This window comes from Puma concolor, chromosome C1, assembly GCF_028749965.1.
Source record: "Puma concolor isolate L17-30 chromosome C1, mPumCon1.1.hap2, whole genome shotgun sequence".
NCBI classification, from domain to species: domain Eukaryota; kingdom Metazoa; phylum Chordata; class Mammalia; order Carnivora; family Felidae; genus Puma; species Puma concolor.
The window spans coordinates 120,135,074-120,277,144 of NC_141674.1; the positions used below are offsets into that span (position 1 = coordinate 120,135,074).

A 142,071-nucleotide genomic window follows, 5' to 3' on the forward strand; every position below is an offset into this window, starting at 1 on the left:
TATCTGATTTGGAAACAGATTCTTCATGATGCAGCAGGAATCCCGGGTGAGGATACCAGTAACAACAAAACAAACTCTTAAAAAGTTACAAAAGTGATGGTAGGCCTATTAACTCCCCACTTTCCCCCCAGAGGTTCCCAGACCTCAGCTTCCCCCTGAGGTGAAGTGATTATCAGGGGTGCAGCTCCAAACCAGAAAATGAGCCAGGTTCACCGTCCCATGTCCTGGAAGTATAACTGTACAGTCTAGCCTGGAAAGTGCCTGCATGCCTTCGAGGTTGCGGGAGAGGCTGGGGAAGTGACTGGGGGGCTCCTAGTTTTGAATTGCAGGAATTGTCAATTCCTAAGGTCCCATTTGGGAAGGGGGAGGGGTTTTGCAGGCAGAGTTTCCTCCTTATCCAAAGCAGCGGCAGGGAGGAGGGCATAGTAGACAGGGCATCGGCTTGAGGTCAGTCTGCCTGCCTCTCACTGCTGCTGTGAGCTCGCATGTCACATGCTTCCACCACTTCCCAAATGGAACATACATGAGGAGGCCGGGCCATGTGGCACCAGGCTTCTCATTATAAAGATGAAACAAAAAGCAAAATCTGTACTTGGACAGGAAGGAGTGAAATGCAAACTGCAGAGTTTTTGACTGTGCATGTGTGTGTGCGCGTGCGTGCGTGCGTGCGTGTGTGTGGTCGGTGTCTGATCTCATAAACCTCCTCCAAGTTTGACTGAATCTCACATGGCCTAAACCCCAAACCCTAACACTGCCACGGTTGATAACCATTCCGATTTGAGTGGCTTCTTAAAAAGAAATTACCTGGGAAACCACCTGTTTCTATAGGATATGTAAACAGGCTTACTTTTAAAAGCAATGGGTTTTTGAGTTACTGAAGCCCAACTGAAACAGAACAAAGCGTTTTGTGTATAGATGTAGATAAGAATTTGCTTCTCTTGAATAATAAATTTTAAAAGTCAGCTATATGCTTCCCAAATGGGAAGGCGTATGTCATCACGTAGCGGTAAAAAACTGAGCCTCAAAACAAATTGAAGAAGGCCAAAAAAGGCAGCTGGATGAACCGAAATTTGTAACTATTCTTCCAGTCACTCAGAAATGAAACGAGAGCAAGTTCAAGGGCCAAGAGTGTCATTAAAGTATCTAGGTGATTATACAAAACCCCCAAAAGGCCCAGCGATTTCTGGGGTGGAAATTCCCAAAAGCCTCCATAGTGACTCACTCTAATTTGCTGCCCTCAAAGCCCCCACTGGGTTTTGGCAGACCTCAGGGCCCCAAAGCTCCAGGCCAGCGGTAGTGGTAGCAGGGAAGCTTCCGTTGGGAGAAAATGGGGGTGAGGGATGGGTGCTGGCAAAATTGCCTTGTAAGGAAACTGTAAATCCTGGGAAGGCCTGGTGTTTCATCAAACTAGAAAAATGTCGAAGGGAAGATCCAAGCACCCCATGCCCCTCCCAGCCAGAGTTCCGGGAAAGAAGAGAGCGAGGCATGTGTGTCCCCAAGAGAACACTCTTCTCTTTAAATCCACCTAGAGGCTCAGCAGCGACGTCGTAACGAAGCTCTGGAAAACCGAAGGCATTCAGCTCACAGAGGTCAGACCTGGACGTGGACGTAGGTACAGTGGAGCCTGTCAGAGCCTCCTGGGTACGGTCAGTCCCTGGAAATCTCAAATTTCCCACATTAAGGGCAACGAAGGGGGCTTTCCGGCAAAGAGAGCAGTAACTTCAGGACTCCCGCTGGGGTTAGCCTAGGTTTGCTTCCCAGGTGCTGGGGGCGTGACCTGGAGCTCCCTTCTTCCATCAGGCCATTCGGAGCTGGGGCTCCACAACACAAAGGATGGGCGTTCCCTGGGATCCTCCTTGACATGCACAGTTGGGCTCAGTGCTGGGCTGTCTGGGATGTGCTTCCTGGCACATAATTACCACCATCAAGATTATTATTAGCATTAGGCATTTACATGACACTTAATATTTTCAAAGCATTGTGCTGCCGTTTAATTAGTTTTTCCTTGCAACATTCCTATCGAGTCCACACTTGATAGCTGGGAGACTGACAGGGGGAAGAGAGAAATGCAAAGGTTGATGGGGAAGAGGGGATGCCCGCACAGTCACTTGGCTTCCACTCTCTCTGGTGACCCAGCCAAGATAACCTCCCCTACTCCCGGCAAATTCTGCACCCCCAATCCCCAGGGCCCCACTCTCAAGGTACTTGTAAGTTCCCTGAGTGTGGTGGGGGTGGAATCTCTTCCTTGATGTATTTTGACCCAAGGTCCAGACACTTAAAAAAAAGGGGGGGGGGCCTGTGTCAAGTTCAAGTTCAAGTTCACTCTTATTCAAAACTGCTGACACCCTTAGTCTTCTTCCAAACCATTCCATTAAAGTAACTATAAAATCCCAGGGTGGTGATTCCCAAACCAAAGGCAGCTCTGATAGGAAGCTTTTAAGTATTTGACAAATCCTAATTCTAATTCAGTCTGTTAAAACGGAGGAGTGGTGCAGGCCAAGGGGGGCTGCCTTCTGCTGGCCCTGGGGGTTGCTCTCCTCCCCCGGAGAGCCCCAGCAGGGCCTTGAGAAACCATAGGTTCTACTTCAGAGACAATGAGACCTTTTTGGTACAGGCCTCCCGTTCTGCTCCCCTGGTTAAAGGCGAAAGCTCCAGCAAAGAGAAAGGGGAGGGATGCAGTCAAGGCCGACTGCAGGAGGACAGAAATCTCAGGCGGCTAGTGGTGGTTCCCACCACTCTGGGGCAATGCCAGTCCCTCTTCTCGGCACACCTGTGCTTTCCTAAAGCAAGTCAGGCACCTGCATTCTCTCTGCGGGGGGGGGGGGGGGCGGGGAAGCCCCTGGGGGAACCAATCGGAGCCCCTTCTGGGCAGGACCCGCTCGCTGGAGGTTCTGGGGGGCCGGTGAAGTTTCCCGTTGGCCTGCCGGTGACTTGGGGTCAAGATATGTCTCCTGGCAATGCTGGTCCTAGGTCCCCCCCATCCCTCCGGCAGGCTGCACGTCCCTTCCCACCCCCACCCCCAACTCCCCTCCTTTTAGAGGGTGCTCCATGAGACCTGGTTACCCTTGGACGGACCGCGGGGCCCGGGAGTGAAGCGATCTCGAAGGATGACCGCCTACCATTGTTAGGAAACGCTGGGTGTTCCCAAGTTTTCGCCATGGCCCTTTCGCCATGCGCCTTCGCCCCTGGGAACCCCATTATCCGCGCAGGGATAGTTGAAGAGAGGTTCTGGGGGAAGCCCTGGAGACTTGTCGTCTCCGTGGGACCCGAGCTCCAAGCGCATCCCAGTCAAGGTCCTCGCCCGCTGCCCGGAAGCAAGTCTGAAAAAGTCTTGGCTTCGGCGATCACCTTAGCAGACCAGCCACTTAGCCTGGGAGGCCGGGCGGCGAAGATGCCTCACCCCGGGGAGCTGGGGCCGGCGGGCCTTCCCAGATCAGCCATTTCTGCCCCTGTCGCACGGTGTAGGCCACCAAGGCCGAGTCCGATACTCCGCGCTTTCCACGGTCACTGCGCTTGGATGCGAGTAGAATGAACAGGGACGATACCAGCAAGGAGAGGCTGCGGCCTCCGCACGGCTCTCGGGCGGGCCCCTTCCGTGCGACGGAAACCGAAGGTCGTCTCCCCAGAGCGGGCCGAGGCTTTGGGATTCCAGGGTCGTGTCCGGGCCGGGAGCCAGCGTGGAAGGCGCGGGCTGAGGGCTCCCCGGACCGACCCCCGCAGCCAAACGCGCGCGGCTGGCGGGAGCGCGGCCGACTTGAGGGCTTAGGAGCGCTGAGGCCTCGCGTCTGTGCTTCGGAAATAAGAATCCCTCCCCTCCTCGGGGGCCCGCGGGGTGGCTTTGAGAGGCCCCTGAACCGACTGGTCCCCACCTGGCTCTTCTAGGGCTGGGGACAGATTAGATTCATTTCCCCGCTTGCTAAGGACAAGCCCTTGGGCTGGTTTACCACCATCTGTGCCTCAGTTTCCTCCTATGTAAGCTGGAGAGGGTGATCATTACATACCTCAACAGGTTACAGTAAAGATGCAACGAGCTAACCCGAATACAGGGCCAAGAGCCGAGCCCAGAGCAAGTACCCGATGTACACAGGCTATCTACTCTCTAACATCCTTTCTTTGCCTTTTGGAGGAAGGGCTCGCTCACTCGCTCTCTCTCCCACCCTCTTCTCTCTCTCCCTCTCTGTCTCCATCCCTAACCTTTCCCCCTCTCCCTCCCTCCCCTCATCTCTCTACCTGTGTGTGTCTCTCTCCCTACCGCTCTCCCCTTTGTAAACCTGAAACATCTGAGTGAAATGTGAGAGGTTTAAAATAAATCCGTTCCTTCGCCTTTGTCAGTCCCACCACCGAAGTTGGTCTGAGCAGTGCAAATCGGAGCTGGCATTCACCGGCCCAGCGCAGGCCACTTTGCGGCTGTCTCTGGAAGGTTCTCGCCTGTCGGTCAGCTCTGGGCAAAGCAACTGCCTGCGGCGTCTTGACCTTGATTCCAGAATCCGATTCCGTGGCCCGCGTGGGAGAGTCCAGGCCGAGACAGGATACATACAGAGTCCCGGATGCTTCCCGGTCCCTCCTGCGACAGTGTCCCTACGCCCACCCAGCTCAGCCCACAGCTCCCGCCCCGCCCCGCCCCGGACTGGCCACAGGTCCCAGTGTGCCGGCCGCTCTAGGCCCAGGCCTGGGGCTCCCAGTTTCCCAGGCCAACCTGGCTTAGTGGGAAGGCGCTTGACTCCAGGACTGCTACACGCAGGCTGGAAGGGACAAAGTTCGGAAGCCCATGGGTCAGGGCTGAGGGGCTGGGAAAGCGCTGGTGTCACAAGCCCTGCGAGTCTCGCGGCACAGAGGACCAGAACCGCCGCTCCCCTGGTCACAAGTGGGACCGGACCTCCCGGAAGCTGGCCAAAAATTCCCAGCCACAATCAGGGCCAGGCCACCAACTAACCCTTTAGGCCTCGGTTTGCATTCAGACTGCCGTTCACAGAACAAATGACCGGAGCTCCGACCTCAATTTTCCCATCTCTAAATTGGAACATTAACCTTAAGCCTGAATTCCACGTGGGCGCCGGTGGTCAAGACGCTGAAATTCACCGCCTCCGAGGGGGCCCGATGGTCCCAGAACGATTCTTGGATTCCCCCACGGAAAGACTAGAAATGTCCCCTCCGTTCGGAAAGCAAAGGGTCCCGGGTTCAAAATGGCAGTTTCTCGGCTTGCCCCAAGGGAAGTTTCCTATTCCCTGGGGGAGGGTTGCGCCGCCTCCGCCCAGCGGCGGGAGGAGGCTGCGGAGAGGGCCTTCCTGGCCCCTCTGGGAACTGAAGGCCAGGACAGCGGGCCAGCAGCTGCTCCGTCAGGCGTGCGCCGTTTGGGGCTGCCTGATCCGCCTAACTCGGCCCTACTGCCCTAAGCTTGGGTGCCAGGCCTTGCGGAAAGGACCCACCGCACGGAACCCGCGCTTCCCTCCAGCTGCGCGAACCTGCAACTCCAAGCTGAGGTTACACGCGATCTCCCGGTAACTCGAGGAAAATATCGCCCCCACCTCCCGGTTTCTGCGCTTTATTAATTTCTTGGAGAGTTCAAGGGGAAGTCGTTTGAGGTTTGAGCTATCCTACATTGTCTGGACGCTTGCCTTTTCTGCTCTCTGGACACCGTCCATCAGGAACCCTCTGGTTAGGAGTCAGTCCACTCCCGGGGGGCGGTGCTCAGAGTGTCCGTGGCTACAACGTTCTCTCCAGCCTCGGTTCTTCTTTCGTCCTTTCTTTGACACTGGGCGAAATCTGGGGCCTGGGTCTTCTGGTGGCCTTCCACATGAACAGCTGTCATGTTCTCACTGGCCCCATGACTCGGATCCCCCATGTGTTCACACTGCAAAGTCAACACAGTTTTCTTGTTTTGTTGATTCTTGAAAAAAAAAAAAAGAAGTTAGGAAAAGGGCACTTATGAAGATAATTCGGGCCAAGAAACATCCTGACCCCTGTCAAATGAAATCCTTGGATAATTGAGAAAACAGTAATATAATCAAAGCAGCTATACATTGAATATGTACATGAGATTAGGCTATAAGTGCATATAAAGGTCCAGGATCTATTAAGAGCTAGAACTAGGAAGAAGATAAGACACAGGTGTCCTACAGACATAGCTCAGATTCAATGTCAGACTGAAGGTCAGAGTTGAGAGGGGATCAATCTAATCTAATTCCTTCAGTTTAGGAATAAAGAGGCTCAGAGAGAAATAGGGACCTGTTCAAGGTCACATAGCACAGACAGAGGGGACAGACAGAGGGGACGAAGGAACCCAGGCCCTGACGCCCAATGCAGAGCCCCCCACCCCACCCGCATTATGTCTCAGGTATTTTCTGCTTTTCTGAATCAGAAATAGCGCTTCCTGGGGTTTTCTCTCCAGTTTAGGCTCTCGTGAGGCGAGGGGATCCCAACAAGGACCCCTTCCTGGAATCCTGTTGTCTCTCCTCGGTCAGGCGTTGGCTGACAGGACAGAGGCCAGATTTCTTCCTCTTGGGGTCCAGGGAATTCAATCACAAACCTCTCCCCCACAGCCTGATGGACCCTTGAGCACCACACGGGTGCAGCTCTGCGATAGCACCGACAGGTGGCGCGTTCCTCACAGGGAAACCGGCCGGGAATTCGCCTGCGCCCCTCTGACCCTGCTCCTTGCCCTAACCTCCGGTTTTAGGGTCCCTCTCCCGAGAAAGGGGAAAGCAAGGGGTGTAGCGGGGGAGCTCAGGCTGGGTGCCCAACGTTTTGAAAAGAAAATCTCTAGAGACCCTGATTCTAGCCGTGCGGCTCAGAGAAACTTCACGCTCTAAGGGGTCAATGAACCTTGAGTGCAGAGGGCAAGGCTCTGCCGCTTGACCAGAGAAAACACGGGGACCCACTGGGGTCACCCCTAGGGGGCGTTATCTCCCCTCAACAAAGCCATCCATGTACGCGCTCATTCACGCAAGCTCGGCTGCAGCCTTTCCTATTCACCCTCCCCAACTCCCATCTTTCACCTAATTTTTAGTTTTATATAGGGGGAAGGAGGGGGGGGAGAATTAGAGGAAGAGGGAGCTTTTTCAATTGCGACGATAATTGTCCGCGAGATGGGTTTCTTAATCTGCTCATCCATTATTGACTTCTGCTCTAATATTTGGCTTTGCGGCTTTGATCACCAGAAGATCACACACTTGGCTCCTTTGCATAACAATTTTGGGGCGGGCGTCTTTGGCGCGGGAGGGGAGGGACGTGCCTGGAATGGCTTTGGGGTCGGTTTTCTACCATCCCACCCTATCCCCGCAGGAAGTGAGGCCAGCCAACCTCCCCATCTCTAACAGTACCATTCATGCCTGGAAAGTTCCGCCGGTGAGTGGGGGAGAAGAGGAAGCTGCTAACTCCTTGGGGGGTGGAGTGAGACCCTAGGAGAGGAGGGATTGTGTCTCCACCTCATGTCCCACTGCATTCCTAGTCCCAAGAGATCCTGCCTTGGGCTCTCATCCCCCTCCCCCACCCCCAAAGACACACACACAAGTACTGGGGAGACAGCAAACCTTACTTGGAGGTGAATGGAGTGGGTTGGCCATCAGCAGAAGACCACCAACCCTCACCTCATCCCTGCGCTCTCCTCTGGGACTTAGGCCACAGGACAGAACTCAGACGCCTGTGGCTCTGAGCCAGGTTTGGCCGGCCCTAGGACAAGTGACAGCCTCTGTGGGACCCTGAGCTAGTCCCTTCCCTTCTCCAGGTCTCCAGTTGTGTCATCTGTGGAATGGGCTTTTGGGCCATGCGCTCCCTGAGGTCCATTTGATCTTGACCTTGCCACGTGTTGCCCACCTCCGCCCCCCCCCCCCCACCTCCCCAATCAACCCCTCTCTGCAGGGCTTCGGAGCTGCACAGGCAGGTCTTGGAAGGGAAGAAAAAACACAGTGGCTATTTTATTCTACATTTAAACAACTGTCTCCTCTGCCTTTGCATAGCTCCCCGACTGGGGGTGGGGCTGTGGGGTGGGGAGAGGGTGTGGGGTACCGATGGGGGTGGGAGGTGGGCAGTTGGTTTGGGATCAGAGCACTTAACACGCCGCACTTCCAAAGCCTCGGTAAAGGTAGTTGCTCTCCCATTTCCAGCTCGCACAAAAACGCACACTCTAGGACACCCTAGGCAGGGACACGCACAGGCACACACAACACTTGCACACCCGAACGTAGCGCAACCACGTTGGGACTAGAGAGACACAGAGAATGCACACAATCCTCCCATGCACACGCGGACACACACGCGCTCACCTGGAGCCTCGCACACACAGAGTCACGTACAAACACGCACGCGCGCGGCGCACACTCGTCCCTCACCCGGGTTTCTGCAGGAGAAGCGGACGGGGAAGGTGGCTAGGGAAGGCCTTGGGGGTGCAGCGACCCCTCCCCTCCCACCTCACCCGCACGCGATCCAGTCTGGGAAAGAAGGAGGTGGGGTGGATTGGGGGGGCAGACTCCAGGTTCTCGCCCCTTTTGCCTCTCCACTCCAGGTTCCTGAGACTTCCCTTCCCCGCCCGCTCCTCTTCCGGACTAAACTTTTCCCACCCTCACCTCCCCGCCGGCCCCCTGCGGCGCCGACCTCGAACGGAGCCGGGGGCTTGTCCCGCACCCTCCCGGGGAGGAGGGTCGGGAGGCTGCGTCCGAAAGGACGAAAGAGGGGCGCGGCCTGGCTGGCGCTCCTGAGCCCGCCGGCAGGGAGGTGGGAAGGCGCGGGACAGGAGCCAGAGCGGCGAGAGCTGGGTGCGCGGACTTCTGCTTCCTTTCCCCGGGTCGATGGGAAATGATCCCAGGGACAACCTCTCACCCCTAAGGGAGTCAAGGGAAGGAGGAGGAGGACAGTTAACTCGGGCCAGCAGAAAGAACACGGTTTGGAGCTGCAGGGGCATTCCTGTGCAAAGGACTTGGATGCTGTGGTTTTTCTTCTTTTCTCGAGTTGGTTTTTTTTTTTTGTCCCCAACTTTGAAGTTGGGTCTGGACCTCCCCGCGAACCTGGACTGAGCCGAGGGGGCAGGAGAACCCAGAAGCCGCGCTGGCCCCTCCTCACTCGCTCCCACACTGGTACCCACCAGAGTACACACGCTCGAGGCCAGTCGGTGTGGACTCCGACCCGCGCCGAGCAGGATCGAGGTGGGAGCCGCCACTTGGGCAGGTGGGGACTGGGGTGGGCCAGGGGCCCCTTCGGCCACAAGGGGTGCCTGGACTCAGGACACCTCCTAGGGAGGGGGAGGGGTGAGAGAGGGCGAAAAGCAAAATAAAGGAGAGCAGAAAATTTCCAGCGTAGACGCTGAATTTACTCCGGGTTTTATTACTTTTGTGGGGGAGGATACAATGTTAGCGTTTCTGTTCTGGTGTCTGGGTGGAATTCGGTGTCAGGAGAAAAGCAGGATGTCTGATTAAAGTGAAGAAAAATATGTAGAGTGTGTGTGGTTGCCTTCCTTTCGGGAACCGTGAGCTCTAAAATCTTCGGCTGCAGGGGCCTGGCTAGCTGTGTGGTACCGGCTCCAGAGTGGTTTGGGGATACAGAGAGGGAAGGGGAAGGCTTTCCCGGTAGTCGGAGCCGAAGGGTCCTGCGTCTCGCTCTCCAGCATCCCCGCGCAGTCACCCGGCTCGTCAACCCGCCAGCAGCAACCGGACGGGGGTTTGCGCGCTGGCGTCCCAGACGCCTGGCCCCAACCCCGGCCCCGGCCCCGCAGGCTGTCGCAGGGCTCAATAAGGAAACCAGGGCCCGGGGAGCCCTTTCCGAATCCTGACCACCCGGTGCAATTTACAGAAATCACTGAAATGTTTCCCCCATTTCCCACAGTCAGGTGAAGAAAGGGCTTAATTTTCTCAGCTTGATTAGGCTTTAGAAGGGGCGGGGGGAACCAAACAAAAAAGCAAACCGTTTCTGAAACAAAAAGGTCCCTGCTGTGAACTGCTCCCTGGGATAAAAGGGAGAAAACCCTGTGGGTAGGCAGAATGGTGGGGATATAGATCCAAATATTGAAATCCCCAAAGGGGACAACCTACCTACCTTCCTCCCTTCCTTCCTCTCTCCCTCCCTTCCTTCTTTTCTCCCTTCCTTCTTCTCTCCCTCCCTTCCTTCCTTCCTTCCTCCCTCCCTTCCTTCCTTCCTTCCTTCCTTCCTTCCATCCTTCCTTCCTTTTCCCTTCCTTCCTCCCTCCCTTCCTTCTTTCCTTCCTTCCTTCCTTCTCCCTTCCTCCTTCCTTCCTCCCTCCCTTCCTTTCTTTCTTTTCCCTTCCTTCTTTCTTCCTCCCTCCTTTCCTTTCTTCCTTCCTTCCTTCCTTCCTTGCCTCCTCTCTCTCTTTCTCTCCCTCTCTCTCTTTCTTCGAAATTCCTAAGAACCTGTACATTTACTGGCTTATTTCATGCACACACAAAAAATAAATTCTCCCTGGCTCCCCCTGCCCCCCCCCAGCCTTCCGGACCGTCTACAAACAAAGCTGCCGCCCCAATTTCAAGAGTCAACAGAGCATTTTATTTTCCATGGTTTGCCTCCCACGCACCCCCCACCCATCTCAGCTTTTTCCCTCTCCCCCCTCGCCTCCCCCAGCCCCATTCCCAGCTTCAGGCAGAATTGCTTAAGATCCCTAACCAATACCCAACGAATCCCCCTGCACCCACCCACCCCCCACATTATTATCGCCTCCAAATGAAGACCAAAACCAAGAGCGCTAATTGAATTAGTCTATTGAAAGGACTGTCAGGTACAATGACGTGGCTCGAGGCCCCACATTTCCCAAGGTCTATAGGCTTTGGGGACCTGCAATGTATAGTCTGACCTTCTGGCTCATAATAATACCGCAGTACTTGTAGCAGAAATCTCCTCGCATTCACTCCCAACAAAACCGCTGGTCACCCAGTCCCCGTAGGAAGGCTGCACGCTATTGTGTTGCGACAACTCATTCATGTCCCGCGCCACGAGGCCCCACCGCCATCTGATCTACACTCGAAATGCGATTACCACCGTGTGCATGCAACACGCTCGCACTCTCGGCCCGTCGCGCACACGCCTGGCCAGGCTGCAAGGGTTTCCTTCACAATTCTCCTCACTCTCTTCCTCAAAAGAGAGGTGGAAGCTAGCAGGACCATGATATATGTCTCTGCCTAAATGACATCCAAAATTCTGCGGGAGCGCAGGCTGGCGTTAGATCTCTCTCTTCTGAACAGCATGCGCCCAAACCCCCCACAAACACGTTTCTATGAGCCCTACTGGCTGGTGGAGCAGACGGGGGGTATACACACTGAAGTGTCCATACGCGAGCGAGCCTCCTGCCCTGAACACAAATACACTGACACCCAAACAGGGTTTTTATAGACTCTGTTTGTGGCTCTCACATACACAAGCAAATAGATACAAATATGGGCTTTGGCCCCCACAGCCCTGGGCCACTGCAAATTGATAAGTGGTTTTTGCAAGAATGGGAAAGAGGAGAAACAAAGGTATAATTCCTCAGCCTTCACCTTGAGAAGCACTCATCAGTCTTCCCCTTGTGTGACCCTCAGCCTTCTCTAGCACCCCCCAAACACAGTGTTTGGCCAGGTGTCTTTTGCTCAGGGGAAGTCTCTGTTGGCCACAGAGAATGCAGATAATGGAGGAAACACGGGAATGGGAGAGAGTCAGTAGGGTTGGGGTCTTTCTCCATCCCGCTTGTATCACTCCCCCACCATTGAAAGCCTCTTTGGGTCCCCTCCTTCCCTCAAGAGGGTAAGTAAATCATAAGGGTCACCCCACCCTTCGTCATTTAAAATAAAAATTCTTTTTCCTTATCCTCCACTTGAATGTGGGCTGGGTGTGGAAACGGAACTTGGGGACAATCTATTGCACAGATGTGGCTGGGTCAGTGGCCTTCTGTGGAGCCTCTTGCCTTGGGGAAACTGCACAACTCAGAACTTCAAGGCAAGGCAAATGGGCACTGGGTGCCCCCAAACATCCACACCTCTGGCCCAGGAGCAGAGGGCCATTGGAGAAAGGGACTTCATTCTCTTCCTCCTAGATTCCCCCAACCTGCTTCCAGTCAGTCTACCTCCAGGCCATCCCCACCTGGATATCTATCAAGTTGGAAGAAATTCCTTAATTCTCAAAGGCAGAAATGCGAAATGCGGACGGGAAACGTACGGGCACACGGATGTATTCAGACGTGCACACACATGGCTCCATACACACCCGACCCCTTTACCCACATACTCACAACTCACCCTGCCGGCACTTCCTTACCCACACGCCCAGTCCTGAGCCCACTCCGAGTCCTCTGGACCCCTTACACACCCATCTTGGCCAACATTTGCTCACTCCTAGCATTCACACATTTCACTTCCTGGCTTGCTAGGACACCAACCCGCTAGCAAGGTATGCTCCTTTTCAGGAGGGAGAGGAGAGTGTGGGCCCGGGCGGGGGTCGTGGAGAGCTGACGGCGCTGGCGCTGGGTGCGGAGCATCCGGGGCGCGCCGGGCCTGGCCTGGGGGAGGTGGGGGGGACCAGCCAGCGCGCGGGAGCGCCGCCTAATCCAGCCGGAGCTCGTGGGCCGCGGGTGCATTTATCATCCCATTACTGTAACAAATCCGGGCTCCACTACATGAAAGGTAAAATGAATTACCGACGTTAAGCCGTCAATAAAGTCATTTCTGTAAATGGTGTCTCCAAAGGGCCGCCGCATTATTCAGCTGGCTTTATCAGCTGGCTGGAAATTACGTGGAGGAGCCGGGCCGCGCGGCGCGCGGGGCCGCTCACTTTGATTAAGCGTCTTGCCAGCGCGATGTGACAGAGCTTTTGACCAGGGTTTTATTCACAGGCCTGTGATGAACGCCAAGCTGATCAGGCGGAATGAAGAGTAATTAAAACCTATAAATTATCTTCCGCAGCCCTTCTCGAGGCGTCTCCTGCAGGCGAGATAAGGCGTCGAGACCCTATTTACGGCGCTGAAAGGGACCGCGGCGCACAAAAGCTACGCGGCTAAATAGGATATTGATAGTGTCCTAATTAGAATTTAATTAAGTACCCACGCTCGCTTGCGGGATAAAGATTTCAATTTTGCGAACTTAAATATAAATAAAATCCCACCCCCATTTCGGGGAGAAAAGATGGGGCACCGGGAGATTTCGGGGCGCCCTTGGGTGTAGAACTGAAGAGGACCCGGTCGACTCCAAGGTGGGGTTGGGGGGCAGCTGGGGAGGATTGAGGAGATCAAGGCGGGCCTGCTTAGTGCAGCGCCCTGGAAAATGGTCCTGGCAGCCCCCAGGCCACCGGGCAGGTCTAACCAGGAGCTCTGAGAACCCCCCCATAGAGGAAGACCCTCGGCTGGGCTGACCGATGCAGCCAGCAACAAGAACTCCCGCTCTCCACCAGCCCCTCTGAGAAACTTCGGCTACGGCGGGGGTTTTCAGCTTGCTGGGATTTTCGTTTTATTTTCCTCCTAACCTTCTGTGGCTTTTCGGGGGCACAAGGGAATTATTTTGCATTGTCCTCTAAGACAACATCCCCAGAGATCCTTTCTTCGCTGTCCCAGTTGTTGCGGATGGCCGTCAGGGAGAACAGGTTCGCCGGAGCTCCAAGATAACATCCCTGAGAAGGCCTTAAGTTGCTGGAGTCTTTCTAGCCACTCTCCGGTACCCAGGCTTCAGGACACAATCTGAGCCTGGCCTTCCAACACAGCTGGGCAGACAAACCCCGCTGGTGTCCAGCGCCTCACCTGCCCACCCCCCACCCCATCCCTGGCCACCAGAAAGCTTTTAGGGTGCCTCGACCAGGAAACAGCAAAAAAGAGACCAGAGGACTGGAGACTGGTCTTCCTGAGCGTGGGGGTGGCATGAGCCTCCGCGGTCCCCCAAAGCTTGGGAAGAACACACAGGGATAGAGCCAGGGGTCTCCAGGGGGTCGGGGGTAATTCCAGAGAGCTCTGGGCCACCAGGGCAAACTCGTTGTCCACATCGTCAGCAGGCTAGGGCAAACACTTAAGGTGCAGCACTTTCACATTTGTTTGACTTCACTTTGCAGGAAAATCTCACACGGAGGTTGCCCTGAACCCAAAAGCCCTGCGTCGAGCACAACGGCACCCTGACCTGCGTGGCCCAGGGGCCCGCCCAGGACAACTCTAAGACGCCCGGATGGCTTCCACTTCGACCGCCAGGAAAAGAACAGGCGCCTGGCGCGCCCGGCGCTTGGGCTCTCTCGCGCCCTCTGGGCTTGGCTTAATGGCGCCAGGACAGCTCCCGGGGGTTGTCGAAGGTCCGGACGGGGTAGGACGTGGGTACGGATACTCCGGAAAGCACACGCAATAGCTGGCCGGCAAGCACTGCAAAACCTACCAACAGACGGTGCTAGCTAGGCGCGGCTGGCCTCCGGGGTTTGTGATTTATGAAAAATAAACTGATTATCTCAAAGTAACCAACTCTAGGTCTATTCCACATCTTTGACCCTCTTCGTCTCACCCCTCTCCCTTCACGCGCGCGCGCGCGCACACACACACACCGACCCCATTTCACCCTTCATAACAGAAAAAGAAAAGAAAAGGCTGAATTTCTTAGGCAAAGGGATGTAAAAGAGCGGAGGCCCCTGCTTCCTGACCCTATGCCCGGCGCGCACGCCCCCATAATCCTGCATTTCTCCAACAAGTTGTTTATGGAGTTGCTTCTCTATTTGCCTACACCCCGAAATCCACCCCTCCCTGGTCTCCTTTGCCCCTTCCTCGGTCCTGGCTCGGTCCTGGCTTGAAAGAGGGGGAGGGGCTCGAGCGCGGGTGGGGGAGGGCGGGCCGGACGCGCGGGGCCCTGGCCGCGGCGCCCCCTCTCCGCCAGCGGCCGCCGCCCCCGGATTATTTATCCGCAAAGTCCCGAGCGCGCCCATTGGGCCGGGGCCCGGGTGTCAGCGCGAACCCTGGCTCGCCATTGGCCCCGCACACGTGCGGCCTGACTCACGTGCTTCCGGTTTGAAGGCAAAAAGTGTGCCTGGGTGATTTTTTTTTTAAGCGAGAGAGTTTGTGCAAAGATCCGAGCTGTCAGAGATTTGAGAAAAAAAAAAAAAAAAAAAAAAAAAAAAAAAAGGCAGCCCCGGCGCTGGCGGAGACGCGCTCTCGCTGCAAAAAAAGCAAAGGCGATTAAAGGCGCTGCCAGCCTCGCGCTCTGGGCACAGCTGAGCGTGACACTCGGGGAAGTCAAACCCCTCACTCCTGCCTAGGAAGATGGCTAGACTTTAAAGACTATTTTTTCCCTTTAAGAAAAAAAAAAATTTCTTGGAGCTTTTTTCTTTTTTCTTGCTTTCTTTTTTCTTTTTTCTTTTTTTTTTTTTCCTTTTCCTTTTTGGCCGTGGCTTACTCCCCATTTAAAACAAATCATTGAATCTGGTTGCAGAAAGAAAAAAAGAAATAGCCAAGTGTCTCCATATCTGGATGTCTACAAATTAGAGAGAGGGAGAGACAGCGAGATCTATCTGCTCGATAAGAGCGAGCGATCCAGGCCAGACGCCTGGGCTTTTTTTCCTGCACCCGCCCCGTGCCTTCGCTGGGGCTTCGCCGGCCTCCTTCCTCCGCGCACCCCCACGGGCCGCTGGCAAAGTGGGGTGGGGAGCGAGGCGGGGGGGGCGGGGGCCGGCGCGGCGGCCGGGGCGGCGGGGCGGCCGAGCATGGAAGAACAGCAGCCGGAACCTAAAAGTCAGCGCGACTCGGGCCTCGGCGCGGCGGCGGTGGCGGCGGCCCCGGGCAGCCTGAGCCTGAGCCTGAGCCCCGGCGCCAGCGGCAGCAGCGGCAGCGATGGAGACAGCGTGCCGGTGTCCCCGCAGCCCGCGCCCCCCTCGCCGCCCGCGGCGCCCTGCCTGCCGCCCCTGGCCCACCACCCGCACCTCCCCCCGCACCCCCCGCCCCCGCCGCCGCCGCCGCCGCAGCATCTCGCGGCGCCTGCTCACCAGCCGCAGCCCGCGGCCCAGCTGCACCGCACCACCAACTTTTTCATCGACAACATCCTGAGGCCGGACTTCGGCTGCAAAAAAGAGCAGCCGCCGCCGCAGCTCCTGGTGGCGGCGGCGGCGGCCGGAGGAGGCGCAGGAGGAGGCCGGGTCGAGCGTGACCGAGGCCAGACCGGCGCAGGTAGAGACCCTGTCCACCCGCTGGGCACGCGGGCGCCAGGCGCCGCCTCGCTCCTGTGCGCCCCGGACGTGAACTGTGGCCCACCCGACGGCTCTCCGCCAGCCGCCGGCGGCGGTGCGGGTGCGTCCAAAGCCGGGAATCCCGCGGCGGCGGCGGCGGCGGCGGCAGCCGTGGCAGCGGCGGCGGCGGCAGCGGCGGCCAAGCCTTCGGACAGCGGCGGCGGCAGTGGAGGCGGCGTAGGGAGCCCTGGTGCGCCGGGTGCCAAGTACCCGGAGCACGGCAACCCCGCCATCCTGCTTATGGGCTCAGCCAACGGCGGGCCCGTGGTCAAAACTGACTCGCAGCAGCCCCTCGTTTGGCCGGCCTGGGTGTACTGCACGCGTTACTCGGATCGTCCGTCCTCCGGTGAGTACCCAACCCCGGCTGCGCCTTGTCCCCAGAACTCTCAGCCTCCACCGTGCCGGGGGGAGCAAACTCGGCCTCCGGGGGGAGCAAACTCGGCCTCCGGCGCTCTCTCCTCTCACGCCTGCTTCCTCCTCCTCACCCCCGCCACAGTCCCAGCCGGGTGTGCCCCCAGTCCAGCGCTCCTGGCCTCTGCGGCCACCACTGGAGAGGCTACAGCTCCTGGCCCGAGAAGCTCGATCCTTTGGTTTTGAAGTCCGAGCCCCTGGGGCCTTCTTTGTGTTTTACCTTTATTATTCTTAGGAAAGACACAGTCAGTCATTGATTTTCTTCCAGGGAGAGAGATGTTTAGAGCCGGCGGGAAGGTGGGCCTAGTGATCTGGGTCTGAAATCCCGCCAGCCAGGTCCGGAGGAGGCCGAAATCCAGCAAGGCTCTGATCAGAGAAATCATCGCCTTGTGTTCTTACACACGCAAACACCATCTCTGTATTTTCTGGGGACAGTTTCTTTACATCGAGATAGATTTGAGGACACACAGAAAGAGACAGAAAAGCCTCTGATCGCTGTCTCTTCTTCCCCAGGCCGGGTAGGGAAGAGAGTCTGACCCGGGTGGGTAGAATCCAGGGAAAGACGGTTGCCAAAACGGTCCGTGCCGAGAGCCCGTGGCTCCTGGTTCTCTAGCGCTCACAGACAGTGGGAGAGGAGAGGAGACCGGTCAGGCTCGGGCCAGGCCGCGGGGGCACAGGACATGATTGACAGCCTCCTGGGCAGCTTCTCCGTGCCACGGGCTCGGACATCCTCCCGACTCTGCCCCTTCCTTCTTTCACTCCTTTCTTCCCCGTATCTGCCAGTTAGCAGATTTCCGCCAGCCGTAGGTTGGTTTCCTTCGGCCCTTTTTCCGCCTGTCCCTTGCGCTAGGAGAACCCGAAGCCGAGGAGACCCGCGCTGGGACAACCCAAGGCCTCGGGAGAGGAGGCTGGGGCCTGCCCGCCTCCCGGGACGGCAGCACCAGGGAGGCGGGTGGGCACTGCGAGGAGGGCAGCAGGGGTTCTGGCCTACAGTTGGCGTTCCGGGCACCCGGTCCGGCAGGAGGCCGGGCACAGCGTAGCGGTGCGCCGCTCTACTCCGGCTGGTGTCTAGCCTCCCCCACGGTTGCCGGCCGGGCGCGGATCGATGCGCGCTATCAGCCCCCGCCATCTCGAGCCCCGTTATTGACACGTCGGACTCCCTGAACCTCCGAAAAGCTGCTTTGATTGACTCGCCTGATGGATAGAGTGATTGAGCTGTCAGGCTGTGCGGCTCAGGCTGGCCAGGAGGCTACGATTTTATTACAAGTGTCCGTGCCTCTGCACACACGTACACAACAGCACTCTTAACAACATCCCGGACGCACAACGCGCAGCGGGGCCTTTCTGGAGATGTGCACATTTCCTGGGCAATCTCTCTACCCGCTCAGCTAATTACTAATCCAAACTGAGGCCGTCCTCCCTCCCCACCCTACCTCTTAGTCTTCTCTGCACAGAGCTTAGGAGTGGGCCTTGCCTTTGTTCTTGGCCGCTTTCCTTCTTACGGGCCTGGGGAGGCAGGGTACTGGCTCCTCCTGCATGGGCAGTTCAGGGAGATGAACCTCAACCCAGACCTGAGTCGCTGCAGTTAGCCAGGCCTGGACTCTTTTGTCATAGGACAGCTGGTGACCCCAGGCGCTGGCCTGCCCCAGGAGCCAGCAGCCCAGCTTGCCCCTCTGTTGCTAGGTTTGGAGACTCCGGTGAAGACCATTCTTTCCAGACAGTTTCAGATATTAAAAGGCCCAACAGGGACTTAACTTGGCTCAGTAAGCTCCCATAATCAGGACAGGGCCCACCAAGTAAGTGCCTGAAGACTTGGGTGTGAGGCTGATAGACTGAGGTGCAGGCTTTTAAGGCTGCCTCCTCTTTCCCCCTCCTCTCTCAGGGCTGGGCTCCATAGCAGCTCTCTTCCCAGACCAGATTTTGGGAGAGATTTCACCTTCTTGGGGGGGAGGTTTGCTGGGGCCTCTTCCCATATTCGTCGTAGGGGCGAAGCACAAAATTCTGGCAGTATTCTCCCTCTGTCTCTGTCCCTCTGCCCATATTTTGCTCATGGATGGGGTCAAGAGGGATGTAGTCTCTTTGCAAATGTCTTAAGATGGGCAGGGAAAGCATATCTGGTCTGTTTTTGTTAATCCAGGATTTTTCAATCCTGAAACTGTAGCTTATGTGTTCAAAAGAGAGAGCCCGGTGGAGGAGTGGGGAGGGTTCTCGCTTTCTCACTGGCACCATCCAAGGGGCAAAGCGGAGAACCCTGGGGGCCAGGGCCATGTGGGCAAGACATGCAACCGGGTGAATGCCTTTTCCCTCTCTTCAGAGAACGGGGTGGTCAGTGTCTCCCTGGGATTCTAGAAAGGGCTTCCGTTAGGCCAAAGAGAAAGGAGACGTGGAGAGAACATACACCAAAGACTTTGGATCTAGGCAAGCCCCTCCAAGTCCCCTTCTTATCCCCTTATTTTCTGGGGTCAATAGCCACAAGCAGATGGGGTCTTATTGTCCGTGCTGGGTGTAGGTGGCTCCTTGAGGAGGAAGGGAGGATTAGTTTGCAGGCTGGCAATTCCCTCAGGGCAGTCCTGCCCTAGTGTCTTCACTGGTCCAGTCTTGAGACTCTTTTTATTCCAGGGCTGTGAAGACAGCAGGCCCCTGACCTCCAAGTCTGGGATCCACCGGATGGGGCTCCAAATGTGTCTCCATCTTGGATTATGGGATTTAAGCCTGGCACGGGGCTCTCTGGTTCCGAATTCGGGTGTGGGGTGTACAGACAACCTCGGCCAGTTTTCCTCCGCGGCCCGTCTGGCGCCCCCCAGAAGGGAACTCGGCGACCCCAGCAGCCAGGCGATGGATTGATCTAGGGGCTAGCCGGCGGGAGGGAGCCGGGGGCGCCGCAGGGCCTCCGCAAACGCCCCGGAAGCGCAGGGCGCGATCCCCGCTCGGCCCAGCAATTCTCACGGCTTCCTCTGCCCTCTACCCCCTCCCCTCTGCCCTCGTCCCCACCCCCACCCGGCCCTCTCCGCCGCTGCAGGTCCGCGCACCAGGAAGCTGAAGAAGAAGAAGAACGAGAAGGAGGACAAGCGGCCGCGGACGGCGTTCACGGCCGAGCAGCTGCAGAGACTCAAGGCGGAGTTCCAGGCGAACCGCTACATCACGGAGCAGCGGCGGCAGACCCTGGCCCAGGAGCTCAGCCTCAACGAGTCCCAGATCAAGATCTGGTTCCAGAACAAGCGCGCCAAGATCAAGAAAGCCACAGGCATCAAGAACGGCCTGGCGCTGCACCTCATGGCGCAGGGACTGTACAACCACTCCACCACCACGGTCCAGGACAAAGACGAGAGCGAGTAGCCGCCGCCGGCTGGGGCCGCGCGGTCCGGCCGCCGCGCCCGTGCCCCCTCCTGGCACCGCCACCGCCACCGCCACCGCCGCCTCGCCGGCCCCACGCCGGGGGAGAAAGAATCCGCGCACAGGAGGGAGGGAGCAACAGGGAAGAGAGAGAGAGAGACAGAGAGAGTTTCTCAGAATGGAGAGTCACGTTTGAACGAAACATTTTTAAAAAGGGAGAAAGACTCGGACAGGTGCTATCGAAAAATAAGATCTATTCTCTATTCACGGTGTAAGGGGCGAAACTGCGAACTCCTTAAAGCTCTATCTAGCCAAACCGCTTACGACCTTGTATATATTTAATTTCAGGTAAGGAAAAGAAATATGTGTAGCGATCTCTATTTGCTGGACTTTTTATTAATCTCCTTTATTATTATTGTTATAATTATTATAATTATTATAATTATTTTATCCCCCACCTCCGCCTCGCTGCCCCCGGCCCAGTTTCGTTTTCGTTGCCTTTTTTCTTTTGAATGTTGTTGCTTCTCCGGTGCCTCCCGCCCCGCATCGCTGGCCCTCGTTTCTCTGGGACTTTTCTTTGTGTGCGTGAGAGTGTGTTTCCTCGCGTGTCTGCCCTTCGCCTCTCCCCCCCACCTCCCAAGCCCCATCTGTCGGTCTGTCTGTCCTGCTCCCCTTTCGTTTTCCGGAGACTCGTTGAGAAATACGACCCCACAGACTGCGAGACTGAACCGCCGCTACAAGCCAAAGATTTTATTATGTTCAGAAACCTGTAGTCTGAAATAAAGTGTTCACTGTGCTCACGAGCCGCTGGCGGCCCTCCTCCTTGCGGGTTCGGGAAGGGCGCGGGCGCAGGGCTCCCGCGCGCACCGCGCACACACCGGCCGGCCGGCCTTCCCACCAGCGCGCAACGAATCCCGGGGGCCAGACGAGCGCGCGGTGGTAGAGGCGGCCCAGATCCGGGCGGATCCGGGTCTAGAGGGTCTGGAGGGTCTGGAGGCCCACGCCTGGTCTCCAATGGCGTCCAAGGGAGCCAGAAAGGCGAAACCTCAGTCCTGACTCCGGAAACACTGCTGGGGCTGTCGGGCCGCTCCCGGGTTCGGGGCCAGGACTAACCTGGCTTTGGCCTCCTCTTGTTCGACCTGCTCCGCTCCTCGCTCTGGCCTGCACCTTGCCCTTTTCTTCCCTCCCGTCCCCCTCCCAGCCTGGTGCGGGCTTTGCTTGACGTTTTTCCCTCCGGAAGCAGAAGGCCTTCCCAAGGCGGGGCAGAGGTGAGGGGCTGCCTCCAGCTAAGCTGCCCACCAGGGCCAACGGCTCTTCAGCCTGGCCTCTGGGCCTAGCCTCTCTGCCGCCTGGTCTTCACTGCTCTTAGTTCGGAGAAGCGATTCTGTAGGCGAAGCGGCGGGGCCAGGGCCGCACAAGGAGCCTCTCCGGGCGGATCTCACGGTCTCCTATAGCCCAGGGAGAAGAGGCCCGGATCCTGGGACGCTATGCAAAGCAGCAGCACATTGCTGCTGGGATCACTTTGAGCCATCTCCCAAGTGGGCACAAGCCTGCCTCGTCCAAACCCCAAATCTAAGCGGGGTCACTCTCAGAATGCCAACAAAGGCTTGCTTCCTGACTGAGGGGGGCGCAGACACAAGCCTCCAGGACCCTTAGGACACGTGGACGTCCCAGAGGGAAATGTCTGCACTCTTGCCCCTTCCCCCTGGGGCCTATCCTCCTGGGCAGGCACTGGGCCCCCTATATTCAGGGACTAGGGGGAGGAACCAGAGGCCCCTCCTCAAGAGGTATCATCTTTTTGTCCAGGATTTGTGATTTTAATGATAAATTCTCCTTTCCTCCTCCTTCCTGTCTTCTGAAATATGTGTGCATGTACCTGTGTGTGGCTAAATGTGTAGGTGTCCTGGCGAGCTTGTGTGCGTATGTGATCATGTGCAAACACAGGTGCATATAGGTACCTACCTGGTCTTGTGTGTCCCTGCATGTGTGACTATTGTGCTCGCTGAGTGTTCGTTGCTCTGTAATTGGATGCACACTTGGATGTTTGTGAGCTCATGGTGTGTGTTCGTGTGGTCGTTTGTGTTTGCACACCAGAATGCTTGCAGGTATGTTTACGGGGCTTAGGTCTGCATGGGAACTCTGTTTCTGTGTTCTTCCCTTGGGTTTCTTTCCTGTTGTTTTTGTAGGATTGATTTTGTGAGAAGTGAGAGTGGCGTCGTTCTGCCTTTTTCCTTGAAAATCTTCCCGCTGATTTGGGCCTCTATCTGGGGAGGTGACAGTGCTGAGCCGGCTCCGAGTCCTTGCTCGAGGGTTTGGGGGCTTGAGGTTCAGTGGCCTGGAGGAGAGTAGATGTGGTATTGCCATGGACTCCCAACTTTGTTGCAGTAAATCTTTTTCCTCTTACCCCCTTCACGCCTTCTTGGGGTGTGGAGACTCACCTCTGCACATACTGGGTGCTCAGTCAATCCTTGAGTGAAGAATTCGAAGCAGAGGCCTGGGCCCTTCCCTGGGGTGGCCCAGATGCATGGTTTTATGGGGGTTGGAGGTACATCCTTTGCCTTCCTTGGTGGGGAAGGGGGCCTGGGATCTTCAAACTTTCCAAGGCTTTAGGTTAGAGGGTCAGAGACTTGGAGCCCACGGTCCTCCCCCTCTCCTCCAGGTAGCTCAGAACATCTAGCCACATCCAGAAGTGGTGTTGGGGGCGCCCTGCTCTGTCGAGAACCTTCTCCTTCGAGTGCCTGGAAACGAGGCTACCCTTTCTGCATCCTTCTTCATGGTGGCCCTGGGGGTCCCGAGGCCACTTCAAGACCACCAGATCTAGCGGCTGGGGTAGAGGCCAATGCAAGCAACAACTCCAGAAAGGATCCTATTCCTTAAGGCTCCATTTCGGCACTCTCAGGAGGTCAAAGCTAAGAGCTCTTCCCCTTAACCTTGGGGGAGAGGGACGAGGTGGTTACCCCTCCCCAGGATTGTATTAGTGAAGTCTATGGATGTGTCATTATTATGTAATTTGATTTCTTGCCCATATCTCCTTTTATCTTCCAACCATTATGGGCAAAGAGAATTTTCTTTGTCCGGTGGAGGAAACTGAAGCTGGAGAATTTAAATATTTGTTCCGTGCCTTGTCCATGGCTGTGTGTCTTCTTCTGTGTCATATCTACTCTTAGCACCTGACTTTACCTCGGGAACCTGGCCAAGGCCCTGACCTTCCCACCTTCTTGCCTTCCTCCGTCCTCATTTTCCTTTCTTCCTGATTGGGGCTGAGGAGAGAGGAAGAGGACTTTGGTCAGTTCTCTTTCTTGTTCCCCCTCTAAAAAAAGAAAGTAATAATAATCATAAACAGGCATTGATTTCTCTGATTTATGGGGCTGGCTTTAGTGAGCCGCCTGTGTATTAAAGTCTGAGGTTGCATCGAAATAAATACTGGCGTGTGCTATCCCAACTTCCTCATTTTCTACCTTTTTAAAAAAAAAAAATGAGCGGATTGAACCATAAACTTAAATCTTCCTCAGCCCAGAAGGAAATACACACTAGCTGAGTCTAAACAGTATTGATCCCTGGCTCTTTCTGGGGACAAAGGTCTCTGTTTTCTTGCTCAAAAGTCTTGTTCCTTCAGTAGGGTCAGGGGGAGGCTGTGGATGGAGGAGGGGATATTTGGGTGTGGGGGGCTGCCTTGTGTGTCTGGGCAAGCTTATATGTTTGTGGGTTGTCCTGTGTGTGGTGGGGTATTGGCACGGGACGGTATTGGGTAGTTGTGCCTCAGCTTGGGAGATGGAAGTGTGTGTTTTGGGTATATGGATGCCAGTACTGACTGGTGTTTGTGAGTGTGTGCATGTGTGCCCAGCTCTCTGGCTCCCTAGGCTGGGTTTCCCAGGGCACAGAGAAGGAGTGGTCTGCTAGCCTGCCCCCCAACCTGGCCCCCACAGCCCTGTGACCTATGACAGCACTTCCAGAGGTATTATCACCAGGGAGGTCACTGTGTCCTAGTCTCTCCCCATCCCAACTTGCTGCCACCCCCCCACCCCCCCATCCAATGCCCTCAGTAAAAAGCCTGGTTGCAGGGGCAGGGGTGAGGCTTGGCTGACTCCTGGAGGCCAGAGGCCAAGGCCACGGTTGGAGAGGCCCTGTTCAAATTCCTTGTCCTGTGTCCAGGTGTCCACTGCGGTTCTCAGGTGTGCTCCTCAGTCCCTCCAGGGCTTAGCCTAGATTTTCTTTTTTGTGTTGGAGAAAACCCATTCCTCTGGCAAAAAAAAACTGCCTTCCGGTGTGCACCAACGTGCGCAGGGGGTGGGAGGGGCAGGGCAGGGCAGCGGGCAGCAGCCCTCCCTTAGCTTTGCCTCACCTCTCCATGGGGAGGTGGCTGTGTGTCCTCCTCCCCCCACCCCCACCAGCGAACTCCTTCTTCCTCACTTTGAACTCAGGTGAGAGGGTTACACTCCTGTGGCAACTTGTGGAGAGGGACAGGGCTGGGGACCCTGCCAACCCCACTCCTCCCCCAAATGCTTTAGGCCAGTCTTTTAATGAAGTCCCGTTGTTGGAGGGGGTCCTCAGGGATTCTTGAATAAAAAGGTTGCATTGCACAGGCAGGGGTGGGGTGGTTGGGGAAGTTGGGGGTTGGGGGAGCGTGGAGGAGGGGTGGGGGGAAGTCCTGAGAGAGTAAGTACCTCTTTCAAAATCAAGGGAGAGGAAACCGGCCCTCGCCCCCCCCCCCCAGCTTTCCCCTGAGTCCAGTGTTCTTCCCCGTGTGCCACTGAGTGGGCAGTGTTGAAGCACAGATAGCCGCTCTGCATGCATGCACACGCTTCTGCACACAAAAGAGCAGGTGCATACATTCATCTATGCCTATATATGCGCATGTGTGTAAAATATGTGCACATATACCAAAAAAATGTTAAATGGGCTGAGCTATAGAGGTGTGTTCCCCACAAGCACAGGGACGTTGCCTGTGTAGAAGCTTCTGGCACACATTCACGCATGGTCCAGGAGTACACATAGCGCTGTGCAATACATATCTGCATGCCCCAGCTCTTGGGCTTCCCGTCTAGCCTGTACAGGGACAGGGCGTTGTTTCCAAGCCTGGGACGTACCTGCTTGCCCCTTCCGTGGAGGCCCCCAGGAAGAACTGGGGTGGAGGTGGGTGGGTTGGTTGGGTGGGGGCCAGGAAGACTGGAGTCAGGGCAGCCAGGGGAGTGGTGGGGTGGCCCCTTCTCTCGCCCAGGAGGCTGCTGGGTCCAGGTGGCTCTGGGCTCAGACACAAGGCACACTTAGTACAAGTCTCTCCATCCTTACGATGTCCCCTGCACCTTCCCAGGTGCATCTCCTGGGAGAATGGCCGGCCTCAGGCAGGGAGGTTTCGAAAAGCAGATTTTTCAGAGAGCTCGGTAAGTCCTGGGCCATATTTGCCCCTTGAATTTCCTTCTAAATGCAGCCTTTCCCCCGCTGAGGTGTCACTCTGGAGATGGGACTCTGGAATTCTCTCCACAGATGTGGGAGTGGGTTGCTTTGGGGACATTTGGGGAGATTTCAGCCTCAGTAATGGAAGACTCCGGGTATAGGTGAGTCTGTAAAAAGCAGGATTTACTGTGGGTGTATAGGTATGCACATCATACCCTGAACCGAGAACTGGGATCTTTCACTCTAGAATGGGCTGTTGGCAGCGGGAATGATGTGGGATGGAGTGGTGGGGTGGGAAGAGGCAGTAGGAATGTTGTGTAGAGGGAGGTGATGGGCACCAACATCCCCCTCCTCGACTCTGCTGGGGGAGGGGGTAAAACTCAAGAAAGCTTTAGGGGACTAACAGCCACCAGCGGATTCCTCCCTGCTCCTCCCCCCCCCAAGCACACCATTGGGTGTTTGGAAGCTTCCTCAGGGTGCACTCATCCTTCTAGAGGTCTGAAGACGTGTCCAGCAGGCGCCAGAGGGACATAGTTTCAAGCGCAGAGGGGTGGGAGACCCCTGGGGGGCAAGACGGAAGGAGTCGCAGGAAGAGAGGGGCCCACGAATATTTAAAATTTGGCCACAAGCGCTGCGAGAGTGGGCTAGAGCCCTGACGGAGGCCAACGAACTCCGCAGAAAGACCCACAGTTCTGCCATCTGATAAAGCCCACACAACGGGAAACTTGACCACAAACCTCTGCTGCTGCTTGGCGGCCTCCAGGGGGCTGGGGAGAAGCAACCTGTAATAGTTGCAATGTCGTCCAAGCTGAAGGTAATGTATGTGCTGAAGAAGACAAAGCAAGTCCCAGAAACCACCTCAGCGGAGCTCACCCTGTCCTTCTCTCCCCTTCACTTCCACTGGCGGGACTTGTCCATTGGACAGGATGAAGGCAATTCAGAAGACACTTCCAGAAGTTTGAAATGGATAATAACATAAGCATAATTTACTTGCCAGCGCACACTGCTAGCTATTTGGCATAATTTACTTAATTCAGCCGCACGCACTTCTTTGAGTGGGATGTTACCATCCCCATTTTACGGATGAGAAAAGTGAGGTCCAGGGTCGTCTTGCCACAGTCACACCAAACCACATTAAAACTTACACTGTAATAATGCATCGTAAACTGCCAGGCTGACTCGCCTTGGCAACAGGCTCAGTATCAAGTCTCCAGCATACAGAGAGCTTGGCACATGGTAGGGAGAGGCGCAGACTTGGGTTCAGGGCTAGTCTCTGTCTTTTGGACTCTCAAGAAGGAGTGGCTCTCAGCCCCCACCCCCGACCCTGTACTTCCCCTCAAGTTAGTCAAGTCAGGGCTGAATTCCTGCTCTCACACCGCACTCCACCCGGGTCTCAGATGGAGTTCCTGGGGGTTCCGTCTTTTCCCCATCCAGAGGGTCCCCGCCCTCCACAATCATCTGGGTCTGCTTCCCTCCTTCCTCTCCCACCTGCGCCCAGGCTGGTGGGCCGAAGCGTCCCGCCCCAGCCGGGCGACTCCGACTCTGTCCTTGTCCCAGCCCGGCCCGGCGGCCAGTGCCCTGCCCAGAGGACACTTCGCAGATGCACTTCCGGTCAGCGCGACCCAGGCCGCAGGCCCCGACCGCCCCGAGCACCCTCTGTCGAGTGGCGTGTTGGAGACGGGGAACGCCTCTGGGGCTCGAGATCCCTCGGGCACCGCGAAACCCCATTTCTGCCTCCCAGCTCGTGCCCTGGCTCATGCCTCTCCGCTCGTTGGGGACGCCAAGAGAAGGGCCACTCCGGCCCGGTCCTCGCGCCCGACCTCCTAAGCAGGCGACAGGGACTCGCGCACAGGCCGCATCTCTCCCCCGCCCCCGCCCCCGGGTTCTCCCAAGTGACTGTTCTTTGTGCAGTTTCGATTTGCGTCTAGGCCGGGTTCGCGTTTCTTTCTGTCATTTTCTATGGGCTTCCCAGCCCCCGAGTGCCTCCACGTCCTCTGCTCCAAGCTTTCCGTTTTCTGCTGCGGAGGCCATCCTCCTGCGGCCAATCTCTCCGGCCGCTCGGACTCGGCCTCCGCTGCGGGTGTGCCCGGGGTCCCTTGGGCTCCCCGCCTTCCGCCTCTCCTCTCCCCGGGGCCCAGCTCCCAAGTTTGCTCCCCGCTGCTCCTAGGGAGGCTGGCGCGTCCCCGACCTTCCTGCCCCCCCCTCCCCAGGCCGGCGCAGGGGACCAGCGCTGACCTTGGAGGCGGCCAGGCTGCCCCTCAGGGTTCTCCGGTCATCCCTGCCCCTCCTTGACTCGATGGCTCCCGAGTCGTGGCCGCTGGTGGCGGGGTGGGGGGGGGGGGGGTGGGGGGGGCGGCGCCCTTCCCCTGGCAGTAACGCGCAGCGGCTTGCAATCTTGGCTGCACACGCCGTGGCTCCGAGCGGCCCCGGCCTGGGGTCAAACCAAGAAGGAGGAGGGGTGGACCTCAAGGCTGGGAGATCCGACTTTATTTATGTTGCTTCAACTTGTCCTGAACGGTTAGACGAGGAGCGCTTGCGCGCGCACACACACCACGGGGAGTCCAAGCCCTCGCTGGCTCGACCCGCCGGCTCAGCGCCCTGCGCGCCCTTGGCCCGCCCGAAGGCCCAGGCGTCAGAGGGCTCGGCGGCGGCCTCCTCCGTGCGTGGTTGGGGAGGACCTGGCCCCAGAAGGGCCACCAGCTGAATTTTCCCGGACTAGGTGAGCGCCCTCCGAAATCCCCCATGCGGGATCCATTTTTGGGCAGAGAAAAAGTTGCAGTAGCAGCCCAGTCCCCTGCTGCCTCCTCCGTCAACAAAGCGAGCACCTTCAGGGCTCAGACATTTGCCCACCTTCCCTCTCCTTTTCTGGAGATAATTTGGCCAAGTCGCTTGCCTATGCACAGCTGTGGTTTCCCGCTCGGGTTCACTGTTTACTTGGAATTTCTTTAAAACCAGCGGCGCCAAATTGCCCTCGCTCTGCGTCTTCTCTGGGCGGCGTCCGCCCAGGCCTCGCTAGAGCTTCCAGAAGGGCGAGGCCGGGCGATGAGGGCGCGAGACAGGCCTCGGCCTAGCTGGGAAGCATCCTTCGATCCGATCCTTCGCTCGATTTCCCACCTCTGCTCCCAGCTGCCTACGGAGCTCAGGCTTTCACCTCTGGCCTCCTCATTTTGGGCTCCTTCCCGGTGCTGTGTCCTCATTAGGCGGAAGCCATGGCGACTGGGGATGTAGACCCCAGAGAGAACGGCTGGACCCAGTTCCCCTATCACCAGGCCTTGCGTTCTTTATCTGTTGTCTAAAATGCCTTGGCCGGGCCGATTTCACTGGCGGTTCATGTCTAGTGCTGGTTGGTTTGCCAATGGCAAGGAAGTGAGGCGCCCGGGGTCCTGGGGGAGTGTTGAGGGAGGGGGGAGATTGGAGTATACGGTCTCCCAAGGGAGGTCACTTGTATTCAGCTAAAGTAAACAAAGTTCCCCAAGGGGAATAAAACTTTTGGGGCCCTCCCACCCAGCAGGACCTGGGAGTACCGGGGTCGGGAAAGGAGGTACTGTGTTCTGGGCACCCCAGCGTGCAAACTTTGGCCCCAAACAGAAACAGCCGCCAAGTGAAAGTAACCAGGGAGGCACCACCACGGCTGACGGCTGAAGGCTGACGTTCCTGCGAGAAGTGCCAGGGAAGAAGACACCAGCTGCTCCCAGTGGTGGCCCAAGGCAAAGCGGAGGTCTCCATCGAATCTGCGCATTTGCCTTTCTCAGGGAGGACGAGGCTGGATCCCTTCCTCCCTAGGCTCCCGCACCCCCTCAGTCACCTCAGGTATCTTTGTTGGTATCGCTGCCTTCCTCCTAGGAGAGCTGCCCGTGTTTGGATTTGGCCCACCAATCCCAGCAATTCCAGACCGGGCAGGCTGGGGCTCGGCCCTCCCTCCAGCTTCCCCGGGTGGGGTGGGGAACCCCCTTCTCCCCTCGAGACCCTCCAGAGCCAGAGTGTTGATGATCATTACTTTAAATTAAAAGTCCCTTTTTTCCTTTCCGCCTAAGCCCCAACTTAGTTTCAGAGAATGAAGCGTGAAAGCTCTTTTATGGAGATTACCGATGCTTCATTTATTCCCGCAAATGGCAAACACGGCCCGGGAAAAACCGAGTGAGCGAGCTCCTTGTCTCGGATCCTCAGCCGTCTCCGTGTTCACAAGCTCACTTGGCTGTGAGACGCGTCGGGGAAAGCGCCTGCAGTGGGCTTACCTGGGAACGGGAAGAGCTGCTTTGCTGGGGCCCCTTGCGGCAGTCACTCGCTGGCTGGCTGCGTGGGATAGAGACCTGGCAACAACCCCTTGACTTGAGAGCTGGGAGATTTGGGACCCGGGGAAGCCGGGGTGGGGAGTCCAGGGTGTTATCCCTGAAGACCTGTGAGGAATTGAATCTATGCCCAAGCAGTAGATGCTGGTCACCCTCGCTACTGCATTTCCCTGTCATTTCTTATTGACAGTGGAATTTGGGGGCGCACTGCAGGAGAGAACCGGGAGACCCTTGGGCCGCTTCCTGGCCCCATTCACATTCACATTTCAGCCTCACACCAGCCTTTGTGACCTTCTCCATGCTTGGTCAAGTGGCTCTGTCCATCGCGATGGCTCTCTGCCCACGGTTTTATTTTGGTACACATGCACAGCCCCAGAAGGCAAGTCCTTCTGGAAAGGGTGGGTCATTTTAGAAACGGATCCAGAGCTTTTTAACCTTTGATATACAAACCTCACCTGGCGACCTGGTGGTTGTGTCCTCCGTAATCAGGGATCCTTTGGTCATTTCACAATGGACAGTTGGAAGGAAGTATAATGGCCTCCAGGAGAAAAGTGACAGAGGGTCCTTATTCTTTGGAGACAGAGCAGGAAAGTTTGAAGAGGGAAAAGTATAAGCTTCTCCAAGGAGAATTTCCCGAAGTTCAGGCTTAAATTCCTTTGTGACACTGTGTTATTAACTCCAACACAGTGGCGTCTCCACATTCCGGCCATCCCACACTGGGAGCCCCTCTAACACAAAACCTATTGTTTGGGGGGGGGTGTGGATAACTGGGAGGGGCCAGCCCCTCTTCCTCTCACCTTACAAGGCTCACAGGTTGCAGGGAAAGCAAAAGCGGGGCTTTTGTTTCAGAGGGGGCCTGTGGTTTTTGTTTGTTTGTTTTTGTTTTTGTTGTTAGTTTTTTTGTTTTGTTTTGTTTTTTTTTTTCATTTTTAAAGAAGATAGCCCTTGGAAGTGTGAGAGTGAGATCTGCCCTCTGGTATCAGTGGACCAGGCTGAAAACAATGTAGTTTCCCTTATTATACAGTTAGTGAGTTGTCGACAGCTTGCAAGGGAGTCAGGCCTGTGTAGGTGCCTTTTCTGCCCTTGATAGAGGATGATACACCACAGAGGTCCTCAGTGGCGAAGAGGGGCAGTTGGAAATGGATTTTGAGAGTCAGGTCACCCCACAGAGCCTGGGAGCTTCTGCTGATGCAGTGAAGGAAAGTGGGGCTCCCTAGGTGGGGCAGGAGGGGGGGTGCCACTTGAAGTGTATGTGAACGCACAGCACTGAGTCGGGAAAGGAGGCAAGTGGGCTTGCGGCTTGCATGAACAGTTGCCAACTTTCATTAATTACTCAGTCACTTCAGTGCGAAAGCAAATACCAAAATGCTCTGCTGCCTGCCCATTCTGGATTAATGGCTTGCAAAATTAGATGAGGAGGGGGCCAAAGAGAGAGTTGAGGTGTTGAGGGGTATTCAAACCTTCTTTCACATCTAGAGGGCTTTTTGGGTTGTTTTGGTTTCCCCCCTGCCCACCTCCCCCCACCCCCCCCACCACCACCCCAGAAAATGCCTGAGGTGGTGGTCAGTAAACTGAAAACTTAAAACACGAGGTAGTCCTTAGTGAACAGAGGTTGGAGGCTAATGATGACAAACATCAGAAGGAAAACCTTCTGCTGTGTCCTGATCAATTATTCAGTCACTTGGCCTGGCCTAAACTGAACATCTGGGGTGCAACAAAGTGGGCACCAGCGGGAAGGATTTCTCACGGTCCAGGTGCCCGTGGTGTGGTGTAGCCCAGATTTTCAGATTAGCCAAATGGGCTCCTGAAGGCTACGCCCAGGTGTTTGGCGTAGGGCAAAACATAACCGGAGCCCATCTCTTAACTTTAGCAACGTCAGAGACAATCCCCCTGGGACCTTTTTTGGTGGGTTAACTTAGCTGAACTTATGATCCGTAGAATAAAAAACAAAAGTCAGGTTAAGGTGCACCTGGCCTTCGTTTGTTATGTCCGTAGCTTCAGGAAAAGAAAAGATTGCTTCCCTAGTTCAGCCACACAGCATCTGTTGAGATGAGTGGAATATACCATGGATTTACAGAATTTAGAGGTTAGGTGTGCTTTTCCTTGATACTTCTCCTTGTCCTTGTATTTGCTTTTCGCTGCTACGTGTGCCTGCATTTCGGATGGGTCTTTCTGGGGATGGCGTTGGCACAGAGCGATCTCAAGTGTGGCCTTGGGTCTGGAACTGGGCATTTAGGGCTGGGCTGCAGGGTGACACTGCGTGCTGGTTGTCAAGGGAAGTGGCTGAAGCCGGAGGGGCATGAGTGAGATGGCCCCAGGGCTAGTTTCAGTAACATTCAGGAAAATACCTTCTGCATCGGAAGCGCCGCATTTCTGAATGGGCAAAGCGTGGGCAGAAATTTGAAACGTCTTACTGGGGCCATTTTGTGTGTAACAGCTTGCGGTGAGCTCACCATTGCAGGCCTTGTCCTGGAAGTTTACATTCTTGGAATTCTGGTGCTCTTTCTGGGATTCTTTTAGGCACAGTCTATACATGTAAACTGGTTTGAGTAAAAACGACACGGTGAAATGGGAGTTGGTCGAAGCCAAACAAACAGCAATGTGGCTCTTTAAACTGCTTTCCTCACCTTGCCCAGACCAGACTGTGGATGGAGAGCAGGCCTGTGGCCGGGCTTCCCCCAAAGTGTACCGCGTGCCCCCAACTTCCTGGAGTTTCACAAGGTGTAGGAAGGGGACAGATTGAGGTGGGGGCGGGGGGAGGGACTGGCACTCCAGAACTAATTCCCTTTTGAAATCAAGTGAATTTACCCCTAGCAAATACCTTTCATAAAGTTGGAGGATGTTGAACCCCAGGGGGAGGAGTCAAGAGGGGGCCTTTGAACTGAAAGGTGACTCATGTCTCATTGGTGTTCAGGTTTGGAACTCAAATCCTAGGCCCCTGTGTGTGTGTGTGTGTGTGTGTGTGTGTTTCCTCCGAGAGGTTATGGTACCTACATAGAGGCTGCACTTGAACTGCTACAACTTAAAGGAAAACTTCCTTTTTTCTTCTTATTAATTTCTACAGTTAAAGACCTTTATAAAAGAAAGAGATGGTTCTGTGTATTTTTCCTTGGGAACCCTAGATAGTGTGATGCCAGCCTCTCTGTGGGGCCAAGAATTTAATTTGCACAGAGGTGGGATGCCAATGACCAAACAGAGTCAGTTCCAGAACCACTGCGGTCAAGACGGAAAGAGCTTCCTCGGATGATCTGCCTCCTTATCTTTGGCATCAGGACAAATGGGTCATCACAGTCTCTGCACTGTTTTTCTAAACTTACTTAGAATCTCATCTCTGGCATTCCAACAGGCAGATGCCAGAGCAAAAAGGGAAGTTTAGGCCACGGTTTGTCCGTCGAATCTGTTGTTGCTTTATTTTCCTGTGTGGGAGGGAGTGGAGAGATTACAGGGGGAGAGGATTTCTGGGCATCTTTCACGGTAGACCTAAGGCTGCTCTTTTTTTAAAAAATAGAGTTTGCCATTTAATAAATAAAACTGCACATGTCAATCTGGGAAATGTGACGTGTATTTGAGTGGATAAAAGATTCATGAGGTACCAAGTCAGGGGACGGGTTGGATGCAGTTTCCTTCCATTTCTAGAGTCATGTTCTGAAGAAGGCAGGTCCCTCCCCACAGGTAACTCCCGGCAGAGGCCTTCATGAGGGGGAGGAGCCAGCCAGACTCCTGGGCCGGGGGTCATTTTTGTCCTCCAAGTGCCTGTCCTTACCCCCCAGCTGAAGTGGTAGGAAATGCCGACAATGACTTTATGGGGAAAGGAGTGGGGGGGTTGCCCTTGAGCTTTGGGCACTCCATTTGGACTGTTTTCTTTCTATCACTCCGTGTGTCTGAATGGTGGGAGCTTTCTCTCTGGAAGAGAATTATTTCCGTGCACAATTGTCCGTCCTGCTCGGAAAGTTATGGCTGCCCTATAAAAGGGGACTGCCGGTCTCCCTTTGTCCTAGGTTGGGAAGGCCTCCTGGTCAATAAATACATATTAATCATGTAAAAGGATTGACATGCAAATAAAGGACACCATTGACAAACCCTGGATGGCAGAGGAGAAGCCCTCTGCAGCTGTGGTCCTGGCCGGAGGAAGTCAGGGCCGCACCAGGCTCTCAGTTGGGTGTTTTCTAGAGGGTTAAACACCCTTTTCCGATAATTATGTGAAAGAGTTAATTGAACTGGAGATCGCTCTAGGATCTTTTGCTGGCATCCTTCTTAGCTCTGCCAGATCTCCAAGTTTTTTGGTTGTGTTTCATTTTTGTTTTTGTTCTTGAATTTACGTCTGGCAGTAGGCAGGCCACCCTTTGGATCGCTGTGTCTCTGGGCCCAACTGGAAGTCTCCGAAGGTACTTTGTTCTTCTGATCAAAGAAAAGTTGAACCAAACAGAGAAGCGGTTAAAAGCTTTGCTGAATTTTTTGAGGAATGCTTGATATTTACAGGAATAATTATTAGTTGCCATTATGAATTACTGCTTATGAAATAGCGTGCTTTACATTGCCGGAGATTTCTTTACAGAGCAAAAAAGACACTACAAAATAACCTCGGTATAAGCAGGACTAAGCTTTGATCCGTATTCTTCAGTGTGCATGACACCTGTGGGCATGTTACAGTCCACAGTGAGTTTTTGGAGACATATGACCACTGAAGACTATGACTTGGTGTCAGGATACATACAGAAAATCTTTTGCTGTAACAACAGAACAAAATACAGTGTTATATACGCCTCGCAGAGCTTTGAGGTGCATCTAATTGCTTTATCCGTTATGAATTATTAGAATATAAGAAACTATCTTAACTCCTCTGGTAGACTAAGTTATGATATATACTGAAATAGAAGTGAAAAGCGTTTGAGGAAATGCATGGTCTAACTTTGATTTTTCCTCCTTGAGGGGTGCGGGATGTGTGAGAGGTAGACAATTGGAATTTACATGAGTTAGGCTCAGAGTTATGCCCATAGGCACTTGTCAGCCAAACTGCATGCATTCAGGAACTTTGAAATTGGACCACGAAACAAATTGTAATGATATTCCTGCTCAGGCCATAGGTGTCAAAGTAGGCCTTGGTTTGCTAAAGACTATGGATGTCTGGGGGTCCCGGCAGGTCAGGCCCTGGGAAGAGTCACTGGGGAGGCACGCGCGTGGGCCTGGCTGCTGTCTTTCTTTTGTGGTCTGTGTCTAGTCTTATCTAATGATCTGCAACTGAGTAACAGATCTAGGCACACCAACTGGAGGAAACAAGTGGGAATATAAATGGTCTTGCTCTCCTGGTAAGGAGCACGAACCTGCATGTCTCATGGTTTAAATGTATCTGAGGATGTCGCAGGGCAGGGCAGGACCCAGCTCTTTCTGTGTTTGAGGGCTATATTAGCACTGACCAAGATATTGACTTGTCAAAACACTTGCATTTTCCTTTAAAGTAAATTCATGAAGATGTGTTTCGATGGGGCTGGCTGGTTCTGAAAATCCACACTCGGTTTAAAAGCAAGCACTAAGTCTCCTCAGTTCTCGCTATGGACGTATGATGCTGAATGCGCTTTGCTAATGTTTGTCTAGATTCTGGAAGAATCAAATGTTACCTAGAATTCGAACCTAGCAAACATGTTGTCTATTGAATTACTGCACGTGCCTGTGTGTTTGTGTGTGTATGTCAAGGAGAAAAGTAGCTACCGCCGGAGATAAATTATTTAACATGATTTTTCCTGTATTGTGGAGAGCCAGGCTGAGCCTCATTTTTTGGATTATGATTTGTATTATGAAATGCTTATCAAATGTTTTCCAAAGATTAGTTTAATTTTAATTAAATAAACCTTTCTCAAGAGGAGGCTCCCAACTATTTCTTGTACCCAGAGGCTAACGTACTTGTTGGTTTTAATTATTTTCTGCTGTTACCCAAACTGCTTTGGGTACTCCTGCCCAATTAAATCAAAGGCGCAGGTTCCTTATACACAATATGTTTAATATTTAATTTTAATTAAATTAATTAAATTGTTTATTTAATTTTATGTGCATTATTGTGCGCAGAATGATGCAAAATTCATGATAGTAAGAATCAGGGTAGGGAGGTGAGTCGGAGAGAGCTTTCGCACAAGCTAATTACCGAGCTTCAAGGAAACTTCCCCATCATTTCCAGGGAAACACGCTTCCAGAACCTGAACTTGCTCTCACAGCGGTCCACGACCGGCAGCCCCCTCGGATGCGGGTTTGTTGGCCTCTTTCACCCTGAGCTCGCCTTACACTTGGAAGCGGCCACAGCTGCTCGCGGAGGCAAGGCTACGTGCGGGCATGTACACGCTCACGCCGTTGCCACAGCTCACGCTCCAGTGACATTTCCTATGCTGCCGAACCGGGAGCCGCCAGCGCAGCGCTCCTGGAAAGGACCAGTTTCTCCCAAAGACACAGGCAGAAACTTCCAGTAATGTCTTCCCACTCAGGAAGGGCCCGTCCTCCTGGCTCTGCGTGGCCGGATCCGGGCCAGTGCTTATAAATGCGGAGGCTTGGCAGAGGGCTCCCCTTAGGATGGGGAAGCAGTTCCTTTCGGGGAGGGGGCCATTGGCTTGGCTCCGTTTCCATTACGGTTTGCATCTTTAGGGCACAGTTTTGTGTGTGTGTGTGTGGTTTTTTTTTTTTTTTTTTTTTTTGCCTGAGTGTTTTCGTCTGCACTGTAAGAGGCTCAGCTCTCTCCCACTAGGGTGTTTCGTTCCCGGGAAATCTGTTTTCACAGACATAGGAAATAGACACCCCAGATTTCTCTCATCTGAGTTGGGTCTAAACCAAGGGGCCCTGGAATAAAAGGTCTGAAGTGCCTAGGTGAATGCAGCCCGCTGAATTTTGAGGCATTTTATTATCTCTCTTCCCGATGTTCCTGACTTACGAATAATGACATTATCACCATCGTGGCCGGGCACTGGGGGCACCTGGGCCAGATTTTCCAAACTTGACCTCGTGAAGTGACGCACTCGCTAAACGCCTTTTTACTTCAGGGTTTTGCACATCTGGGCCACGGGTGACCACATTTACACAATTCATCACGCTATACATTTTTTCTTGGGGGGGGGGTGGACTGTTTCTTTCCTGGAGTCTAATGCTTGGGAGAAAAAAAAAAGGAGAGGAAAAAACAAACGGAAAGAAGGAAGAAAGACAGTGAGAAGGGAAAAAGAGAGAGAATTGGTGCCCTTAGGTGAAATTCTTTCTGTTCCTACCAGCCACCTTACTTGAGGACGGGGTGCTAAAAATAAACTCTCTTTCCCTTTGCTGTTGTTGTTTCTTTGCCTTTTCCCCCCTAAGGCTGGTTTTGTTTCAGTAGATTAAATATTATCATAAAAGTAGCTGATGATGCAGTAAATTAAAAATCAGGTTGTGGAATATTTTGCAAAAGCCTTATTATATCTACGGCACTTACCCAGTGGAGGCAGGCACTCGTGTTAAACCCAAAACGTTTGTCAGGATGAATTTCTGCCTCACGTAAGGGTTCGGGAAGGACGGCGAAGCACAATTAGCCCGAATGGAAAACAAAAGTGTACAAAAGAATAAACAAAGTAAAAAGTGAGTTTAGAAGGAAATTAGCATTGGCTCCCTGTGTGTAGAAAAAATAACTTCCTCACTCTCGCTTTATGCTGCACATCTGTAAGCTTAAAACCATTTGTAGTATAAAACACACACCTTGCGTAGTTGCAAGAAATGTATCTGAGGACAGATGCAATCGAATTTGTGAGACACTGCTGTGTCACCACGTTTAGCATCAAATTATGAATTAAACAAGAAGAATGAATAACAAATTAGGATTCGCCTAAGCTTAGCTTTGTGCAGTGGGACAATGAAAATTTATTTGAATTCTATTCCTTGATGAGGTTACAGATTTTCTCCCCACAGAAGATACCCATTAATGCTGTGGAGACAATTATTGGAAGTTCATCTTCTGTGCACATTTTAGAAACCTTTTCATGGAAGCAGGAAACTCCTGTGCAGATTTCGATTTTTAGAAAAACCCCTGTCCTATGTAACTTTTCCTTTGCAACTCCCAATGGAGGAATGATTTGTTAGAAATATTTTGAAGATGATATCAGAAATAGCAATGCTGAGGTGTGTTGTGTGTGTGTGTGTGTGTGTGTGTGTGCTTTTTTTTGTTGTTGTTTGTTTTCTTTTGCTAACGTGTAAGAACAACAATTGTTAAAGATTTGGGCTCTTAAGAGTACTACAACAGGCTAAGAAGTGAGAGGCTTCTTACATCTGGACTGTTTGTGAAAGAAAGAAAGGAAGAAAGAAAGAAAGAAAGAAAGAAAGAAAGAAAGAAAGAAAGAAAGAAAGAAAATGAGAGAGAAAGAAAGAGCAAGGAAGAAGGAAGGAAAGAAAGAAAGAAAGAAAGAAAGAAAGAAAGAAAGAAAGAAAAGAGAGAGAGAGGAGGGAGGAAGGAAGGAAGGAAGGGAGGGAGGGAAGCAGGTGAGAAAGAAAGAAAGAAAGAAAGAAAGAAAGAAAGAGAGAAAGAAAGAAAAGAAAAAAGAAAAGAAAAAAGAGAAAAGAAAGAAAAGAAAAGAAAAGAAAGAAAGAAAGAAAAAAGAAAAGAGAGGAAGAAAGGAAGAATGCTAATTTCCAAAGCCAACTGCACTTTTAGAAGTACAGTCAACTGTTCTCCTCACCTAACTGGAACCGGGAAATAATGTGTTGTGACCCTGGCTAATGCCTTCACCACATGCTGAAATTGGGGCGAAGAAAGGAAAGGTGGCTGGAATGCTCACAAGGGAGCAGACAAGCAGACAAGTTAGATATAGTGGGAGCCATTTCTTGTGTTGCTGGATGTGAGAAAACTTTTCAAGCTCTTAATGTAACCCATATGCATCATCATCCCAGGCTTATTAAAGAGGCTAAATAGATAGACGTATAAAATAGACATAAAAATATCACCTGGACACATACTGAGAGTATTTGGGGAAATTAAACAAAGCATAACCCAGTATGACTGCTGGTTATTTGCTACAGAAGCGTATGTTATACCTAAGTGATGTCACCTTAAATTTTTCAAGCAGCTTTGTGTCTTTGAAGAGTTTGAGGGTTACAGGAAAGTGGTGGAGACTGTTGCCTATTTTTACGATTATTGTAACAGTTACAGCTTTTCAGCTGAGTTCATTCTCCAGAGAAGGAAGGCTTCCTTCTTTCGGAGGCTGGATTTGATGCAGTTTGGGTAGTTTCATTAGGGCTCCTGTCTCCCTTGAAGCAGACACACGGGGCTTCACACACAAGATGAGCTTAGAAAATAAAATCACAGTTAAGGGTATGCAAATAGCGGGTTGCTTAAACAAAATAGCTAGGTTTAGTCAGAGGAACAGCTCTGATGGATTGTTTTCAAGTAGGTGTCTCTGTGGTTTCACCTCGCCTCCCTTCCAGCCTGTGTGCGTCTAGAGACGCAGTCCCTGCCGGCTTGCTGGGTCCTGCTCGCTGTCACCTTTGAGATCTGACAAAAAACTCGGCCAAACCCCGACGCTCCCCTCTTTCCGCCCTTCCCTTCCAAGTCCAAAGCTTGTCCAGTGCCCTTGCCCTAGTATTTCTGCTCTGGGGCCTTGAGCCGTAAGTAGTTCACATAGTATGTTAGTTTTTGTCTCTTAATTTCAAAAGTTGGGAGCTAGGGAGGTAGTGTGTGTGTGTGTGTGTGTGTGTGTGTGTGTGTGTTTGGTGTAACCCGTCTTGGAAATCAATCACCAAAGTGACTTCTCAGAGGTCTTACAAATCTCGTATTGGCTCCCTCCTCCTGCTGACCCCCCTCGCCCTCTCCCTGCCTCCACCCCAACGTGCTAATCACATTCAGGCCAAAGGCAGGACTGGGCTACCTGGCTGCAGCCCAGAGGACATTTTATTTTATTTACAGATGAGCTGTTAACCCCTGAAATATGGATTCATCTGGAAGCTGAGACACAAGGAAGGCTAGCCTGCTCGGGAAATTTTAGCCCAGAGCTGCAGTAGTACTCACCTTAATTAGCTGTGTCATTCAGAACAGAGCCGACAGGCCAGCAGGCCCGGCAGGAGGGGGGCCGCCTGGCCCCCTCCCAGCCTTGCCACCCGAGGGGACGTGCAAACATGTGTGCAGCCCAGGGCCTGGCCTCAGAGTGGATTCCACTCCAGGCTCTGATGGGATCTCTGCTTTCTTTCACCAAGTGGGTTCCAAGGCGATGATCTCACGCCTGGGTTTATACACTTTTGTGTGTATTTCTAAATGACGGTTGACCTCTTTGAAGCAATGACTTCGCAGGGACACGCCCTTCTTCCCACAATACTGTAACTACTCATGATCTGTGAAGAGCCTCTCTTTCAGAACTACCTTTATGACTTAGTTTACAAATCACATATTAATACACATGCCCTGTCACAGACACATAAAAGCGGTCTTGTGATTTTATATCCAAACCTCACTCTTGCTCAAAATGGCATTTCCCAGTGTGGTCACTCACCTATTCATCAGACTTGGCTCGAAAGGGCTTTCGACTCTTTCCCAAATTCGGATCTGCCTTGAAGCAAGAAACTTCTCTACCACGGGGGATTTCCAACACACTTCCTGAAGCGTTCTTAGGGGTTTTAAGCACGGCAGTATATTTGGAAGAAACTTACGAGTCCCTGGGTGTCTCTTGGAAGGGGACAGAGCACGCTTTGGATGTGAAAGTTGCGCGTTGGTGCGAATTCCGTTCTCAAAACAACTTAGCCAGTACATCTGCCGTCCTGCACCCCACCTCGCCACACCAAGCCAGCCCGGACCTTGCTCCTCTGGTCGCTGGAGAAGTAGTGAATATTTGTTTGAATTTCAAGCAAGGTAGGGTGGCAGGTTCCTCAGATGCAAATCAAATGGCCTGGTTTTAAGGGCACGGTGAAATGGGAGAACCTGGCAGTGCTATGTCTTGTAGCAAACTCTTTACTTGCATTTTTAAGACTTTCCTCCCCATGATATATAGATGTGCAGATAACAGGGATGTATAAAAATTCATTAGCCATGAAGCAAGTTCTGAGAATATCTCGCTGATGACAGAAGACCTAATCCTCAGCAAGCATGGTTTTTTTTTGTTTCCAAGCATTTCTTACGTCTATATGTTATATCTATATATTTTTATGTAATATGTATATATTTTATGCAACCTCAGGATGCCGCACCCTTTCTCCTTCAAGCAAGGACTCTGGAAGAGGGCTAATGAGGGCAGTAGAATACACCCTGGGGGGGGGGGTCTGAGCACGTGGCATTGGTAAAGCAAGGACTCCTCAAACAATTTGGGGGGAGGTGATCTGATATTTGACATTTCCTTATACCTAAATTTCTGGGTAGGGCTGTTATATCTTGAATTGCATTTGTGGGCACTCTAAACCAGCCAGCGCATGATGGAACCCTAGGCCGCGTGCGCGGGAGGAGGAGCCCAGAGTCAAAGCCCCAGGAGGGGAGGGGCGTGCGTGCTTGCGTGCCTGCCTTCGTGGAGGGGCTGAGGCGGGGCTTCACCCCTCCAGTGGGGTGTAGCGTGGGGTAACTTGTCTGGCAGTCTTGACCACCATCCCTGGGAAGCTAGGCTGCTCTTTTCAGCACAGGATACTGTGGCCAGCTTTTGCCACCGGCGGTGTGATCTTAACTAGGACCTTTGTCATCTCTGGATGTGAGCCCATCATTTGCAAGATAAACTGATCAGATTAGCTGAGCAGCACCGCCTACTTGAGGTCCTTGACAGGAGGGTCCTGGGGAGGAGGGACCTATGTTTTCAGGCGAGGGCTGGAAGGACCTCTGTACTCTGCTGGCTAAGGCTGCCCTTGCCGACCACAGTTGACCTTTCCCTGCTTTGGGCTGGAGGAATAGGAGTTCGTTGTGCTCATGGATGCTGTTTCATGCTGACCAGGAGCTCTGGCTGGCAGTTATACGTGTGTTTGATTAAGAAAAATGGGACAGTGATGGTACTGTTATTTAATAAATATTTAAAAGCCAATAACATTTGTAAGATACCTGGCATACGTTGGTCCTTCGTAAGCAATGGTCATCATTATTATTAATATTATAACTTGTGGGGTCGGCAAGAGCTCCTAAAAGGTAGACCATAGCAGGGACATTCATGGCGAGATGATTGGGAGCCCAGGTGGGGCTGCTTTCCATACCTTTCCAGGAAATAATACAGTCTTGGGTTCTGCTGGGTGCAAACTCCTGGTGCAGGAGGATAGGGTGGGCATGTGGGGCCACTAAACCCCGGGGAGCAGAGGCTCCAGCCCGGTTTCACCTAGAGCCCACCCTTCTCCTAACTCCTTCTTAGCCCTGAGCTGGCCCCAGACTGCTGGGGGCACCGGCAGCCCAGCTCTGGTGGGCAGAGTCTTGAGTTTGGACCTCAACAGCCTAAGAGTCCAGCTGCTTGACCGTTTGCTAACTGTGGGTCATGTACTCTGATGAGAATAGGGATGGGGTTCGGGAGGGACATGAGACTTAAAAAAAATTTTTAAATGTTTATTTATTTTTGAGAGAGAAAGGAACAGAGCGTGATCAGGGGAGGGGCAGAGAGAGGGGGAGACACAGAATCCGAGGTGGGCTCCAGGCTCTGAGCTGTCAGCACAGAGCCCGATGTGGAGCTCAAATCCACACACCGAGAGATCATGACCTGAGTGGAAGTCGGACACTTAACCGATGGAGCCACCCAGGTGCCCCTGAGACGTGAGACTTAAAAGGGATGGGTTTCTTCCTCATTGAGTTTTACATCCAGTTCATGACAAGGTAATGCAATTCAGGATCCAACTGCAAGGTTGCTTTCATAGAATTTTATGCCATACGTCATAATAAGAACAACAATTTACTGACCGTTTCCTATTTGCCAAACACTCTCTGGGATATTCACATATATATTCTCTCACTGAGTTTTAATTTTTATTTTTTCTCATAGAGTTTTTAGAATAGCCCTGTAGGGTGTACCAGTATTTCCCTTTGATAATTTTGGGCACTGATGCTCAGAAAGGTTAAGCAACTTGCCCAAGATTGCACAGCTAGGAGGTGGTAGGCCTGGGACTTAAAGCCCATGCTCTATTTATTTATTTATTTATTTATTTATTTATTTATTTACTTTTGAGAAAGAGAGAGAGAGAGAGAGAGAGCATAAGTGGGGGAGGGGCAGAGAGAGAGGGGGGACAGAGGATCCAAGGTGGGCTCTGCACAGACATCAGTGTGCCCGATGTGGGGCTTGAACTCATGAACTGCGAGATCTTGACCTGAGCCGAGGTTGGAACTGAGCCACTCAGGTGCCCCAAAGCCCACGCTCTGTCTAAATATTCAAGACTTGCTGCAATCTGATGAAATAACCTACAATATGAAAAAGACAAACATTAGCAAGTTTCTGAAGAGTCATAGAGTGAAAGTTAATCCAGAAATGCTTCCAGGAAAAAGAGAGTTTCGAATTGGCTATTGAAGGAGAGAGGGTGCAGGAAGCAGGGGACGGAAGGGTAGGTTGTGGACTGAGCTAGGGGCAGCCTGTGTACAGGAGAGAGACAAGAGCTGGAATGCTGGTTCTGGGGTGATGGTGGAAGGCTGACCTGCTCTGAGGGTCAGGTTGAGAGTGATGCCACCATGGTTGCCGCTCTGGGGACAGGTGACATGGTTGGACATCTGTTTCTTTCCCAAGCCTTTGGCTCTGTCTCTCTCTGGCTACTAGGGACCTCTCTGCCCACTGGTGGCAAGGGGTCTCTGGCACTCCTGCTCTGTGGACAACAGTCAGATTCCAGGAAGAATTGGCAGAGGATTTACTTTCCTGCTCCCACCCCTCCTCCCTCCCTCCCTCCCTCCCTCCCTCCCTCCCTCCCTTCCTTCCTTCTCCTCTCTCCCTCCGAATATTTACTTTTTATTTATTTATTTAAAATTTTTTAAACGTTTATTTATTTTTGAGACAGAGAGAGACAGAGCATGAATGGGGGAAGGTCAGAGAGAGAGGGAGACAGAATCTGAAACAGGCTCCAGGCTCTGAGCGGTCAGCACAGAGCCCGACGCGGGGCTTGAACTCACGGACCGCGAGATCATGACCTGAGCCGAAGTCGGACGCTTAACCGACTGAGCCACCCAGGCGCCCCTAATATTTACTTTTTAAAACTAGCATTTAAGCAATAATAAAACTTAATAAAAAAATCATTCATAGCGTAGCTGTACCGCTCTACTCTGAACCACCATTTTTCGCTTTTCTGCAGCCCCTTCTGGCTCCTGTCCATTTGTTCACATCATGTTGACAGTTGCAAACGTTGGCTAGAAACGATCTTTTATTTCATTTGACTTTGATATCAGAAACTTTTTTTCCTACATTGTCTTTGTGATCACAACATTATCAATGGTTGCGCATATCCCACCGGGCCCAGGGATGCCCCGATGGATAGAAGCCAGTCACCGTGGCTGCATTTCTAGTTGCCTCTTTTGAGGGGGCTCCTTTATAGCTGATCTTGTCAGTGAGGGACATGTGAGGTGGGCAGGGACTGGGGGAACAGAGCACAGAGGGGTTGGGCTGCCCGGGGAGGGGAATAGGACAGGCAGTAAGTTAACTGACCGATGCCTCGGGGGTATATGTGGCTGGTGGGAACCTGGAGAATGGGGTGTCGCTGCCGGGGTGGCTGATATTTATTTCTTGCAACCATTAGGAGGATTGAATGAGATCATGTGTGCAAAGTGTCTAGCATTCAATACACATTAGTGTTTTCTTCCCTTCTCCTTTAGGTGGTCTTGAGCAACTCAGAAAGGTTGCTGATGAAGACAGCTGTCTCTGTATAAGGAGGCCTTGGCTGTGGGCCTGGCGAAATGATGGTCGGCCCAGTCATTCAACAGATGCCTGTGGAACACCTGCTACGCTCCAGAATATGGGCCTGAATGAGACAGGCAACATGGACCCTACAGTCTAGTCTGAGATGCAACCAAACAACAGGTAAACACAAAGATAAGAATTTGCCATCACGTTAGTTCTAGAAAAGGATACCAGATGCTTAAACTGGGAGTTCACTGGTGGCAGGGTCTGGAGGGGCAGCTGGGCAGAAAGCAGGCGAGAGGTTTTTGTCTCCAAATGCATTTTTCTTGACTTGGGAGTTTATTTGGGTGTGTCTTTGGGAGTTTATTTGCGATGTTGATTTGGAATGAGCCGCTTAGGATTTTATGGGAGGAAGAAGCTAGTGTATGCTCTCCCCCAGAGCCCAGCCCCTAGCGCCAACTCCGTTGAGGGGATGATTAGTGTTTGAGCCAAGTTCTGCACGACGAGAGGGGACCAACACGTGAGGTTCTGGGGGAAGAGGTGTCGGGCCAGGGCGAGCTCTCCGGGAGGTGTGGGGAGACGGGGCAGGGTGTGGTGAGGGAGGGCGTGGGGAAGCTGAGCGGGCAGGGCCTGCGGGTCAAGCCAGAGGCTGTTGGGTTTGATTTCCAGTGCAGGGAGTCATGGGGGGCTCTCAGCCGAGCTGGGGTGCCCTGATCTGACTCAGGCTTTAGACGTTTACACGCTGTAAGATATTTCAGATGAAGTGGTAAGTATGAACACAGCCCGAGGTGTGATCAGGTCTCTCTGGGAATGTCACCTGTGCCACGTCTTATTGGGTAAAATAGAATGTGAACTGGTGTAAGCAGACTACGAGCTGTGGCCAACAAGAGGCTCGGAAGAGACGCGGTAGTTGTGATGTTTTTGTGACCATGAGGCTAAGGGGAGACCTGGGGAGGTTTCTGGGAGAAGCCTGGGTGGGGGACAGCAAGTGACAGCGAGTGAGGCATGGGGAAAAGGAATGCTGTGGCCGTGGTGGTCTGGGGTCCTCTGGGCATTGGATGCCTCTCCTTTTCCTTCTGGTGTGGCTCCCCCCGTCAATGACCTGTGTCTGCGGACGTACCTTCTCCCGGGCCTCAGGCTCACGTACCTTCTCCCATGGCACTCGTGAACTTCCTTGGGTCCCCAGGGCCTGGCCACTGTTGCTTCTCTCGAGTCTTCTCCGTCCCTGCTTCCACCAGGAAGGGATGGACGCAAGAAGGCTCGCGTCTCCAGGGAACACTGGGAAATACGGTGGGATTGTTGTGATTCTTTTCTGATTCTCTCGGAGCGAGTGCATGGCTATCACCTCACCTGGGTACACACGTTCGGGCATTTCTGGTCACATCAGCTGGAGTGGCTTCTTGCCCGCGTACAGCTCCTCTTAGGTGTAGCACCAAACACATGAGCCCCATCCACCAGACCCTGGCTGCACGCACTTCTGCGCAGCCATATGCAACTCACCTCATCTGATGGATTCACATCCAAACGTTCAACACAAAAGGCTGCGCCAGCAGAAGATCTCTGGTCTCCTGCAGCCTCCCTCGGAGGCACAGTTCTGGGCACAATGCACCGCCCACCGGTCCCGACATGCAAATTCCATGGACAGGTGACTTTGAGAAGGTGGCTCGTGATCCCTTCGTGAGTCAGGAGACCAGTTCGCTGGGTTGCAACTAACTTTCAAAAAAGGTGCAGTAGATAAATTTGAAACTAATAGGATGGAAAATAGGAGTCTGTTGGTCCTACGTAGGAAGGAGGAGCATAATTTTGTGAGCTTTCTCCCCCCGGAAAGATAGGTGTGTGTGTGTCCTAGACTGCCGTGTAATTGTTTTTGTTTGTACTGTGACTTGTGGCAAAAAATGTTTGAAAAGCACCACGGAACCTTGTTTCTTAGTGTAGCACTGTGATGGGCAGTATAAGAAGCCCTTTCCCCTTCCGTGTCCTCCGGAAGTGCTGGCTGGTGGGGAGCCTGAACCCTCGCGGAGCTGGGTGATGTGGCCTAGTTGTGGCCCTGACTCGGGGTGGCTGGAGGGGTGAGGCTGGCATTGTCTGGTGGGCTGGCCGAGGGAGGAGTCAGGAGATGCTTATAAACCTGAGTTGACAGGATCGGTGGGTGGGTTGGGGGGGGGGGGGCGGGCGGCAAAAGCTGAGGCTCCGGGCAGGTTTGGGTGTGGGGTGACTGAGGCTGGGAATACAGGAAGAGGGCAGACTTGTCTTTTGTGAAGATCGAGAGTGAGATTTGTCACAAATGTATTGAGTTTGGGTGGCAGGGAGCCTTTTAGTTGGGCATGGCCGTGGCGGTCCTGGGAAGGGTCTGGGAGAGAGTATGGCTCAGAGGTGTAAGTTTGGGGTCTGTTGCAAAAGTGGGCTCGGGGGAGGGGGCCCACAGGGCCAAGAAGAGGCCCAGAGGAGAGTCCTGAGAAACACTGCTATGCAAGGGAGGACCAGAGGCAGGGACACCGTGATGGGGGCGAGGAGGAGGTCCTGGAAGCCACGGGACCGGGGCAAGTTCCAGGGAAGGGACACAGCCTGCTGTGTCCACTGAGCACAGGATCTAACCAAAGAGGAGATCTGAATCACCCAGAAAGCTACTAGGGATTGAACTTCATGCTGCTGGCTCAGTGGGCCAGTGAGCCTCAGACACCTGCCAGGACATCCCTCAATGTGACATCATCAAGAGCCAAAAAGGAAGAGAGTGAGGCGGGGGCAGGGTGGCGGGAGAACTGCCCTGTCAAGCTGGCAGCACCACTGGCCCCCCTTCCGCTCGGCTGACGAGTGACACAGCCCCCTCCGGCAGCAAGGGACATCTGGAGGCATGAGTTATAACCCTGGCCATCAGGAGCTCCCCTCACTCTCCATGGGCCTCACTTCCTGATCTCAAAATGAATGGGATACCACCAGAAAAATCTCTTCAATCTCTGCCTTCTCTAAAATTCTTTGAGGCCATCTGTGAAATGGGGTTAATCATCCTTGCCCTGTTTCCTTCACAGGCAGAACCCCTTTTGAGACTCGTCAAGAACCACCGAAGCAAGGGTGTTAAGATTATGGTTGTCCTTCTGGGTATTTACCCGAAGAAAAGGAATACACTAATTTGGAAAGAGACATGTGCCTCTATGCTTATCGCAGCATTAGGTACAATAGCCAAGACATGGAAACAGCCCAGGTGTCCATCGATAGATGAACGGATTAAACAAAGATGTGGTGTATGTATACAATGGAATATTACTCAGCCATAAAAAAGAATGAAATCTTGCCATGTGCAACAACATGGGTGGGCCTAGAGAGTATTACGCTAAACGAAATAAGACAGACACCACATGATCTCACTCAGAGTAGAATCTAAAAAAGAAAACAAACCGATAAGCAAACGAACCACAACAAAAAGTAGAAAGAGACTCATGACTACAGAGAACAAACTGATGGTTGCCAGAGGGGTGGGGCGTTGGGGTGCAGAAAAGAGGTGAAGGCGATTCAGAGATAGAAACTTCCAGTTATAAAATAAATAAGTCACCAGGATGAAAAGTGTGGCCTCGGGAATACCGTGAATAATACTGTGATAAGGGGCGCCTGAGTGGCTCAGTCGGTTAAGCGTCCGACTCTTGGTTTTGGCTCAGGTTGCGATCTCACCTTTCGTGAGATTGAGCCCCACGTCGGACTCTGCTGACAGCATGGAGCCTGCCTGGGATTCTCTCCCCACGCCCCTCCCTCCCTCACGCTATCTCTAAATAAATAGATAAATAAACAATAAAAACTAATATTGTTGTAAGTTGGCATGCTGACAGATGGTAACTAGGCTTACTGTGGCGACCATTTCATAAGGTATATAAGTGTTGAGGCATTATGTGATATGCCTGAACTAAGACTGTATATCACCCGCACTTCAGTTAGAAATCAAAAAAAAAGAAAAGGATTATAGTGGTTAATAACTAGATTCAAACTCAGCGGCCTGATTTAGCCGGGTGATGGTTAAATCCCTCATTTCCTTTCTTTTCCCTCCCCATCTCCCCACCCCTTTGCCACTGTATTCTCAAACTTGTGCAGAGGGGTAATGGTACAAATTGGGGGATAGGAGGAACTGAGGCAGAAACCTGTTAACCTAGTGAGTAATTGTTGGGGGCCAACGGGGTTCAGCTCTCTGTTAGATGCTGTGGTTACCATGGAGACCAGGATACAGGATTGGCCCTGAAGGCTCCCCACTGCTGGTGCCCAGCAGAACCACCCCTGCGGCGTTTCATTTTTTTTTTTTTAACGTTTATTTATTTTTGAGACAGAGAGAGACAGAGCATGAACGGGGGAGGGTCAGAGAGAGGGAGACACAGAATCTGAAACAGGCTCCAGGCTCTGAGCTGTCAGCACAGAGCCCGACGCGGGGCTCGAACTCACAGAGCGCGAGATCATGACCTGAGCCGAAGTCTGTCGCTCAACCGACTGAGCCATGCAGGCACCCCGACCCCTGCGGCGTTTCCAACCCAGGTTCCACAGGGGCCTGCCAGCCCCACCTATCTCAAAGCTTCAAGGAGGCGACCTTGGCGTGCGTCTGTTTAAAAAGCCCCATAGGGGATATAGTTGCACTTGGAAAGCTGAGGACCACCGAGAGGGAAGACAAGAAGTCGCTCCCTGAGACGGAGTGGGAAGTGCTAGAAGAAAGTGGGGTGGTGAGTACTGGGACAGAGTGCTAAGGAAATCCAGAGTGGGGATGTGTGAACACGGATGCAGTCAGGGAAGACTTCCTGAAGGAGATGCTGTGCACGCTGAATTTTGAAGGACGTGAGAAGAGGGAGTGTCATGTGTGAAGGCATGGAAGCTTTAAGTGGATGGTCACAGGCTGCCTTAAAGTGCCTGCACATGAGGTGCACGGTCCGGGTTAGGGGTGTGCCTCATCGGCAAGCCCACGTGTGACCCTGAGAAAGTCTCTTTGCAGAGCCCTCCCTCTTCTCAAGTACTCAGGCCAGCTTCCATCACGAGGCTGAGTGTTTTAGCTAGGGAACCAGTTCCTGTTAATAATGGATTTATGCGAACAGGGGTAGCAACCTTATTAAGCCACACTAGGGTGAGAGGCGGGCTTTCCTCAGATTTCCCCAGGATCAGGCAAGAACGAGTGGGTTAATTTACCAAGCCCTCATTATGGGCAGGTCTGGTCTGCATTGTTGTTCGCTATTGCGAAATAAGTATTATTCTCACCATCTTAGCAGGTCAGAGAGGGGGAGTGATTTGCCTGACGTCACACAGCAAGTGAGTGGAGAGCCAGGACTTGGGTCTAATCCTACTTGGGCACACAGTGGGGTGGCTAAGAGTGTGGAAGCCAGGCTGCCCGGGCTTGAGTCCCTAATCCACGTTTCTGAGGGATCTTGGGGCAAGTTCCTTCAGCTCTGTGCCTCAGTTTCCTCATCTTTAAGAGGGCGAGGCTGACAGAGCCTTCCTGGTAGGGCTGTTATGAGGACTGAATGAACAGTGCCTGCTTTTTGCAGGTGCCCAGCAGGCTGCCTTGCTGGCCACGGTCATGCTCACCTCCCAAAGCTGGGCTCCTGCCTTGTCACACACAGGAAACAGGCACGAGCGCCTCAGATTTGGTGGTGCCAAGACTGACCCCCCAGCTCTGACATTCTGGAATGGATTTTTCTGGAAACCCAGCTGAGGTCCTGCGATAACGTGCCCGGAGGCAGGTGGATTATCCCTCTGAGCTTCCTGAGCACCCCGTTTGCGCAGCGCCGCGGAGGCACGTTCAGGGATAGCAGTCCTCCCTGCCGTCTGGGACGCTGTAGGGCTCGTGTCAGGAGGCCCGGCTGCCGTGGAGGGCCCTGTGGGAACTGTGGGCATAAAAGCAAACTGGGCTGTTGTGGAGAGGGTGCTGGCCTACCTGCTCCGGACGCAGACAGGATCAAACTCCGGGATCAAACTCCGGAAGCGGCAGATTTTCCGCAAGTGCTCAGCGTGCACAACCTCTTGCCGCAGTTTCTAAAGGGCCTGTGTGCAGGGGCAAACGCCGTGGCAGGGCGCGGGGCCGTCGGAGGCTGCCAGGGCATGGCTGGGGGGCAAGTGGAGGCCTGCCAAGCGGGACTGCAGCCCAGGCAGGGGGGCTGGGTGGAATTTCTGTGGAAATGAGCCTGACAGAGGCAGGTGGTGTGTGTGTGTATGTGTGTGTGTGTGTGTGTGCGCGAGCACACGCGTGCAACATGATGGCAACCCACACTCAGAAGGGTGCCTCCTGGAAGCCTCGTGAAGCTGCATGAGAAGAAAGCCAGAGACAAAGGGCTGGAAGGAACAATGCCAGTGCAGATGGGCAGGAGTCCGAGCCCAGGGTTGGGGCCTGCCGCTTCCAAGACCCCCACCTCTGGGCCTGCTGGAGGTGGGAGGGGGCTGAGGGCCCAGGGCAGGATGGCAGTCAGGGCTGGGGCACTCCCGACGGGGCTTCTTCTATGCCATGGGAGAAGCAGAAGATACCGCCTGCTTCTCTCTTGTGGGTCGACTGGGGTGGAGAGTCGGGGCCGTTCTCTAGAAAAGTGTCATTTGAACCCATTATGAAAGTCAAGGGGCTTCTGAAGTCGGCCCCGACCGTCCCGGCAGTGTGGGCACAATTATGATTTTAACTCAGCCAATTCAAAATAGCAACGGTTTCCTGCCAGGCCCTCTGGGAACCTGCATGTCTTCAGTGCCCACTGACATAGGAAAGGTGTTCAGGGAGGGGATATCGAAGAGGAACGCTAGTGCCGGGTTATCCAGGCGGGCTGAAGAGCATTCCGGACGCCACAAGGGGCACCGAGCAGCTTAGCAGATGAAGGCCTCACCGCCAGGGTCCCAGCGCACCCCCAGACACCCAAACGCAACCATGATGGTTTAACACGATCAGTAATGACAATAGCAGCAGCTACCACGTGTAAGCGTTTGCTATGCACAGGGCACTGTTCTAGGTGCTTTACGCATGTTATGTCATTTAACTGCTGTGAGAATATGAGGTGGGGGAATTATTAAGCCCCTTTTCCTAACAAGGAACCTGAGGCACCCGGAGTTCAAATTACGTGCGTGAGGTTCCAGGGTGAGTGCTGATCCTGCAGGGAGGAGAGGATGAACACCGTTTTGCAGCTGAGGAACACGAAGCCCAGAGAGACCAAGGTATCGAGGATCACTTAGACATGCGCGGAAACCTGCACTTGGCTGGCCAGTCCATGGGCACGCAGGGGCCTTGGCGTGGCCTGTGTAGACCCTTGACTGCATTCATGCTGTGTGTGAGCTGTTGCCTGAACCCAGGCTTTCTGACCTGAATCACAGGCATTTTCTGCTGGAGACCCTCAGATACCCTGAGTCCCTGTAGCCCCCTGGTCCCCCCTGGGCTGCTGGCACCCTGACACATGCTCTGCCTGCCAGGAGCAGGTGTCCCCAGCCATTCAGCTCTCTCAACAGGTGCTCCCAGGCTGAGGACGGGGATTCCTTGGAGACACCTGCGGTCTGGGCTCCGCACAGCACAAGCCTCCACATCCGAAGCAGCTTGACTAACTGGGCATCCTCTTGCTGGACCCTATGAGGGGCTCAGACCTCATCGTGGCTTCTAAACATTTGGGGCCCAATGGATTCCACGATTCCATTGTTTAAGTAGCATGTTATTCAAAAGTTTAGTAAGACAACAGTGGCCCTGAGCTGGCTGAAGATGGAAAGTTCCCAGCAGCCTGTCAGCCAGCCTTGTCTGGACCCTGTGCCAGCCACGCCTCAGGGCCTCCTGGGTCCGTTGGAGCACATTTGAACCTCTGGGAAACAGGTGCTTTTGGATGTCCCATCTAACCCTAACACCGTGTCCTGTGGAGAAGCTTGAACATGCAGTATGGCTCTGTCTTTGGGGTCCAGGCCTGCTTCCTGTCTGTTTTGGGTAGCAGAGAAGGCTGGAAGTAGAGAGAAAGGGTAAAAGTCTTCTGTGTCCCTCTGGCCTTCATCCCACAAAGCAAGTGAGTGCACTTGTCAGTTTTATGCAAACAGACGTGTTTAATTTTTTGAAGTTTATTTATTTTTTTGGGTGGGGGGAAAGCCAGAGAGAGAGAGAGAGAGAGAGGGAGGGAATCCCAAGCAGGCCCCGTGCTGTCAGCGCAGAGCCCGACGTGGGGCTCGATCTCAGGAACTGTGACATCACAACCTGAGCTGAAACCAAGAGTCAGAAGCTTAACGGACTGAGCCACCCAGGTGCCGCCAGACCGCGTTTTGGTCTCATGTCTTCTAGTTCCTAGCCGAGTGACCTTGGGTAAGTCATTCCACTTACGCAAGCCTGTTTCCTCTCCCTGCAGGGGGTGCTTGGCTTAAGGCACATAGCACACAGCCTGGCTTCTGGCACCCGGTTCAGACGCAGCACCAGCTTGTCTCCAGGGGGGGTTGGGGTCTGGCTCTGGCAGGCATGTGGTGTCAAGGGTGGACCCAGGCTTTGCTTCTGGCAAAATTGGGAGGTGAGCCAAGGTGCTGTGGGCTCCTCCTTCCTTTCAGCTGCCCCTCTTCTCTCTGCTTCCCTTTGATGCCACAAACACAGCTGTCATTGCCGTGAAATTACCCAGCCCCATAGCTTGCCTTCTCAAGGTCACACACTCTTTGGGCCTCGAAAGGAGAACATCAGCAAGTCGGCTCCACGGAGCTCTTTTCCCAGACACGGCTGTGAATCTTGTGCACATTCTAGAACTCTACTGTGCTCTCCCAGCTGCCTGCAGGGGGGGTGCCTGGGGGGCACCCGGCCTGCTCACCTCTCTGTCCTCAGCATCTATTCCCAGCCCAGGACATTTCAAACAGGCAATTTCAATGGAGCATTTGGGTATGATGGTCTTACTTATTTCTGATCCAAAAGAGTGATACTGAAGGTAGAAATGTCTGGCCAGCCCAGGGGCTATAAGAGAAGATTCCCTTTGGCAAAAGTCTTTGGCAAAGACCCTAATGCCCTTTAAATCATGTAAGTGTCTATGTGACAGGCCTTTGCTGTGAAGCCCGAGGGGGAGGGTTTGGGATTTTGTTGGGGAGACACGTTTTTGACCTCAGAAAATGTCTGTTGAGGCTGTGGGTTAGGGCAGGGGGGAGAAAGGGACTTCTTATACCCACACCAGGACCTTCTCTGTGAGGCTGGAGAGGAATTCTCTGACTAGAGCAAGCCATTCTCGATGCCAGGGAAGGAGCTCTTTGTCTCCGTGGTAGCCAGAGAAGATGTAGGATGGATGCCAGGAAGAAATATAAATTTCCCAGGGGAGGACACAGACCAGCTAAAGGAAATCAGCATTTGTCTGGAAAACCATGATGGCGGTACCCAAGGCCAGTGCAGCTGCCGCTGTCCAGATCCTTTGGAGCATATTACTCGGCCCAACGCCCCCAAGTCTGTGTTGCGTATGTTATCCAGGGAATAAAATACACGTGTGTGTTTTCCTGCACGAGCACAGCTACTGCAGCGTGGGTCTAAATTGTAACTCCAAGAGCAGACTCAGCGGGCTTCGGGGACTATCCACGTGTAAGGTGACGCTTTGGAGGCGTTGGCAGGAAGGCTGAAGTTAAATGCTGTGTGCAGTAACTCAGATTCCCGTCTGCTTTGTGCTCTGGAGGCCAAAGAGGGTCGGGTCTGAATTCGTACACCACCCCGCTTGCCCGGGGGAGGTGCCAGTAGAGGCTTGCCCAAAAGGTGGGGGACAAGAATCTGCAGCCCAGCGTAGGCAAGCCCTTTTGCCAAGGGGAGGTCTCTGCCTCCAAGAGCAGTGCCCACTAGGAGAATGGACAGCAAGACCCTTGGCCCAGGGATATCTATTTCTCTGATTCGGACGCCAGAGCTCACCACGAGTTTCTATAGCATGTAGTCAAACCCCTTCATCCCACAGGCCAGGAAACCGATCTGGAGCTGTTGAATTACTGGCAATTGCAATTTCAGTGGTCATTTTAAACATCTCTGATCCCTTAGGGTAGTATCAGCATCCTCAAACACCACTGTATTTATTAAGTAACCCACAGTTTGGGACAGGGTTGAAACTAGAATCCAGGCTATATATATAATATATATAATATTAATATATATATTATATATATAATATATATAATATTAATATATATATTATATATATAATATATATAATATTATATATATTATATAATATATAATTATAATATATAATATTATAATTATATAATATATAATATATATAATATATATATAATATATTATATATTATATTATATATATTATATATATTATATATATAATATAATATATATATTATATATATATAAAAGACCTCTTAGGGAAAAAAAAAACTAATGCCATAAGCAAAATGAAATGAAAAACTGGGGGACATGTTTGCAGTTCATCATACCGGGAAAGAGTGAATTTCTTTAATATATAAGGAGCCATTATAAATTAATAAGAAAAGAACAAACACCCCAACAGAAAATTTGTCAGAGAATATACATCATTTATACTATAGGAAGTTCAAATGGCTCTTAAAACATTCGCAGAGTTGTTCAGCTTCATCCATAATAGCAGAGATACACCTTTAAAACATGAGGCAATGCTTTTGACCTATCCAATCGGCAAAGATCAAAAAGGCTCACATCACCTAATGCTGGCCTAGGTTGTGGGGAAACAGGCACTTTTATACAACGTTGGTGGAGGCATACGTTGATAAAATCTCTACGAAGAGCGATTTGATAATAACTATCAAAATGAGACATGCGCATTTCCATTCACCCCCCAGAATTTTCCCCATATGTACGTTAACACACTTGCAAAGTGAGCACGTATGAGGCATATCGACAAAGGAGTGGCAATCACAGAAGATTTAAGAGTCAAGTAATTAAAAACCTACCTAAATAGAGGACTTCTTAGGTAAATTATGGTATATCTATATAATAAACCATTATACGGCCATTAAAAAGAATGAGCCAGCTCTCTGTATGGATATGGAATAATCCCTAATGTATATTGTTATGGGAAAACACTGATTGCAGGATAAATTGCAACCATCTGCATGAACAGTAATATATATGCATATATATACACATACACACATACATATATGTGTGTATGTGTGTGTGTGTGTGTGTGTGTGTGTATGTGTGTGTATGTGCACCTATGTCGGTGCATACATCTTTAAGATTGCTTATATTTTAAGCTTATATTTTAATGTACAGATTATCTTTGGATGAAAATAATAACAGTGGTTGCCTCTGGGAAGGAAAACTGGATGGCTGAGAGATGGGGTGGAGGGAAACTTTTCATAGTATGCCGTTTTGTCTCTTTTGAGTTTTGTAACATGTATGCATATTCCTGGTTTTAAAAAATGATGGATATTTAATTCAGCTACCAGAGATTCAGAGAGGGGAGCCTTGGGGCCAGTCTCACCCATCATGACAATTTCACCTTGGGCGATCGTGGCCTTGGTGAGGCACCGGCCAGGGAATGAGGCTGGGTCTGGGACAGATGTAGCTGTGAGCCCGCAAAGCCCGCAAAGGCCCAGGGTGGGGAGGAGCCAGGCTGGCTCAGCAGGTCTGGGGACCCCCCAAATACACTGGAATCAAAATGGAGCATTTGAAATGCCAGTGATCTTGAAAACAAATGGCCAGTTGGGTCAGATGGCAGGCCCCGTTCCAAGTGTCTGTCTGACTTTTGCCCCTCCCCATCGCGGGAGGGTAAGGTCTGTGAGGATGGGATGGTTTTGTAGCCTTGTGCACAGTCCGTGGGGACCTGTCTGAATAGTGCTGAGCACAAGCCTGCCGATACTCACAGGGACGGTGACGAAAAGTCAGCTGGCCTTTGGGTTCAGTGGGTGTGATCTGACATTGCTGTACTCTCCGAGGTGAGGTGTGCACTGGGTACAGGTGGCATAGAAGAAAGAACATGGCATTTGCAGTCACGCTGACCTGGGTTTGAGCGTGGGTTCCACAAATAGGAGGATTATAATGTTAAATTAATTAAACAAGGGGGCTGCAATGCCGTTGCGGCCTGCACGAAGAGACCAAAATCTACGCCTGTAAATGCCTCAAGGTTATGAAAGCAAAACGCTAAGGACCACCAATCACAGCCAGCCAGCTAGGCATTAAGCTATAGCCAATCAAATAGTTCCCTTTCTTTGCTCTCTCCTTTTCTCTTTATAAATCTATCCCCAAGCTCCTGGAGGGAGAGCACTCCTCGCCACTTCTCGTTTGGTGCTGCCCGATTTGAATCAATTTTCCCTCAATCTCTTGAACATTTTAGTATGCCTCAGTTTCTCTTTTAACAATAGATAGGAGCATGGCCCCTAAGCTGTCGGAGTCTCCGTTTCTGATCAGCAAAATGGGGATAATCTTATCCGCTCTGCAGGGCTGTCATTAGGGCTTATGTGAGTGAGGAAGCAGGGTGCGGTCTCAGCCCCCTCCCAGACGCCCATGGGGCCTGGTGCCCTAAGGTGACATTGTTGGGCCATGGCAGATGGCTGCATTAATCAGTGGGCTTTAGGCAGGCAGCCTAGGTTTGAATCCTGGCTGTGCAAATTGCAGGCTGTGGGCTTTAGGGTAAATTACTTAACCTCTCTGTGTTACATAATCTGTAAAGTTGGGATAATAATAGTACCTAGTTCATCTCGTGTCATCACGAGCATGGAAAGTGAGGAATAACTTGTGCCACAAAGCACATAGCGAGCGCCGAGCCTGACTTGGAATAAACAATCAAGGATACCGGCTGACATTCTTATCATCATCATTATTATTTTGGAACAACTTGCTAAATCTAGTCAGTTGGTCACCGATCTTAAACGTTTAGTTATCAGGCTGAACTTTTTCTTATTTTGGACACACGGTGGAAGGTGCTGGAATTGGCTTCTCCAGTGTGGGCAGCTTACATTTTCCAGAGATACAGATCAGGCAGACGGGCAAAACACACCCAATTAGGCTCACCATGAAACTGCAGCCGATCTGGCAGGGCCCACGTGGGACCAGGTCAGGGAGGAGTCACGAAGGGCTTGTTTCAAAGACGTAAAAATCCCGTGCCGTTCGGCAAGGAACGCAGAGCATGTGGAGTGGTCTTTGGAAAAAAAAAAAAAAAAGAAATGAAATTCACCAGACCTCAGTGGAGGGTAGGGGTGGTATCTGCATCGTGGGGCAGGCTGGATTTTTTCTGAGATTCCGAGTACAAGGAAAAAGGGAGGCCGTGTTTTGGAAGCTGCGGCATTTTTGTCTTTCTTTCCAGGAAGGAAACATTATGGGGGGGACAAAAGCGGATAGAGGCAGAAAACCTCCAGACGGATCAGCTGGAAGAGTGTGGGCGATTGCACAGGTTGGAGAAACTGGGTCTGAGGGGGCTTAGCATAGGCGCAGAACTCCACAGAGGAACAAGGACACAGTGGAAGCCGTTATTGAAGTCATGTCAGAATGGAGATTTGTTAGAGGGGTTTAATGGAAACAGTAAGTCACTAGGCGCCTCCTCCCAGATTTGATGACACATTTCCACAGCACCAGTCACCGGAAGGTGAGGGGAGTGGGCGGCAGAGGGCTCGACGCAGGGTACGCATATTAACTTAGAAAATAAGCGAAACAGCACATCCTGTAGAAAGGATACCTGGGCCTCGCTGGGGCCTCCTGCCTGCCCCGACATTTTGTTAGAACTTTGGGTAATCGATTGCTCTTTGATTCAGGAGTTTCCTAAAGTGTGTTTCTTTCCATCCTATGGGTGGGCCAGGCTAAAACTCAAGGGGAGAGAACCTGCTGCTCCCCACGGCTTCCGAATGTTTTTGAGACAGAAGCCTGGGCACTCTTTCTCCCGTGTTTCACGCAGTTCTCTCTGAGGAGATCACTTCCATTCACCTCGGTGTGTTTGCTGGGGTAGCATGTGGGTTATCTGAAACCGGCCATCCCAGGGTCTGATTGCACCCTGGCTACGCGCTACTGAATGAGAATGTAATCCCAGGCCACTTTTCAGGCGGGGAGCTGCTCTGGGCCCCACCTCTGGTGGACAGAAAATATGAGGACAGGGGACACCCAGCCAAAGCCCTTCCCGGCAACCTCTGACCATTCCAGAAGCACCACGGAATCTCAGCGCCCTTGGCACAAGGAGAGGAGAAATCAAAACAGGATGTAGGTCCAAGCGGTTACTTAATTACGATTATTATTTTTCATTTTACCACCAGGAAATTTCAACCCCAGGACGGCCCAAAGCAGAAGGCCCCACACCCTGGAGTCTGAAACCTATTTTGTAAGCACTTCCTCACAGCCTCCCAAGTTTAAATATTAATTTGCCTGTAATTGGCGGAGAAAACAAACAGGCAATTAAAAAAACGCTACAAAGCTGACTTTCTCCTTCCTCGGCGCTCCCTCCCTTTTCATTTCCCGGCCGCCTAGAACGGGGTATAAGACAATGGGACCCCGAGCTGTGCGGAATTCTAAGCCCGGGCTTGCCTTAAAGCTACAATATGGATTTAATTTATATGCAAATGCAAGCAATAAAAAGGCAGACACTGTAGAAATTATAGGGATTCCCCCCTCCTTTTCTTCGGAGATGCTCAAACCCTTTCCCCCCTCTTCCCACTAAGACCTAATTATTATTGGTTCCTGCCACCTTCCCCTCTCCCGCCTGCCCACTCTGGGTGTAAACTGGGCCGGTTAAGAAAAGCAAGGGAATATGGTGAATAAGAGAAGGAGCATCAGGATAATTTCACAGTCTGAATCCCCACCCCCACTTGTGGGTTTTTTTTTTTTTTGGCCTGCCGGGCCCTCCTGTTGGCCAGTAGAACGCAAAACTGATCAAAGCCAGCCGGAAGCCTTAAGTAGGCCAAAATGGGGCTAAAGTATGCTAATAGAGGAGCTAAATATACTTTAATCCTGTTATAATACAAGGTAACTTGGAGGCAGGGAAGAGGCCTGGTGGCTTTGGCAGGGGGCGGAGGGGGGCCGGGGACCCCTGTGAACCCTGAATAGAAGTTGCTTCCTATTCTTTCTCTGGCTGGGGGTGGGGTGGGGGCCTTCCCCCTCAGATGCCCACACCAGCCCCGCCTGTCCCGTTTACCGAGTGTCCACAGTTGGGTGAGCAAGACTTCTCAGCCCTTAGATCAGTACCCTGTGACCCTCCACATTGAGGCCACACCATTCAGCCAAGCCTTTCAGCTGTTGCATGAAGGATGAAGGTTTTTTTTTTTTTTTTTTTTTTTTTCAAAGTAGGGCATGGCTTAGGAGAACACTAGGCAACAGTTTTAAATTATGTCCTCACCACCACCCAGCTTGCGCTGCAGATCCTGGGGTGGGGTGGGGGCGCGTTGGTCTGTGCAAGGCCCGGCGTGTCCAGCCTGGCGAGGAGCTGCACGGACACACAAGCACAGTTTGGGCAGAACGGAGCAGGCCTTGAAGGGACCCAGCCTCTCTGGCCACCTTCAGAGCCGGCTTCCACCAGGCCAGATTTTTACAGAGGAGACAGAGAGCAGAAGTTGATTTGGTAACTCTAGCTGAAGTAAGAGCGTGGGGTGCTCCGTTCCCCATCTCTGTCTGGGCTCTGGGCCTTGGGGGCTCATTCCAGAATCAGGGAAGCATTTCCTGGGCCGGGTCTCTCTTCGGAAGAACCAGCATCGGGGGGGCCCCCCCGAGGACCTCAGAGGACACTGATGCAGTTTTGCAGTCACCCACTGTCACCGGTTATCAGAAGAGTAAAAACAAAGGTGGCACTGAGGCCTCCCTTCCAGCGTGAGGCTGGAAAGCTGAGGGGTGGGGTGGGGAGGAGGCCTAGGGTCCGAGCTACTTCTCTGTTAAGTACAAATTACATCCTGGATGTATTAAGCTATGATGGTATATTTTGCATCTGATTTAGTTTTGTGAGAACGTGGGTGCATCTTCCCAAATGCTGAGTGGGTGACACATGGCCAACAAAAAATTCAGTCTCGACAGAATATGTGTTGTTTGAATTCAGGCCCAGCTCTCTCTCTCTCTCTCTCTCTTTCTTTTTCCTTCTCTTTCTCACTCAGTTCCTCTTGCTCTCTTCCTTCCTCCCTGCTCCGCACCCCTCCCCAAGTCCCCACCTGGATGCTGTAAGCTGTGGAAGCTTCTGACACATTGTGCTTTGGGGGCGTTGGTTGATGAAGTCAGCCACAAAGTGTAGGAACAGATTGGGTCCTGAAAACCCGGCGCTAAGCAAAGAGATCACGCGCGTATCCCTCCCAGCCCTGCCCCCACCAGGCCTCCATATTCTGGTCTGAAAGGGGAGGGGTTGTCCCAGGTGGTCCCTGAGCTTTCTCGAAGCCGCTGACCTTCAGGTGGGTGTCTGTCCCTAACCTCTGCCACATGTGTCCATCTGAGTCTGGAAGGGCTGCTAACACAGTAGGTGCTCCACGTGCCTTCAGCGTTGACACATGGAATGCGTCACCCCAACAGCATGGAGAAGGGCCTTGGGTGAGGGGGCTTTGTCACCCAGTACAAAGAGAACCCACAGACAACTTAAGAGAGACTAAGATTTGATCCTGGGCGCACCACTTACTGGCATTGAGATTTGGGGCAGATTCTTAAACTCTTCACACTTGAGTTTCCTAATCTGCAAGATGGGGGTACGTGTGTCTATTCTTCGGGTTTTGAGGAGCTCACGAGCTGATACCTGCGACATGCTTACTAGGGCTCTTAGAACGTGGTAAGTACCTCTTGGAAGTTGTCTCTGATTACCACAAGACTTACTCAGAATGTTGCCACTCCCACGTTACTGGAGCCAGTTCTGAGGAATCTTCTTCCCTCATTGTGTTTTCCTACCAAATGCAAAGGCTTTGGTGTCCCTGCGATCTGGCTTCGGGATCGATGCTGAGGTCCTTGGTCCTGAGGTGGGTCTAAGGCTCTCTCACATTCTCCTTGTCTCTGGTTCTGCTCTCGTCAAATATCTTCCCGGAGTCCTGCCGTATGGCCTCGATCAGCTTAAAGAGAAAATAAAAACTATTTGCAAGTGTCCCATCTGGCCAATACTTTCTATTTCTCGCTTGAGTAGAACCCCCACCCCCACCCCCAACAACGAATCTTGAGGCCTTGAGTCACCAGTTCTGTCCTTGCAATAGCTCATAAAATGGTTTTAATTATATGGTGCTATTCCAAATACACAACCCTACCGAAAGAGAAAACCCCCTCTAATTTTTGTTGAATTAAGTTGGGAACAGCCCCAGCACCATGATTGCTGATGACGTCAGGGACCCGAGGCTTCTAATACCGTCCTTGTTCTTGTACGTGCCCTCTCTGGACAGTAGCGGCAAGGGAATGGGAACCGGCCCAGACAGACGACAAGAAAAACTCCACACGGGACGTCAGCACAGAGAGCTCCAGATCCCAACTGAAATTCAGGAGTTATTTTGGTAGCAGTTTTCCAGGGGAAAAATATGCAAAGATCTTTGTTTCCACCATAAACAAACACAGTATTGTCCTGACTACGGTGTGACCCACGAAGCGTCCTCCGGTTGACTTCCACACTTGATCTTAGCCAAAAGGCCGAGAAGCAATCCCGGTTGACTTCCAGACGGAACGCTGTCACACATAGATGAATAGTAATGGCCGATTCCTGAGCGATTCCTCTTCTTCCTTTATTTAAACTCTTTATGTTCCACACATTCATTAACATTTTCCTGCATGTCTCATTATTATCTCATCAAACATTTATTATTCCTTCAAGATGGATAATTAAAATTTTATACAGTTATTTCTCTGTATGACAATCCAGTGGATCTCGGATCTCCCCACCCCTCCCGGAACTCGTCTGCACCCTCACAATCGGGTCGTAAAACTCATGGACTTGCAATTCGATGTGCAGAAAGCTGAGGAACGTAATCTAAAATTCATGTTGAATGGGAGTTTCGTTTCCTGAATAACGAGTTAGTTGCTGCAGTTGTTAAAAGATCGGAGAGAGGGGTCTCATCGGACAATCCTTGCTCGTCATCGCGTAAATAACCGGCCTTCGTTGATAACATTACGAGATAGGCAAACAATGTCCATGAGTGATTTTTAAGGCCAGAAGTGGATTTGTTAGCAATGAGGACTCCCAGACAGCGAATGTAATAAACTCCAAAAGATTAGCAAGGCATTACTGTCTTTCCAGGATGCATATTACATTTAGGATTAGAAATTTTGATATGGATTATATATCACACATACTGCACAGAGCGCAGAAGTATCAGATTCATCGCAACCAGGGTGAGATTTGTTTTCCACTGGAATTTAAGAATGTAGGTTGGGTTTTCGGCTGCTTACAGCTCGGAAGAGAATTTCCGGGTGGGAGGAACGTCCAGCCTTAACAAGCCGGTGGCCTTTTGCTCTTTATGTGCCGTTTCCCTGCCTAGACCCGAGCGCAAAGCAGAAAAGTCATCTGAGACCAAACTCGGCCCTGAGGGGCTTGACATGCAATTTCTTAAATTGCTTGAATTTGGGTTTGAAGCTATAAATCTTACTGTTTCCCTGAAAAATAACCAGTGCCAAGCTCCAGGAGATTCAGACTGTTTCACGTTTCTTCTTTAAATATGCAAACCAGGAAGATGTCGGGTTAGTCTGTCTAATTAATTAAACGGGTTAATGCCGCTTACTTTGGGAAAAATACTAATGCTTTCCTTGATTGCTTATCACCGCCATCCAAAGAGGGAAAATGGCTGCAGGTTACTGACCCATCTCTTCAAAACTTTTTCAAAGCGTTGTTTGAAAAGCATCGCTTGGCAAGCAACCATTTTCCCCACTTTGGGGCTTTTCACACATAGCTGGTTCAGATTTCAGCATCGCTCACTGGAGAACGATTGCTCCGCTCTCCTGCGGTGCGGTGGTCGAGCAGATGGGGCAGGGGCAGCCCAGGGTTCGGAGCTGGGGAATAAGCCGGAGGGCTAGTCTTTCTAACAGGCACTCAGGCTGCTTAGCGGTTGTGTGCGGATGGGTAGGTCTGCCCTGGGACGCGTGCCCAATGCCAGTGCTCGGATGCCCACTTACTGACATCAAGCCTCTTCCGTGGCCCCGGCCGTCCACACCTTCTTACTCAGTGGCAACCACACGACTCAGCTATAAGAATTTACTAGCCTATGAACTAGATCTGGCATGTAGAAAAAGAATGGTGCTTGCCTTCAGGGAACTTTAATTCATTGATTTTTGTTGTGCTTTTACTATGTGCTGAGCAAATAACAGTCAGTGCACAATGCAGACGGTCCCTGACTTACGACGGTTCAATTTCAGACTTTTAAGCCTTAGGATGGTGTGAAAGTGATACCTGTTCCAGTAGAAACTGTACTTCGAATTTTGAATTCGGAACTTTCCCGGGGCTCTGCGGGACAATCCTCTCTTGTGGTGCTGGGCAGGGCAGGGTAGCAAGCCTCAGCTCCTGGTCAGCCAAATGATCCCCAGGACAAGCAGCTGATGCCCTCACGACCACTCTGTCCCTGGATAGCCATTCTGTTTCTCACTTTCAGTAAAGTATCCCATCAATTACATGGAATGTTCAGCACTTTTTTTTTTATATATATATAAAATAGGCTTCGTTTTTCCGCTGAAGGCTAAGCTAAGTGTTCCGAGCACGTTTAAGGTGGGTGCGGCTGAGCTGTGATGTTTGGTAGGTGAGGTGTATTAAATGCGTTTTCGACTTAACACTAGTTTCATCTTATGAGGGGTTTATCGGGATGTAAGTAACTACGCTGCAAGATCGAGAGAGATCTGTACAAGCAGAATATAATTTGCTCTCAAAGCATTTGGTATAGATGGTGAACGTAAGAGGACTCAGGGGCTTGGAAGGCTTAGGGGTGGCTTCAGGGTGGGGTGCTTGTGTGACAACGGAGCAGGGATGGTGGAGGGTGGGCTTTGAAGAGCCTAGAGCATGCTCGATGTTAGGGCGTTCAGAGGCCTCGTCACAGCTTTATCAAATCCTTATTGGGCCTCTGTATGATAAAACAAGGCATCAGGTTAACTGATAAGAAGCTAGTCCCCAGAGATCTCCTGACTAATATAAATACTCTGAGAGGGGGAGTCAGGATATGATTCATCTTTGTAACTCCCACCCTGACTTCTTAGGAAGCCCTCCCTCAAAAGCTATACCTGTAACTGAATTATGCTTGATCTTAGCCGAAAGGCCGAGACGCGATTACGATGATGTGTAACTGAGTTACACAACTGCCCTTCTGGATTGGATGTTCTTTGCAAAAGCCTGTTGAATCTCAATGCCCCCCCCCCCCCCACCCTGCCTTAGCTGTTTTTAGGGCCTTCCTCTTTTGTTCTGCAGATTCTAGAGTCTTTCCTTCAGGATGCTCAGATCTTGGGTGTCTGCTGCCTTCCTTACATACATGAGTATTATCTGAGGGTCCCTTGGGCCTACCGAGGTGTGAGACGTCTTTGGGTGCCCTGGAGGCCCAAGGGATGCATCTGCCCTCAAAAGCTTTACTTTTGTTTAGGAAGATAAGAACTAACATTCGTTGGCGGCTCGTGAGGTCATTCCCTCAACGAATCTCTGAGGTGGGTTGTGCATGGTCACCATTTTGGAGAGGGGAAAAACGAGTCCCAGAATGGTGTCTGAGCTGTCAAAGTCACACAGCTAGTGGCTGGGGGACCCAACTCCCTCATTCCGGGCTTTGGAGGGGTGACCAGAATACTGTCTGTGTTTCCAGGTCTGTCCAGGGCAAGGATCACGTTTAGTTTCTCGGCTATGCATGCCGGGCACAAAATGACTTTAGTAAGGATGAGTCGAATCAAAGAATGGCTCTCCCCTTATGATTGGGGTTGGCAGAGCAGATTCTAGAGGCTCATTTATTACAAGAACAGAGCAGCAAGCAGCAGGGGAATCTCACACCGGCAACATGTGTGCAGTTTTCAGTTTGCATTTCTCCATAATTCTCTCCCCGCTGCAGCAACATCGACCAGTCAGTGAGAAATGCGGTACTTTTCCTGCCCAGACACAACCTAACATTGAGCAAATCTGAGCTCACCCTCACCCCTAGCCCCGTTAAATTGGTTTGATCGGCCGGGTGGCCTGGAATGTCTGAAGACTCGCAAAAGACACAGGCGCATCTGTTGGGGGGTCTCACGTACACTCCCAAAGTTGACATGACCCAGCAGTTGCGAGGCTATCTGTGTCTGCCTCTTGCACCGCCCCTGTCCCCCTGCCTGGCCCCCGCCATCCTTGCCACCAACATAGCAGAGTAAAGATATCAGACTGACACTTTTAAACATCATTTAATTCTAAACAGACAGTCTGTTTTAATAATGGAGTGAGAAGCCGTGCCTTAGGAAAGTCAAAAGTACTACAGAAACACGAGCTGGGGTTGAGGGGTGGTCTGGCTTAGGAAAGACTAGGGCTGGTGTGGGCTCGAAATCCCAAAGGTATGACTTTGGGCAAGCTACTGAACCTCTCTTTTAGGAAAGGAAGGTTAATAGGGATTGCCAAGGGGACAAAGTGACATAATCTATATGGAGCACTTTGCGCAGTGCTTGGGATGAAGGGGGCACCTTATCAAGGGTAGCTATTATTATTTCCATTTCTGGCTCCTACGTAAATCGAATGCGCATTCATGCAGCACTCTTGGCCGAGAACGTTTCACAGTCCCATTACTCGTTGGATTGTGACATCCTCTAGTGCTATGACAAAGGTCTGGGGTAGGGGTCAGGGGGTCTGGAGCAAGGCCAGGCAAGTATTTGCGATGAGTGAAGGGGCCTGATCAGGAAGCATAGAGAGCGGTGGGGTCTGTGGCAGGCTGCTGTACCCATGCTTTGTCTCAAGGGGAGATTATGACTCAGCTCTAGCCAATGGCAGGTATAAACGTGGGCCGAAGTCTCAGATTTTTCAAAAGAAGCCAGACTTTTTCTTTTCTTTTCTTGTTTCTTTGAGTGTGAAATTAGTTGGTAACTGCCTAATATCTTTTGAAAATATGGCACAGGCCCACTCTGTGTGGGCCAAATCAAACGTGCCTGTGGGCCAGATGCAGGCCACCAGTGTGTGACCTCTGGGCCAGAAACCCTACTTTCTTCTGGAGAGGCATGAGGCAAGATGGAGCCTGGAAAAGCAGAAGTTACTAGGCACATCGTATTGTGACAAGGGCTGTGAAGGTCTATGCCAGCTCTCAAAAGAATGTGGAGACCATTAAATGAGTGTCTAGTTACAGTGCCTGGCAGCTAATAAGAATTCAATGTTATCGGGGCGCCTGGGTGGCTCAGTCGGTTAAGCGTCTGACTTCAGCTCAGGTCACGATCTCGCGGTCCATGAGTTCGAGCCCCATGTCAGGCTCTGGGCTGACGGATCGGAGCCTGGAGCCTGCTTCCGATTCTGTGTCTCCCTCTCTCTCTGCCCCTCCCCCGTTCATGCTCTGTCTCTCTCTTTCTCAAAAATAAATAAACGTTAAAAAAAAAATTAAAAAAAAAAAGAATTCAATGTTATCAGGGTTAAATGTTCTATAGTGAATATTTTCCCAAGCTCACTTAGATTAGTGATAACTTTGGGGGTCATGTCAACTCAATTTTCAGTCCCCATTTCAGAGTTCGTGTCACTTAATGATCTTAGGGGTGTCATGATGGTTTATTGGATGCAATCCACTTCTCTTAATTTTTTTTTTTTTTTTTACATTCTTATTTGCTGTTGGTGCAATTATACCTGAGGCTTTTTAGTACTAGAAGGGCCCTTAGAAATAACCTAGTCCCACATCTGTATTTCACAGAAAAGGGGCCCTGACGCTCCAGAGAAGTTGAGCGGCTTCCTCAAGATCCTACAAGAGGTCTGTTTGGACTTTTGCCTTAGTTGCGGATGGATCTGAGGTTCCAGCTTTATCTTTGCTTATTCCAGGGCCCGGATAAGAGCGTGTCTGACAAGGACCAGATGGGAAACAGCACCCTGTCTGGGTCTGGGGACTGGTGGGTGGTTCACACTACCAGTGGTGACCTGAGTAATGGGGCCTGACACATAGGGGAACTAGAAATTGGGAGTGAATCAATCCCAGACTTCAAGCTGTATTACAAAGCTGTAATCATCAAGGCAGTATGGCACTGGCACAAAAACAGAGACATAAATCAATGGAATAGAATAGGGAACCCCGAAATGGACCCACAAGCATACGGCTAACTAATCTTTGGCAAAGCAGGAAAGAGTATCCACTGGAAAAAAGACAGTCTCTTTCGCAAACAGTGCTGGGAAAATTGGACAGCGACATGCAGAATAATGAACCTGGACCACTTTCATACACAATAAACAAAAATAAATTCAAAATGGATGAAAGATCTAAATGTGAGACAGGAAACCATCAAAATACTACAGGAGGAAATAGGCAGCGACCTCTCTGACCTTGGCCACAGCAGCTTCTTACTAGACATGTCTCCAAAGGCAAGGGAAATAAAAACACAAATGAACTTTTGGGACTTCATCAAGATAAAAGTTTTCTGCACGGCGAAGGAAGCAATCAACAAAACCAAAAGGTGACTGACAGAGTGGGAGAAGATATTTGCAAATCACATATTGGATAAAGGGCTAGTATCCAAAATCTATAAAGAACTTACCAGAGTCAACACACACAAAAAACAAATAATCCAGTGAAGAAATGGGCAGAAGACATGAATAGACACTTTTCCAAAGAAGACATCCCGATGGCTAACAGACAAATGAGAAGATGATCAATATCAGTCATCATCAGGGAAATACGAATCAAAACCACAGTGAGATATCACCTCACACCGGTCAGAGTGGTTAAAATTAACAACTCAGGAAACAGCAGATGTTGGAGAGGATGTGGAGAAAGGGGAACCCTCTTACACTGTTGGTGGGAACGCAAATTGGCACAACCACTCTGGAAAACAGTATGGAGGATCCTCAAAAAATTAAAAATAGAACTACCTTATGACCCAGCAATTGCACTAGTAAGTATTTATCCAAAGGATATAAAAATGCTGACTCGAAGGGGCACATACATCCGAATGTTTATAGCAGCGCTATCGACAATAGCCAAATTATGGAAAGAACCCAAACGTTCGTCAACTGTTGAATGGATTAAGATGGAATACTTGTGGATACAATGGAGTACTACTCGGCGATGAAAAAGAATGAAATCTTGCTATTGGAACAATGTGAGTGGAACCGGAGGGTATTATGCTAAGTGAAATAAGTCAGTCAGAGAAAGGTATCACATGATTCACTCATATGTGGAATTTGAGAAACGTAACAGATGATCATAGGGAAAGGGAAGGAAAAATAAGATAAAAACAGAGAGGGAAGCAAACCATAAGAGACTCTTAAATACAGAGAACACACAGAGGGTTGACAGGGGTGGGGATAAATAGGTGATGGGCATTCAGGAGGCACTTGTTGGGATGGACACTGGGTGTTATAGGTAAGAGATGAATCACTGGGTTCTACTCCTGAAGCCAAGACTACACTGTTGATTAACTAATTTGAGAGTAAAACAAACAAACAAAAAAAACTAAAATAAAAATGAAATTAAACTAAACTAAATTAAAAAAAAAAGAAATTGGGCATGAGAGAGAAGGAAGAGGAGCTGGCAGGAAGGGTATGGAGAAGAATTGTAGCCCTGGGAAGCAAGAGCCTCTGAGTCTTGGAACGTGTCTGTCTCCCTGACCCGGCTTTATTTTTCTCCACCCCAGGCCCCTGCTGTGTTTGTTGTATGAATAATAGTGGCAATGCGTGCACAGACCAGAACGGTCGTATTTGTCTCCATCCTTCGTGCGCGGGATGGAAAGGAGCGGCCACAGCTCCATTTACGCGTGAGGTGGGTTAGGCAACTTGCCCACAATGCCGCCCTTAGAAAGTTCCCGGTAGACTAGACCCAGAGACCAGTCCCTGGATGCTAAGCATGGAGCTCGGTCCCCTCATCACTACGTGTGTAAATTCCATAGTCTTGGCAATCCAAGCTGCTTCCGTGCTTGTGGGTAGAAAGGAAGCTTTGAGCGAAAAGCTTGCAACTTAAGAGAAAAAAAAAAAATCATCAGACATTCATGGATAGAGTGTCATATTGCTCTGGTTTGGAGTGGTTGATACCAAAACAGAGCTTCTCATGTTGAAATAAAAATGATCCCACTTTTATCCCCAAAACTTTGTCTGAGGTCACGCTCCAGATGGAAAGCAGGAAGTGTTTTCTGAATTGAGGAAATGAGGTGAAAGCCTGACTCCCGTCCTGGTGCCCACACTTGGAGAGCTCCCAGGAAATCAGAGGGCTCATCCCATTCATAGAATTAGGGACTCACACGGCTCAGAGCTGAATGGACCTTAGAAATACCATCTGGCCCCGCGTTTCCCAAAGAGAGGCTTGCATGCACGCCTGCTAACAAGAATGTCAGCGTTTTGTATTTTAATAGTTACATTTTTATTTTAATGTGTTGCGGGCCGAAATAACCACTTCATCAATTCCTGATTTCAGGCTGCTGTTTAGGATAGGGCTTGTAAAAAAGCGCGTTATTAAAAAAGAGGTGTTCGGTTTCATAAGAAAACGGGGATTTTGAGAAAATGGTAAAAATCCTGTTAGTACATAAATGCCTGAAGCGAGGCACTCACGTGAATCAGGAGTGATGGCCACGTACTTCTGATTGTGCGTCCTCTGTCCTCCATTATGATTACTTATTTATAAGCCAGATTCGTCTCTTGCCTTACTAGCGTGATATTGAGGATAAAACATCCGCAAAAGAAACCAATGCGTGTGCTCACAATAAAGCCAGTGGTGCTTTTACAGTTTAAAACATTTGGTGTATCGAGAGGACGAAAGAAACCAAATATACAGAAAGTGAAATGCGAAGGAAACTTCTATAGAAGCAAAACTAGGTGAGCTAATGGTAGTATTAAGTAGTAATTTTAGTATTTAAAAGAAATTAGGTTTATCTGTTAATGGCAAAAAAACCTTTTTGGTCCCATTCAAAATTGTCATTAGTTTTTAGAAAAATATATTTGGATATGTTTTAATGTCGGTTTAACCCTTCATAACAGACTATTGGATTCAAAGTTCTGGCTCTAAGTTCAGTTATGTTGTTGTTGTTGTTGTTTGTGTGTGTGTGTGTGTGTGTGTGTGTGTGTGTGTGTGTGTGTGTTAATGCTTAGTTTTAATGGTTGTCAGAGCTGAAAAAAGAATCTTTACAAAGGCACAGAAGGGAAGAAACGTAATGCTGGCTGGGCTTTACTAAATCAAGATGCTCATTAAAAAAAAAAATTCCACCCAGCAATTACACAAAGGTTTTTATTGAAATTCATCTAGTCAGCTAGTCACTTTCCATCTTCCTTAATGTCAATTCTTGTAAGCTAATCAAAAGTTATATTTTTAACAAATGGGTTGAAGACCCATTGCTGCTTTTTTTTGGGAGAATTTTTAAATAAGTTAGAAATTGTTTCCAAGTGTTAAAAGTGTGTACATATTAGAGCTGTTTTCAAGGAAAGGTATGACATGTATTATCTCAGAAAACAAAATCACACAACGACGGAAACATTTTCAAACACCTGTGCTCAAGGTACTTTGCTATATAGCACGCCTTACTTTGGCAAAACACTTATTTACCACTTGGCTAAAATACTACTTTTACCTGGAAGGGATGTGTTTTTAAAAAATTAAGACTATTCCGGCCATAGCTAGTTTTATCACAGGAAGGTCCAGCAAATTTGGAACACATATTTTTTTGCACAAGGAAAATGTGTAATTCATCGTACAATTGATCACCTTTTAAAGCTGATCTATTTTGAGAGAGAGAGAGAGAGAGAAAGAGAAAGAAACCCAAATAGGCTCCACACCCTGTGCGGAGCCCGATGCGGGGCTCTGTCTCATGCCCTCATGCGTGAGGGCAATGGTGCTAAATCCTGACTTAGGTATTTGTCAAGTTTGTGCTACTTTTTCGACAGATAATAGACACGAGTGGAATTTCTTATTTGTTCTCCACACATCCCATACTGGAGGTGATTGAATTGGAGAAAGATCCAGAATGGTATGCATTGCAGAATTATGTGGTGGAGACTTTAAGGCAAGTGGGCTTCATGGAACAGGTGGGCACAGGCTGGGCACCGGATGAGCGAGGCAATGTCGGAGTGAGAGAGGAGCTGATCAGGGCTCACGTAGCAGGCAGGATGCCCTGGGGAAGCCTTCTGGGAAGGTGTGGGCTCCCCTTCAGCCTTGCCTCCTGGCAGAGACGGACAGGCTGACCGGAAGTCAAGAAGCCCACCTCCCGTGACCAAGAGAGCAGCATGCGATGGGCTTGGGCGTTAGTGGCTGGGGCTGGTGCTCCTCCGATTCACGGTGGAGCCACAGGGTCCAGTCTGTCTGCCTGCCACTGCCCGTCCCCACCCATGTCCGCCTTTGCCTTGCCATCACTATGTCCTGGCTCCTTTCATAGTGTCCTGATTTCCCGGGAACGGTCTAGCCACCTCGACCAGGCCAATGCATAGTTCCTTCAAGGGCCATTGCCCTGCGGTTCCTTTGTCTACATTTGGCACCTTAAGGTTGGCCAACCCTGAACACAGCAGCTTTCGCAAATATCAGCCCTTCAAGTGGAGGATCAGAAACTGTGCAGACATTTCCTGTCATGCTTCTTAAAAACCACAGCCAGATGCTCCACAGTTGGCCATGGAGGGACTCTCTCCATGTGGGTGACTGCAGCATGCCCAAGAGCTTGTCTCTTGGCCCCGGCCCTGGGACTCAGTGTGCCCTCGAGCTCTCCTGCTAATTCCCGCCACAGCCACTTTGGGCTTAGGAGGTACTGCTCCTCCTTTTTTTCACTCTTTGGCCCAAACTTAGAAAATACCGTCGTTTCCCGACCCCATCACAAGGTTAGAAGGCTCAAGGCTCAAGGCTCTGTAATTTCCACTTAGCCAGTTTAAATCCATGCATTGTTTTCAGGTCAGAGGAATGAGCCTGTAGAGGACCTGGATTATAGGGATAATCATCTTCGTGGGTGCATACCTCCTTAGCGCCCGCCACTCAGGAAAGATGTCTAGACTCCTCGATTCCTCCAAGTACAAGCTCAAGATGGTGAAGCCCTAGATACAGAGAAAGACATGTGGCCGATCGCGTTGGTCTCACGCCTGCCTTCTTGGTTTTAGTTTTCTCACTGGGGTTCCTCGTCTTTCCTGAAAGATCAGTGCGGGGAATGGCCATCCATAATGGTTTTGCTTATTTCTTTGAGCTTATAGACCATTAACTAATTAATTCGGTTCACAGATATTAATTCTCTACCGTGTGCCTGGCTCCCGGATAAATGCTGACTATCCCCGGCAGCACCTGCATGGTCTCTGTTCTCCCTGAGCTTACAGGCCAGCGGGGGAGGCTCATGTTTAGCAAATGACCGTGCAAATGAGTGGCTGATGACAGGCAGGATCAGAGCTACAAATTAAAAACCTGGGATCTAGGGTAGACAACAGGGGTGACGGGTGGGGCCTGAAGTTATCTCTGAGGAAGAGAGCTTTGGGCTGAGGCCAGAAGGAGAGAATGGACGAGGAAGAGGGTGGCAGACAGCGGGAAAATGTGTGAGAGAGTCTGCAAAGGGAAGCGTGGCTCAGGCAAAGACTCAAAAGCTGCTCAGTGTGGCTGAGCCAGGAGCAGGTCCCGATGAAGCTGGGGAGGTGGGCAAGGGCTAAATCAAACTGGTCTTGTGGGTGGTGGTAATGAGTTTGGACTTTATCTTGCAAGTGGAGAGCCACGCCAAAAGTTTTAAATGCAGGGAATGCTGTGATCTGATTGTGTGTTAAGAAGGTCACCCAGGCTGGCTGGTTTGAGGGGAGTAAGACCAGGAGGTGTCACAGCAGACAGGAGGCTATTGAAAGTTATTGATGATGGTGACTGAGAATAAGACAGAAGATCTTAAAGTAAGGTGAAGACAGTGGGAGAAGGAGATATCTGGCACCACAGCCCGGGAGCCGTTACCATGATCAGAAATCTCCCCCAGCACGTAGAGTGGTGTAAGGGATCTGGTGCTTACTTGGTCACACGAGCTCATCGGCCTTTCTTCCCAATTCAGTGTTCAGTGATGTCATCGGTATCTTGAAAGCAGCAAAGGTGACCATATTTATGCCATAGAAATTAGCACTTGATGCAAGCCAAGGCTTTCTCTTCCCTAGACAGCCAGTTGTTAAACCTTTACCAGTACACCACTGCTTACCCATCACCTCTGTTTTACCATCAGGTGCCTGAGAACTTGCTTCCGGTGCACGTCACGTTGTGGCTGGGGATCTGCCTGCCAGACACCGGTCTCCACTGGCAATGAATCAGTCCTTGGGGTGCCATCAGCCTGGGATGCATGCGGCCAGGCAGTGAATATGCATTTTGAATACACTGTGATTTAAATTCCACAAACATTAAGAAGCTGCCGATGTCTGCCACTGATTAGCACAGAGGGCCACAGAGATGACTTTTGCTCTGCCTTTTCTCCCTAAAGTAGGAGAGACGATTCTACTACCAGGCTTCCCTGGCAAAATCAGAAGCCAAGTGTGAATGGTGTTCTCTGGAACGTTTGGGAGGAGAATGATTTGTTCCAAATGAAGGGATACAGCAATGAGAGTGAGGTGATCAGGATGGGCCTTGAAGAATGAGTAGGTTTTCAGCAAGAAGAGGAGGAGAAGAGAGAATTTCCTGCCTGGGAAGCAGCAGACGCAAAGGCCCAGAAGCAGAAAAGCACGAAGTATGTTTAGGGACTAACAACCAATCAGCAGTAAATGGGAATATTAAGTGTGTGTGTGTGTGTGTGTGTGTGTGTGTGTGTGTGTGTATGTGTGTGTGTGTGTGTGTGTGTGTGTGTGTGTGTGTGTTTGTGGGAGGGAGTCTTAATGTGACACAGAGGCATTTTGATGTTGTTTGTAGTCAGTGGGGAAGCAGAGAAGGTTCTGGGCATTGACTCAGGTGGGCAGCAGTATGGCTCGGGGGTGGACCTCGGTCAGGGAGACTGTTCAGTAATGCCGTTTGGTTTCTGCGTGCCCATCTGGACTCCAGAATTCCTCAAATAGTATGCTGGGGACCTTCTGTTCTGCCAATCTCAATGCCATTCCGCTCTCCTTTAATGGCCCGGACACACATACCACGCTCAGGCACAGCTGGATGGCTCTAGTCAATACCACACAGATGCCAAACTCAGATGGTGGACCTCTGGTCTTTAGGTAGGATTCTTTCTGGGTCATAACCTTGGGACTCCCAGAAGGTGGCACTGTGCAGGCCTTTGGTGCCCTGGACCACCCTGATGAGGTTGCATGGCACGTAATGATGTAGATACCTGGTAGGCATTCCCAAATGGCCATTTCTTTATGTTTTTTTTTAAATCTTTTTTTTTTTAAAGTATATTTATTTTTGAGAGAGACAGAGAGAATGTGAGTGGGTTAGGGGCAGAGAGAGAGGGAGACACAGAATCCGAAGCAGGCTCAGGCTCCGAGCTGTCAGCACAGAGCCCGACGCGGGGCTCGAACTCACGAACCGTGAGCTCTTGACCGGAGCCAAAGTCAGATGCTTGACTGACTGAGCCACCCAGGCACCCCAAATGGCCATTTTTGAATCTCCCTCCTCAACGGTCTTAGGGAGTCAGAGGGGCTCAGGGTACCGGAGGAGGAAGAACTTGGTGAACTTGGGTTGGTTATTTCACCTCAGTGAGCCTCAGGGTTGTCGACCATAGAAAGGAGGGTAGTAACACCAACTATAGACTTGTAGGGGCTGAGGATCACGACATTTGTAAATGAGGTTGAGAGTTTACTGTTGGACTGACCCAGGTGTGAACCCAGCGTGTGACCTAGCCACATTGTTTTGCACCCTTAGACCCGGGTTTCTTTAAACAGTGGCAGTAATCACTCACGTGTTAAGACGGTTTTCAAGATCCGATGTGCTAACGTATGTCAAGTGCTGGGCATACACTGGTCAACCACTGGTGGCTGCTGTTGTGTATTTGTGTTAAAGGGCTTAGTCGAGTCGCCTGGCATGGAGCAGGTGTTCGGTGAACAGAAATTCTGGTGTGGAGTAGGTGCTCAGTAAATGGACATTTTTGACAACCCGGGCTCATCAGCACACCCTAACCCAGCCTGTCTCTGCCTGTCCCTGTGTGGACAACCCACCGCTTGCTCCGTCCTGGGTCTCAAGTGCCTCATCTTAAAGTGAGGTAATGGGATTACGTGATTTCTGAAGACTTTTGTGATGTGTTTCCATGTCAGACCACGGGGGCCCAGATCCTTTACTTGGCTAATGTTTGACCCTGGCTCCCGCAGATGGGACACGTCACCTGCAGTGGCAGCAGAATAAGGGAGCGGCTGGGATAGTGGCGTTGGTTCCCTCAGGGGCTCTGCTCCACGGAGGCATCTAGGAGGTTTGAGAAGAGGACACGATGACTGGGCTTGGTTCCTCTGAGGCTGGGCAGGACTCCTGGAGACACTGGGACTCCGTGGAGGATGGAGCACGGGTTTGGCATGGAGAAGGAGACTCAATCAGCACATCCCAAACAAGGAAAGGCTCCACAGCACTCTTGAAATACTGGCCCCACTTGTCAGGCTCCCGCCTACAGTGAGGACACCTCATGTTCTGTTGGACAGATCCTCCTTCACATACGGTGGTGAAGGCTCTCTCTTTCCTGGACCAGACTTTAATCAGGCTCCTTGAACCGTCTCTTTGACTACACCTTGTCCTTGGGCCCCGTCTTTGGTCTACTAAGCCGAATTGTAAGAAGACTGCTTCTAGGTCAGTTTAGAGGTAATACCTGCCCCCACCCCCACCCCTGGGAAATCTGATCAGACTCTTCGTTTCTCCTTACCCTTGATACGTGATCACCATGGCCTATCTTAAGCAAGAGTCCTGCTAGGCTGGAAGCCCCTCACCCTTGATATCTCCTCTTGGTGATTTTCTACCCACCAGCCACCTCATTCTGTTCCTTGGTGGCAAATCCCCAGTGGTTTCTGTAATATTCAGAGTTGAGCTCAGTGTCTCTCCCCTGTTGTGATAGCCTTTACACCTACTGCAATGGTCTGGGGGGAAAAAAGGCTTGCTTGACACTTAAAAAGTGTCGGAATAATTTTTCTTTTAGCAGCACAGGTATGAGAGACCATCTCACCTCGAGAAGCTTCACTGTACTTGCACAGGAACAAGGCACACATCTCAGGCTCTTCTCCAGTGCCCCACCTGGCTTCCCTTCTGGGACACCTGGGATTCTGGACGTCAGAAGGTCTTTGCCTGGGTCACTAAGTGCCATTTTTCCTTTGTTCCTCCTGTCCTCTCTGTCCCTACACAGAAGTGCCCAGGCTTCTACACCTTTCGCCTTGACACATTCTGTTGATGTTGCCCGTGATCTGCCTTGCCAACTGCTCCTTGTGGGACCCTACGGTCACTCCTCTCCCGCCTCCATTTTGGTGTGGTTGTTCCCCTTTATTCTCTCTCTCCAGGCCCTTCAGATTGTGATGTGTGGGGATGATCCATCCAGCTTTTGATGTTCCAACAAGCTGAAGTTTCAGAAATCCTAAAAACCTCTTCATCAACCGATGCTAATGTTGACACCTATCTGATTAGAGGGGTATAGACCCGAGGATTCCCCACTGGAGGCCCCCACCTCGGCTCACACTGTTTGGCTAGGTTGGGAAGTCCAGTGGGGATGGCTTCCTGAGGTGGCTTCGAAAGGAAGCATGACACTGTGGGCCTATGACCAGACCCTGACCTCACCTGTCCGCCCAAAGCGATCACTGAAAGGTGCTTGGTGAGATCCTGACCCAGCCTGGCCCATAAGCTGGCCTAGGTTGTGCAGTTGGGCCCACGTGATCCTGGTACAAGCCGCTTCTAGACCCTCCTGTTCGGTCTACTGTTGTTCTGTCCAATTCCCACTGGCTGAGACCCTGGGATGTTCTCTGGTGTTAATACTCTGACCCCGGACCCTTGAGGATCTAACTGATGGCCAACACTCATCTCTACCAGGCCCCAACCCATTGCAACCCCGTTGCCCCTTCCATGCTGGATGGACTACGGTCCATACGTTCCATGCTTTTATCTGTGCCAGCTGCCTGAATTGTCCCTCCTGCTCTTTGTCTGGCTGAATTCTACCTACCCTTCAACCTTCAACCAGGGGGTCGCCTCTGTTAGGCCTCTCCCCTGACCCCATTCTCTTCCTGTCCACCCCAGGCGGGCACAGGCACACCCTCGCAGCGTCCCAGTACCTGGGCTACCTCTACCGAGGCACGGATCATGCTGTACTCTACTCACCTTTACATGCACTATTTCCCAGAGGACACCAAGGGCATAGCCCAGGTTTGTTGAATGAATGAATGAAAGCCCAGCCGTTTCCTGCGGACCCCGAGAGTCCTTCTTTTCTACCCCTTCTGCTTGTTTTTCTTAGTCCCAGACACCTGCCTTTCTGTTGTTTCTGGAGCCTTGAGCCTACCTGTGAACCCATGAGGCTGACTGGGCTTGAACTCAGCAGGAAAGAGGGAGGCAGAGGCGGTGCTCCAGGCCTAACTTCTTGCCGTCACGGGGGCTAATGTCCAAGCCACCCAGGCAGACGGTGCCCTTGTCTTATTTCAAACAAGAAGGCATCTCAGTCCCTCCTCTGCAGTAATCATCCTTGACATAAATCCAAGCCACTGTTGCTCTTATTTAACGTGCCTGCTTATTCTTTTTGCTCCAGCTCCAAACTCCTCAGCCAGGCTCCCAGGACTTCCCGGTCTGGCTAGCCCTTGCCAACCCTTCTCTCATCCACCATGTGCTCGCCCCCCCCCCCCCCCCCCCCCCAGTTCACCACATCCTAAACATTTCCTGGGACTTTGCACATGCTGTTCCTTTCGCAAGGAATGCCCTTCCCTCTCTTCCCTGACACCTCACAGTTCCCAAGACCTGGGTTTCTGTGATGCTTCGTCTCATCCCGATGGAATTGGCCACCACCTCTTCAGGTCCCCGTACAGCTCTGAGTCATACACTGAGGACCCCATTTACCGAATCTTGCTGTACTCGTTTGTCCATACCACACTCTTGCTAGAGAGGACGATGATGCCTGACTTTCACTTGTTCCCTCTTGCCTCTCCCACCTCTCCAGCCTTGGAGACATGTTTGGGCCACGGCAGGTCGTGAAGAAACCCCTAGTCTGACAGGAACTTCTTTCCTAGCTCCTCTGACCACCTAGGTCCTCGTTCTACAACGGCGTGCTCCCCGGCGTGGGGCCCACAGGCCAGGGGCATCGGTGTTACCCTCCACTCAGAATCTGCGTTTAGCAAGATTCTTGCGGGGTTCACACACACACTTGAGTTTGAGAACCACCGGCCCAGCACTGAGATCCTTATGTCTGACCAAAACCTCCGCTGCGTTTAGCTGACCGCTGGGGCAAAACCACCACACTGGCCCTTTATCTTCCCAGTGGCTTGAGAATGTTGCATTGCACCTCTGCACGTCCTCGAGGCAGAATAAATGAGAGCAGAGCTCTTAATGTGCCAACCAGCAGGTTCCTCTCTTCTAATCCAGTCCAGATGCTTTTGGTGACTCCCTTTCTGGAATGTGAAAATCACACTATTACCAACCCCTCCTCCTAGTAGCCTTTTCTCTGTAGCCAAGTTAATTCCAAATAGAACATCTGGAAATTCTATTTTGTTGCCTAATTTAAACCAGACTAAAACCAATCTGCATAAAAGTTTATGAACTTTCTGGGGCCTCACACCTTATATTTCCCCATCTGCAGAAGCCTGTAATTTGGAGGCCAGAAATAGGAAGGATTTTGGCCATCTCTGTCTCTAGCAGTGGGGAGAGTGTTTGTGGCTTTGTGTATTGGGGCAGGGAGTGGGGCTGGAGGTGCAGGGGTGGGGTGGAGGGAGAGGCAAATGAGGGAAATGGATAGAGCTGCACTTTCTAGGGCAAAAATAAATCTCCACGTAGATCTAAAGGTCCTTTAACTTTATGCTGAGATGGTGGGTGGCAGACGGGCCCGGGGGAGGAGGGGTTGCCAGGTGGGGGAAGAAAAATGGAGTGTCAGGCAATGCAAGAGGAGAATGGGGAATGAGACATGCATCACCAAGAATAAACTTGGAGGAGTATTTCAGCAGCTGCCCATTGGAGCCAATGGCCTAGGACTTGAGACGAGGCTAATAGGGTTCTGGTGTTTGTTTGTTTTTTAATTTTTTCTTTTTTTTAGTCTTTATTTATTTTTGAGAGAGAGAGAGAGACAGAGCACAAGCAAGAGAGGAACAGAGAGAGAAGGAGACGCAGAATCCGAAGCAGGCTCCAGGCTCTGAGCTGTCAGAACAGAGCCCGACACGGGGCTCGAACTCACTAACCGTGAGATTGTGACCTGAGCCGAAGTCAGACCTTCAACCAACTGAGCCACCCAGGTGCCCCTAGGGTTCTGGTGTTTGTTACTAGTTTGACCGGGGACCCACAGGCTAACTGAACGGAGGGGACAGCCCAGCAGTGTGGGACAGAGAGGAACCTTTGTCAGTGTGGATAGGGAGCGGGCAATATAATCAACCCTTGATACGTTCAGCAAGAGTCAATAGAATCCCCAAATGCCAGGACACTGTTTTTGTTTTGTTTTGTTTTTTTTTTGAAATTGACCAGGTGGCTCTAAACATTTATGTGGAAGACCAAAGCACCCATACCAGCCTAACAACCGGAAGAAGGAGGTTAGAGGACTCACATAACTTTCAAGATTTACTGTAAAGCTACAGGAGTCGAGGCCGTGTGGTATTAGTGAAGGGATAGGCATAGCGACGATTTGAGCAGGGAGAAACCTGGTGGAGCGAATCAGATGCTTACAAAGGTGTTGGGGACAGAGGGAGTAGGTAAGGTAAGGTAGGGAGTCACCTCCAGGGGTGACTCCCAGAATGCGGCTCTCCAAGAACCCATCCCCAGGGCAGCGACAGCCCTTGCAGGCCACCATGGCGATGCTGTGACCCAGGTATCAGGAGGCTAGAATCAGGGGGCTGCGTCCACCACCCCCACATGTCTCTCGAGACCCAGCAACCCGAAGAGGGGACGCTGGAATGCTGCTGTAGCAAATTCCTTGCTCGTCATGATTTTTCTTGTTGGCAGGCGAGAAGGGGAAGGGGAGGGAAAAAAAAAATGCGCAGAGGAGACTCCATTTCATGCCTGCCTTCCACATCTTGATGGAGCCCAAACTGCAGCGAGCACAGCAGCTCTAAAGGACTCTGGGAAATGTATTTCTTAGCCTCTTATCCTCTGCAGTGCTGGAAGTTGCTCAAGAAGTTGGGAGCGAAGGAGGTGGAGAAACTAACCCATCGCATCCACCAGCCTTCGTGATGCGAGAACCCCCCTGCTGACACGGTTTATGTAGACATTCTGCAGCAATCATCTGCGCGTGCTGTTGACACGCAGACCTTAGCGTCAGGTGCTGGAGCTGCGGGGATATGTAGAACGACGATCCGATAAATACAGTAGCCAGCACGCACCGGGCACTATGATGGAAGTTTGCATGGCTTGCCTTGCCGATCTCTATGATGCCCCGATGAGCCAGGCACTGATATTTCTCCCTGTTGTTCTAGATGGAGAAGCTGAGGCTCGAACAGACGAGTGACTCACTCTCAAGGTCACAGAGCTGGTCAGTGGCAGACCAGGCGTTTGAACTCGGCTCCTCGGGCTCTGAAGCTCTTTCCTTTCTCTTCTACCAAGCGGCCTCAAAAATACACGTCTGCAAGGCATTACAGAGGCTGGAAGGAAAAGAATGCCCAGCACCCATGGGTGAGACCTGTGCCACCCCCCCGCCTCTGTGATGTTCCAAAGGATGGAGTGGGGAGGCTACAGGAGTTGCCCTTCCTGTCCTGCTTGCCATCGAGGCAGTGGTGCCCCCTGCCCTCCTCTGTGAAGTCGTTAATCCCATTCTGAGACCATTTTGTAGGTCTGGTTGCTGTACAGTCACTCGGATGATCTGGATGCAGTTAACTTTTCGACATGGCAGGTGTCGTGGGTTAAACTGCATTTCCCCAAAAGATGTGTCCGAGTCCTAAACCCCGGTAGCTGTGAATGTAAGCGTGTTTGGAAATAGGGTCTTTGCAGCTGTACTTAAGGCATGGTCCCAGGATGAGACCGTCCTGGGTTAGAGTGGGTCCTACATCCAATGATCAGTGTCCTGATAAGGGGCAGATTGTGAGGAGACACAGGGAGAAGGCCGCATGAAGACGGAGGCAGAGGTAGGAGGGAGGGATGTGGCTGTAAGCCACGGAGCACCAGCAGCCACGGGGACCTGGAGGAGGCAAGGAAGGATCCTCCCCTAGAGTCTTCAGAGAAAGCGTGGCCCTGCTGGTCTTTTTTTTTTTTTTTTAATTTTTTAAAATGTTTTTGAGAGAGAGACAGAGTGTGAGCAGGGGAGGGGCAGAGAGAGGGAGACACAGAATCCAAAGCAGGCTCCAGGCTCTGAGCTGTCAGCACCGAGCCCAACGCGGGGCTCGATCTCACAGACTGTGAGATCATGACCTGAGCCGAAGGCGGACGCTCAACCGACGGAGCCACCCAGGCGCCCCCCTGCTGGTCTTGATTTCAGACTCCAGCCTCCAGAACTGTGAGAAAATAAATTTCTGTTGTTTTAACCACTCACTGGTGGTTATTTGTTCTGACAATCGGAGGGTGTTACTACCACACGTAAAGTAGAGCTCTCCTTCATGGGAGAAATCTTCGAGCTTCCGTCGGGTTCTCCTTCTAGAATTTACAGTTGTTTGCAGACACCCTGACTGTTGCCTTTAGAGACAGCATTGGTCTCTTTCTCATGTTATTATTATTTAAAAAAAAAAAAATCAATCTTCTCTCTGTCTTCAAACTTCTGTCTAGATCTCTCTTGCTGCTCCAAGTCCTGTGCTTTCCAGAGGCTGTGAGGAACAATGGAAAATCATGGGCTTTGGGGTCAGACAGTTGTGGGTTTGAGGGCTGACTTGGCTGTGGGACCTTGGGCAAGTTGCTTGCTTAACCTCTCTGGGCTTTATTTTCTTCCCTTGTTAAATATCAGTCCTCACCTCCTACCATGACGGGCTGATGAGGTAATGTGCCCGACACGGTGTTTAGAAAAATACGAGTTCTCCTTCCTTTCCCTCTTCCTTCAAGACCAATGTCAAGACCCTCTCCTGAGAAGCTTTCTCTGAGAAACCTTAGCCCCGGAGTCCTATCCCTTCCATGAGGTGTGGCTGTCCTTACCCACCGTGTCACCAATCCAGCCCCGAGCATGTATAGACAGTGCGTGCTGTGGCCTCGGGGACACAGACCTCCCCGATACCTTGTGTCCCTGGGAGAGCCATCGTACGGTCTCCGCCTCTGCCTCCTCTCCTTCTCTTGTGGCTCCTGCCAGCGTCTCGAACAGGGCAGGCCACATGCAAGGAGCCATGTGGAAGTTTCCTCCCCGGAGTGGATGCCGATGAACCTCAGGCATGGGGAATGCCGTGTCTTTATTCTCCTGACCCCCATTTCCTGAGAGTGACCGTGTGAAAACTTCACGCGGAAATAATCAAGTAGAAACGGGGAGCCCCTGCGAGGGGCCCAGTCTCAAAACGGGGAATGGAGCCTCTAAACGGGCTAGAAGCTCATTAGTTCTTCCCTCACTTGCAAACACAATCATTCTTTAAAAAAAAAAAAGAGGGGCGCCTGGGTGGCGCAGTCGGTTAAGCGTCCGACTTCAGCCAGGTCACGATCTCGCGGTCCGTGAGTTCGAGCCCCGCGTCGGGCTCTGGGCTGATGGCTCAGAGCCTGGAGCCTGTTTCCGATTCTGTGTCTCCCTCTCTCTCTGCCCCTCCCCCGTTCATGCTCTGTCTCTCTCTGTCCCAAAAATAAATAAAAAAAGTTGAAAAAAAAAATTAAAAAAAAAAAAGAAAGAAAAGGAAGAAGAAAACCTGTCACTTTTGCCCCATTTCTCAGTGGCTTCTGCACAGCCTCACTGAAGGGAAGCCTCATTACGAAGACTTTATTAAGCTTGCAAAACAGACGAGGAAGTGCAGCGAGAAGCATACAGAGCTAAACTTGCCAAAGTAAATGAACAAAGCACATCCTGATGCCTGGGCCCTTCGGGAACGTAAGCCCAAGAGACCTCAGAGACGATTAGGATGCAACTTTATTAACTTCACTCGGGCCTGTGGCGGTTAGCCCGGGGGCAGCTCCAGCCGGCTCCTGGCCGAGCGCTGGCTCCAAGTTCATGTCCTCCTGGGCCCTGGCTGGCCACTGGCCGCCCCTCCTTGAGACTGGTTGGCCGCTGCAGCCTGCTCACTCGTCTTGCTTCGAGGCCCCCGGGGTTGGTGGCTGTGTTCGGGGACATCCTTTGCTAAGAGAAGCTTCTCGCTTGCCTGTGCATCTATAACCAAGGCGATACGGGGGAGGAGAGCGGGTGAGAGAGGCAGGAGGAGGGAAGCCGGGCAGGGATGATCGTTTTTGTCCATCCATTCAGGATGCCATCCATTTAGGATGGGCATGGTCCTGTCACACCAGATGGCTCAACCAACATGCCACCACCTCCCCCCCCCCCACAAACTGCCCCCATCTTTGCAATCAAGTGAACAGGTGTATTGCCTTAGGACTCCTCTCCCTCTGGGGGAGTTCCTGGGGGAGTCACCTCCGTTCCGAGACCCAGGGTTTTCATCTGTGAAATGGGGCTGACAGCACCACCCACCTGGCCGGTGGTCCTAACTTTGAGGATGTACTTGAACACCAGCCCCGCAGCTGGCAGGTAGTGGACACTTGCCTGTCCCTCCTCGCCTCCTCCTGTCCTGTAAGGATGACAGAAGTGCTTTTCCAGGAGCTGCTCTGGGCAAAGGGAACGTGGTGCATCACGAGAGCTGTGGGCCGGACAAGGCGCTGTTGGCCTTGACCTCTCCCTGCAGGCCAGCCAGCCCGGAGTTTGTCCAAACCCTTTTCAAAGCATCATCTAGCTTTAGAATGTGCTTCTCCAGGGGATCACGTGGTCCTTGTTGTCCTGAATCACACTTGTTCACGCCCTTAGGACTCCCACCTTTGTAGCCCATCCCCCACGCCCCCTCTGGCAACCTTCAGTTTGTTCTCTGTATTTAAGAGTCTCTCTCTCTCTTTTTTTTTTTTTTTTTAAATCTTATTTATCTTATCTTATCTCTGTTTTTACCTTATTTCCTCTTCCTTCCTCCTGTGGGGAGATGGAAGTGTGGGAAGAAGACCAGAAGGACCCGAAGCTTCCAGCCCCTGAAAAATCACCCTCTGGGTTTCTCTGGAGCCCTTGAATTTGGGCTGCACTGGGCCAAGGACAGTCCAGAGAGGGGCACAGATCAATCCCTCCAGGGCATGCTGGCAGGAGGAGGTCTGGCTTGGGCGTGTGTTCCCCACAACCACCTGCCCAGGTAGGCACATTTAGGGGTTTCAGTAGAGGTAGCCGGCTCAGGGGTGAAGAGGGGCCTCTGGTCTCCAAATTGCAATGGGGTCAGCTCCCAGCTTCAAATCTGATTTGTTGGGAGACTCACGGCAAGTTCCTTCATTCTCTGAGCCTCAGTTGCTTCATTGGTAAAGTGGAAATAGTGATGCAATCCAATGAGATCGAGTGCCCAGCGCTCCACACTTGTTGCTGTTTAGTTTCAGTTTCAATGTTTATTTTTTTTTATTTTTTTTATTTATTTTTTTTTTTATTTTATTTTTGGGACAGAGAGAGACAGAGCATGAACGGGGGAGGGGCAGAGAGAGAGGGAGACACAGAATCGGAAACAGGCTCCAGGCTCTGAGCCATCAGCCCAGAGCCTGACGCGGGGCTCGAACTCCCGGACCGCGAGATCGTGACCTGGCTGAAGTCGGACGCTTAACCGACTGCGCCACCCAGGCGCCCCCAATGTTTATTTTTAATCAGGGCGAAGACAGCGGTTTGAAGATACGATCTTGTTCTAGTTGGCTCTGCGGACTGGGGGACAGTAAACACGAATAAGAAACTTTCTCCGAGATGCAGACTAGCAGGGAGGCAGAGGAATCATTAATTAACATACTCTGGGTGATGCGTGAGAAAGGAAGCATGATTAACGTGCAGGAGGAGGGGCGCCTCGGTGGCTCCGTTGGTCGAGGGGTTGAGCGTCTGACTTCCGCTCAGGTCACGATCTCACGGTTCATGAGTTCGAGCCCCGCGTTTGGTTGCCTGCTGTCGGTGTGGAGCCTGCTTGGGATCCTCTGTCCCCCTCTCTGTTGCACCTCCCCCACTTGTGCTCACTCTCTCTCTCTCAAAAATAAGTAAACTGAAAAAAAAAGTGCTGGAGGAGGTGGTATGTGATTCTTGTCCCTTGTCCAAGGGTTTGGGAGATGGCTCGCTAAAGCGGGCAGCGGGTGTGTTAAGCCCAGTTGGGTGGCAGCAGGCCAGGGAGGGAACCCACGTCTGTATGCACTCGGTGACATCTTCCTGCTGTTTGCCCAAAGCCCCCTGCCCGTGGGAACCCCCGGTCTAGGCAGGGAGAGGGTACAGCAGGGATGTGGCTGGGATACTTTGGGGGGGGGGGGGGAATACTATGTCTGGCCTCTCCTGGTGCTCAGTGACTTGGTTCTAATTTCCAGTACCTGGGAGAAGTCTTATTCTGCCTGAGATCTCGTTTCTTCATCCAAGGGAAGGGTTGAGCTTCATTCTAACTCAGAACTTGTGGGTCCAAAGGCCAACTGGTTCCAAGAAATAGGTTCAGGGAGCGGTCACAATCTCAGAGCAGTAGCAAGGGAAGCGGGGGCAGGTGAGGCCATCATCCACCACGGGTGGAAAAGTGAAGGCTTCGGGTCCTTCAGAGGAGAGGGGTTCACGGAGGCATAAGGCAGACGGCAAATCTGGGGCTGCAGTCCAGGACCCCTGATTCAGTGGGTCATATCTCGTTATGGCCCGTCAGCTACTTTTAGTTATGTGATACGGCTTTGCCACTCGGGCTTTTATGAAAAGATATTTTAACTCCTATTCACCCCTCTGATGGGTGTCATTTCACACCCATGACAGGGTGAGGCGTGTGCTGGGGCATGGGACAATCAGGACAGGCCTAGGGAAGACACTTTTAGAGCAAGCAGTTGGAGAAGGGGCTAGTTAAAGCTAGAACACCCTTTAGGTCAGTGTAGAAAAAGGAGGATGATTTCTTGCTGGGCCTTTATAAAGGCTTCACAGAATCCTCCATTGGGGGGTTACAGTCTTGGGAGGCCCCGAACTCATTCACCTCAGGATGGCAGTCCGTGGCACGCATTCCTCTGCTGCTGTTTGCACTCATGGCAGGCATCATTAATCGATCACAGCACTCTTTCCTAGTGAACCGGGATGCAGCCTCAGAGTTCCTTTCTCATTTTGAAAAATTTATTTATTTAAACTCAAGTGAGTTAATATACTGTATGGTATTGGTTTCAGGGTAGAACCCAGTGCTTCATCACTTGCACATAAGGTCTAGTCCTCAGCCCAACAAGTTCCCTCCTTAATGCCCATCACCCATTCAGCCCATCCCCCCACCCACCGCCCCTCCAGCAACCCTCAGTTTGTTCTCTGTATTTGAGCGTCTCTTACGGTTTGCCTCCCTCTCTGTTTTTATCTTATTTCCTCTTCCCTCTCCCTGTGTTCATCTGTTGTGTTTCTTAAATTCCAGAAATTCCACATATGAGTGAAATCATATGATATTTGTCTTTCTGTGACTTATTTCGCTTAGCATAATATACTCTAGCTCCATCCACGTTGTTGCAAACGGCAAGATTTCATTCTTTTTGATCACCGAGTAATATTGCATCGTATATGTATACCACATCTTTATCCATTCATCCGTTGATGGATATTTGGGCTCTTTCCATACTTTGGCTATTGCTATAAACATTGGGGTGCATGTGCCCCTTCGAATCAGCGTTTCTGTATCCTTTGGGTAGATAACCTAGTAGTGCAATTGCTGGGTCGTAGGATAATTCTATTTTTAATTTTTGAGGAACCCCCATACTGTTTTCCAGAATGGCTGCACCAGTCTGCATTCCCACTAGCAGTGCAAGAGGCTTCCTCTTTCTCTGCATCCCCACCAACATCTGTTGTTGCCTGAGTTGTTAATTTTAGCCATTCTGACAGGTGTGAGGTGGTATCTCATTGTGGTTTTGATTGATATTTCTCTGATGATGAGCGATGTTGAGCATCTTTTCATGTGTCTGTTGGCCATCTGGATGTCTTCTTTGGAGAAGTGTCTATTCATGTCTTCTGCCCATTTCTTCACTGGATTATTTATTTTTTGGGTGTTGAGTTTGGTAAGTTCTTTATAGATTTTTGGATACTAATCCTTTATCCAATATATCATTTGCAAATATTTCCTCCCATTCCATCGGTTGCCTTTTAGTTTTGTTGATTGTTCCTCTGCTGTGCAGAAGCTTTTTATCTTGATGAAGTCCCAATAGTTCATTTTTGCTTTTTTTCCCTTGCCTCCAGAGATGTGTGTATAAGTTGCTGCGGCTGAGGTCAAAGAGGTTGTTAACTGTTTTCTCCTGTAGAATTTTGATAGTTTCCTGTCTCACATTTAGGTCTTTCATCCATTTTGAATTTATTTTTGTGTATGATGTAAGACAGTGGTTCAGTTTCATTTTTCTGCATGTTGCTGTCCACTTCTCCCAGCACCATTTGCTGAAGAGACTTTTTTTTTTTTCCATTGGGTACAGAATCCTTTTCATGTAGTGTCCCAGCAGCCACTGTCGGTCAGCTGGAGGGGCCCTGCCAGGGGACTCTGTCTGTCCTCACTGATCTAGCCCAATTTTTTTATTTGTAATTGGATACACTGAAGCCCAGAGTATTTGTCAAGGTCTCTAAGTTGGTTCATGGGAGTTCTGGGATTAGAACTCTGTTCTCCTCTCTCTGAATCTTTTGCTTTGTGTATCAAACCATCCCGCTTTATTTGCATCACTCTGAAAAAAAAAAGCGCAAAAAGATATCATAATTGCTTGTCACCTGCCAGCTGTCACCTGGCAGGGAGCAGCAGCCTTGTATTGTATTCTTTCCCATGTTGATGGTTCTTATTCTGCCTTAATGGACAGTTGATTTCACTAATGGCCTTCCAAGCACCTTTAAGCCCATCTTTGGTGAATTCGCCCTCACCTGCGAATTCACTGAGACCTGCTGAAGGGGGTTCTTAGGTGATGGGAGGTGGGAAAGAACATTTTCTAGTACTATTTCCCACTATAGGTGGGAAGTCTAAAACTAGAAGGGTCCTGAGGGGACATTTTCAATAACAATAATATCAATAACAACAATGACATTAATAATAATAATAAATCACATGACCTCCAACACAGCTGTATATCCTCACAAGGAAGTGCTTTTTTGTCTCACTGGAAAATAGGGTCATGAATGCTTCTCCTTGTTCCCTCTGCTCACGTTCCATCCAGAGATCATTTTCTTTGAAAAGAGATCAGCCAACCGCTGAACAGGGGAGGGCCTTTAAATGGACTTTCTGTCTAAAAGGTGTGAGCCCGTGCAGCTAAAAGAGGGCGCTGTGACCCCCCAGTGCCCCTGCGACTGCCTGGTCCCCGGAGAGCAGACTGCGTTTGCAAAACCGAGGACTCACCCTGTCTTTCCTTCATTCGGTTCGGACCAGCAGCTCAGTCCAAATCGGCAGCCTCTTATGGAGCAGGGAGTTCCTTTTCGTGAAATCCACTTCAGCGATAAAGATTCCACACGTCGCCTTAGAGCTCTGTTCTTTTTCGTTGTCACATCTGACCCTAACTTACGACAGTTCTTGTTGGCAACCCATTTCACAAGTGGGAACATTGGTCCCTCAGACAGCTCTGAGGTCTGTCGGGTGCCACCCAGCAGGCTGGGGTCAGGCACAAGACAAGGGTCTGAGTCTCCTGTCTGTGAGCACAGTACAGTCCCCACCACCCAAGATTGTCCCTGTCCCTGTCCCTGTCCCTTGCCCCAGACATGGGACAAGACTCAGCCCAGCTGGGACAGTTTCAGTTTGTTCCCGCTAAATTTAATAACAGAAGAGGACCGTCTTTTGGGATGGCTGTAGAACACCCCTGCCGTGCATATTGAGCTTGGGTAATCCGGAGTTTGTTCCAAAAGATGTTTATTTTGGGGGCGGTGGTGGTTGCTGATGCTCGACTCCCTTCAAGGGTTACGGCAGAGGGAAGTGTGCACCGAGGCGGAGTATCTTTTCTAAGTGTGTGGCTCTTAGTTCTGGAATAGTCTCCACCCCACAGGTGCATCTAAAATGGCACACGTAGGGGCGCCTGGGTGGCGCAGTCGGTGAAGCGTCCGACTTCAGCCAGGTCACGATCTCGCGGTCTGTGAGTTCGAGCCCCGCGTCAGGCTCTGGGCTGATGGCTCAGAGCCTGGAGCCTGTTTCCGATTCTGTGTCTCCCTCTCTCTCTGCCCCTCCCCCGTTCATGCTCTGTCTCTCTCTGTCCTCCCCAAAAAATAAATAAATAAATAAACGTTGAAAAAAACAATAAAATGGCACACGTATATGTGGATGTGAGGTTTCAAAGGCCATGTGTCGCCTCCCTCTGCTTCAAGATAGTCTTCACCTACGTTGCTCAAGACAGAGAGGTCTTTTCCATTCACCTTCCCTTTTCAAGAGTGTCGACGAAGGAGAGTCCCTAACATCTGTGGGTCAGCCACTTTAACATTTAACAACACTCACGGCCAGGAAATTAATCCTGACGTTTCGCCTAAATTCTTGTTGTTGACTGTTTCCTCCATTCCTGACTCCGTGGGGAGAGGGAACACAGCTGCTCACCGGTCTTCTCCGCCCCCACCTGTTCATGGAGGAAGAACAACGCCCCGATGCCACTCTTCATCCCTTTCTTCAGGTTCAAGAGTAACAGCTCACTTGGGGGTTTTGCCTTTGTTCAGAGGACTTGTTTGCAAACGTATTCTAAATCTCTTCCATATTTCCCACATCATTCTTGAATTGTGATAGTTCAAAGCGATCCTGATTTAAGTGGCTCTGTTTTATGCCAGACCATGCGTGCTGTGTCTTTTTCTCCTCTCCCATGCAATCTTCTCCATTAAAACCAGTCACACGAAATAAGCACAGCCCTATCTAAGTGATTTGAATTATACTCTGTGGTCCACTAGGGTTCTCTGCTTCGTGTGTGTGTGTGTGTGTTTGTGTGCGTGCACACACTCTTAGTGTATATTCTCTACCTATTATTCCTTTCTCCTAAGTCTGGGTCATTTTTATTTTTTAAAGAATCCTGCTTACCACGTTTCCTTGTTGAATCAGATCTCAAAGACCACAGCCATGCCTTCAATATGGCCCACCGATGTGAGTTGTTACGGAGGATTGTCCTCATATTTTCTTCTTAGATAACTTGCATGCGTATATTCTTGCGGTTTCCAAACTGAAAGACAAAAATCAAAAATAATAATATTAAGCATTTGGTGTCTCCTCGGGGGTGGGGTACAGATCTAAGTTCTTGTTCTCAAAGGTTAGGATTGTTTTGATAATACAAGATGTTTACACTTGATATTTTAAGAGCAGAGTTCAAGATAGGATGTGGTCAGGGTTGGACTGTGTGGTAACAATGGCAATGCTGGGCCCAGGCATGTGCTCAGCGCATATGTAAAGCATCGGAAATGGGTCATTAATGAAAGGAAGATTCCAAGAAAGGATAGATTGGTGAGGGACAGAGAAGTCAGAACAGTGTTCTGGAAGAGGAAAGACTCGGGGTGGGCCTAGGTCTCTTTGCTCCTCACCCTTTGCCTCTTCAATACACAGTGCTTCCTGGGTTTGTGAAGGCTAACATTTTAGAACATTGATAGATGTTCTTAGGCTGAGAAGTCTTGTTCATATTATAACAGTATGTTATTTAACAGATGACCCTGTCTTTAGGAGGGGCCATTAGCTCGATACATTTGGAGTTAGGAGTGGTTAAACAAGGACATGGGCCGGATTTTACAAAATGATTTGCCATCGATGAGGTTTAGAGAATGTCTGTATTTTTATTGCAGGGTAGAAAACGATACTTAAAGGAATCAAATGTCAGGCCTCCAGATTCAGCCTCTGGCTCTGAGAGCAGAATTGGAGCAAATATCCTCCAACTAACTCAGTGGGAAAATGAGGACCTGTGTTGAGCTGGCACACTGTTCCCCGACTTGGTTACCTCCTAAAAGGGAGATGTTCACACACATTTCCCTCAGCAAGCCAGACGTGCCCTGCCAGAACGATCGCTTCCCAAGCAATTGCTGCATTCTGGAACATCGTGGATTCAAGCCGCTTTTCTGTGCAAGGCACAGGAAGTAAGTGGAATCCTCAAAGCAGGGTGAGGGACCCCAAAGATGGAGGGATGACAATACCTCTGGTGAGTTGTGGGCCACCGGGAGACTCAAGCATGAAAATAAGTAACACGATGCTCAGTGGGCGCTGTGTTAAGATCAAGGTCCTCTACTTGATAATGTTCTCTCCATTGCATCGTCCCGGCAGAAGGCAACTTTTCTCTCCTCTGAACAATCCCTGAGCCATACGGTGACCCCTACCCGGCATCATTACTGTTACACCTGTATATGTAGTACATGTCTGATGCCCTCTAATTGACCTCAGGGTCCTAGAGGGCAAGCCTACCTCTCTGGCCATCTTAACATTTCCCACAGTGCCGTGCACGGTGGGCACACCATATTCATTGACAGATGAGAGAATGAATGAATGGTGTAGTGTGAGTAGGGCTACAGATGTCGGATGGGGGAAAGTTTAATTAATTATTAAATTTATCTAGCTGGTATTAATTGAGGACCTACTATATGCCAGGCACTCTCCCAAGGACTGGGGATATAACCATGAACAAGATGGACAAAAACTGCCCCCCGGGGTGTTTCTATTCACATTAAGAACATTGAATCCCACTTGAAGATATGAGCAGGTGTCGTAGCAGAGCTGGCTGTGGCCTTGGCCTTGGCCTATGGAAACAATTTGGGTGGGTGGAAAGGAGTAGGGAGCTCATTAGAGATGCAGGGCCCGAGCAAAAACCTAAAGTAAACCACGTGTCTTTCCCATCACAGGTAAGTGTGACATGTGGTGTCAGAGCTGACCTCACTGCAGATTCCGTTTGCTCCCCTTGAACACCCTTTGCCGTAAGAAGGCATTCGCGGGGGCTGCGACACTGATTCCAAATTGAGGGAGAGGTGAAAAAAGGAAGATCACTGTATCGGGCGGGACTTCGTTTCGGTTTCTCTGCACGGTGGTCAGTGGTGCCGCGAGTTGTTTTTTGCTACCTCTGGTTCGCAGGAGAAACTGTTCCCCAGAGAGGATACGTGACTTGCTCAGGGTCACACAAGAGGGTTTAAACCCCGTCTATCTGACTCTCAAACTCATGCTCTTTTTTTTTTTTTTTTTTTTTCCCAAACTCATGCTCTTGACATTCATTCTATCAGCAAAGCCAGGGTTCCAGCAAATGAACAAGCAAACCAACCAAAAAGCCAAGTCTCTGGTGAATCTCTTTGCTCCCGCTGTCTACCTTTCAGGGATCCTCCCAACACTTCTGTTCTGGCCACACTTTGCTATAAAGCAGGATGACTCTGCCTGGGGAGAGAGTCCCTTAGTCCCTTACCTGATAATGGCTGCAGGGGAAATTAAGTGGGAGAGACAAGAAATAAGTCACCAGCCCCACAGCAAAGTCAAGGGGCAGTAGAGAAGTCCTCTTCAAGTGTCCCTAGAATGTTTGGATGAAATCATGGGCAGCCCCATGGATCTCCTAATGGTTAAGCTTCATGGGATGCTTCTTGTTTACCCATGACCCTTGATTTGCTCTGGTTTTCTATGCACCTACTCTTTTGTAGCAGTTTTTGAACAGAAGTGACACGGCCATTTCCGTCTGACCCATCAAAACTCTCATGCTCTTTTTCTGTTCCCACGGGCTAGAATGGTGAGGCCAAGGGCAGCCTTGGAAACCCCTCGGCAAAGCTTCTGTCAACCTGGATCCCCAAACGGTTGTGTGGGGGAGAGCTGTCCGCCAATATGGAACCTGGCCCTGGATGGTTACTGGCCCTGGATGGTTACTTCGGTTGTGTTTGAGCCATTCTATGTCTTGGGTGTGTGGGTGACAGCTGTTCAGCCTACCCCAACCGTATTGATTTCCTGGGGCTGCCATAACAAAGTAGCACAAACTGGGTGGATTAAGACAACAGAAATTTGTTCTCTCATAGTTCTGAGGCTAGAAGATGTTGACAGAGTTGGCTCCTTGCAAGGGCTCTAGGGGAGAGTCTCTTCCATGCCTTTCTCCTGGCTTCCGGTGACGGCGGGCAATCTTCACCATTCCTTGGCTTGAAGATGCAGCATTCCAGGCTCTGTTTCCAGCTTCATGTGGTGTTCCCCTCTGTCTCGGTGCCTTCACATGGCCATCTTCCCTCTGGGTCTCCCTCCTCTTTTTATACACACGTCAGTTGTATTGCATTAAGGGCCAATCCTACTCCAGTATGATCTCACCTTAATTTAACTAATTATATCTGTAATCCTTCTATTTTCAAGTAAAATTACATTCTGAAGCACCGGAGGTTAGGACTTCAATGTATCCATTTTTGGGATGCGGGGTGGGGGGTACAATTCAACCCACAACACCAGTTAATATAAAGAATAAAAAGGCAGAGAAGCGTGCAAAATCATATCGTGAATATGGCAGATTCTTACGGCAACCACTTTTGGTTCTAGAAGCTCTCCTTCTCTTGAGGTGGACTGTCAGATGCTCCCCTCTTGTCCTTTCCTGGAAAACAGGCCCATCCTGCCTTTATTCTCCTGGATCCTGGGTCAGGCAGTTGAGGCTGAATCCATAGATAGATAGACTTAAATGGCCTCTTCGTTGTAAACATCTTGGGTTTCAATTTTCTTATCGGCAAAATGGGAATAATGATTCATGTCCTGCTGACCTCACAGGGGTTCAAATAAGGATCAAATAAGGATCAGATCAGTACATAATAGTAACTAATGTGCATAACCTGCTTTATAGTTCAGCATGATTCCATCATTTTTGTTAAGTCTTCTTTTCTTTCTTTCTTTCTTTCTTTCTTTCTTTCTTTCTTTCTTTCTCCTTCCTTCCTTCCTTCCTTCCTTCCTTCCTTCCTTCCTTCTTTTTTCTTTTCTTTTCTTTTCTTTTCTTTTCTTTTCTTTTCTTTGTTTCTTTCTTTCTTCTTTCTTTTTTGTTATTTGGCACTCAGGTATACAAAATTGGGTCAAGCAGTTCATGAAGCCATGCCAAACATAGTTTCTCCATGCATATTTCCTCTCATATTGTTACCTATTTCATGCACTTTATGGTTAGTTCTCGTTTTCTATCATCTATCAGTGGCCCCAGGGACTTCTGCCACTAGAGCACATTCTCTTCTTAGAACGTGACCCAACCACTTTCGGTCCCCAGTGGGATTCCCACCATTTCTCAGATGGAAGCTGGGGTCAGGAGCCCCTTCCTCTCTTCTGGGTGGGGTTCAGGGAGGGAGCCGGTAGCTCAAACCAGTTCAACACGTGGTCCAACACGACAGAAGCCTGGGTGTAGCTGTTTATTACTTTAATCCCTCCTCCATTACTCAACTACAAATAAATAAGGAAATTAGAAGGAAAAACAGGGGTAGGATTGTAAGATAAAATGAGGGGTAGGGTTGGTAGGCAGAAATACCTACCATAAATCCTGTGTCATTCTAGAGACCTTCTTGAGCTTCTGGGTAGCAAAAGCAAAAAGTAAGCAAGGCAAATGATTGATTACGAAAACGAGCAGGTCGTTCCTTAGGAGAAGCCCAACTTTCCTGGCAAGGAGACCTGAATATCTCCTGAGATCCTCAGTGAAATTCACACACTAAATGCAACAGTGATTGTGTAACATAACTTTCAGAATAAGAAAATTCCATTTTTACTTATTTCCTTTTAGTTCCTTGTTTTAAATGGTGTATACGATGCTCATTATCGTATGTTACTAGGAATTTGCAAATTAAAACAACGAGATACCACTACATGCCTATCAGAATGGCCAAAGTCGAAAACACTGACCACACTAAATGCTCATGAGGATGCAGAAGAATAGAAATTCTCCTTCGTTGCTAGTAGAAATACAAAAGAGTAAAGCTATTTTGGAAGACAGCGTGGCAGTTTCTTACGAGACTAAACATACATTTACCATATGAACTAGCAGTTGTGTTCCTTGGTGTTTACCCAAATGAACTGAAAACTTGCATCCATAGAAAAATGGGCACACAAATGTTTATAGTAGTTTTATTCATAATTGTCAAAATCTGGAATCAACCAAGATGTCTTTTGATGGATGAAGAGATAAACAGACTGGTACATCCAGACAATGGAATATTATTCAGTAGTAAAAAGAAATGAGCTTGGGGCACCCAGGGGCTTACTCAGTGAAGCATCTGACTCTTGGTTTCAGCTCAGGTCATGATCTCACAACTCGTGAGTTTGAGCCCTGCATCAGGTTCTGTGCTGATGGCACGGAGTCTGCTTGGGATTCTCTCTCTCTCTCTCTCTCTGCCCCTCCCTGCCCTCTCTCTAAATTAAATAAATAAAGAGTAAAAAAAAAAAAATGAAATGAGCTTTCAAGCCACAAAAGGACATGGAGGGAGGAACTTTATTTTTTTATTTTCATGTATTTTTTAGTTTTTGGACAGGGAGGCACTTTAAGTGAATACTGCTAAGTGAAAAAAGCCAATCTGAAAAGGCTACATCCTGTGTGAGTCTCACTATATAACATTCTGGAAAAGGCCAAACTACGGAGATGGTAAAAGATCAGTGGTTGTCAGGGGCTCGGCGGCGGAGAGGTGGGAGAGGGATAACGAGATAGACCACAGGGGGTTTTGAGGACAGTGAAGTTATTTTTCTGGATGAAAAATAATGGTGGATGCATGTCAATATACCTTTGTCAAAACCCACAGAATGTGTAACACAAGGAGTGAATCCTGATGTAAACCATAGAGCTTAGTGAAGAATAATGCTTAGAAGATGTTAAAAATAAGGGGTATTGGGGTTTGGGCAGGGGTATATGGGAACTCCTATTTTTTACTCAAATAGTTTCTGTAAATCTTAAAACTTCTCAATAAGAGGACCATTGCGTGAAAAAAAGTGAGGTACCTGTATAGGTGCTCCTGGAACCTGCCAGACACTAGGGGACGGACCCAGACCCCCCAGGCAGTGCCCAAGTCTTCCCTTTCTTGCACCCCTCGCAGAGAGCCTGCAGCCTTCCAGAAAAGCCTTCCTGACTTACCCAGCAAAGGAGTCAGATTCCTTGAGGTGGGCAAGCCTGGGGGTGAGGGGACTGGCACATTAAAGGGTGGGGTCCCCTTAACCCCCTTCTCAGCACCACACATGGGTTTACTCTCGGGTGGGTCCATTTAACAGCTTCTCCTCTGGAGCATAGTCATTGTCAAGTCAACATGTTACCTAAAATGTGTTGAAAAGGCAAACCTCTTCTTGCGTTGTCCAGGTGTCTACTATGACTTCCATTCTGTAGATCAGTAAACTGAGGCTCAGAGACCAAGTCCCACAGCACTAGAAGCAGAGGGAGGATTGAGTCCAGGGCTAAGAATGGGCCCTCTTCATCACACCGTCTGCTGGGCTGGGTGGAGAGGACTCGAGCCCTCCCTCTGGCTCCAGCCTCCTCACCCCTCCCCGTCGCACCCCCCTCCTTCTCCCCTTCCCTGTGCCCCTCCTCCCTGCGCGCACACCGCGCCCTCTGGCCCTGGAAGCCCCGCCCCATGGTCGGCTCCACCTTCCCCTGGCCCCGCCCCTGGCCTATATCTGCGCTCTGGACTTTCCCACCCTCCTGTGCAAAGTGTTTGGGAGGTAGGAGTTCTCATTTACATTGACCAGAAAATGAGGGGAAAAAAAATTCGTCTTAGATGTCTATTAAAAAAAAAAAAAAAAAAAAAAAAAGAAGATCCAGAGACTTGTCCTGAAAAGTGTACACACAACAGCAGATGTTGTTTAACAGGCTTGTAGGACATTCCCCAAAAGTTATAAACATATCTTTCAGTGGTTATTTAAGATAAACAGATACAAGTCACATATTTTTTGGTACAAGAGACAGCTTGCTGTTTGGAAGCCAAATAAAGATTCCTGAATGTGAGATGCACCTGAAAAAGATTAGGAGATTGTATCAAGGACACGAAACTGGGGCCAAATTTAACATGATTTTTCTTGGAGTTGTATGTCTCAGCAAAAAAAAAAAAAAAAAAAAGGAAAACAAAAAATCCGGCTCCACCTTCTTGCAGGAGACTTACGGCTGATGGCGGCTTGGGGGACCTTTCTCTCCAGCTCTGCCCTGTTTCCCTTCCCTGGCTGGAGGCTACAGCCACCGGGACAGTCTGCATGGGTCACTTCACCTCACAGCTTCGCTCGGCCAACGTTTGCCCAGCACCTCCTGTGCTCTGGGTGCTGACCAGGTGCCAGGCACAGGTTGGAAATGGACAGCACAGTCCGATGAGGGAAGCAGATGTATAAACAGATACTTGAATCCGATGCGACCGTTTATGGAAGCATCCTGTGATGCTTAATCGTACGAGCTCAGGGAGCCAGACTCCCTGGGTTCATATCCCGGTTCCGACGCTTCCTTGCTCTATATCCTGGGGCAACTTAATTTACCTCTCTGTGTTTCAGTTTTATCATCCACACAACGGAGGTGTGAATAGTACCTGCCTGTGTCATTGCTTTCTTTGTAAAAAATTGCCCAAAACTTAGTGGCTTAAAATAAACGTTCCAAATGTCACCGTTTCTGTCGGTCAGGGTTATGAGCATGGCTGTTGGGTGCCTGGGAATCTGGATGTCTCATAAGAATGTGATCAAGGGGCAGGCTGGGCGGCGGTCTTCTCGGGGCTCCACTGGGGGGAAGAGTCTGCTTCCAGACTCACTCACGAGGCTGCTGGTGACCTCAGATCCTTGCTGGCTGTTGGCTGGGGACATCAGGTTCTTGCCACATGGGCCTATAGGGGTTACTCACAACCCACCACTTGCTCCTCCCAGAGCAAGGGAAGGAGAGACTGAGAGAGAATCTTTTTCTTCCCTCGTGTCTGATGTGACACCCCATCCCTTTTGCCATATTCTGTTTCTTAGAAGCCAGTCGCCCGGTGCAGCCCCACCGAAGGGGAGGACGTTGCCCAGGGGCATAGACAGCAGCAGGCGGGGGTCACGGGGGCCACCCTCGAGGCCATCGTGTGGTCTCACTCTACCTCACAGGATTATTGCGAGGATTGGATGAGTTGATATGTACAAAATGCTTAGCACAGAACTGAGTTCTCCTCCCTCCCCTTAAAAAAATAAAAAAATTAATGTTTATTTAGTTTTGAGAGAGAGAAAGAGAGAGACAGAGACAGAGCGCAAGCAGGGGAGGGGCAGAGAGAGAGGGAGACACAGAATCCGAAGCAGGCTCCAGGTTCTGAGGTGTCAGCACAGAGTCTGATGCGGGGCTCGAACTCATGAGCGGGGAGATTATGATCTGAGCCGAAGTCAGACGCTTACCCGACTCAGCCACCCAGGCGCCCCTAAAACAATTTTTTTTTAAGTTTATTTATTCTGAGAGAGCAAGCTGGGAGGGACAGAGAGATAGAGGGAGAGAGAGAATATACTGACAGCGTGTAGCCTGATGGGCTTGAACGTGGGAACCTGTGAGATCATGACCTGAGCTGAGATCAAGAGTCGGACACTTAACCCACTGAGCTAGGGACTGGGGATGTACGATTATCCCTCCTTCAAAGAACTTAGAGTCTGGAAGGGAAACCCCACACAATCGAGCGATCTCACAAGTGAGGCCATGCTTTCAAAGGCACCATAGGTGCTGCTGTAGGGATGTAGGTGCGTGTGTGTAAGTGAGGGTTTCAATATAACCTGGTTGGGGGCTGTCAGGAAGGGTCTCCATGAGGACACAGCATTGGAACCGGGAGCCAAAGGGCTAGCAGGAGCTCACGGGGTGAAGGCAGGGGTTGGGGGTGCATGCCCTAAGAAGAGGGAACAGGCTATGCAAAGGCCCTGCGCACATGTAGGAAAGCCAGTACGGGGAGGGGGGTGGCCCAGAGCAGGTGGCTCAGACGAGACAAGGGCTTCGTCATGTCGTGCCTGGAAGGTTCCTGTAGGTTTTTGACCTTGATCCTTAATGCGGGAGGAAGCCACTGCAGGTTTTTAAACTGATCCACATTGTGAAGAGATGGTTCTAGCTGCTCTTGGAGAAGAGGGCCCTCCATAGAACCAGCCGGGGGTTAGAGATATCAGGGGCCTGGAGGCTGGGAGGCATGTATCAAGAGAAATCTGGGAGGTAAAACCGTCAGGATATAGGCAGTTGTTGGATGGTTGTAAATACTTAACGGGATTTTCATCACCGAGAAATCCCCAGGCTCAGCCCCCACCGAATAGGACACGTCAAACCCCAGGCACGGCCCCCGGGAATCATCATCCGTGTGCAAACACGGGTTTTCCGCAAATACGGCCTCACTGAGGACTTCCTGGGTGCCCGCTTTGAGCCAGTGCTGGGCTAGGTGCATGGGCTGTCTGCTCCCTTGAGCGGACAGGGGTGGGGTGGGGGGGCACAGCAGAGCAGACCGTGTCATTCCCGATGCATCCAAGGTGCTCGGCTGCTGTGGCCATAGAGATATTTGGGTTTCCTGTGCGTGAAGGAGGGGTCTTTGTCCTTCCCAAGTTTGTTTGTAACGTGGCCCATCGGTACCAATGGGCCATAAAACGGGGCTTTCATCCGAATGACATGAGACGTCTCTCCACAAGCGGTGAGCGATTCAGGTAAACAGAACGAAACAGAAACAGAAAAAAAGCGAAACAGAAAAAAAGAAACTTGGAAGTGTTGGAAAGTCATGTCGCTTGCAGACTGAATTTTTTAGGTTTTAGCCAGATGGCAGGGTTTGGAGGCCTCTGATTTAGCCCTGTCTGCACAGCTATTCTGGAAATCTGCAGAGACAGCTTCTCTTTAAGCAGCCAACTGAGATTGCTGAAATGATAAAAAATATCTTTTTTCCCCCCCTTTGCTTAACTGCAGGTGTCTTGGCCTTCATTAGCTGCATCAAGTGTCTGTCCTCCCCATGGCCTGGGAGCCCAGCTCTCTGGAGGGCGAGGGGACTGACGGCTTCCTCCCGTCCTGGGCTGAGCCCCCGCCCTGCCTATCCCGCACCGTGCTGCCGACCCACTCACTGGCCAGACGGAAGGCTCTGACGAGGGAAAAAAAGACAACTTCTCAGAGTGCGTCAGGTACAAGTCCCAGACCCTGCGTGGTCTTTTCTGACAAAGGCTGGCAGATAAGAAATAAAGCTGCCGGTGATTTGTTGGTCTGACTTTACCTATCTGAAAAAGGCATTCCATGCTTCGAATGACACTCTCGAGCATTTCCGATCCTGTCTACGGATCCCAGAAAATTCACAAGGCTGCGAACATTATTGCCTGCGGTACCTGGGGACGTGGTGTATTGGTGGCGGGGCAAACAGAGAAAGAAAATGAATGGTTTGCATGGACACATATGAAGATATTGATGCCCAGATTGGTAAATTCTTACAAATGCCACTGCTAGAATATTCGCCTTAATCCAGAGCGATTTCTTTGTATGGAAAGTAATTCCTAACAGAGATTCCATCACCCTCAGGAAATTTTCCATTTAAGTATGTCTTCCGTACCTTAGACGGGAGGACGTTTCTTTGTCAGTTAGGACTGCTGGTGTATGGGTTCCCCTGTTAGGTAAAACTTACCGCTTACTCCTTTTGTATGAGGGGAAAACAAAAGAGGGATTCTCTTTCCGCCGGTTTGTTTCCTTGAGCTTGTAATTTTAAAACATCTTCTTTCAGGCTCCCTTACATATTGACTACCACAGCACAGAAGTCAGGCAAACGGGACTCTGTCACCTGACAAGTCTGCCTCCTGCTGAGAAATCAGGCAGGGATGGCTGGGTAAAAGTCCCGGGCTCGAACGCAGTTGCGTGATTTCTTATGATGAATAGCTTGGACGGACGCTAATCAAAATTACTTTCTGGTTCTACCTGATTCAGCAAGACTAATGCATGACATGGCCCCAGAGGCTGCAGTTTGTTAATTTGCAGATGTCTTTGCTCACGTCTGTCTGACCATGCTGGCGGTCCCCCTCCTCTCTGTGCCCTCAAGGTGGAGCGTGGGCCCCCTGTCATGGTTTCACCCGCCCACTGGGTTCTGCGACCTGGGCACCCTCCACCGGGTCCACTCAGGGAAGCAAGTCTGGATCTTTCACATGCTGAGGATGTACATTGCAGAAAGCAAAAGGGATCCCGGTGATTCGAAGACGGAGACACAGACGCTGTGCCTTATACCATTCTTACCCTCTAGGACGCACGCCTTCCAGGAGGCTGGTGGACGTATGTAATCAAATGGGCGGGAAGAAATGAAAACTTGTTTGTTTTTTTTTTGCACTTGGATATTTGGATCACAAGACCGTCTCTCAAGAGATCACAGCTGGAGAAACCACTATGCACGTGGATCGAAGGGTTTCAGGGAGAGTCCCCCGTAGGGCAACCAGATCAGCTGACGTGACGTCACTGCAGCTTCAAGGCTCACTTAATGTCATCAGGGAAGAGTAAAGGCTAATTTCAACTGTGTGAAATGCTGAATATGTGAACAGAGATTCACAAACCCGGAACACCACAGGCTGGCTTCTGGGCTGGCTGCCTTCGATGTTTGTAGCTTTGAGGGAGCAACCGCTTAAAACCACCCCAAGGCCAAGTTCTTGCACATCTATTTGAAGGGACCGAGTTCCCTTGGTGTGAGTCACCACGCAGGGACCCCTTCTGGGAAGGACGTGTTGCCCTGGTGTGGGAATGATTCCACAGTACGGATGCCATTTCCCTCCTAGGTCTTAACCTTTCGTAGCGAGACAGACAACCAGGAGAGTAGGAAATCGAAACAAGCTATGTTTAGCCGAATTTTACATACCGTAATCTCTTTACCATGGTCAAGCAAGGCAGGAATGCTCAAGCCGATCAGTTCTGGCACAAATCCATTCCAGAGGGGAGTGATTTACTACTCAGCTCCGCTCTTGACTCTTCCCTGAGAGTGAAGTTAAATGACCCAAGAATAACATGACTCTGCACCAGCACTGGCGAGAATGGTTTTCTAAAGGGTGGTCTCGGGAGTAGCTTTTCACCTGCAGAAACTCAAGCGCAGACACCGCTCCAAAGTCCTGGTAAGGGTCAAGTCTCAGTCCTATTTTAAGAGGTTGGCGGTGGGGTAAGTTATGAGGTCCGGGGGAGAAGTGGGCCTGGCCCCGGGGCCTTTTGCTGCCTTCTTGCCAATGAACCTGGGGTCAGTTCAGGCCAGCGAGACACGGCTCTTTCCACCCTCCTCCTGACGCCAAGGCTGGTTGCCGGTGACGTGCCCCATAGAAAGACGGAGAGGCCTTCTGCCTCAAGCTTGATGCAAAAAGACGCTTGGTGTTGGCAGGCGGGCCGAATGGGTGGGCCCAGGCAGAGAGAGGAACAGGGCAAAGGTTTGAAACTCCACTGGGTAAAATCTCTCGATGTAAGAACAAGCCTTTTGCACTAGTCGGAGAGGGTCCGAAGACCCGACGGACAGGGCTTACAAATAGGCGAGTGAGATGTTGAAGTTCTTTTTAAGACGGATGCCTTTTTAAACTGTATTCGGAGCACCTTTTGGGGCTCCTCGTCCTGCCGCGGCTCGAGCAGGAGGTATTTTATCTTTAGAACATCTGGAACTGTCAAGGAGGTAACACTGCAGACCCCAAGAGATGCAGTCACTTCTACATAAAAGTGCAGCCACAAATCACGGCCGACACAAGTGGTCCACAGGCAGCGGCGGAGGGGGCCGGGCTCTGGCGGGGAGCTTCCTGGAGCCTCCTGCCCATCTCCATTTTACCCCTGAAACCAACTCTTCTGGAAACACAGCCCCTCGGCCATTCTTTACCAGGCGGCTCACCAGCCTCCAGCAAGTTTGTTTACTCGGCTTCTAGGAATCGATGGACAAGAAAGTTTTTTGGTGGTTGTTGTTGTTTTTTTCCTTCGGGATAAAGTTTTCTCCATAAATCCATAGGCTTGACAGACTAGGATAAATTTGTGCTAGTACTCAAAAGAAACCCCACGCTTACTTGTTTCCGGTTTTCCACTGGCCTTGTTGCAGGGTGGAGGGGTGGGCCCGCAGGGAGGGGGGACCGTCACGGCCACTTGCACGTGAAGGGGGCCAGGGTGGCCCCACACTGCCTTCTTACAGTGGGCAAAGCCACGTGGCAAAGTGAGACCTGGCCGGACACTGAGCACTTGGCCTAAGAAGGGCCTTCTTCCGTTAAAACCCCAAACGGTAAACTGATACTTTACTTTTTCAGGGGCAAAGCCTCAAGTGTGCCTTAAAAGCCTGTGTCCCGATGCATCGCTTGAAATGTTTTTGTGGCTGCGTGCCAGAGTGCCGCAGGAGAAATAAAAGAGAACCCCACACAGGACTGAGCTGGAACTTTATACAACTTTTCTATAAATTACAGCAATAAAACGAATACTGCTGATAATAGTAATGATGATGATAATGATAATAATAATAACAAATGCCTTCGTCAGTTTTACTAAAAGCATTTTGGACCTTGCAGAGGAGAAAATGAGACTGGATGTTGGAAGCTTTGGGATTTATAAGAACCTTCCAGCACGAAGGGAACACCGGTCTTAGAATGAAATCTCCGCCACGATCACTGTTTTCGCTCTGCTGGCAAACCAGCCCCCACGCTGGTCATCAAATACATCCTTTAAGTGAATTTTCTGGCAAATGAAGCGTTGCTCCCCAGAACTTAGCGATGCGGGCTGCCCGGCCCGTATTAAACGGAGCCAGGCCCGGTTAGGGGTGGCAGTGATTTCGGGGTCAAGTGTTTGAACATCTAGTACCTCCTCAGAGCCGGCATCAGCTCAGACACCTCTGTTTGGGCAGAAGCGGGAGGAAGCCCCCGGCTGCCATTCTTTGCATTGGTTTCCTGTCGCCTCTGCTTGTCAGGGAAGAATGCCCGAGTGAGGGCACACAGCTGCACAACTCCTACCACCCTGTGGTAACTTCCTGCCATGACATACACTCCCCAGATGGGCCTCCAGTGTCATTCCTGTGAGAAACGTCCCCTTGGGCGCCTGGGTGCCCCATTTTACCCTGCAGCCCACGGGGCATCATTAGCAGACCTCCGGAGGTCAACCGTAGCACGTATTTGCACATTTCGAAAGATCTCAGACTCACCAACGCTGGCTCTGAGGGGTGGAGTCACGGCCATGAGACAGAACCAGAACGCGTTTCAGGAAGAGCCAATAGGGACATCCCAAGTCCAAAGCTCTCTCAGGGGCTGGGGGTCCGGAAAGGAAAGTGGTGCCCACCGAAGCTGCCAGAAGCCTGCACCGCGTTTGCGTTTTCTCCCAGCATGTACATCTCACAAATGTTCCTTTTCCACAGCATGCCCCCACCCCCAATTTTATATGTAGCAGATGGCCTTCAAACAAATCAAGGACAGAAGCTGCAAACGCCTTAAAGAAAAAAAAAAAAGACAGTGAAACTCATATATTTCTTCAAACGATAAGATGAACTACAGATGTTTGCTGAAGGCTGATGGTACTGCCTATAACTTAAGACGCAACTTAAAAGAAGATTCCACTTGTGTTTAGCGTTGGACAAGCCCGGTAGCTGTCAGGGTGTGATTTATGGAGGTTGTTTGTGAGATTTGATGTCACTGGGGACATGGCAATTAAAATGCTCTGCCATCGGGCCCCGCAAAGCATCTTCCTGTGTGGACCCAGGCACGGAGCCCAGGATGGAAATGTGGTGTCGCCCTGCAGATAGGGGTGGGGGGGTGGGGGGGTGGGAGGGAGGGTGGATGTAGGTATCCCCCATGGACCCTCTCACTCCTGAGCCCCCTCCCTCCCCTTCGACCGGGTTCTTGGTCTTTTCGGACAAAGTCCCGTTCTTACCTGACACCTGCAGCCAGATTCGTCTCAAAATAAGCTTCACAAAGGTGCTAAAAGAGAGGCAGTCATCTGTGGCGGGACCCAGCTGCATATAGGAAACAGCTGCCTGCTGGGCTCGGTGTGTAAGAAAGGAAGAGAAGAATCACGACGGAGTGTTTAAAAATGAACATAAAGCGTATACTGGAGAGGGCAACAGAGGCCTGTAATTAATCCAGTGCTAAGCGTCTGTGTTTCTGTGAACAGCTTCTTTTCCAGGACTTGTTGTAACTTGGGTATAAATATTTGTTACAGACTGAAACCGAAGGCGCGAGGCCGTAGCTGGATGCTGTCTCCCCTCGTGTCTCTCTGCTTTCTAAGCAGGGATTCTTAATAATGCAGAGAGAGCGAGGTATTTTGGACGCCCACGCCCACTCCCAAACGCAAGCCGCCGGGAGCATCTGCACGAACGCAGACACCTACGCGCATCACACATGTGCCCGGGGCCCTTCCGCAGCTGCTCGGTGCTGGGTTCGGGGCAGAGGCCCGCGGAGTCCTGGGCAGAAGCAGCGGGAGGAGGCCCCGAGCCCGCCTGGAGCCTCTGGAACAGAAATGTGGGGAGCCTTTGAAGTTACCACCGCTCAGGTGGACGCCCCCCAGAGCAGGCCTCAGAGGAAGACATTCATTTTCACACAAAGGGGAAAATTCCTCGGGACCCTGGTGTTTCCACTAAAACAAACCTCTAAAAAGTTGTTCTCCGGAGGATCAAGGACCAGCTGTTCTCCATCTCCATGAGGCTGTGAAGAGAGGAGGTGCAGCAGGAGAGATGCGAGCTAGACAGAGGGGACGGGCGGCGAGGCGAGGAACAGCCCATGGCACGGGGACCAGGAAGACAGCACGTGGTTTTCCAAACCGGTGTGGCTGCGTTCAGAGGAAGGAGGGTGCAGAGCACAGCATTTCAAGATCGGTGCTGGGTTCACGGAGGAAATAGCGACCCATGGGGTGCCTGGGTGGCTCAGTGGGTTGGGCGTCCGACTCCAGCTCAGGTCGTGATCTCACGGTCTGTGGGTTCGAGCCCCGCGTCGTGCTCTGGGCTGACAGCTCGGAGGCTGGAGCCTGCTTCGGATTCTGTATCTCCTTCCCTCTCTGTCCCTCCCCCACTTGTGCTCTGTCTCTGTCTCTCAAAAATAAATAAATGTAAAAAAAAAAAAAGAAAAGAAGAAGAAGAAAAGAGCAACCCATTGCTCTTTGTCCTGGTGCTGAGATCGCTGGGGAACATACACCCTGAACTCACAGATGGAGAGCACTGACAGCCCTGAGCAGGTCTCCACCCACACCCAGATCTTCCACAGAGGTGAGAATCTGCTTATTTTTAAAAATACTTTAGGGGCGCCTGGGTGGTGCAGTCGGTTAAGCGTCCGACTTCAGCCAGGTCACGATCTCGTGGTCCGTGAGTTCGAGCCCCGCGTCGGGCTCTGAGCTGATGGCCCAGAGCCTGGAGCCTGTTTCCGATTCTGTGTCTCCCTCTCTCTCTGCCCCTCCCCCGTTCATGCTCTGTCTCTCTCTGTCCCAAAAATAAATAAATGTTGAAAAAAAAAATTTAAAAATACTTTAAATGACTTGGACTTTTTTTTTTTTTGATCACCTTACCTCTTAATCTTTTTTCTTTTTTCTTTTTTAAATGTTTTATTTATTTTTGAGAGAGAGAGAGAGCGAGCACATAAGTGGGGAGGGGCAGAGAGAGAGGGAGGCTCAGAATCCAAAGCAGGCTCCAGGCTCTGAGCCGTCAGCACCGAGCCCGACGCGGGGCTCGAAGTCACAGACGGCGAGATCATGACCTGAGCCAAAGTCGGACGCTTAACCGACTGAGCCACCCAGGCGCCCCTCTTTTCTTTTTTTTTGTTAAAGCTTATTTATTTTGAGAGAGAGAGAGAGCAAGTGGGGGAGGGATAGAGAGAGTGGGGGACAGAGGATCCACAGCGGGCTCTGTGCTGAGAGCAGACAGCCTGATGTGGGGCTCAAACTCACAAACGGTAAGATCATGACCCGAGCCAAAGTCAGATGCTTAACCAACTCAGCCACCCAGGCACCCCTCCTTTCTTGTGTAGGAGTTTCTCATCCTGTGAAATCACAGTCAGAGGCAGAAACTTCCTCATTTCTGAGGCTGTAATGTCAAAGCCTTGCCTCCTCTCCTCTCCTTGCAGGCTGGACGATCGAGTGTCCTGCTGTAGATGAAGCTTGTCTTGCCTTTATGCTGGTTCACCCCACCAAGGGTAAGTTGCAGGGGAAGCGTGGGCCTGGGGCAGTGTGGCCCATCTGACACGGTTTCAGGAGGTGATAGTAGGACAAATCACCGTACAGAATGTTTATCTGCTTGGGTGCATCTAATACTGGGCTCAGGTCTGAGGGCTGAGCAGATCCCAACGCTGTGCGGACAGACCAGATAATAAAGGCCTGAACAAAGCCCACAAGGCAGCCGGCCATGGCGGAGGGAGGCAGGCCTGGCGTGCTTTCACAAAGCCGTGGAGTCTTGTGGTGCGGAGCTGGATTCAGATCCCGACTGAGGGATCTTGGGCAAGACTCTTATCTTTCCTGAGCCTCGGTTTCCTCATTTTCAAAGCATGGACCCTTGTGGGGTCCTTGTGAGGATCAGGTGAGGCTCAGTGCTGGGCACGTAGTAGGTGCTCAAAAACGGCAAGGTTTCTGCCACGGCGGGGGGGGGGGGGGAATCCAGAGGAAGGAGAAGATGTGGGTCAAGGCTTGTGGGGGAACATGTAACTATATTGGGCTGTTGCCGCATGAGCACTACAAAAGATCCTCAAATGGAAAATGTAAGCGTCTCAGATAGCGGATTCCTCCCTATTATCTGTTTGCCCAACTGAATGGAGAAGCTGGAATAACAGGAGTGTGCTTTATTGTCCATTCATGCCCCACCCAGATCATTCCCTTCCCTTCCCTGGCCTGTGCTCTGGGGCCACAGAGGCTGGCCTGCGTATGCTGCGTCTCTTGGGCTTCCAGACCGCCTCCAGCTCTCCCCAGGCTCCAGGAACACCATTCCCTTGAGGCCAAGGGACGGATATAGCTTTCCGCCATTGCTACTCTCTGGGGCTTTGATTTCCCGTGGTGCCTCTGTAAGCCCTACCCACGTCTCTGCAAATGGTCCCTTTATTCAATTCTCTTTGCAATTGCTTCTGAATGTGCTTTCTCTTTCCTGCTAGGAGGCTGAAAAAGAGTGTGACTGGACACAGATAGAGTCAATCTAGGAAGACTTCCTGAAGGAGGCTGTCTCTTCCCCAGATTTTTGGAGGAGAACAGTAACTTAATAAGGACATAGAATAGGAGGCTGATGTTCTGGTAAGGCACACTGGAGTCAACGGAGACTTAGGGGTTAGAATCTGCATGGACTCTTCATGGATGATGGTGAAGGTCCTTATCAACAGGACATCCCGGCAGACTCAGAAAGGGAGAGAATGATGATGGTGAAAATACAAAGCAGTGTCATTTATTTATTGTCTACTGTGACAGGCGCTCACAACTGTGCAACAGGTATTATTATCAGTATTTTACAGATGAGAAATGGGGACTCAGAGAAGGTAAGCAACTTGTCCAAGGTCACATTACATGGTGGCGTTGGGATTCATAAAGCAAGGCTGCCCAGTGGTCCCACTCTGCCCGGGATTAAGGGGTTTGGGGGATGTGGGACGCTGGGGGCTGATTTTCTGTTAATGGCAAGATCTGTTGGGTGGCTGTGGAATTAGTGAAAGTGGCTATTAACAGTCATGCCTATAATAAATAAAGTTAGTTTTTTGTCTCAAAGGACTCCCAACAGTTGATCGGCAAGAGTGGAAGCACAGAAAGAGAAAGAAAGAAAGAAAGAAAGAAAAGAAAGAAAGAAAGAAAGAAAGAAAGAAAGAAAGAAAAGAAAGAAAGAAAGAAAGAAAGAAAGAAAGAAAGAAAGAAAGGAGGAAGGGAGGAAGGGAGGGAAGAATTACCAGCTCAGATCATTCCATACAGCAGCAGAGAGGGGGTGCAGTCAGTCCAAACAGCAAACAACCTTTCTTTTCATCTCAGGATCAGGACTGAGATAGAATTTTCCCTCTGACAGACTTTCCTTTGCAATTCTTTTTTGGCTCCAATTAATAATAAATGGAGGGTGCATTCTTTTTAAAAAAAATTTTAATGTTTACTTATTTTGAGAGAGAGAGAGAGAGAGAGAGAGCAAGGGAGGGGCAGCTCCAGGCTCTGAGCTGTCAGCATGGAGCCTGACGCAGGGCTCGAACTCGCAAACCATGAGATCATGACTTGAGCCAAAGTCAGACGCTTAACCGACTGAGCCACCCAGGTGCCCCGGAGGGTGCATTCTTTAAGCACAGAGAACCAGAGGAGAGAAAAGGTGGTGTTCAGGTTCTGGGAATATCAAGAGGTAAGCTTCATGATGGGACAGAGCACCGCCTCCAAGAGTCTTTGGAGGTACAAACACTGCCACCCAATCAACCCACCGTTAACTCAAATCAGTGGGTGAGTGTGTGACTCATGGCGTGTTTGTGCAGCTTCAGGATCATACCAGGTCCAGCCAGGATCCCCAGAAATAACGCCAGCAGCAAAGTTACCATTTGTGGAGTTCCTGCTTCCTTTGTTCCAAGTGTTTCATAGACATTATTTTAAATGCTTAGAGCAAGCCTTCAGAACAGGTGTTATTAGTCCCATTTTCAAGATGAGGAAAACTGAGGAAGAGAGAAGTCTCTAGGGACCTCGTGTGTGAAATTGGCAAGCCTGGGCTCCACAGTGACATTTCTTTGGTGTCAAGTCCTGAACCAGGCCACAGCTGCATGGTGCCTGAGTGCCCAGGGCTCTAGTGATGGCTGGTCACGTCAGTAAACATTCATGGGGTCCTGGCGTAGTCCACCCCAGGGGGGATGGGTTCATGGGCTTGTCATTGAAGCACTCGAATGGAATTTTTACATTCGTCACCACTGTCGTGATAGCTACTTATGTTCCTCCAGCTTCCATGATTTGTACATGCTGTGTCCCCTGCTGGAATGGTCTTCTCCTGTTTGACCAGCTGGAGAGCCCCTACCCATCATTCAAGAGTCAGTTCAAGCACTATCTCCGTGGATAAGGCTTTCCCACCCCCAGCCCTAATTTGGGTGAGGTCCTCTCTTCTGGGGTCTCCTCCCATCCCATATGGACTGCGACCTCAAACTGATTATTCTGACTTGTCTTCTACTCTCTTCTCACCATCAACCCCAGACTGTGAGCTCCTTCAGGGGAGTGAAAGTGGTTTCTTTGATTGGTACAAAGCAGATACTCAACACTGTTGAATGAGTCGGTGACCGAGGCCAGGATGTCCCAGGGCATACTGATCTCCATTGCTCCTGGTAATAGCCAGTGAGCCCTCCTTGACATCTTAAGGTTTCTTTGTGCTAGATTTTCTCACGCATGCTTCTGGGGGTCATGGGGACCCTCAGTGAGATGCTTTCTCTACTTGGGTGTGGTTTTTCGCCAGTCAGTGCCAAGACTAGGTACCACCCACAGTATGCTCCTAATTAATGGCCGTGATTTTGGAAGGGAGAAACAGAGGAGCCACCGCAATTCATACTGCATGGTTGCCATCTAATGGGATGGTTTCATCAAAGAGACCTCTAAGGGCAAGGACAGATTAGAAGCAAGCTTAGCTAGAGAAAGCTGAAGGAGGGATCCAAGCTCTATAAATATGCAGCGTGCCAAATCTGAAGGCGAGCGTCGATTCACAGATTTCCGCTCAGCCCAAAGTGGGTCATTCGCTTGTTTAGACAGGACTTTCTGCCTGGGTCCCTCCAAGCAGTTGGCAGGGAAGGTGCAGGGAAGGAGGGGTTGGAAGGCGGGGCTCCTGGCATTCTCTACCACTTACCAGCTGGGTGGCTCAGTGAGAGCATGAGCCTTCTGGCGTTGGCATCTCTAAGATGGCGGTGATGATGATGAAGAAGACGACGTTGATGATGATGGTGATGATGGTAATAAGCCCTCTCCAGCCTTCCTTATAGAACTTCCTGTTGGAATGAATGAGGCTCACATCTACTTCTCAAATGTAAATGAACACATTCTCATTTTAGTGGTGAAGGTCAAAGCAGAAGAACCAACTTGGACAGACGATTCTACGTCGGATGCTTCTGTTCTGCAACCTGAGTAAGGCCCGGTGAAACACCATTCACAAAGCTTCTCATGGTCCTCTCTGGATCACAGACATCCCCCTGGTGCTGAGTCCATACCTTTGGGGTACGGTGCGGAGAAGGGCCAAGCTCCAGCCAGGGCCGATGTGAACCACCGAACCCCTGGCAGGCTGCAGTTTCTACTCCAATTACACAAGCGATGTTAGGTATTTTGGGGCTTTGCATCTTGATCAGGAATATTCCCTTGTGAAAGGGCTGCTTGATTTTGGCCTGCTGACGTCAGCAGTGTTAATATGATTTAATTGATTAATAGGCATTAATGACTGGTAATGAAGGCCTAACCTGGTAGCTGGGAGGAGCTCACAAAACATGCCTATAAATGGAAGAATGGCCTTGTTTCTGATTGTTGACCCTTGCCTGTGGACAGTAGCCCCATTTTAGGGTCCTCTGCCTCATGCGATACGGGTTAGCAATACGATAAAACGCATATATTACTATATTTCTTAGAATCTGTTTATTGTACTTTAATCCACTGAAAAAAAGCACCTGAGTTTTTGTCGATATGAGATTTGGTCCTTAATCTCTGATCTAAAGGTCATCTGTAGGGAAACCAACCTCTGCTGTGGTTGCTGGAGGCAGTCTCTTCCAGCAGGATTCAGTGTCTTTAACATCCTGGGCTTCCCCCGCATTCATTCGTCTCTGATTATTGAAAACTTTCCACCGCTGCTGACACTCAGGAACAATGTAATAAGTAACTTCCAATTAAAGTTTTCCATATGTGGCAAAAATTGTAACAAATGAATAAGTAAAGACCACATAATGGAAGCCTATTAGCCAAGTGAATATACTCTTTTTAAGTCAAATTTCTATACCACTTTTGTATTATCTCCCATCAGAAGAGAACGCGCAATTACCAATTTTATCTTATCTCGGGCTTATTATTAAAGAGTAGTAAAGGAAACTTCATTCCAGGAGCCATAATGTGATTTTTGATTAATAGAGGGATTCTTATGTGACAAGAATATTTCTCCCAGGCAAAGTGCGCACATGGATTTCTGCCTGAGCTGGCTGGAAGTTACATCTCAGGTGGAGTGACTGTTCAACAATAGAACATATGTTTCTACATGGGGATGCGATTCTGAAGGCACTCCGAAGCGCGAGAAGGGCAGGGAAGAAGTTGACATTGGCTTTGCAGAGACCGATGTTTATTTATTTCGTTGGTTCCAATCAGTATGTCAAACCGGATGCCGATTCGTGTGCAGAGGGGTGAGATCAGCACCCCCGTGGCTCGTGGCTTTTCGTCAGTCCTTCCCGCCCCTCTTGGAAGCTCTCCTGCCACCTGCCACAGTCTCTCGTGGGACTCAGGCACATTCTGGGCGCACCACGGGTATCGGGGAGTCACGGCCCCACTGCCGCTCCCCTCCTACTGCACCTGGAAATGCTTTGAATTTGAATTCCAATTCTTCAAGCCAGCTTTTCCTGGAGAACTGTGCTAAGGAAGTTATCTGGAACCTTGCCCTTGGCTCTGAGCAGCGTATGTTTACTCCAGTGACCTGGGGAGCATTTGTTAGGGGACAAGGGGAGGGCTGGCCCAGTTTCCCTGCAGCAGACCCACCATTGGACCGGTAGTCTTCCTCTTCTCAGGGTGGGGCAGGGCCCATCCGTCAGACCCCGGATGGTTTCCTTGGATCTGGCTCTGCTCTTGGCAGCTACATGACCCTGGGCAAACATCCTAAGCCAACCCAGCCTGTTCCCTTAGCTGAAGACAGGGATCCTGCCCACTCAGGGACTTACCGTGAGGATGGAGGTAGGCAGCGTTTTGACACGGAAGCGTCACCATAATGAATGATGCTGCTGCCCGTTGACCTAATGGCTTGGGTACCCACCATGGCTTAATTCTTGTGGCTCTCCGTCCTTCCTTGAGGACGCTGTGCTGGTCCCTGTCATCTCTCATCCCCAGGGTAGGTGTGCTCAGTGCAGGGGCCCCACACCTTTGACCGGGGACTTAATCCGGTGCGGAAAATGTATTTTCTCTCACTGGGCAGAACTCAACCAGCAGTTTTCCTCCTGGAAGTGTATCATAAAGGAAGTAACCGAGCAAACATAAAAGTTATAGGTCTATGAACGTTCACCGAAGCGCTCTCTACATGGCCCAGAATCGGAAAGAAATAAGAAAGGAAGGTAGAGCGGATTGTGTCCACTGTGGTTCATCTAAACTCTAGGCTCCTGTGCAGCCCTATTAAAGATGCCATTGTAGGGGCGCCTGGGTGGCTCAGTCGGTTAAACGTCCGACTTCAGCTCAGGCCACGATCTCGCGGTCCGTGAGTTCGAGCCCCGCGTCGGGCTCTGGGCTGATGGCTCAGAGCCTGGAGCCTGCTTCCGATTCTGTGTCTCCCTCTCTCTCTCTGCCCCTCCCCCGTTCATGCTCTGTCTCTCTCTGTCTCAAAAATAAATAAAACGTTAAAAAAATTTTTTTTTAAATAAAAAAAAAAAGATGCCGTTGTAGAAGAATATCTAATGCCGCAGAAAGATTCGATAAGCAGAAAGGCATTCTGTGATGGCAGTTCTATCTTTGAGAGAAAAGGTTTAGAAATATATACCAATAGAATAAATGTCAGTTATTTTAGGATACCCAGATTGTAACTTATTTTATATCCTCTCTCCCTTTGGCTTATTTCTAAGCTCTGATTTAACAATTAGTCAACTTGGGGCGCTTGGGTGGCGCAGTCGGTTAAGCGTCCGACTTCAGCCAGGTCACGATCTCGCGGTCCGTGAGTTCGAGCCCCGCGTCAGGCTCTGGGCTGATGGCTCGGAGCCTGGAGCCTGTTTCCGATTCTGTGTCTCCCTCTCTCTCTGCCCCTCCCCCGTTCATGCTCTGTCTCTCTCTGTCCCAAAAATAAATAAATGTTGAAAAAAATTAAAAAAAAAAAAACAATTAGTCAACATTGATGACATACATAATTTTTTTTTTAAGTGAGGAAATATCAGGGGCGCCGGGGTGGCTCAGTCGGTTAAGTGAGCGACTTCGGCTCGGGTCATGATCTCGCGGTTTGTGAGTTCGAGCCCCGCGTCGGGCTCTGGGCTGACAGCTCCTAGCCTGGAGCCTGTTTCGGATTCTGTGTCTCCCTCTCTCTTGGCCCCTCCCCTGCTCACGCTCTGTCTCTGTCTCAAAAATAAATAAACACTAAAAAAAATTTAAAGTGAGAAAATACCATTTTTGTAAAGTCTTTCTGTTACATTGAACCTGCAGAACGGTAAAGCCCTGTAGGCAGGCCGGGCTTACTCCGGGCAAGCAGGAGCCGTGGTGGGTGGTGGGATTTCAGGGGTCCCGAGGTCCTTTCTGTATCCCTGCTTCCTCTTCCTTGATGTCCTACGTCAGCACACTTTTCCCGGCTGGCATGCAGGTTCCCTGTGTGGGAGAGAAACACCTCTCACTGGTGTTTTCGGTCATTGGCCCCTTGGTGGGAAAGAGCAGACAGGCCATCCGGTCGCTCTTGTGGTCAGGGGTAATTCGTGTCTGGGACAAGATATGATGGGAAGGGAAAAGCAGACAGACAATGTGAAAAGAGCATTCTGGGAAGAGGCAGGGCAGGGCAGGGCAAGGAGAGCCTTGGAGCCCAGGGGTGGGGCTCCAGGACAAGTGGCTTCCTTCCAGCCTGGCCGCACAATTCAGTGCCTTCCAGAAACAGAAGCCGCCTGGGTCCGCAAAGGGGGAGAGTGGGGCGGGGTTGCACACGGAGGCTGGCTCGTGCCCTGGGGGCGCCACCCAGTGCCCACTGCAGCCGGGTTCTTGGAAGGAGGAAGGATAAATACAGCTGTCTCCAAGGGGCAGGAGTAATTAATCGGCTTCTTCCTCACGAGCATTTCCTGTTGGGGGCAGAATGCTATAAGTGGAAGGCCACAAGCAACGGTGTGTGAGGGAAAAGCCACCAAAGAGAGGGCAGTTTTGGTCCCCGGGGTTGGGCCTTTTCATTAACGCCCGGGTTGTGGTTTGGCCAGGCCTGGCTTCCTCAAACCCTAACTGAACACAAACCCACCTGTAGCTCCTCATGGTCTATGGGGTAGGGCCCGAGTGCTTCCTGGTCACAGGGCCCCAGCTGACCTCTCTGGTCCCGCCCCACCCCCTCCAAGCCCTTGCCCCCTCCGGCTTCCAGGAGTTTAGCTGGGTCCTCTCACAGTGTGTGTAGATAATGCTGAGGCTTTAGGCCCGTGACTGGAAGCCGCTTCTCCACACGCTGAGCTCTCATTCACCTTTCAAGAGCCAAATGGAGTCTTCTATCAGGAAGCCTTCCCTGGTTCCCTCCGTCCCATGGAAGCCGTTCCCAGATGTTTCTTAAACACCCAGGTCGTTAACCACGTGAAGGAAAAGCTGAAGGAATGAATGTGTTGAGGGATTTTTCCTTTGAGATTCCAGGCTGTGTCTGAACTCCAAAAATAAACCTCGGCCCCGCAAGTTAGTTTTCGGAATAACAATGTTTTTATTTTATTTTTAAGATAAGTAAAGATTCACGTGGTTCCAAAGTATAATATGAATCTATGCAAATCGAATATGATGTTCAGCAGAAAGCCAACCTCCCACTGTATCCCCTTGGACTACCGTTCTCTCCCTGATGGGGAAGCAGTGTTGCCAATTTCTTTCTTTTTTTTTTTTTTTTTTACTTTTTTTTAATGTTTATTTATTTTTGACAAAGAGAGAGAGAGAGAGAGAGAGAGACAGAGCATGAGTGGGGGAGGGGCAGAGAGAGAGGGAGACACAGAATCTGAAACGGGCTCCAGGCTCCGAGCTGTCGGCACAGAGCCCGACACGGGGCTTGAACCCACGGGCGGTGAGATCACGACCTGAGCCGAAGTCGGACGCTCAACTGACTGAGCCACCCAGGCGCCCCGCCAGTTTCTTATAAATCCTTCTAGGCACATGAAAACAAACACACACACCACAGTGTGGTTTCCCCAGGTCTTAAACAAATGGGGCCATGCGATTCTATGCCCTATACTGCACTTTACTTTTCCCGCTCAACAAAATATTTTGCAGACTGGTTGATGCCATTCCACAAAGGGATTTCCTCCCCCCACCCCGGTTTTTCTTATTGTTTCGAGGATTCATCTGAACGAGCGTGTCCTATTTTCTTTAACTTGTCCTCCGTTGTTGGGCATTTAGGTGGTTTCCAGCCTTCCACTCTTACACACGGCACGGCAATAAATCGTCTTCTATGGAGTCATTTCTTAGAACTACAAGCGTAGGAGTAGAGTCATAGGATAAATTCCTAGAAGGGAGATTGCTGGGAGAAAATCACGTGCGTTTTAAATGCAGATAGTTATTGCCACATCGCCCTTCAAGAGAGTTGTGTTAATTTACACTCCCCACAGCAATGTTTAATGTGGCCAACTGGATGGCCGTTTTGGACCACACTGTGTGAACCACCCAGAACACATTCACAGGCGAGTTTCTCCAGAGGGTACCAGTTTGAAAACTCGGTTCCATATTCTGCTGAAATTTGTAGTGGACCAGTAGTTTGGGCCTCGACAACTCTACCTTTGGGAAACCACGGTTCTTCCTTGGTGGAGCTCTCCCAAGTTCACTCCTTGGTGTTACTCCCTTCCTCCCTGAGGGTGGGCATGTGACCGGTCTTGGCACAAAGATGATTGGTTTAGGGCTGACATGTGAGCCAAGCTGGGTCAACCAGAGACCTTCACAGGATTCCTACTGGAACCATTACGAGATCGATCACCCTTGCACTATAAGGATCATAAGCCAATGGGACAACGTGGGCTCAGGGCCTCCAGGGGCCAGGGAGGCGCTGCACACAGAAAGCCTCTCTGCAAAGGACTGCAGGCCAAGGGGAGCAGAGATGAGTGATGGGGAGAAAGTCTGAGGCCGGGTCCTATCCTTAGTGCTCCTGGATCCAGCACTGCCTGAAGCTAACCGCTCTGGACTTCCAAGTTATGCGACCCTAATACATTTCCTTGGGGGCTCACTTTCTGTCATTTGCGATGGAAAGTATTCTGACTCACACGGAGCTTTACACGCATGGTTTCATTTAATTCTGATCACAGCCTGGTGACATAGGACTTTATTTTTCCACTTTAGAGATGAGGCTCTTGACATTCAATGCGTCTAAGAAGATTTTCCAAAGCTCACCAAACCAATGACAGAATTGGATTCAAATTCTGGATGGCGGGCCCCAATACCCGTGCTTCGCAAGCTCTTCCGCACTTATTTCGGCAGCACCGGCGACTTTGGTCCAACGCGTTCTTTCCGTTCTCGTCGCGTTCTGACTTCTGTTCATGCCTGTGTATCCAGGCCCAGGATCTGGAGCTGCAGAGGCTCAAGAGGCCTGCCCAGTGGAGTTCATACTTGTTTATGGGAGGCGGTGAGGCAGCTGGGAAGGGGCGAGGATGAGCCTGTTCAGTTAGTGGTCAATTCTGGACCCCGAGCCCCTCTTCTGCGACCACAGCGGAGTCGCCCTGAAACACACAGCACACCAAAGAGCCTTCTGTCTGCAGGCTCTGTTCTAGTCACAGAAGAGACAGAAGGAGACAGACCTGTGTGCCCCCCACCATGTGTTTGAAAATAAAGTGTATCGATAAAAAAGTTGAGGTACGGTAAGGGGAACAAGACCAGGAGGTGACTGCCGTCGCAAAGATTGTTGTTCATTGTTTCCAAGAGAAAGGGGCACACAGGGAAGCCCCAGTGTTGGTCAGAGGGCGGAGGGATTAAGGGGGAAATGTGTGGGAGAGCCTTTATTGTGATTTCCCTGGGAAGGAACAGGCGAGGTGGGATTGACAGATTTAACATTGGCTAGTTTGAATACTCTCTGGTGTAGAAACTGTCCCAAGTAGCCGGGTACCCGGTCCTGGGTATTTAGGGCAGCGAGTAGTGGCCCAGAGTGTGAGAGCCTGTAGAGGAGGTGTCTGGGGGTGGGCTCTGGATTGCTTGATTTGGAAAGTGTGCCTGTAGGTGAATCCTTTATTATCGCTAGGTATCCATTGACCTTGGGAGGGGCAGTCACTGCAAAGTCAACAAAGCTCCAGATGTCACCAGAATACAGAAAATAAAAGCTATGTTACTCAACGCGACCAGGAATTGGGGCTGCGGATGGGGGTTTGGCCAGCCAATGAACAGCATCCATCCACTCTAGTATATGTGGTTTTGGTCCAACAAGTGTGCTTTTATAAGGAAATAAGTGGGCAGATGAGCCGGGATAGGTGTATGGGGTCCTTTATCAGCATGATGTTTACAAGAAAAAAGGAAAAGAAACCCTAAATGTATCACAATTGGCATATGGCTGAGTAGTTTATCATTCATTCCACACAATGAATCACCTGTGTGGTCATTGACAATGTCAGTGTAGAGGCATATTTATTAACACATGATCAGAATACGTTTTTGGGTGCAAACAAGAGATATAATCAACAAATATGTATGATCCTACTTTTGTTAAAAATACATATCATTAGGGGCGCCTGGGTGGCTCAGTCGGTTAAGTGTCCGACTTCGGCTCAGGTCATGATCTCACAACTCACGAGTTCGAGCCCTGCATCGGTCTCTGTGCTGACAGCTCGGAGCCTGGAGCCCGCTTCGGATTCTGTGCCTCCCTCTCTCTCTGCCCCTCCCCTGCTCACGCTCTGTCTCTCTCTTTCTCTCTCTCTCTCAAAGATAAACGTTAAAAAAAATTTAAAAAACACATCTCATGAAATGTTCACTTATATTTACAGTGTATTTCTATTGCTTTGACAAAAGATCGGAAGGAGATGTATCAAACTATTAACAATGGCAACCTTTCAGGACAGGATTATTGGTGATCAAAATGCATCCTCTGGGTTGATGGGGGGTGGGAGGGAGGGGAGGGTGGGTGATGGGCATTGCGGAGGGCACATTTTGGGATGAGCACTGGGTGTTGTATGGAAACCAATTTGACAATAAATTTCATATATTGAAAAATAAATAAATAAACATTAAAAAAAACACAACAAAATGCATCCTCTGCTTTTTTTCCATCTGCGTTTCTATATATTACATAATGGGTGTTTATTACTTGTGTAATAAGCCACGGAAGCCTGTCCTAAGGGTAAGTATCATTGCTGTCTGCCTGCGACATTGTGGAGAGCGTTCCTCGGGCTCTGAAACATCCACTTGCAGATTTCACCGAATGCCAATAGTTCCACTGGGGAAGAAGTAGCCTCAGCGTGAATACAGACATCCCCCCGTTTGTCTCTGGGACGAGGTGGACTCGTAGAGCACCTGCTCCTGTTCCGGAGGTGGCAGTCTGTGTTTGATCCTTCTGTCGTGTTCTGGTCACGACTGGGAGCCCACCCTCCTAACCAAGGCTGGAGATGTGTTTGATGTTCGCAGAAGCCGGACGGCACATCAGGCACAAACTGCTCTTCCTTCGAGTTGACGTCAAAGTGAACAGCGAGGTTGCCGGCGCTGGTAAAAATTGAGAGACGTTTATCCTGAAGCAGTTCTGTTGTGTCAGACCGTCGCCAACCAAATGGCTGTTTTTGGAGGCTAGGCGAGACCTCTCTGAACTAGGTGATGAAGTAGGCCAGAGAACATCTATGTGAGGCTTTTGCACGCTATTTGATTGAAAGATGGCCCTGAGGCTCAAAAACCATATTAAAAAATCTTGGAGTAGGAGATCTCTATGGTCCATGTGAAGTTGAAAATACTGCCCTCTCCTTCCCCATCCCTCCTGACTCACACCCCCTGGCGGCCCATCCAACTATTCATATCAGTCCCAAAGAGGCTGAGTATGTCCCAACCAGCCTTCCCAGAAATGGCCGAAGGTCCTGCCCACCCGCCTCATCCCTGGAGCTCAACCATTGGCTGACTGCAGCTTTGTCCCTTGCCTTGCCTTACACTTCCCGAATTAGTTGTCCGTCTACATTCTCTTGGGTATCTGGCCCAAACTCTCCCTTTTTATAAACTGGGCCAGGCCATCCTTTGGTCTAAAGTATGTGGTGCAAGAACAGAATACAAGCTCTGTTCAAATATGGCCCCCTGGAAAGCCAACCCCATTTTGGTGATGCAGTGGTCAGCTGGCAGCTCCCAGGGAAGCCCATGTGGACAGATTCATGGTGCTGGGGCTCTCTGAGAACTGCCACCCAGGCACGAGCCAGCTGGGGCTCGGTGTTCGTGCATGGTAAGGTCCTCAGATGCTAGGGGTGGGAGGGCGTCCCACATGAGGTGGGAGGTCCTAGTGGTCATCATCTTCCTCCTCCTCTTCCTCCTCCTCCTCATCACCATGATCAAAGGGGAGGGAAACGGGGGGCCGTCTACATCTTGACGGAGGCAACCGACAAGGCTTGGAGGAGCGGGATGTAGGGAACCCCCCCGTGGAAGCCTGCCTGCTCTCCAAGGATACAGTTATCCACCAGGAGACATGTTGGTATGCAAAGGAGCCGCCATAGTAAACAAGTCCAAAGGCTGAGGAAGCAGCCCCTGTCACCTGCCTCAACTCGAAGAACCTACTGGAAGAGGAAGAGAGTGAGGCAACACGGAGTGTGGGGTGGCCAGTGGGTGTGACAGGCCAAGACAGAGGGGCCAAGGGCGTGATGGAGAAGAGAGTGTGAATCTCAACCAGAAGGAAGATTGTCGGGGGGGGGGGGGCAGGGGAGGGGTGATGCTAGGAAGCGGGGGTGAGACCGGGGAAGGGCGAGCCTCACGCTCTGGATTTTCCAAGGCGCCTGCAGAGGTGTGTGACTCACTGCCCTGGATGCCTGGCAAGACCCACTGTGGCAGGTCCTGCCTCCTCTTGGAAAGCTCTATGGGAAAAGCTGTGCTGTGATTAAGATCTTTTAATTAAGGAAGCCGTTTGCACAGGATGCAACAAGAGGCTGATGGAGAGTTTGCTTAAATTGGATTTTTTTTTTTGGTTAACTAGAAAAATAATAAGAGGAACTCGTCTTTGTATAAGGAAGAGGGATGTGTCACTTTGAAGGGTGCCGGGTAGCGATCTGTGAATGAATTCATCTGCCCCTTCATACCGTGACCACTGGAAAATAACCGCTTATTGAATGCTTACTCTGGGCCACGCATTGTGCTGATGGCGTTACATGAACTCTGTCCCTCGCTCCACACAGCCACCCCCCTAGGCACATTCCCTGCCTTTCCCGCAGATGAGAAAACAAGCCTCTTTGTGTGGAAGACACCTCCACTGCTCCTTGAGGGAGAAGCCAATCATGAACAGGGAGGCAGGATGGGGGTAATGTTGAGCCCCAGTTTCCTGCTTGCTTACGGTTTCTGTCTCTCTCCTGTATGGTTTAAGCCCCTCCCCCCCATCATGTCCTCTCTGACCACGCATCCTTCTTAAGCTCCCCCATGTCCCACCCCGACTGTCCCCAGGGACACACTGCACAGTGTCCTGGGGCCCCGTGGCAGCTGACTTCCACGTCCTGAACCCAGGCAGGCGAGACGATGTCTGTGCTGGTCACCTGTCTGATCCTTCCTTCAGTGTGGCGACAGCCCTGGATATGACAACGTAAGAGACGGTCCTGGGCACTGGGGCTGACCCTGAGTCAGAGCTCCTGCCTCCCCACACAACCCCTGCTGCTGGCTTCATTCTGAGGACTGAAGTTTTCTTGGTTCCGAGCGGTCCAGTGGCCTTGTTTTTGTCCAGAGTAACCTACTGACATCCAGCGTTGACTGAAGGACATCTCCTGGACTCTACACTCTGTGGACGAGACCCCACCTGCCTGGCCCTGCCCTCAGAGCCAGTTTCGTCACCTCTGTCCCTCTCTGCCCTAGGCTCAGAAGCCAGGTTCCAGCATCAAGTCCTATCATATGTGTGTGTCCTGTGTGTGGCCCAGCACCCCTCTCTTTGGGGGAACCCTCCCCGTACTGTTCCACAGTGTTTCTGCTCGGGTGATGAGTTTTGGGTCGGAGAGACTGCAGCCATCACTCTGTGCCAGGCCAGCCAGGGGACTCCACCTTCTTGACCCCAGTAATCCGTTCCAGAAGGGCGTGTGACCCACACCAGGCCAATCAGAGTCCTCGGGGCTTTCTGGGGGTCCTTGCAGGGGCAACAGGGCCCATCCCTCTAGGGCCAGGAGAGCTCATAGCAGCACAGAGCCTTTCTGAGAGGGAGGCAAGGCCAGCCCAGCAGCTCTGAGAGAGACTGTGGCCCTAGATCCCACTGTGCCTGAAGGCACTTTCCCGCCTTGTGAGCCATAAATTTTGTTTTGTTTCTCGTATAGGAGTCTGAATGTAGGGTTTGACACTTGTAATTGAAAGAGTTCTGCCTATCACAGTTTTTTTTTTCTATGAAAAGAAACCCAGTTTCAAGTTTTAGCAGAAGACGTGGGAGAGCAGGTGTGGCGTGAGTCTGAGTTGCCATGGCATCGACTCCTAGCTTCTGCTTGTTTGGTTTTGGTTTGAAATGTTTTCATTTGGCTACGTACAGAATTCTCTTTATTTTTATCTGTTAATTTTTCTAACCGTTTATTTTTATTTTGAGAGAGAGGGAGCAAGCAGGGGAGGAGGAGAGAGAGAGAGAGAGAGAGAGAGAGAGTGCGACAGAATCCCAAGCAAGCTCCGCTCTGTCGGCGCAGAGCCTGATGTGGAGCTCGAACTCGTGAACCGTGAGACCATGATCTGAGCCGAAGCAAAGAGTTGGATGCTTAACCGACGGAGCCACCCAGGCGCCCCTCTACAGAATGTTTTTTTAGAAAACTTTTCTCTTAAGAAAAATTCCAAACACATGTGAAAATAGAGAATAACATAATGAACGTTCTCTTGTCCATGGGTATTGTAAATCTTTCTAGCAGCATAGAGTGTTAAAATTTATTTGGGAAATATTGGTTGAGCTCTTGTTGTGCGATGGGGACTATTCTAGGTGCTGGAGGCACCGCAGTGGCAAGACTCAGTTCTTTGTTGGAGCTTGAATGCCAGTGGGGACTACGGCCATAGCAGGTTCACAAATGCACACCCAAGGTCATCTCAGATAACGATAAACGGTGAGAAGAAGATGAGTCGGGGCCCCGAGTGAATGAGGAGGGAAAGCTCTTTTCAAGAAAGGCCATCTGAGCTGTGACTTGAATGATGAGAGGGAATCCTTTGCCGTAATGACTTGCAGGAAAGTTCCTGGCAGTTTGAGCCGTGTGTCCAAAATACCAGATGAGAAAGAAGGCATGCAACTGAAGCGGAGTGCTAGGTATTGGCTTAGGCAAAAAGAGCATAATGTGGCTACCAACCAGGACCCTGGACTCCAATCTTGGGCCAAGGCTGCCGTGTTCGGTGGTATAGGTTGTGCACTGCACAATTTGAGGGAGACCCATCCACACACAGCAGGGGTTGGCCAACATCTTCTGTGAAGGGCTGGATCGTAAATATTTTAGCTTTTGTGGGCCAGATGGTTTCTGTAACAACTACTCAATTCTGCTGTTGTAACACCAAAGCAACCACAGACAATATATAAATGAATGGGCATGGCTATGTTCCAACAAAATGTTACGGACACTGACATTGAATTTCAAAATTAAAATGAAAATAATTAAGATGAACCTTCTTTTGACTCTTGTTTTCAACCCTATAAAAACGTAAAACCCATCCTTAGTTTGTGGGCTGTATGGCAGACAGCAGACTGGATTTGGACCATGGGCTAGAATTTGCTGACATAAACCGTGTATGTAGCGGCCTGGTCGTCTGAATGTCCGTGTGCTTCACTGTCTCTGGTCACATCGTTACCCTCACCGGGAAGGTCTGCTGTCTCCCATGACCTGCCTTCCCTGGGCAGCACGTGCAAAGACGGCACGGGAGTTACAAAGGTGAGTGAGACGGCTTCCCTGCTTGGAGGAAGCTTCCGGAAGGTTCATCCCTCCAGGGTCAAGCAGAGCTCCTGCTGGCAGTGGACACCCCGGGGTCGCCCTGCCCAACAGTGCTTCCTCCCCTCCCCCTGAACCCTAGGTGGCTTGGCACTTACTTCCACAATACTTCTTTGCGGGAGCTCTGTAGCCGGTTGTGAGTTTGCGTCCCTTCCCAGCTGGACAGGACCCCGGGCTTTGATCCCCAGCTGTACCTCGCTGAGTGTGCTGCTGTTCTGTACGTGTTCAGTTGGTTTGAAAAGAGCCTGATCTTATCAGGAAGGGTTGGCCTCCTGTGATGGGAGGGGTTCAGGAGAGGGGGTGGGGAGTTGGGACGGGGGGGTGTGGCCAGGTACTCAGACTGGATTTAATTGCGATTCATTACTGCTAATTCCATGGTCTCATTTGTCCGCATTGGGCTGCCCCATAAATGGGTTTTATAAGGTCCTAATGATGAAAGGAAGGCCATTTATAGAAATAAGTACCCAGCTACTCTGCTCTGATCGCTGTCTCCTTCTTGGCCACCTTCTGCAGTCACCTCTCCCCGGTCTCTGTAGGCTTTAATCTCTTGGTCACTTATCACCCATGGCCTTGTCAGCCCCTCATTAAGTAATTTCTGTTTAAACTTGGAAAAATAAAAACACCACCCTAAACTAAGCCACCGTCATCCGTTGCTTAGATGCTTGCAACAGTTTGCTAAGCGGCCTCCTCACTCTTGCTCAAAACGTACTCTCAACTCAGGAGTCACTCTGATCCCGTTAAGAAACACATGCAGCTTACCCCTGCGGTGGCCCCCTTTCCCAGCAGTAATAAAAATGCTTGTTCTCCTAATGACTCAACGGACGCCATGAGAGGGCTTCTTAAACTTTATTGTGCCCTGGAACCCTCTGGAAGTACAGCGAAGCCCACAGATCCCATCTCAGGATGTTTTGAAATACATGAAATAAAATGCGCAGAATTTCAAAGGCAGCCAATTGTCTCAGTCGGCTCGGGCTGCCGTAAAAAATACCATACGCCGGACTGAGAGGCTTATTTTTCTCACCGCTCTGGAGGCTGGAAGTCTGAGATCAGGCTGGCAGCATGGTCAGGTTCTGATGAAGTTTCTCTTCCTGGGTTTCGGAGGGCTGCGCTCTGTGTCCTCACGTGGTCTTTCCTTGGTGCATGGCCATGGTGAGAGAGAGAGAGAGAGAGAGAGAGAGAGAGAGAGAGAGAGATCTTTCTCTTTCTTTTCGTCTAAAGGCGCGAATTCCATCTCGGGGTCCACACTCTCATGACCCAATCGTCTCTCAAAGGCCTCATCTCCAAATACCATCACATTGCAGGTGAGCGCTTCGACACAGGGATTTTAGGACCCGCAGTTCATAGTGTGAGATTGGAACGCAGTTATCAGACAATTGACAGCATCAGGATAGAGCTGTTTATGCACTGCTTTGGTAATGCAGTATATAGTGAGTAGGGTTTAGAAATATCCACAGGCGGAAGTGTATTTTTGAAGGACACATCGGGGTGAAGGTTGCAGTGACTTAGCTTCGATAAGAACATTTAACCACGGGATTGTCTTTGGCAAGATAATATGCGTGTCATGTTGGCTGTGCCGATGCGGCCGTGACTCTTTTCTCAACCTGGTTCCCGACACGCTGACTGCTCTCCATGCACCCTGCCCAGTAGGATCTAACCCTCTGGCCTTAACCTCTCAGACCTCACTCCTCACCTGCTCACTCTCTCTTGGTCTTCTCTAGCCACCATAGCCTTGTTGCTGTCTCTTCAACACTCTGGACACATTTCTGCCCCAGGACCTTTGAGCCCGTTATTGTCTCCACCAGGACTGCTCTTTCGACCAGTATCTGTATGGCTCACTCCCTCACTTTTTTCAGATCTTTTCTCAAATTCCACCTTATCAACCAATTCTTCCTTGGATATTTCCACCACTTCCGTGCTCCCCATTCCCCTGCCCTACTTTATTTTTCATATTTCCAACTAACCTACTCCATATTTTCCTAGCCACTGCCTCTATCAGTGGGTCGAGCATAAGACCCATGGAGGGGGTGATGTATCTGTTTTGTTCAGCGCTGTACCCCCGATGCTGGGCACAGAGCAGGTACTCAAGTACTTACTGATCAGATGGACAAACTGACATTAACGTTGGCCCGAGCAAAACATAATCAGGGTGGTAAGCCTGCCCTTTAACTTTCTACCAAATTGTAGTATATGGAATCCCATTTTCTCATCGGTCTTCACTCCTACATCAGAAACGTGCTCCTGAATGCTAATAAACCACCTTTAAGAATTCAGTGGCTAGGGGTGCCTGGGTGGCGCAGTCAGTTAAGCGTCCGACTTCAGCCAGGTCACGATCTCGCGGTCCGTGAGTTCAAGCCCCGTCAGGCTCTGGGCCGATGGCTCGGAGCCTGGAGCCTGTTTCTGATTCTGTGTCTCCCTCTCTCTCTGCCCCTCCCCCGTTCATGCTCTGTCTCTCTCTGTCCCAAAAATAAATAAACGTTGAAAAAAAAAATTAAAAAAAAAAAAAGAATTCAGTGGCTATAGGGGAAAAGACCTACTTAAAGGTAAAATCTGAGGGGCACCTGGGTGGCTCAGTCGGTTGAGCATCCGACTCTCGGTTTTGGCTCAGGTTATGATCTCGAGGTTCCTGAGATCGGGCCCCACGTTGGGCTCTGTGCTGACAGTGTGGAGCCTGCTTGGGATTCTCTCTCTCTCTCCCTCTCTCTGCCCCTCTCCTGCTCATGCTCGTGACCTCTCTCTCTCTCTCTCTCAAAATAAAGGAGTCAACTTAAAAAAATAAAAGTAAAATCTGATTATTGAGATGATATGTGAGGGGCAGGAGTGGTGAAGGGGGCCGACTAATCCTGGGTCACCGTTCGGCTGTGCGACCCTGGGTAGGAGCCTCACCCGCCTGAACCTCACTTCCTCATCTGCAAGAGGAGAGAGGATATCTCTCCTGATCTCGAAGGGCGATGCTGAGCTTTAAATGAGATAATTCACAAACGTGGCAAAATCAGGCGCCAGAAATAAATGACAGCTGTTGGCTGCACTTGTGATAAGTCAAAGAAGAAGAAAGCAGAAAGCAAATGGTTCCCGGAAGTTTTCTGCTCTGCTGGAGGCCTTGGAGGTCCTGGGGAAAAGCCACAGTCTTGCTGAAGGGAACATACCGTTCTGTCGGCCTCTCAGTATGTGCTCTTACAGCCTTTCTCATCAGGAGAACTTCGTGCTCCGCGCCTGCCCTGGGCTCTGGCCGCCTGTGGATGCCTCTGGCTTTGAGAAAAGGTCCTGTAAATCAGAGCTGAAGGGACGGGGTGGAGCCATTCAGGCCAGGCTGGGATTCAAAAGGCAGCAGGAAATGAATACGTTTGTTGGAACACGCAGCAAAGGGGACTTCAAACGTCTGAGCAGTGAGTCATTAGGTGCACGGAGCTAGTGAGCCGGCCCTGGCTCCCAGGCCCGTGGCCACTATTGGGAGATCAAGCTACAAATACGATGGGACACATTCCAGCCCACAGCAATGATTTTCAGAGCAGCTTCTGTTCCAAATGATCTGTCGCTTGCCTCCTGCTCATTAATGCCGATGATCGAGAGTTGACTGACCGTAACTACGTTACGGATTACTTTAGTCATCCACTCGCCAGATTTTTGAAGAGTGTGTATTTATTTATTTTGAGACAGCGACATAGAAAGAGTGCAAGTGGGGGAGGGCAGAGAGAGAATCCCAAGGAGGCTCCGTGCTGTCAGCACAGAGCTTGATGCGGGGCTCGATCTCACGAACCATGAGATGGTGACCTGAGCCGCGACCAAGAGTCAGACACTTAACCGATGGGGCCCCCCAGGTGCCCCTATTCACCAGATAGATTTCTTAATCACCAATTATATGTGGAGCACTGAGGACACTGGCGGGGGGGGGGGGGGGGAGGCATACAAAGATGAACCATAGCTGACAACGATGAAGAATTTTGAAGTTCATAAAAATAGTCTCACGTTATCCTCAACATGGGAGGGAGGTGGAGGCTGACTTATCTTAGTGACTGATTTGTTGAGACTGATTGAATCGACTCATTAAATCATGCAGTAAACACTTAGTACCTACCACGTGCCAGGTGCTGTGTTAGATCCTAGGGGGTGCATAATAAACGAAACAAAGACCTGTCAGCGTTGAACTTGCCTTCTGTAGGAGAGATGGACCAGCAATGAGCAAGCAAAGGAACATGTAGTGTGATGTTGGAGTGACAGTAAAGTACTAGAAGAACCATGAGGCTGGGCAGGGGATGGTTGATACAGAAGTTATTAGTGGACAGGAGGTGGCGATGATTTGAAAGAGCTAAAGGAAGGGAGAGTCAGCTGGCACTTATGTGAGGGCGGAATGGTTTTCTGGATTCCTCTCTGGAAACTGAACCTCAGGAAAATGACGTGACGTTCTCAGAGCGGGGCCACTGCTCTGACCTCAAGACTGGAACCCGTACCACCCAGCTTAAAAAAAAAAAAAAAATCCTGCTCCTGGGGCACCTGGGTGGCTCAGTTGGTTGAGCATCTGACTCTTGGTTTCAGTTCAAGTCATGATCTGGGGTTTGTGAGTTCAAGCCCCACTTTGGGGTCTGTGCTGACAGTGCAGAGCCTGCTTGGGATTCTCTCTCTCTCTCTCTCTCTCTCTCTCCCCGTTTCTCTCTGCCCCTCCCTCTCCCTCTGTCAAAATAAATAAATAAACTTAAAAAAAAAATACTGCTCCTGTCTTCAAGAAAGCCCGTAGCCCCATAGTCAAATACAACCTCGAGCTGGCTCTGACTCCATAAAGAGCGTGCGATGTCCTATAACAGAGCCACATGCACACACACACCCTACCTGGGTAGAGACACGCATAGGCTCCCCCAAAGCAGGGGCGGGAGAGGTAACGGAATCATGAATTAAGACCCTGTTCGTTTGAGATGAGTTGGCTACTTCTGCTCATTCATTCTGAAGATTAGCATATGGCAGTGTTGCCCGAGTTTTATACCCTGAGGTGAGTGAATGCAAAACTCACCCAAAGAAAATGTGTGTCACCCGCAAATTCCCTTTTCCGTAAGGGCAGAAGGAGTTGGCCATCACGATATCTTCAGAAATAGAACTGAAAAATTTTTTCTCTCCCCAATCTGCCTCGCCAGCTTGGGAGCTGAAAACACATGTTGAAGATCCGGCCTCTGAGCGAGATGGGCATTTGGAAGGTCCCTGCCCTGATCCTACCTACTGGGTAAGAGAACTCAGCTACTAGTTCCAAAAATCCCCAAAAAACAACCACCACCAACTCCCCAAACCAGAAACCACACACACACACACACACACACACACACACACACACAAACCCAAAAAACAAAAAGCAAAAAACGAACAAACACAACACAACACAGCAAACATGCAGAGAGACCCTAAGGACAGGGGAAGGGACCAAAACACATTCTTACTTTCCTCTGTACTTCCGAAAGATTTATTTGGTGCTTGAGAGTCCAGATGTTTTTTTCCCTCCCTCTTAAGTGTCATTTTTTCTCCTTCTGTGTTTATGGGTGATGCACGTTTATTATAGGAAGTTAGAAAATACAGAAAAGGGAAAAGAGTAAACATTTCACCCATAATCTGGCCACCCAGAGAAAACAACAACATTGTTTTGTTTTCTGATCTTTTTCTACTGGGCTTGTATGTTTCTTCCTTGTGGCTATCTAGTTGTACTTATAACTGAGTTTCTTGTGTTTCAATTAGCCAGACAGCGTTACATATGTATCTCTTCATATTATGAAAAACTTTTCCCAAGCATCATATTGAGTTTTTAAAGTTTTCCCCTCGATTTTGAAAGTACTACGTGTTTATTGTGGCAACTTTGGAATACACACACATACACACACACACGCACACAACTATTTTGTGTGGGCCAAAGCACGCTATCAGCAGGGTGAGGAAACAACCCGTGAATCAGAGAAAACGTTTGCAAACTATCTGCAAGAGGTAGATATCCAGAGTACCTTAAAGAACTTTTACAACTCAAAACAAGCAAACCAAAACAAAACAGCCCAGTTAAAAACGAACTCAGGGTTCGACTAGGTATTTCTCCAAAGGAAATGCTCAGATGGCACGTAAGTACAGGAAAAGATGCCAAAGTAAGTACTTTTTAGGGAAATGCAAATCAGAACTACATAGTGGGTTCTCCTTCACAGCCTTTAGGATGGCTATTATCAACACAGGAGAGGGGCGCCTGGGTGGCTCAGTCAGTTAAGCATCTGAGTTCGGCCCCGGGTCATGATCTCTCGGTTCATGAGTTCGAGCCCCACGTCGGGCTCTGTGCTGACAGCTCGGAGCCTGGAGCCTGCTTCGGATTCTGTGTCTCCCTCTCTCTCCCTGCCCTTCCCCTGCTCATGCTCGGTCTCTCTGTCTCTCAAAAATGAATAAATGTTAAGAAAAAAATTAATCGAAACAGGAGACGATAATAATATGAGGTGCTGGAGAGGATGTGGGGCAGTTGGAACCTGGTGCATTCCTGGTGGGAAGGTAAGACAGGGCAGCTGCTGTGGAAAATAGTGTGAGGGCCTCTCGAAAAAATTAAACACGGAATTACCATGCGATGCGTCAACTGCACTGCTGGGAATGCACCAGAGGGACTGAAAGCGGGGAGCTGGACAGACGTTTGGCACGCCCACGTTCGTCTTCATGGCAGCATTATTCACAAGAGCCAAGAGGTGGGAACAATCCGCATGTCCATCAGTGGACGGATGCGTAAACAAAATGTGGTATACGCACACAAAGGAGTATTACTCAGCCTTAAAAAGGAAATTAATTTTGACCAGGAAAAAACTATTCTGATACGCGTTAAAACGCTAAGGGAGACTTTTTCGGGACTATTGTAATTGGCGTCAACAGCATCGCTAGAGGGGAGAAAACATGGACTTGACCCTGAATGCAACAGAGACACATGGGGATTTGTAGCCAAGGAGCAGAGTGCAGGTGGGGGAGGGGCTGGAAAATTACCAAGAGGAGACATCAAGGGTAGGGGGCTTCAGTCGCTTACGACTGAACAGGATTCTTGCTGACAACAGGCCAGGATTCTTAGGTGGTGCTGTTCTCGGCAAGGACGAAGACCAAGGGTAAGGCCAGTCGAGTAAAGGGCTCAGAAGATCATGAGTAATGTTTGGTTACAAAGAGAGCCTTTGCGGGGCACCTGGGTGGCTCAGCTCATGATCTCGCAGTTCATGGGTTCGAGCCCCACGTCGAGCTCTCTGCTGTCAGCACGGAGCCTGCCGCAGATCCTCGGTCGCCCTCGCTCTCTGTCCCTCCCAGACTCACACTCCTAGTCTCAAGGATAAATAAACATAAAAAAAGAAAGGAGAGATGCATTTCAATGGCACATACCACACTATGGCTCCATCTTGGAGACGTAAGTCTGACTGATCTCAGCCAGACAAAAAAGGACAAATACTGTGTGATCCCACTTACATGAGACAGTAATGTCACAGTCACAGAGACAGAAAATGGAATGGTGGTGGCCAGGGGCTGTGGGAGGGGCCAGTGGGAAGTTATTGCTTCATGCATAGACTTTCACTTTGGGAACTGGAAAGTTCTGGAGATGGATGGCGGTGAGGGCTGCACAACAGCGTGAATTGTACTTAATGTCACTGAACTCTACACTTGGAATGTTTAAATGGTGAATTTTATGTTTTATACACTTTACCACCATGAAGAAAACAATGCCAATAAAATCATCAGTCTTTCTAGTGCCCAGAGCAAATCTCTATTAACATTGTGATGTATTCCCTTTTTATCCTATCTGTGTCTATCTGTATGCATACCTAGCTCGCGGTTTGCATATATAGATACGCATATGTTTATATATATAAACATGACATAGTCAAACTCATACTAAATATAAGATTTATATATTTAATAGGCATTGTCACGTTAAACATTTACTGGTTGATAAACAATCTTTAAAAACATTTTAATCTTTTTTTAATTTTAATTTAAAAAATTTTTTATTTTTATTTAGTTTTTTGGGGGGGCAGAGACAGCGTGAGTGGGGGAGAGGGGTAGAGGGAGAGAGAGAGAGAGAGAGAGAGAGAGAGAGAGAGAATCCCAACCAGGCTCCAGGCTCAGCATGGAGTGTGGGATCACGACCAGAGCCAAAATCAAGAGTCAGATGGTCAACCGACTGAACCACCCAGGCGCCCTGATAACCAACCTTTTTCAACATCATTTAAAATCACTCCATTTCATTCCATCATAGTCATTATGATGGAATAATGACATAGTAAAAGTCATTACTATAGATGTTTTCCCCTATAATCTATTGTTGCATTTGTGTTACTTCTATTTCTTCATGATTATAAATGATTCTACAATGAACATCTTCATTTATAAGACTCTTTCCCCCTGCATTCAGATTCTTTCTTTAGTTCAGCTTCCCCAGCCTGAAATACTCAAAAGGCGTGAATATTTTGAAGCCCTACGTCAAATTAGCAAGGTGACTTTATTCCTTCCTCCCCTCTCCCTTCCTCTCTCCCTCCCTTTCTTCCTCTTCCTTCTTTTTTTCCCTACTCTTTGAGGAGTGGGGCAGGCAGAATTTTAGATGGGCCTTAAGATTCGTGACATCTGGTATACACACAACTCCATTTTTCAGCCAAACATCCATCTAGAGCCTGCTGTGAAGAGATTTTGCAAGAGTCTTTAAGTGCCCTCAAAATCTCCCTTAATACGGGGAGGGCATCTGGGTGGGCCTGACCTAATCCCATGGCCCTTTAAACGTAGGCCTGAGGTCCGAGACAGAGGACTCAGAGACTGTCAGAGATCTGGAGCACGAGGGTACTCAGAGGTGCTCCACTTCCGGTTGGAGGATGGAGAGCACGTGGTGGCAGAGGACGGAGGCGGCTTCCCGAGCTAAGAGCAGCCCCCGCCTGACATCCGGCAAGGAAAGGCACACCCTCCTGACAGGAGGGTGGTTACACCGAGAGGGATTTACCAAAAAGGTACATAGGACAAAGATACTAGGAGCGAGATCTCTCATGGCCAGAGAAGGTGCTAGACTGAAAGCAGAGGTGAACTCCTGAGATAAACAGGCATCGGTTCTCAAGGTCTGTCCACTGAGACCAGGAGAGCGGCAACATCTCACCGCGAGGACTCTGAGAGACTTCATGGCACACGCCCCTCCTCTGCAGCTTGTCATCGGGTCTAGAGATTTCTGCCCACCCTCCAGGAGCACATGCAAGGCCCTGGGGCACCAGGCCAAGAAAGAGAGGCTGATGCCGAAGTCCTGAGTCTTGCTGACGTCGGACCTATTCTTGTCGTCTGGTTTCCTGTCCGAGGATCACCGCCTTTTCTGGGACCCCGGGAATGCCTTCCCCACCTCCCGGCAGGTTAGATTCCGCCTTCTATGTGCTGGTGCACAGCTGCCTTCCAGCCTGCCTCGCCCCAGAGTGTCCCCATACGCCCATCGCCCCATAACGAGTACCCCATCCACTAGAGAGCGGGGGCGGCACCCTGGCCACCAACCTCAAGTCCAGTGGCGGGCTTCGACTTATAAAACGATGGACTCAGGCGAGAGAGGTTGGGGCGACATGAAGGGCAGGTGACTGGGGCGTCTCCACGGTCCCCTAGATGGGGGTGAGGCCCTGGGCAGGGACGTCTTCAGATAGGAGCAGCCGAGGCTGGAGAGAAGGACTGGGCACCACGGGGCCCCCACCTGAGCCCCAGTGCCTGTATTGTCTCCGCGGTGGAGCCCAAGCGGGAGGCTTTGGGAGAGGCGGGAGGAAACCACAGCCTGGCATTTCAGAGGGAAGGAGGGGAGAGAGAGGCAGAAGGAAGAAGGTCTGGCAGTGCGGAGGCAGGAAGCAAAGCAGGTAACGGGGACTTGCCCGGCGGAGCCTGTATGGAATCCTCCCTTTGTTTACAGAGAAAGCAAGAGTCCGGGAGATACACAATCCGGGCAAGGGAGCCCTGCCGTGGAGACGGGTTTGTCTAACATCTTGATCTACTTTCTGCAACTTTCTGGATGGAGAAAACCCCCACGCCCCTGTGCCAAGCCATTTCCCGCCCCCCGTATTTGTTAAGCCCATCTGCAGTTCAAGGGGAATCAGATTCATGTGTTTCCAATTCATTTACACTTAACTTATTAAAATATTGCTTTGTAAGAGCTATTTGATGTCCAGGAAGCCATTTGTGTCTCTTAAATAAATCTTTAAAGTCCCTTTTTCTTAGAAACAGGAAATTGCATTTTGCCAAATGCAAATTAACTTGCACCTCATAAAGTTCAAGTTGAGCTCAAAACACACACTGCGCGTGAGGGTCGGGTGGGTTTCAAACTTTGGCAAGCTATCTCCGGGTTTAATCGAAGCCAAAAGACAGCAATTGGAGGCTCGAGGCACATTCCAAAGGGTGGGATTATTGCAAGCTGCCAGCAGAAAGTCCAATTCGTATTTCGCTTCTCTCTCGCTTATCCGGCGATTCATCATCAGCACTGCCTCCCCGCCCCTCCTTTCTTGCTCTGGGTTCCTCTTTGCTGCAAGCTTCTTCTTTGCAAGAAGACAAAATTAACGTGCAACTCCCCCCGCCCCCCGCCCGCCACCACCTTTGGGGGAAGCTCGGGGGAGGTTTAAAGGGCTGAGCCTGTGGCATCAGATTTTCTCTGATTTTCTTTCTTCCATATGAACACCAGAAGCAAAGGGCACTCTCTTCACGGCGCCTGGCCTTGGAGTCTGACACACTCATCCTCTTCCCGCATGTGTGGGGCGGTGAGTGTGTTCCACATATGCACGGGCCCCTTCCCCCAAGCTTTTCAGACCTATTATCCCATCTGTCTGCGCTGTCAGGGTGGGACAGGGCGGGTCCGAACTATTAGCTTCATTTGACACAGAAGAAAGGGAGGGTCAGGGAGAGGTGAGGTGATTCACCCAAGGTCACGAGTGGAGCCAGGCTGTCTCTCCCTCCAGGCCCTTTACCTGGGCCAGGCAGAGGCAAGAGTCTCCCAGAATGGTGGGGCCAACCAAATAAGGTGCTAATGGATGAGACAATAGCCGCATCACTGGTCTGTGTGGGGTTCCTCTGAGTCCCGTAAATGTTTCTCGAATGCGCATCCTGTGCCTGGCCTGGAATGAGATCCAGGAAATGCAGACATGAGCAGCACATGCTCTCTGCCTCCAAGGCACCCGCAGCCCAGTGGGGAGACAGGTGCATGAGTCAATGGCTAGAACAGATCACGGCCAGCATCATTACTACGGCATGCACCATGCACGGGGCATTCGAGAAGAACACAAGGGAGGTGCTTAGCCCAGTGTGAGCGTTCTGGAAGGCTCTCTTTGGGGAGGGGACTACTTTCACTGAGCCTTTAAGGATGAGCAAGAGGCAGCCAGGAGAAGGAAGGAGGGAGGACATTCCAGCAGCATGGTGGAAGGTGGGAAATTCTAAGCACCCGGAGCCTGGAATTATTCGAACAAAAAAAGTAATGAAGAGGGAAGCGGTGGGAGAGCTGCAGCCTTTACTGGCTTTTGTCTGCCAGGCTCAGGAGCTTGGACTTAATCCTGAGTCCAAGGGTCCTCATCCTTTTCTTGGTGGATCCCTCAGAAATTGGATGAAATCTATGGACCCTCTCCTAAGAAAACTGCGTGTATCGCATGCACACAAAATTGTGACTGCAATTACAAGGCTCGCCTATCTTCGGAAGCCCAGGCTAAGAACCCTTGCTTATGCAATAGAGAATCGCTAACAAATGTTGAGCGGGAGAGTGATGCGATCAGACTTGCATTTCAGAGTGGCATTCTGCAGCGAGATGGAAAACAGACTGGAAGGAAAGTAAAAGCGCAGGTAAGGAGCCCGGCTAGATGTACTCGTGGCTCCAAATTCTGGGAGAAAACGCTTACTTTATCCATTATTGTGCCAATTAAATGGCATTTGTAGAACTTCCGCGTGCAGTGTGTCTATTTCACGATTGAAAGGCAGTTTTTGACTTGGGATTCGAAAATGAATTTTGTAATGTTAAAACAAACATTTACACGTCCGGTAATTTTGGGGCACCTGGGTGGCTCAGTCGGTTGAGTGTCTGGCTTCGGCTCAGGTCATGATCTCGCAGTCTGTGAGTTCGAGCCCCGCGTCGGGCTCTGTGCTGATGGCTCAGATCCTGGAGCCCGTTTCAGATTCTGTGTCTCCCTCTCTCTCTGCCCCTCCCCTGTTCGTGCTCTGTCTCTGTCTCTCAAAAATAAATAAATAAACATTTAAAAAAAAAAAGTCCAGTAATTTTTAGTGGAAAGGAAGAATTCTTTTTTTTTTTTTTAATTTTTTTTTCAACGTTTTTATTTATTTTTGGGACAGAGAGAGACAGAGCATGAACAGGGGAGGGGCAGAGAGAGAGGGAGACACAGAATCGGAAACAGGCTCCAGGCTCCGAGCCATCAGCCCAGAGCCTGACGCGGGGCTCGAACTCACGGACCGCGAGATCGTGACCTGGCTGAAGTCGGACGCTTAACCGACTGCGCCACCCAGGCGCCCCAAGGAAGAATTCTTTCACGGTGTTGGGTGAAGGCTATGAAAACGTACCTCGTCCCAAAAATGTCCTTTATAGCAAAAGGACTGAGTGCAGAACCATGGTTGCCTTCACTCATCATGTCTTTTTAGTCTCCTCCAATTTGGAAAAGTCTTCCCTGGACTTTGGTGGTCTTGGTCCTGTTAAAGAGGCGAGTTCACTTATTTTATAGAATGACCTATAATTAGGGTTTGCTGGACATATCCTCAGTCATACAACTTTAGCAGCAATATCGCAGAAGTGATGCTGTGTAATTCTCAGTGCATTCTATCACAAAGTACACAATTTTCATTTTTCCTATCACTGTTGGTGTTAGCTTTGATCACTTGAGCAAGGTACTGTCTGCTAGACTTCTCTACGTTTTGTGGAGAGGTATTTTGGGTGTATACACACATTCCATTTCTCATCAAAGTTTTGATGTTATTTATTTATTCATAGGGTACAACTCATAGCTTCCTGTTTTATTGAATAGGTTGCAATTATCTATTTGTAATATATAATACATATAATAGGTTTCTATGTATCTATCGAATCTATTTATATCTATCTATATTGCTAATCCAATTACCCTAAATTTGGCCATTGAGAGTACCTTCAAACTGCCTTCTGTGTCCTTTAGATATGCCTCTGTCAATCTTTGAGGAATTCTTTACTTTCTGGCATAAAAAGACATTTCAGGCTCATTTTATTCTTTCTTTTTAAAAAAATTTTTTTTAACGTTTATTTTTTTTGAGACAGAGAGAGACAGAGCATGAACGGGGGAGGGGCAGAGAGAGAGAGGGAGACACAGAATTGGAAGCAGGCTCCAGGCTCTGAGCCATCAGCCCAGAGCCCGACGCGGGGCTCGAACTCACGGACCGCGAGATCGTGACCTGAGCTGAAGTCGGACGCTTAACCGACTGAGCCACCCAGGCGGATTCTTTCTTGCCCCAGTCCTGAAATCAGCCATTTCTCTAAGGACACAGTTCTTGTTAGTGGAGAATGGTATTTAGAAGCCACAATTGAGTCTCTCAGAGTGCTCACAGTTATTGAGGTGTTGCTGCTCTCCTGGTCTCAGTGGACAGACCTTGAGAATATGTGTATATTTAGAAACCACGGGTTCACCTCTGATTTTAATCTAGCACCTTCTCTGACCGTGAGAGATCTCGCCCCTATTATCTTTATCCTATGTACTTATTTGATAAGTCTCTCTCAATGTAACCAAACTCCTGTCACTGCTGCTCCTGCTCTCTGGTGCGGACACTCTCACGTCCCCACTTGGGTGGGTACTGTCACCTGCACTGTGCAGCACCCTGCATGGACGTTGACCTCAACCTCTTAGGCTACAACACCTCATGTGGGAGCACCAAAGCTACCTCCCCTCCATGAGAATGTTCTCTTCATACTATTCAAGCCCCTCCCTCATGGACATTGTACTAATTTTCTTTTGCTGTTGTAACAAATCACCACATACTTAGTGACTTAAAACAGCACAAATTTGTTATTGTGCAGTTCCAGAAATCAGAAGCATAAAGTGGCTTCACAAGATTATGTTCCTTCTGGGGGCTCTAGGGGAGATTTCATTTCCTTGCTTTTTCCAACTTCTAGACGTTGCACACGTTTCTGGGTCCATGGTCTTTTTCTCCATCTTCGAAGGCACTAGTTTCGCATTTTTCTCTCCTTTCTGACCTCTGCTGCTGTCCTCTCTCTCTCTCTCTATGTGACCCTCCTCTCTCCCTCTTGTAAAAACCCTTGAGATTACATTGGGCCCACCTAGATCATCCACAGTAATCTTCCCATTTCATGATCCTTAATTCATCACCTCCACGAAGTCCTTTTTACCACATAGTATGGTAACATATTCGTAGGCTCTGGGGATTAGGATGTGGACATCTGCAGAGGGGCTATTATTCAGCTTACCTCAGGCCATTTTCAGTCCCACTTTATGGGTTGGGAGCGAATTATTCAAAGAGGGAAGGGGGGAATAAGGGGAAGAGAAAGAGCGAGAATGGATTTTATAGATACCATTGTATAGATAGATATTTTATATGTATAGTTAACACTGAGAGGTTTCATATTACCCAAGACGTTGTCGTTTATGTCAGGGCCAAGACCCAAATCCAGATGGCTTGATTCCCAAGACACGGGGACCTCTTTTTTCCCCCTCACTGTGTCCTGAACGGCTACTCTCCAAGTTGCGTTCCCTCACCCAATACTGCAGACCCCTAGGGAGCTGAGCTCTCTCTACCATAACCATAGACCTTAACTGCATTTTTCTAGAAGGCTTACCAGAAGGCTAAGCATAGTTGTGCCTCGTCATTTGGGTGTTCAGTTATTGTGTTGTGGCAATGGACAATAGTCTTTCTGGAGAAAAGGAGAAAAAAAATTATCTCTAATTATTGACACTCTTGTCCTGCTTACCTTAGCCACAGCTCAACAGAAGAAGGAAGTGACGCCTGCCACTATCTCAGTAATCAAGCTCTGATTATTTGTAGCCCTCTGCAGGGGGCAGAAGAGAGGTTGGAGTGTAGAAATTAACAGTTGGTTCAGGTTATATGACTCTTTCCTTGCAGAGATAGTGCAAGAAAAACCCATATGGTCTCAGGTATTAGCCGAAATGTAAAACCAGCTTCCCCAGTGCGTTCATCGGGTCAATGTGGCTCCACCCCACTGGCCACATGAAGGATATCAATGTTATGAGAGCATGTCAACTCTCGTATTCTGAGAATACTCCCCCCATCTGCTGCCCTGGAATTCTGGGGATTTTCGTGGCTGGAACAAGACCGTCTGTTATTTGGCTTCACCAGGAAGGATGTGAATGGCTCAGGTGAGAAAAAAGAGGTGTGGGGTATAAAAACACTTCCCAGAAACTGTCCAGAAAAAAAAAAAATGCCTCTCCTCCTGCAAGCACATTAGTCCTTGTTTTATTTTTTTCTCCCTTATATAAGTGTCCTTGATATTTGGGGGGATTGCGTCTGTCATTTAATCTCCTCACCTCACCCACCCATTCAGTGATGTTTGTGAAAGATAAATTGTGAGCCGGGCACTGTACATGGGCTCGAGTGCTCTGAGCTGAGCCGGACTCAGACTTTCCCTCGAGGACCTCCCAGAGCTTGGTCATGGGGAACCTTGGTGGGCTAATCTAAACGTCTGACGCCGCTTACCTTTCAAGCTGAATTTAGAACTCTTGGCATGTGGGGGATGCTCCCTAAATGTTTGTTGAATGAAAAGGCACCGTTTCTGCCCCGAGGCCCTGAGACCTGCACGGTTGCTGTTCTGTCCACTTTTGCAGATGGTGACACAGGCGGAGCGGCTGCGACTTGCTCAGGTAGCACAGCCAGTAGATGGCAGAATCAGGATTTGAACCCGCACCCTCTGACTCCTGTCCTATCTCACTGAGAGCGCATCCCAGGCTCACACACCTGGAGGCTTGCAAAAGGCAGCAGGACGGAGTTCACAGGCGTGGTGGCTGGCGCTGTGGGTTTCAGCCCAGCAGAAACCTGAACTGGTCTCAGCTCACTCTTTTCCGAGCATCCCAGAATTTATGGAGGTTTCTGCTCGTTCTCCTAACCTAAGCCTCCTGCTCTCTCACCTTGACACCCTTTCCTGATATCTTGGTGAGGCACTCTCTCTTCCTCCTGGTAGAATGTTTCCTCACCCCGTCTTCTACACCAGGGTGGGTACAGCCGTGGGGAGCTGCCCAGAACTTCTGTCCTTCGGCAGCTGAGCCTTAGGGCTAGGCTTTCTTACTCCTCTGTAGGGACCATCACTGCAGAGCAGAGGTCTTCAAATGTACTTTCTCCACAGAGCCCTTTGTTCAAACCAGAGTTGCCACGGGAGCCCAGAGTGTGAAACGGGTCAAATGAAGGTGGTGGTCTAGGTGGGCGTAGGTCCTGGAGTTGGGCCCCATCCCTGCTTTTTCCTTGCTCTCCTGTCTCCTGAACAGCTGGGCCTGGAGGGGCTTATGGGGTCTCTGGATCTCTACCACTCCGTTTGAAGACACTGGCTCAGCGAATACATGCCTGTCCCAGAGCGGGACTCTGAACTCAGGATCCTGAGCCTGATCCGAGGGGGTTGGGGGAAGAAGAGTGGGGCTGGGGGAGACACCGGCCCGTGCGTTTGAGGCTCCCGGCACCCGTCTCCAAGGGAGACACACTTCTTTATTCCCTGGCATTTTCCTTCTTGCTGCATTTCCCCCCACTTCCCCACGACATTTCCTTTTAAGGTGTTTAGACCCCTGACATGTCACCTGACGGGTGGCCAGAAGAGGCAAATGCAAACACTTCCCCGCCCCATCGTTTTCCATCCTGATGGACCTCCTTCCGTTGGATGCCAACTGTGCCCTGTCCCCAGACCCCTGAACTTGACCCCTGAACTTGACCCCTGAACTTGACCACTGAACTTGCTTACCCTGGCTTGCTTGTGGATACTCGGCTCTTTCTCACCTAGGCACTCCCCAAACTCCGCCGCCTCAAATAAGGGACCTTGTTTTATCTCTGGCCACTTTGCCTCACATCCCACCCCACCCCATCTTGTTCACCATGAATAGAAACCCGTTGCTTCCCAGCTCAGCTCTGAGGAAGTCTGGAATTGTCAAAACAGAGCTCTACTAAGATGCCATAGCCACACAAAAAGGAAACAAAGAAATCACTGTGGCACAACATGATTGACTTCTGCAAAGTCAAATTCCTTATTTTAATTCTTCCTACAAGTAGCTTGGCTCGTGCCAATTCTGGGCATGCTGCCCTGGGCGCCTTCCCCCCTGCTCGATCCCGAGGTGGCTTGGGCACTGCTGGGAGGCTTGGTGGCATTCTCTTCTGGAAGTGATTTCTTCATCGTCTTTCTACTCTGGCTCCAGGTCATTGTCCCCGCTTCCAGGCCGAGCTGTCTGTAGGCTGGAGGCCGCCCTGGTCTTACTGGACCCTTGCCCCTGGAAGGCACCTACCTTCTGGGGCTCCAAGTACTTCTCTCCCGCAGCTGCTGACCTGTAATTGTCCCTTCCACCAGTAGGCAGGTGGCTTCCCTGGCTCCCTGGGATCACCCCCGCCCCCAGCCCCCAGACTCCATTTTGCTATAAATTTTGTTTAAATGCTCTTGTTTAAAGAGCGTTCACTCACAAGCTTGATGGGCTGTTTTAAGCTTCTTGGTCTATATTTTTATACTTGAAAATATCTTATTGCCCTCTCAAACACTAAAAAAAAAAAAAAAAAATAATACACTGTTTTAGAATTAGGTGACACCAAACAAAGTTGAGTAAATGTTAAAAATCAGCAAATAACAAATTATACAATTTGACCACCTTGAGGCTACTGATTGTTACCTCCTTTCCTATCCTTCTCTGCGCTCACATGCATATACATACCAATGAGATTCTTTCTCTAAAACTACAGGATTACTCTCTGCATACTCAGCAACTTGCTTCTTTCACTTAACTTTTCTTGCTTTGTAGCGTTGATATTTTGGCCGTCCTTGGCTCCCTCACTCTGTTCCGGCCCAGAAGTTTCCAGTCGTTCTCCTGCAGAACACAGGGTTTCCCTAAGTGGAATCAAGGGGCTGAGCTGTCAAAACCCAGTAAAGACCATCTGGATTCGGTTCTACCACCACTTGGGCGTACTATCTTCTTATCCTGAATGATTTCTAGATGAGTACAAAGTTTTGCTTAGTTATCTTCGGTTTAATCGG

The 142,071-nt window shown here is 50.4% G+C and overlaps 1 protein-coding gene and 4 long non-coding RNA genes across 5 annotated transcripts; 4 read left to right on the forward strand and 1 right to left on the reverse strand.

Moving 5' to 3' along the window:
• The first annotated feature begins 12,146 nt into the window (after positions 1 to 12,146).
• LOC147578409 (uncharacterized) lies at positions 12,147 to 14,394 on the forward strand. The gene is made up of 2 exons (XR_015254262.1): positions 12,147 to 12,360; positions 14,005 to 14,394. It is a non-coding gene; the product is annotated as an uncharacterized LOC147578409 (long non-coding RNA).
• A 637-nt stretch (positions 14,395 to 15,031) lies between these two features.
• On the forward strand, positions 15,032 to 20,693 carry EN1 (engrailed homeobox 1). Its single transcript, XM_086718441.1, has 2 exons — positions 15,032 to 16,492; positions 19,577 to 20,693. Exons 1-2 carry the CDS (start codon positions 15,628 to 15,630, stop codon positions 19,891 to 19,893), a joined length of 1,182 nt encoding a protein of 393 aa, XP_086574567.1. The 5' UTR covers positions 15,032 to 15,627; the 3' UTR covers positions 19,894 to 20,693.
• On the reverse strand, positions 20,626 to 27,788 carry LOC147578411 (uncharacterized). The gene is made up of 2 exons (XR_015255169.1): positions 26,022 to 27,788; positions 20,626 to 23,150 (listed from the first exon to the last, which is right to left on the reverse strand). It is a non-coding gene; the product is annotated as an uncharacterized LOC147578411 (long non-coding RNA).
• Positions 27,687 to 104,817, forward strand: LOC147578412 (uncharacterized). Its single transcript, XR_015255168.1, has 3 exons — positions 27,687 to 28,003; positions 44,293 to 44,497; positions 100,048 to 104,817. It is a non-coding gene; the product is annotated as an uncharacterized LOC147578412 (long non-coding RNA).
• Positions 104,818 to 104,891: 74 nt separating this feature from the next.
• On the forward strand, positions 104,892 to 118,879 carry LOC147578413 (uncharacterized). Its single transcript, XR_015255171.1, has 3 exons — positions 104,892 to 106,288; positions 107,139 to 107,207; positions 117,172 to 118,879. It is a non-coding gene; the product is annotated as an uncharacterized LOC147578413 (long non-coding RNA).
• Positions 118,880 to 142,071: the final 23,192 nt, after the last annotated feature.

Bases quoted from the DNA above. Each gene is read 5' to 3' on its own strand.
- EN1 (XM_086718441.1), top strand. From the start codon at position 15,628: ATGGAAGAACAGCAGCCGGAACCTAAAAGTCAGCGCGACTCGGGCCTC. The intron at 16,493-19,576 runs GTGAGTACCCAA...CCGCCGCTGCAG, and splicing joins CTCGGATCGTCCGTCCTCCG to GTCCGCGCACCAGGAAGCTG.